The sequence below is a fragment of the Oryctolagus cuniculus genome, chromosome 5 (assembly GCF_964237555.1).
Source record: "Oryctolagus cuniculus chromosome 5, mOryCun1.1, whole genome shotgun sequence".
NCBI classification, from domain to species: Eukaryota; Metazoa; Chordata; class Mammalia; order Lagomorpha; family Leporidae; genus Oryctolagus; species Oryctolagus cuniculus.
This window is the reverse complement of record NC_091436.1, coordinates 138,410,741-138,537,104: the sequence shown is the minus strand read 5'-3', so window position 1 is coordinate 138,537,104 and position 126,364 is coordinate 138,410,741. Positions and strand designations below refer to the sequence as shown.

General features: G+C 47.0%; 2 protein-coding genes and 4 pseudogenes across 2 annotated transcripts; all 6 read left to right on the top strand.

The window, feature by feature from the left end:
* The first annotated feature begins 25,491 nt into the window (after positions 1–25,491).
* On the top strand, positions 25,492–61,625 carry LOC138849881 (butyrophilin subfamily 3 member A2-like; annotated as a pseudogene).
* On the top strand, positions 32,144–33,126 carry LOC138849760 (ankyrin repeat domain-containing protein 42-like; annotated as a pseudogene).
* A 3,692-nt stretch (positions 61,626–65,317) lies between the features above and the next one.
* LOC100345639 (butyrophilin subfamily 3 member A2) lies at positions 65,318–84,561 on the top strand. The gene is made up of 11 exons (XM_070074811.1): positions 65,318–65,795; positions 66,896–66,958; positions 67,354–67,448; positions 68,577–68,924; positions 73,640–73,921; positions 74,030–74,230; positions 74,480–74,500; positions 74,591–74,617; positions 75,983–76,009; positions 81,602–81,628; positions 81,980–84,561. Exons 3-11 carry the CDS (start codon positions 67,364–67,366, stop codon positions 82,618–82,620), a joined length of 1,659 nt encoding a protein of 552 aa, XP_069930912.1. The 5' UTR covers positions 65,318–65,795; positions 66,896–66,958; positions 67,354–67,363; the 3' UTR covers positions 82,621–84,561.
* On the top strand, positions 78,875–79,559 carry LOC108177310 (ankyrin repeat domain-containing protein 42 pseudogene; annotated as a pseudogene).
* A 25,262-nt stretch (positions 84,562–109,823) lies between the features above and the next one.
* On the top strand, positions 109,824–123,577 carry LOC127488386 (butyrophilin subfamily 3 member A2). The gene is made up of 10 exons (XM_070074808.1): positions 109,824–110,166; positions 111,415–111,509; positions 111,936–112,283; positions 113,402–113,683; positions 113,793–113,993; positions 114,249–114,269; positions 114,362–114,388; positions 116,116–116,142; positions 122,257–122,283; positions 122,633–123,577. Exons 2-10 carry the CDS (start codon positions 111,425–111,427, stop codon positions 123,271–123,273), a joined length of 1,659 nt encoding a protein of 552 aa, XP_069930909.1. The 5' UTR covers positions 109,824–110,166; positions 111,415–111,424; the 3' UTR covers positions 123,274–123,577.
* Positions 118,542–120,176, top strand: LOC108175827 (ankyrin repeat domain-containing protein 42-like; annotated as a pseudogene).
* Positions 123,578–126,364: the final 2,787 nt, after the last annotated feature.

Below are 126,364 nucleotides of genomic sequence, written 5' to 3'. Positions count from 1 at the left end.
GTAAGGTGAATGGTAGGGGTCTTGCTTCATGATTCTGCATGTGGAAATCCAGTTTTCCCAGCACCATTTATTGAATAGACTGTCCTTACTCCAGGGATTGGTTTTAGATCCTTGATCAAATATAAGTTGGCTGTAGATGTTTGGATTGATTTCTGGTGTTTCAATTCTGTTCCATTGGAATATCCATCTGTTTCTGTACCATTACCATGCTGTTTTGATAACAACTACCCTGTAGTATGTCCTGAAATCTGGTATTGTGATGCCTCCGGCTTTGTTTTTGTTGTACAAGATTGCTTTACCTATTTGAGGTCTCCTGTGTCTCCATATGAATTTCAGCATCATTTTTTCCAGATCTGAGAAGAATGTCTTTGGTATATTGATTGGTATCGCATTGAATCTGTAAATTGCTTTTGGGAGAATGGACATTTCGATAATATTCATTCTTCCAATCCATGAGCATGGAATATTTTTCCATTTTTTGGTATCCTCTTCTATTTCTTTCTTTAAGGTTTTGTAATTTTCATCGTAGAGATCTTTAATGTCCTTGGTTAAGTTTATTCCAAGGTATTTGATTGTTTTTGTAGCTATTATGAATGGGATTGATCTTAGAGGTTCTTTCTCAGCCATGGTATTGCCTGTGTATACAAAGGCTGTTGATTTTTCTGCATTGATTTTATATCCTCCTACTTTGCCAAACTCTTCTTTGAGTTCCAATAGTCTCTTAGTAGAGTTCTTTCTTTCCCCTAAGTAAAGAATCATATCATCTGCAAAGAGGGATAGTTTGAGTTCTTCCTTCCCAATTCGTATCCCTTTAATTTCTTTTTCTTGCCTTATAGCTCTGGCTAGAACTTCCAGAACTATATTGAATAGCAGTGGTGAGAATGGGTATCCCTGTCTGGTACCAGATCTCAGTGGAAATGCTTCCAACTTTTCCCCATTCAATAGGATGCTGGCCGTGGGTTTTTCATAAACTGCTTTGGTTATATTGAGGAATGTTCCTTCCATACCCAGTTTGCTTAAAGTTTTCATCATGAAAGGGTGTTGTATTTTATCAAATGATTTCTCTGCATCTATTGAGATAATCATATGGTTTTTCTTTTGCAGTCTGTTAATGTGGTGTATCACATTGATTGATTTGCACACATTGAACCATCCCTGCATACCTGGGATAAATCCCACTTGGTCTGGGTGGATGATCTTTCTGATGTGTTGTTGCATTCTATTGGCGAGAATTTTATTGAGCATTTTTGCATCTATGTTCATCAGGGATATTGGTCTGTAATTCTCTTTCAATGCTGCATCTTTTTCCAGCTTAGGAATTAAGGTGATGCTGGCTTCATAGAAAGAATTTGGGAGGATTCCCTCTTTTTCGATTGTTCGAATAGCTTGAGAAGAATTGGAGTTAGTTCTTCATTAAATGTCTGGTAGAATTCAGCAGTGAATCCATCTGGTCCTGGGCTTTTCTTTGTTGGGAGGGCCTTTATTACTGTTTCAATTTCTGTCTCAGTTATGGGTCTGTGTAGGTTTTCGATGTCTTCCTGGTTTAATTTAGGTAGGTTGCATGTGTCCAGGAATCTATCCATTTCTGATAGGTTTCCCTGTTTGCTGGCATACAGGTCCTTGTAGTAATTTCTGATGATTCTTTTTATTTCTGTGGTGTCTGTTGTTATGTTTCCTTTTTCATCTCTGATTTTATTGATTTGGGTCTTTTCTCTTCTTCTTTTAGTTAGTTGGGCCAATGGGCTGTCAATTTTGTTTATTTTTTCAAAAAACCAGGACCTCATTTGGCTGATTTTTTGTAATGTTTTTTTTTTGATTCAATCCTGTTGATTTCTTCTCTGATTTTAATTATTTCTCTTCTCCTACTAGATTTGGGTCTGGTTTGCTGCAGATTTTCTAGACCCTTGAGATGCAGTGAAAGCTCATCTATTTGGTGCCTTTCCAATTTCTTGATGTAGGCACCTATGATATAAACTTTCCTCTTAACACTGCTTTTGCTGTGTCCCATAAGTTTTGGTATGTTGTGCTGTTATCCTCATTTACTTCCAGAAAATTTTTGATTTCTCTTTTAATTTCTTCTATAACCCATTGTTCATTCAGGAGCATGTTGTTCGATCTCCATGTGTTTGCATATGCTCTAGGGATTCCTGAGTTGCTAATTTCCAACTTCATTCCTTTATGGTCTGAGAAGCTGCATGGTATGATTCTAATTCTTTTGAATTTGCTGAGACTTGCTTTATGGCCTAGTATGTGGTCAATCCTAGAGAAGCTTCCATGTACTGCTGAGAAGAATGTAAATGCTTTCTGTGTAGGATGAAAAGTTCTGTAGATATCTGTTAGATCCATTTGGGCTATAGTGTCATTTAAATCTACTGTCTCCTTCTTGATCTTCTGTCCTGTTGATCTGTCTATTTCTGAGAGTGGGGTATTGAAGTCCCCCAGTACTATTGTATTGGGGTCTAAGTCTCCCTTTAAGTCCCTTAACAAATCTTTTAAATAAACCAGTGCCCTGTAATTAGGTGCATATACATTGATAATCATTATATTTTCCTGTTGAATTGATCCCTTAATCATTATATAGTGCCCCTCTTTGTCTCTCTTAACAGTTTTTGTGGTAAAGTTTATGTTGTCCGATATTAAGATGGCTACACCCGCTCTTTTTTCATTTCTGTTGGCATGGTATATCTTTTTCCAGCCTTTCACTTTCAGTCTGTATGGATCTTTATTGGAAAGATGTGTTTCTTGTAAGCAACAAATAGATGGGTTTTGTTTCTTAAGCCAATCAGCCAATCGGTGTCTTTTAACTGGACAGTTCAGGCCATTAACGTTCAATATGACTATTGATAAGTAATAGCTTTGCCCTGCCATTTGCCAAAGATATTTTCTGATATATGTTTTGAACTTCCTGTGATCTTTTGGTGTGAGATTTCCTTCATTTACCTTCTTTCATATTGATGACCGTGTTTCTGTGTTTCTGTGTGTAACACATCTTTAAGAATCTTTTGCAGGGCTGGACAAGTGGTGACAAATTCTTTCAATTTCTCTTTGTTGTGAAAGGTCTTTATTTCACCTTCATTCACAAATGAGAGCTTTGCAGGATATAATATTCTGGGCTGGCAGTTGTTCTCTCTTAGTACCTGGGCTATATCTCGCCATTCCCTCCTAGCTTGTAGGGTTTCTGATAAGAAGTCAGCTGTGAGTCTGATTGGAGATCTTCTGAGAGTAATCTGACGTTTCTCTCTTGCACATTTTAGGATCTTTATGTTTCACTGTGGTGAGTTTGATTACAACGTGTCGTGGTGAGGATCTCTTTTGGTCGTGTTTATTAGGGGTTCTATGAGCTTCCTGTACTAGGATGTCTCTGTCCTTCTCAAACCTGGGAAATTTTCTGCTAATATCTCACTAAAAAGGCCTTCTAATCATTTCTCCCTCTCCATGCCTTCAGGAACTCCTAGAACCCAAATGTTGGGTTTTTTAATAGTATCCTGAAGATTCCCGACAATATTTTTTAGATTTCTAATTTCCTCTTCTTTTCTTTGGTTTTATTGTATATTTTCCTGTGCTCTGTTCTAAGTCTGATATTCTCTCTTCTGCTTCACCTATTCTGTTTTTAAGGCTCTCTAATGTGTTTGTCATTTGATCTATTGAATTCTTCACTTCATTATGATTTCTCGTCACTATCACAGTTTCATTTTCTACTAGTTCTTTCATTTCATTTTGATTCCCCCTTAATATTTCATTTTCACGAGAGAGATTTTCTATCTTGTCCATTAAGGATTTCTGTAGTTCAAGAATTTGTTTTTGAGAACTTCTTAATGTTCTTATCAATTTTTTGAGATCCACTTCTTGCATTTCTTCTATCTCATCATCTTCATAATCTTGAATCGGGGTGTCTATTTCATTTGGGGGTGTCATAGTGTCGTCCTTGTTCTTGTTACCTCGGCTTTTGTGTTTGTTTGTCATATTGGAGATATTCTTTGTTTTTTTTCTCGTTATACTGTGACTCTAGATTAAGAGGACTGTCTGCTTTTGATGGATCCTTAGAGGCTGTGATGAGTGTGGCCAGAGAGCTCTGGTTCTACAGGGTTAAGGGTGTCCCAAAGGTGATTCACCCTGATTGTTCTCTTGCTCGCTCTTGCACTCTCTCTGTCTTTTTTTTTTTTTTGACTCAGTTGTGAAGTAATTCCACACAGCTGAGTGGAATTGAGAGTAGTTGATGTATGAAATCTGACCCCTGTGGGTATTCATTTGCTTACCAGAGTCAGGTTTTTCTGCTTGGCTAATGAGGGGCACCCACTTTACATATGCAAAATGGCATGCACTTCTTTACTTATGTAAAATGTCGCCTGCCCTTTCTCTTGCTTGGCTTTGTAAGGTGAGTGAAGAGAGAGGCTAAATGTCCGTGCAGGTTCCCCTTATTTATTCGATTTTTTCTCTCCTCCAGCCAGCCTGGTGAACTTTCCCCAATGGGGTTTCAGGCCTCGTTCTCTGCAGGCTTTTTCTGCCTTTCCCCGCCAATGTCTCGGGTTACCGAGAGGTTTTTAGCTCACCTCCCCTTCTAGCCCTGGCACGCAGACTCTGCGGCTCTGGTGGGTCCGGTGGCTCCGGCAGGTCTGGCGGCCCTGGCAGCTCCTGTGGCTCAGCTTCCATGCGGTGGGCGACCTTGCTCTCCCCTTAGGTCCTCCGAGTCACAGACACTAGATCCGGAAGAGTTTCCTCTGCAGTTTTTCCCTGATCCTTTTCCTGAGGCTACCGTAACTCCACTTTTATTAAACTATCTTTTCCCAGACTGTCGGTGCGTGCCCTCACTATTCCACCATCTTAAGTTTTTAGGTGCTTCACTCTTATACCCTTTTTCTTTTCTGTTTTTTTTTTTTACTACAAAAATTTATATAAAGGGAACAATTTCCATGTGTCTCATACATCCAGTGTTAACAGCATAATGATACTTCCCATCCTATCCTCCCCTTCCATCCCTCCTACTCTTCCTCCTTCTTTTCTTATTTTCCTTTTAATTTTTTATAATAAAAAACTCTCAATTTACTTTAGAATCACAAGCTACACTCTTTTTCTTGATTCTATCCTTGGCCAGGCTGTGCGTTTTCCACATTTTTCCACTCTGCTTTCTTTTAATCTAAAGATTCCGCCTTTAAAAAATCTTTCCTCTTTCATCTCCGCATTGGTAGTTAACATCTCCCATAGACTTCCCATATTTGATTAGGAATTTCTTTTCCCAGATACCAAAGCTATCACTTTTATTTATTTATTATTTTTAAAAATATTTATTTATTTATATGAGAGGCAGACTTACACACAGAGGGAAGGAGACACAGAAAGAGAGGTTGTCCAGCCACTGATTCAGTCCCCAAATGTCTGCAGTGTTCAGAGCTGGGCCAATGCAAAGCCAGGGGCTAGGAGTCAAGAGCTTCTTCTGGGTCTCCCACATGGGTTCAGGGGCCCAAGCACTTGGGCCATTGTCTACTGCTTTCTCAGGCCACTAGCAGAGAGCTGGATCAGAAGAGGAGTAGCTAGGACAGAAACCAAGGCCTATATGGGATGCTGGTGCCACAGGCAGAGGCTTAGCCTACTATTGCACAGTGATGACCCCCATTTTTATTATATTTTAGAAAAGTTTTTATTCATTGGGCCGGCGCTGTGGTGTAGCAGGTAAAGCCATCACCTGCAGTGCCGGCATCCCATATGGGCACCAGTTCAAGTCCCAGCTACTCCACTTCCCATTCAGCTCTTTTCTGTGGCCTGGGAAAGCAGTAGAAGATGGCTTAAGTCCTTGGGTCCCTGCACCCATAAGAGAGACCCAGAGGAAGCTCCTGGCTCCTGGCTTTGGATCTGTGCAGCTCTGGCCATTGCAGCCAACTGGAGAGTGAACCAGACGAAGGAAGACCTCTTTCTCTCTGCCTCTCCTTCTCTCTCTGTGTAACTCTTTCAAGTAAATAAAAAAAATTAAAAAAAGAAAATGTTTTATTCATTTACTTTGCTTATTAGAAAAGGAGAGAGAGAGGAAGTTCGGCAGCTTTTCATGTTCTGGATTGGTGGGATGCTGGATTTGAGAATTCTTGCTGTCCTCTTGGCACCAGTAGGCTGAAAATCCTTATCCCTTTACCTTCAGCTTCTTGAGCAATATCTGTGTGGGGCCATGAAAGAGCAGATGGATCCTACCAGCCTCTCCTTACTCTGTGGTTGGGATCCTGGCCAGGCAGCCTCACCCACTGTGCCACAGTGCTGGCCATTGTTCTTTCTTTTCTTTTTGTGTTTTCCTTTATTTCACACCTTTTCTAGGTTTCACTAGTTGTCTTCATTCATTTTTAATTTTTTTGCTTATTTATTAGTCTAATAAAATTCATTAAATTTCTATAAGAATTATTTTTCTCATCTGGCCGCACTCCTTTGTCTTTAGTGTCTTGGGTGACAGTGATACCACTTCACCCCTCATAGAATCTCAGAGTTGGAAGCAGGAAGAATTTCAACTCACAGCAAGATTGGGTTTGTTCCAGACCAAGAAAGCTCTGCAGCTGTCCCTTGGATGGGGCTGGACAGACCCTGATCCTTTGGGGGCAGTGAGAGTGTAGAAAGAGTCTGAGCCACGCTGGTTACAAATATCTGTTATGTAAGTGACAGCTTGGACAGGGCGGAGGGGAGCTCTCCCACCTGAAGGGCAGACTGCAGCCCAGAGGGAAGAGCTGTCCAGGAGGGCTCTGCTACAGAGCTCCCTCATCAGTCAGTTTCATGCAGATTGCAAAGAAACATTGTTAAGTTGAAATAAAACAAAATACCACCAGTACCCTTTGTTCCCCTGTGCCTCAGGGCATGCCAGGCCTTATGGCCCCTGCCCTGTCTCTGCTTTCCTGAAGGCATGCTTGCTCCACGTGGCTCCTGGCCTGCTCTCTGCCTGATATGGACCCAACTTAGTTTCTAGAGTTCTTTCTCCCCTAATTAAAGCCCTCACTTTCCTGTACATCTCTTTCACTGAATAAAACGCTCAAAAACTTATCATGTTGTCTGGTCTATTCAAGCCAGTATTCAGAATTCTTCTCTGAATAGATGGCAAGAATCCACAGGATTATTAATATTTAAAATCATTAATAAGGTTGGACAATATCATAATGGTGACCCAGATGGGACTGATGTCGGCAGGCATATAGAATAAAATTGATTAGTTTTGTGAGCTGGAAGACCATGCCTTCACCACGTCCTTGTGTGACCTCCTACCCTTACCTGGCCACCCCTGAGCACCCACCGGCCAAATCGGTTAATTAACCACTCCCTTTTGAAAAGGGATTAAGAGCCGACGCCTTGGCTCAGTAGGCTAATCCTGCGCTTTGCGGCGCCAGCATACCGGGTTCTAGTCCTGGTCAGGGTGCCGGATTCTGTTCCGGTTGCCCCTCTTCCAGGCCAGCTCTCTGCTGTGGCCAGGGAGTGCAGTGGAGGATGGCCCAAGTACTTGGGCCCTGCAACCCATGGGAGACCAAGATAAGTACCTGGCTCCTGCCATCAGATCAGCGCGGTGCACCGGCTGCAGTGCACCGGCCACAGTGCACTGGCCGCGGCGGCCATTGGAGGATGAACCAATGGCAAAGGAAGACCTTTCTCTCTGTTTCTCTCTCACTGTCCACTCTGCCTGTCAAAAAAAAAAAGGGATTAAAATCCTGGGACCCAGTGTGTCTGCCCCTTCCTTTCCTTGGCCTCTTGCCAGTACGGGGCTGGCTGTGGCCCTGCACCTCCAGAGCACATGGCCTTCAGGCCACCCACCCCATGCTTCCTGGGTTAGATGCTCCTCCATGTGGCTGGTTCCTGGTACTCAGTATGAACCCAGATTTACCGCTTCTATAGATAGGTCCCTCACTCTCCTATGTGTCTCTCTTACTGAATAAAAGCTTAAAATGTCCCATGCTGCCTCGTTCATTTATGCTAGTATTCAGAATTCTTCTCTGAATATTAGGCAAGAACCCTTATTAATATTGGGAATTTATTAATAAGCATATGGTGATATCATATGGCACCCCAAATTCCGGTTTCATATGGTACCCCAGGTGGGACTTTTGGGGAACTTAAGGGGGCCACATTCTAATATCATATGTTTAAGGGACCAACCACGATATCAGGACCCTTAATAATGGAGGGACTCCCCAATATTTATTAAAAAGGGAAAAACCGGGCCGGCACGGTGGCTCACTAGGCTAATCCTCCACCTACAGCGCCGGCACCCCAGGTTCTAGTCCCGGTTGGGGCGCCAGATTCTGTCCTGGTTACCCCTTTTCCAGTCCAGCTCTCTCTGCTGTGGCCTGGGAAGGCATTAGAGGATGGCCCAAGTACTTGGGCCCTACACCCGCATGGGAGATCAGGAGTAAGCACCTGGCTCCTGGCTTTGGATTGGCGCAGCACACTGGCCATGGTGGCCATCTGGGGGGGTGAACCAAAGACCTTTCTCTCTGTCTTTCTCTCTCTGTGTCTAAATCCACCTGTCCAAAAAAAAAGGGGGGGGGTGAAGAGCTAAAATTGTGTATGTGCGGGTGTAAAAAGTTAAGCTTAAGCTTACAGGTTTAAACCTTCCTGGTACAGGTGTAAAAATAAGACAGAGTGAAGCAGCACCTTGACAGTAGGGACTCCATTTTGGAGCACTTGAGACTCCATTCTGAGAAAGCACCCCCCTCCACCGTGAGACTCTGGTCTGAAACTATGATCTCAAATAGTCGGACAATAGCAGTGCACTACATCACCCTTGACAGAGCACAAAAACCCCCTAGCATGATTGCTCAAGCTTAAAAGTAAAAAGGTTGCACCTGGGTTACCTGGGCTAATAATAAAGATGTGATTTGTCTGTGTCTTACATTAATGTCAAGTCCTAATTGCTAATTGTAATATTGTAACTGGTATTGTCAAGGTTATGATAAATATTAATTTCACTTAGGTTTTAGGTTATGTTGACCCCAGTAACCATATACTCTCTTTTGATTTTATGTACTCTCTTTTGATTTTAGCAACTGTGTATAACAACCGTGCATAGCAACCATGTATTCCCCTCTTCCCGGTTTTACGGTTTTTGCCTTTATAAACCCTAAGCTTTGGTTATTTGGGGCTGCTCTGCTTTTGTATGATCAGGCAGCCCCAGCATGCTGGATAATCAATAAATCTTTAACCTTTTGCTGGTTGCATGAGAGAAAAGTCTCTTGGAGTCGTTCCTCAGGCAGTGGGCTTTTTCAGACTCTAACAGGGGGACTGGCAACACAGTAACAGACTGCTTCCTTTGGGTTCTAACTTTGCTCATCTTTCTGCATTCCACTTTCTCCCCATCTGTGCTCCTGGCTTTCCCTTAGATCAGGGAGCACAGGCTCACCCTGCACTCCCAGCCATAGGTGAGTGGGTTCCCATTCCTCAGGCTGTTGCACATTATCCTCCCTGGCCTTGCTGCAGCCCCAAAGGGTCCAGCCACCATGGTGGGTACATTCCTGGGGGAAGGGTGGAAGCCCAGGCAGAGGAGATGGGATCAGAAGCCACAGATCCCTCCAGCCATCACCACTGGTGCACAGGATAATGGGAGACTCCTGTCGTTTTGTCAGGGGTTGGGCAACTCCTAAAACAGCCACCAGCAGAGTTGCAGCCTCAGAAAGGCATGGCACTGGCCACAAGCCCCAGCAGGGCTCTGCAGTGGCTGCCTGCTCTGCCTCCTATGGCCTGCCCACCAGGGAGGTGCACTGCCTTCCCGCTGCCATGGAACTCTGTAGGGGCATGGGCCGACTGGGCTCTCTCCTTTTGACTCCTGTGCAGGCCCGTGCTCAGTTCTAGCTGCCACCGCTGTCACAGCAGCAGTCACTGCTCTGCAAGACACCACAGCCCAGGGCAATAGCTAACACCGCCCAGCCACAGCTGCCTGAGAAGCCACTCCCCAGCTGTTGCCTGCATTTTTATTCAAAACTACCCGCAGTTTAATCCCTTTCACAAACCACAGAGTTTAGGCGGCTTTCCTTTGAGTTTTAGCGCTTGTGAGTTTTGGAAAATGCATAGATTGGTTTCTTTTTGCTGTTTCTTGCTTTGAAAATGTGCTGTTAGTGCTAATGGAATTCGGGCAGAGAGATGAGAAAGATTTTCGCAGAGGGCTAGTTTGTAAGTGTCAGTAAAATGGTGCAGTCTTGTCTATGGCACGATCTACACCCTGACACCAGCCTAGGCTCTAGCTCCTGCCGCCATTGCTAGAAGACAGGTGGCCACATGGCCCAACCCCCTGTGTCAAGCTCCACCCTAATCCTAATGGGATTTGCTGCTCCTACTTCCCTGCCCACCCCCCCGGCAAAATTTTAAAAGGACCTGCTCCTGAACAAGTGGCTCTCTCCTCGCTCTTGCTCTCTTGCTCTTCCTTTCTGTCTCCTGACCTCTGTCTCTGTCTCTCTCTCTCTCTCTTACGATCTCCTTCTCCCTCTTTCTCCTTCTTCACTCCTTCCCTCTGGTCTGTTTGGTTTTCTCTAATAAATCCTTTCCCTTACTCTGGTGTTTGGTGTGTTTTGTGGCGGCCTTGCAGTAAGAGAATATGAGAGTTTATCTATATATATAAAAGTTTCCAAGCAGTTTGTAATATGTTTTTTTTTATTTTAATTAATTTTTTTGACAGGCAGAGTGGACAGTGAGAGAGAGACACACACAGAGAAAGGTCTTCCTTTGCCGTTGGTTCACCCTCCAATGGCCGCCACGGCTGGTACGCTGCAGCCGGCGCACCGTGCTGATCCAATGGCAGGAGCCAGGTGCTTCTCCTGGTCTCCCATGGGGTGCAGGGCCCAAGTACTTGGGCCATCCTCCACTGCACTCCCGGGCCACAGCAGAGAGCTGGCCTGGAAGAGGGCCAACCGGGACAGAATCCAGCGCCCCAACCGGGACTAGAACCCAATGTGCCGGTGCCGCAAGGCGGAGGATTAGCCTAGTGAGCTGCGGTGCTGGCCTGTAATATGTTTTAAAGACAATTCACATATTTTCTAAGGTTGAAACATTAGAAAGTTTTTTTTTTTTTACTTTATGAACAGGTTTAAATGGTACCAAAAATTCTGATTTGCCTTAGAGATTTTGATTTTCAAATCAAGCAGGCTTTCAACTTCGAGCTAAGGAACTGGTTTGGTTGCCTAGTAACCTGATAGCCTCATTAAAGATTAAATATGGTGGATGCTCCATTTTCTGCACAGAGGGTGGGACTTCCATTCCAAGATGGCGGCCCCCTAGGGGAACTTTAGCCCTAACAGCAAGATGTACAACAGACTTCACCCTAAGAAGGGAGCCCCCATGGCCTGCCACATACCACATGCCTGATTTTTTTAGGCTTCTATTTAATGAATACAAATTTCATATGTACAGATTTTAGGAATTTAGTGGTTCTTCCCCCCATTCCCACCATCCCATTTGCTCTCCCATCCCGTTCTTCATTAAGGTTTGTTTTTAATTGACTTTATTTACAGAAGACCAACTCTATACTAAGTTAAGATTTCAAAAGTTTGCACCCACACAGACATACAAAGTATAAAGTGCAGTTTGAACACAAGTGTTACCATTAATTCTCATAGTACATCTCATTAAGGACAGAGGTCCTACATGGGAAACAAGTGCACAGTGACTCCTGTTGTTGATTTAACAATTAACACTCTTATTTTTTATGCCAGTGGCCACCCAAGGCTCTTGGCATGAGCTGCCAAGGCTATGAAAGCCTTTTGAGTCTACAAATTCCATTGCTATTTAGACAGGACCATATGCAAAGTGGTTCTCTCCTCCCTTCAGAGAAAAGTAAATCCTTCTTTGATGGCCCCTTCTTTCCACTGGGGTCTCACAGACATCATTCATGCAGAACAGTTTTTGCCACAGTGTCTTGGCTTTCCATGCCTGAAATGCTCTCATGGAATTTTCAGCCAGATCCAAATGACTTAGGGGCTGATTCTGAGGTCAGAGTGCTGTTTAGAGTGTTTGTCATTCTATGAATCTACTGTATGGACTGCTTCCCATGTTGGAACTCTCTTTTTTAATTCTATCTATTGCAATTATGAGACACTTGGTCTTATTTATGTGATCTCTTTGACATTTAATCCTACCTGTATGATCAACTCCACACTTAACACATAACTTTATCACTTAACTTTATAACTTTATCACTTAACTTTAACACTTAACTTTATCACATAAGATGGGATTAGTATCACCCAGCTTAATGAGATTTGGAGTCCCATGGCAAGTTTTTTGCTTCACACTTAGGAATAAGTCTATGGGAATGTGTGCTGAACAGTACAACTCTTCCTTCTCTCATTCCCACTCTTATTTTGAACTGGGATCTATTTTCAATTGATTTAAAAAAAACAATGATTAATTCTGTGTAAAGAGTTCAACCAATGGTATTAAGTAGAAAAAAGAATAAATTTAAAAAATGAAAAAATAAAGTGTTCCTCAACAATCAAGACAGGGCTGTTCAAGTAATTTTTTCTTATAGTGTCAGTTTCACTTCTACAGGTTACCTTTTACGTGCTCTCTTAGTTATCACAGATAGGGAGAACATATGGTATTTGTCCCTTGGGACTCTCTTATTTCACTAAGTTTGATGTTTTCCAGATACATCCATTTAGTTGCAAATGACCAGATTTTTTTTTAACCGCTGTGCAGTATTTCACAGAGTACATATCCTATAGTTTCTTTATCCAGTCTTCCACTGATAGGCATTTAGGTTGATTCCAAGTCCTAGCTATTGTGAATTGAACTGCAATAAACATGGAGATGCAGATGATTCCTTTATTTGCTGATTTCATTTCGTTTGGGTAAATTCCAAGGAGTGGATGGCTGAGTCATATGGTGGGACTAGATTCAGATTTCTGAGGTATCTCCAAATTGTCTTCCATAGTGGTTTTACCAGTTTGTATTCCCACAAACTTTGGATTAGGGTACCTTTTTCCCCACATTCTCAACAGCATTTGTTGTTTGTTGATTTCTGTATGAAGGCCATTCTAACTGGGGTGAGGTAAAACCTCACTGTGGTTTTGATTTGCATTTCCCTGATGGCTAGTGATCCTGAACATTTTTTCATGTGTCTGTTGGCCATTTAGATTTCCTCTTTTGAGAAATTTCTGTTTAAATCCTTTGCCCACTTCTTGACTGGATTGTTTTCTTTGCTGTTATTGAGTTTTTTGATCACCTTATTTATTCTGGTTACTAATCCTTTATCAGTTGCATGGTTTGCAAATAATTTCTCCCATTCTGTTGGTTGCCTCTTTACTTTCCTGGTTTTTTGTTTGTTTGTTTTCTGTACAGAAGCTTCTCAATTTAATGTAATCCCACTTGTTAATCTTGGTTTTTATTGCCTGTGTCTCTGGGGTCTTTTCTGGGAACTTTTCGCCTTCGCCTATGCTGATGTCTTGCAGGATTTCCCCAATGCTCTCTAGTAATTTGATGGTATTGGGTCATAGATTTAGGTCTTTAATCCATTTTGAATGGATTTTTGTGTAAGGTGTAAGGTAAGGGTCCTGTTTCATACCTCTGCATGTGGAAATCCAGTTTTCCCAGCACCATTTATTGAAGAGACTGTCCTTGCTCCAGGGCATGACTTTAGCTCCTTGGTTGAATATATGTGAATATGTGTTATTTGTAGATGGTTGGATTGGTTTCTGGCATTTTTATTCTGTTTCATTGGTCTAGCCATCTGTTTTTGTACTAGTACAAGGTTGTTTTGATTATAACTGTCTTACAATATGTCTTGAAATCTGGTATTGTGATGCCTCCGGATTTGTTTTTGTTGTATCAGATTTCTTTAGCTATCTGAGGTCTCTTGTGTTTTCAAATGAATTTCAGCATCATTTTTTCTAGATCTGAGAAAAATGTCTTTGGTATTTTGGTTGGTATTGCATTGAATCTGTAAATTATTTTCAGAAAAATGGACATTTTGATGATATTGATTCTTCCAGCCCATGAAAATGGAAATTTTTTCTGTTTTTTTTTTCGTGTGTGTGTGTGTTTTCTTCTATTTCTTTCTTTAGAGAAGCAGACTCTAACCCAGGATTGCAGCCCCATGGCCTGCCATATACTGCATGTCTGATCAATAGAGCAACTTGTTTTTATTAATTTGTGCTTTTATTTTTACCTTTTAGGCTGGTTTTATTTTAAATTTTTTATCTCAATTTCTTGCTTTGGCCTTAGGCTGAATCTCTTGGCCTTCTGAGTTTTGATACCCCAGGAGTGGCGTGACAGTCTGAAATGGCATTTCTCAGACTAAGTAGTGTTTAAAAAAACCCAGTAATTTAAAAAGAAAAAAAAATCTCCCTCACTGGGATTGGTAAAATAATGGACCCCATTTAGTATACAAATGGAGACTCTAAGGTGTCAAAATTATAACTAATGCAAAGTATCCACTTCAAACTCTTAAGGATAATTAAGCTCACAAAGAGATGTGTCTATTTTTATCTTCTCAGGTTCTACAAAGAAACTGTAACGATGTATAGTTCTACATATTTTCTTGTGGACTTACATCTAAGGGCACAATTTAAAAACTTGCCATGGGATCTCAAATCCCCTTGAGCTAGATAGTAAAAGTAACATCTTTAAGTGTTAAAGTGATCATATAGATTTGATTAAGTATTAAAGTGATCATATAAATAGGATTAAGTATATGGTAATAATAATTGAAAGAGTTAAAGAAGATTAAACATTCCAGTGTGGGAAGTAGTCCATACAGCAGACTCATAGAATGGTAATCGCTTTAAGTAACACTCTGACCTCAGAGTCTGTCCTAAAGGCATTCTGGTCTGGATAAAAACCCCACAGGAACATTTCACACATGGAAATCCAAGACACTGTGGCAAAAAAAAAAGTTCTACATGAAGGAGTTCTGTGAGTGAGGCACCAGTGTAAAGACATAGCCATCAAAGAAGGCTGTATTTTTTTCTGAAGTGAGGAGAGAAGTTCCACTTTGATTATGGCCTTGTCTAAATACTAACAGGGTTTGTGGACTCAAAAAACTTCCATAGCCTGGAAAGCTCATGTCAAGAGCATTGAGTGGTCACTGATGTCAAAAATAAGGGTAATAATTGTTAAATTAACAACAGGAATTACTGTGCACTAATTCTCCATGCAGGACCTCTGTCCTCAATGAGCTGTATTGTGAGAGTTAACTGTAAAGCTAGTTCACTGTGTGTATGTGTGTGCAAAATGTTGAAATCCTTACTTAGTATAGAGTTGGACTTCTGTGTACAAAGTTAATTGAAAATGAATCTTAAAGGACAATGTGACTGCGAAAGGGAAAGGGAGTAGGAACAGATGTAGTAGTTTGGGTAGGAGGACAGGTATTGTGGGAAGAATAACTATATTCCTAAATTGTACTTATAAAATTTGTATTCCCTAAAAGATTAATTAATTAATTAATTAATTAAAAAAACTGGAGTCACTGTGTACTGACAGTGACTAATTTCCATGCAGGACTTCTGTCCTCAAAGAGTCACAGTATTAGAATTAATGGTAAAACATGTTCTCAAAGATTTAGTTTCTGTTAGTGTGTTAAGTATAGGGATATTCTTATGTATCATAAGTTTTAGTTATGTCTAAGTTTCAAACTCCCTTGACTGTATTCTTAGGTAATTCTATAAAGTTAATTAAGTGCCTCAAACATGAACATGGATCCAGGTCTCCCTGTAATATTTCTATCTCATATGTTTCAACATAAGATCAAATACAGAGTACAGAATGGTTTGAGGCCTCACGGCTAATAATGAGACCATCATTTCAATGCATCTTACTGTGTAAAGGGACAATTTCTTCTGCATCCCATTAAGTCCAGAATCTGGGAAAGTGAGGATACAAAATTTCCCCAACATATGCTCAGGTTTCTAAACAAGAGATAGATTACCTGGGGTGCATTCTAACTCCAGGAAAGTGTGCTCTTTCAGTCAAGAGAAAGGGAGCTATTCTATCACCACAGACTAGAAAGCAGCTAAGGACTGGTAATGGCAGGATTCTGTGGAATATGGATTCCAGGCCTTTGTATGAAGCTTTAAAAGGCCCTGACATAGACACACTGTGCTGGACAGGGGAGCTACGAAAGCTGTTCCAGGAATTAAAGTGCTTTCAACAGAAGCTCAAACATTAGGAATTCCTGAGTAAGCCATTCACCTTGTTTCTAGAAAGACCCTCTGCAGCTCAGTTACAGCTTAAATGGAAGGGACCTTACCAGGTGCTACTGAGCACGACCACTTCAGTGAAATTAGGATTAAACTTCTACCTCTTAAGTCTTCACAGGTGAACTCAAAACACAGGCCTGATTATTCCTGTAAGCCAATCAAGGTCTTAAATACCTCTCCAGAAAGCAACAAGATAAGCAAAGCTTTTGCTTTCATCACATCAAGACTGCTGCACCTACGACAGACATTCTGTACCTGCCTCTTCTTTTGATTTTCTCTGGGAACAGTTATTGACAAGAAAACTATTTAATGGGTTCTCCTATTATAACTCTCTATGCTTAGGCTAAATGGTTTTATAATCTGCATAAGGGTAGTCTGCCACCACCCACTAACTGGGAGTCTATAAGATATGTTCTTTCCATCTTAAGGAGAACACTTACAATTGCTTTTGTTGTGGTTTTGTTTAACAAACTTAAATGTTTAAGAACTCAACGACTTCTGAGAATAACTGACCATACATGGGACACAGCCTTTGGTGGCAACAAAAAATTCTCCAGATCATAAGGTGAATTTTTTAGATGAGACAAAGACTGCCAGACCCAGGACATAAAGGGCCTGCACTATGCCCCTGATAAGCAAGAAGCAGCTATAGGAGATAAGATGATCCTATACCCTTCAGCATCCCTTAAGATAAAGATCTGGAATCTCTGATGGGAGTAATTATATGGGCAGGCAGATAGGATCAAATTGATTAGATTCGTGAACTGAAGACCACGCCTTCAACCACACCCGCTGTGTGATCTCATGCCCCTGTCAGACTTACCTGGATGCCCACCTACCAATCAATTATGTACCACTCCCCTTTGGAAGTTGATAAAAGGCCAGGAGCATGATGGGCACGTCCCTTTTTTGCACCCTTATTCCCCAAACTTCTGGGCACATGAAGCCTCTGCTTCCCTGCATGCATGCCTGCTCCATGTGGCTCCTGGCCTGTTCTCTGCCTGGTATGGACCCAACTTAGCTTCTAGATTTCCTTCTCTCCTAAATAAGGCCCTCACTTTCCTGTGCATTTCTTTCACTGAATAAAATGCTTACAAACTTAAAAAAAAAAAGAAATTACCACCTGTATATCTGTTTGTTCTTTTTTTTCTGGTAGATTAAAAATCAGAAAACAGTTCTTGAAACTTTCCTGCAACAGAAGAAAACTCAGAGAATTCTCCATCTTAACAATGTAAAGAGAGATCAAATTTTACCAGATTTCACCTTTAACAAAAACTATTGGGCAGGTGTTGTGACCTAGTGGGTTAACCCTCTGCTTGGGGTGCTGGCATCTCCTGAATGGCAGTTCGAGTTCCAGCACCTCCACTTCAGATCCTGTTCCCTTCTAAAGCACCTTGGAGAAATAAGATGGGTGTTGAAGTACTTGGGTCCCTGACATGCACATGGAAGACAAGGATGGAGTTCCTGGCTGCTGATTCAGTGTGACCAAATGTTGGCTGACAGGGATATTTGGGAAGTGAAGCAGCAGCTGGAAGATTTCTCCCTTCCTCCCTCCCTCCCTCATTCCCTCCCTTCCTCCTTCCCTCCCTCTCTCTCTGTAATACTATCATAGATAATATATAGTAACAAAAATTAAAATAGTTGATCCTTTACATTAATGGTCACATTTAAAATATTAATTGGTTTAGAGAGCTTCAAAGATAGTGGAGTAGGAAGGGAGCTTAGTGCTCTAGTTTAGGAAAAGATAGCTTAAAAAAGTGGAGGGGGCTGGTACTGCGGTGCAGAGCGTTAAAGCCCTGGGCTGAAGCGCCTGCATCCCATATGGGTACTGGTTCTAATCCCTGCTGCTCCTCTTCTGATCCAGCTCTCTGCTATGGCCTGGGAAAGCAGTAGAAGATGGCCCAAGTCCTTAGGCCCCTGCACCCGCGTGGGAGACCTGGAAGAAGCTCCTGGCTCCTGGCTTCAGATCGGTGCAGCTCTGGCTGTTGCAGCCATCTGGGGAGTAAACCAGTGGATGGAAGACACCTCTCTCTGTCTCTGCCTGTCTCTCTAACACTGTCTTTCAAATAAATAAAATAAATCTTTAAAAAAAGTGGAGAGAGTGCAGTCTCAGTGAAGAGTTAGGAAGAAAACAGCAGAGGAAACTCCACACAAATTGGGGGGACACGGTGGACCTATGTGGAGGGCATGGAGGCCCACAACTCAGAATGCCAGCAGACCAATTGAGGCTATGTGGGAGGACTCACGATGTGGCTGAGACTTTGAGCAGTCACTGTGGGAGACTCCACACGACATGAAAGAAATTCTCTCATGAAATTGAGATCTTAAAGAGAAATCAAATGAAATGAAGAATTCATTAGACAAATTAAAAATGCAGTGGAAAGTCTTAACAGAATCAGTGAAGCAGAAGAAAGAATATCTGATTTAGAAGACAAACCCAGAATACTATGCCATGCAAAGCTCTCATTTATGAATGAAGATGAAATAAAGACCTTCCATGACAAACAGAAATTGAAAGAATTTGTCACACCTGTCCAGCCCTACAAAAGATGATTAAGGGTGTGTTATACACAGAAACACAGAAACACAGAAACATGGTCAGCACTACGAAAGAAGGTAAGGAAGAAAATCTCCCAGTAAAAGTTCAAAGGAAGTTCAAAGTAAAAAATAGGAATATTTTCGGAAAAATGGCAAGGCCAAGTAGTTACTTACCAACAGTCATTCTTAATGTAAATGGCCACAATTCTCCAGTTAAAAGACACAGAATGGCTGAATGGATTAAAACACAAAACCCATCTATTTGCTGCCTATAAAAAACACATCTCACCAAAAAAGATTCATGCAGACTGGAACTGAAAGGATGGAAAAAGGTATTCCATGCCAACAGAAACCACAAAAGTGCTAGTATATCCAAGGTAATATCATACAAAATAGATTTTAATGTAAGAACTGCTAAAAGAGACAAAGATGGGCACTATATCATGATTAAGGGGTCAATTAGAAGGCACCTGGCTATTTAAAAGAAATGTTAAGGGATCTAAAGGGAGACGTAGACTCCAACACAATAGTAATGGGAACTTCAATACCCTACATTCAGCAATGGACAGATCAACCAGAGAGAAAATCAGCAAGGAAACAGCAGGTTTAATCAACACTATAGACCAAATGTACCTAACAGGTATCTACAGAACTTTCCATCCAACAGCCACAGAATGCACATTCTTCTAAGCAGTGCATGAACCTTCTCTAGGATCAATCACATACCAGGCCATAAAGCAATCTCAGCAAATTCAAAAGAATCAAAATCATAGCATGCATCTTCTCAGACCACAATGGAATGAAGGTAGAAATCAGCAACTCAGGAATCCCTAGAGCATGTGTAAACACATGGAGACTGAACAACATGCTCCTGAATGAACAGTGGGTCATAGAAGAAACCAAAAGAGAAATCAAAAACTTTCTGGAAGCAAATGGAGATAACAACACAACATATCAAAACCTATGGGATACACCAAAAACAGTGTTAAGAGGAAAGTTTATAGCAATAGGTGCCTACATCAAGAAATTGGAAAGGCCCCAAATAAATGAGCTATCATGGCTCGTTGTATTGAATCCAAAAACACAATAAAAAGATCAACAAAACTAAGAGCTGGTTTTTTGAAAAAATAAACAAAATTGACATACCATTGGCCCAACTAACCAAAAAAAGGAGAGAGGACCCAAATCAATAAAATTAAAGATGAAGAGTCAAATGTAACAAAAGACCCCACAGAAATAAAAAGAACCATCAGAAATTACTGCAAAGAACTGTATGCCAACAAACTGGGAAACCTGGAAGAAATGGATAGATTCCTGGACACATACAACCTACCTAAATTGAGCCATTAAGACATAGAAAACCTAAACAGACCCATAACCAAGACAGAAATTGAATCAGTAATAAAGACCCTCCCAACAAAGAAAAGCCCAGGACTGGTTGGCTCTGCTGCTGAATTCTACCAGACATTTAAAGAAGAACCAACTCCAATTCTTCTCAAGTTATTCAAAAGAATTGAAAGAGAGGGTATCCTCCTAAATTCTTTTTACAAAGTGAGCATAAACTTAATTCCTAAACCTGAAAAAGATGCATCAAGTATTTGGGTCACTGCCACCCATTTGGGAGACTAGGGTGGTGTTCTAGGATCCTGGCCTCAGGCTGACCCCACCCCAGCAATTGCAGAATTTGGGGGCATAAAAGAGTGGATGGAAAATCTCTGTCTCTCTGTAACTCTGACTTTCTAACTAGTAAAAATAAATAAATAAATAAATCTTTTTATGATGTATGCAATAAACATTATATCTGCTTAGCTACAAAAAAAGATATCTGTGTTTGCAATCCCTTAATGGATGTCTTGGATGTTTGCCACATTTGGTGTTTATTCAGCAATGAAAGTTTTCTCTCTCCATTATCTTTGCAAAGAGGATTCCCAGGAGAAGGCTTTGGTTTTGGTTTGACTCCTATAACGAGATCAAAGATGTGTGGGTAAACCTAGTTGAGATTAGCTAAATCCAATCCAGATTAGTTGAACTCCTTTGATGCCTGGATTAAGTAAAATGTCTCTTGCCTTGTGCCACTGAGATTTCCTGGTTGTTTCTTATACAGAGTTATCACAGGAAAGCACTCTTGACACATAATTATTTATATTCCCATCACTGAAGAACAAATAGTCACAGCAAGTCCCTGAAGTCCCAGCAGTCTCTGATTCCCCATACAAATTCTATGTCTCCAATCTTCTCACTCAGTTGGGCCTCATTTCTAAACCTCCCCAATGTCTTGTCCTTGCCCTGCCACCCGTCCGTGGCTGGCTGTGGTCAGAGTATCGTCCTCTCCACCTCAGAACTGCACTCCACGTCTCCCTCTTCCTCACCTTCCATTTACCTTCCTCATAATCAGCAAAGTAAGCATTCCTGCCTCTGCTCTGTTTAAAATGTTTCCGGTCTGCTTCCAGACTCCCCAACACAGCACTGATCTGCTATCTATCCTACACTCTAACTCCCTTCTTTCTGCCTCCACCCAAATCCCACCGTTTGTGTCCCTCAGGACCCACACATTCAGCCCAAGGACTACTTGGTTAACTGTGAAGGGCTGTGATTGCCATGGTGTGTATGGTCGATGCCTTCTCATGTTCCAGACCACAGAGAGCTCTGGGGAATCCTACTGCAGTACTCATGGGCCAGCACAAGCAACTGTGCCAAATGATCTTACTCCTGGTCAAGGTGGCCAGTGTTGATCCAGGAATACTGTCATTATTGCAGTCTGATTGGCACTTCTTGCCATCCTCTCATTCTTACTCCCACCCAACATGATGTCCCCCCTGTTTGCCCAGAGCACACCAGACGTGCTCCTAGGCCAAGGGTTTCACACTGGGTACCTCACTGCATTGAACCTGTGCCCCCAGATACCCACACGGTGAGACACATTTGAGCCATGCTGAGATCATCAATAAGGGCCCAACGAAATGCTGTGTAGCACTGCAGGCTGCCCTCACTCCCCAGCCTATATCCTAATCACTCCTTTGTTGTATTTCTCCCTCATTCTTTTTTTTTTTTTTTTTTTTTTTTAGCACTTACCACCTTCTAACATTATCCAGCTATTTCCTTTGCTTTTTCTATCTCAACCCCTGGATCATACACTCCACAAGACAAGGATCTTTGCTTCACTGATGATCCCTGGTGCCCAAAATAAGGCATGGTACACACTAGGGGTGTGATATACAAGAGTTATATTGGGGGGGGGGGCAGAATGTGTGAGTCAGGACAATCCCTCCTTCCCTTCAAGACCTCACCTCCTCCTCAGCCGGCCAGGGGGCAGCTCCTCGCGCCACTTCTCTCTCCGCAGCTCCTCCTGCTGCTCTTTCACTGCGTGCATTTTCAGTCCTGCACCGCTTGGCCTTTTGTGTCTGGGTTCTGGGATTCCCGTCCTCATTTCTTAGGTTTCTGGACTGCATTGTCAGGGGCCTTCCTGCTGGGAAGTGCTGCTGTCTGCAGTGCTGGCCACAAGGGGGCAGCAGAGGGCGGGGAAACCCGGTGCCGCTGGCGCTGTCTCTGGGTTGGCCCTGCTTCCTCTGGGGCCTGCTGCTTTGCTCCAGAGATTTGGAGCCAGGATAACCGCACTGGTTGAAATAACGCACTCCTGGCCGGTGCCGCGGCTCACTCGCCTAATCCTCCGCCTGTGGCACTGGGACCCCGGGTTCTAGTCCCAGTTGGGGCGCCGGATTCTGTCCCGGTTGCTCCTTTTCCAGTCCAGCTCTCTGCTGTGGCCCCGGAAGGCAGTGGAGGATGGCGCCCCAGTCCTTGAGCCCTACACCCGCATGGGAGACCAGAAGTACCTGGTTCCTGGCAGCCATTTGGGGGGTAACTCTGCCTGTCCAAAATAAAATAACGCACTCCTTTAAATAATGAAAAACTCGTGTGTGTCGGGGGCGGCACTCTGGCATAGCTGGTATAGCTGCCGCCTGCCGTGTTGTCATCCCATATGGGCACCGATTTTTGTCCTGGCTGCTCTACGTGGGAGACTAAGGAAGTTATTGACTCCTGGCTTCAGATTGGCTCAGCTCTGACCATTTCAGCCACTTAGGGAGTGAACCAGCAGATGGAAACCTCTCCCTGTGTCTCTGCTTCCCTCTGTCTGTAGCTCTGCCTTTCAAATAAGTAAATAAATCTAAAAAAATTAGATTACAAAATTTTTGCACCAAAGTAAACTTAAAAAAAAAAAGATTTATTTACTTATTTAAAGGACAGAGTTAGAGAGAGGCAGAGAGAAAGAGAGAGAGGTCGTCCATTTGCTGGTTCACTCCCCAGATGGCCACAATGACCACAGCTGCGCCAGTCCGAAGCCAGGAGCTTCTTCCAGGTCTCCCACAGGGGTGCAGGGGCCCCAGTACTTGAGCCATCTTCCACTGCTTTCCCAGGCCATAGCAGAGAACTGGATCGAAAGTGGAGCAGCTGGGACTTGAACCGGCACTTGTGGGGAGCAACCCAGACTAGACTAAATTACTGGAACTGCTAAGACTAACTCTATGCATCTGATCTCCCACAATATGGTGCTGAGAAGGAATAAACAACTTCCACACAGCTGCCTCACCAATTCAACTAACAAGCTGCAGGAGCTGATCCTGCTCCTGATTGGAAGAGAGAAGTGTGCTCAGCATGTGGGCAGCAGAGCACGGACTGGTGGAAGAGGACTATAAAGGAGGAGAGAGACAGCATGCATCAGGAACATTTGAGGAACATCTGAGCAGCCCCTGAGAGAGTCGGGCGGCGGTGTGCCGCCCCTCCGCGGAAGCGGGGAAAGTGGCGGGGGTGCCGGCAGCTAACCCGGGAAGAGCCGGGGAAAGAGAACAACGCAGGGTCCGGTGTCATTCCTCTGCGAGTTGGGGAGTGACAGGCACTCATATGGGTTGCCGGCTTTACCTGCTATTCCACAGCACTGGCTCCTAAACTGATCTTTTTATTCAGTTTCCCATGTTTTGAGCCCCTCATACAGTTTAGTGGTTGCAGGGGAGGGAGACCTTCTCACCTGCCCTGGACCCTCAGGTGTGGACGTGAGCTGGATGCCCTTTCTGAGCCAGGTTGGACACGGGTCCCAGGCCACAAGGGCTGTGCCACTGACCTCTGGGTGGAGCTGTGCAGACCCTGGTCCTTTGTTGGGCTGAGAGCATCCGGGTGTTCCTAGGCCACATTTGCTTGTGCAAGTGAACACTTAAGGTAGCTTGGGGAGAAAGAATGTGGTGCTGACAGCCTGCACTGGGGTTGAGGGTTGCAGACTCCTCCCACCTGAGGGACAGATGGCAGCCAGAGGAGGAGCCTCCACCAGGGCTCTGCTCAGCAGGTTGCCTGGTCACAGCTCAGCCCACCAGCCAGGTTCATGCTGGTTACAGATGGCAAGTAAAACTGTTAAAGGCGAAACAAAAAATGTCATTGTGTGTGTGTGTGTGTGGAGGTGTGGGGGATGGGGAGCAGAGTCACTCTGCAGCTCTAGGCCCTCTCTCCCCTAGGAACTTCCTGGGTGTCAGGAGGTGCAAGGCTCTTGTCCTACTGCACCTGCTCCCAGTTGTGACAGGAGTTGCAGGAATCTACTGTATGTAGCTTAGACCCTGACATATAATATGCATGGGATAAGATTTAGTTTCTTCTATGATTTCCTGAAATTTCCCTAACATCTCTCAACCTTGGGAAGTCTCGGTGCTGGGCAGGGAGAGGTGGTGGCTGAGGGGGAGGGGCTGAGGGCACTGTGAGCTCTAAGCAGGTTGTGCTACAGCCACTCCCAGGGCAGCTGTGTGCTTAGAGTGGCCCCAGGGCTGGGCCTCTGCAGAGGCTGCTGCTCCTATGCCAGCTAAGCTGCTCCTCTGGTCTCCTGGGAGCCACTGCCTCCTTTGGGTGAGGATTCCTGGGCCCCCAGCATGGACCTGGAAGCAGAGTTTGTGGCATTGAAGATGGCTCAGACAGGTACAAGCCTGGGGTGGATTTACCAATTGCTATGGACTCTGGGGCTCTGAAATTTCTGGAGCTACTAAATTTAGTGACATTGGAGGAAGTCACAGCTGGAAGCAAAGGGAAGCAGGTAAACTGACTTTGAAACACCTGTGGGTGAAGAAGAAGAAAGTAGGGAACTGGTAGGAAGGGAGGGGCCTGAGAATGTGGTGGGGCTCAGGGCAGTGGAGGGGGGCAGCTGGAGAAGTCTCACTGCAGGAAGAACCAGGACGAGGTTAGTGAGCACTGAGCCTGTGTTCATTTCTTTGATTTCTATTTCTCAAATGTGCACTAGGCCAGGCCCTGCTCTGACTGCATTAGTGACTGTGCTGACACAGAGTCAGGAACCTCTCCCTGCAATCCTGGGGAAAGACGCTGTTACTCACATTTGCAGATGAGGGAACTGAGGCCCAGAAACTCCAGGGCTCTGCCTTCAGCTGTGACCCAGAGTGGCTGAGCCTGCAGGGAGCACCCCGGGGCGGGGCGGGGGGGGGGTGCTGAGCCTGTTCTTCCCAGGAGGAAAGCCTGCCTCCTCTTCCTGCCCACAACCTGAGGGTGATGTGGGGGTCATTTCCTCTGTGGGGCTGCCTCCCCCCAGGGTCCTTAACTGTTAGTGCAGAAATCTTGGAATATGGAGAGTGAGGATTCACCTGTCAGCAGGAACTGGCCCTGGGTACCTGCTGAACACAGGGCCAGGACCTGGGCCTGTGGAGTTAGAGTCTGGGGGTGGGGTCTAATTTAGGTGAGTGTCACAGCCACAGATGCCACAGGTGCTGGGCCCCTGGGACGGGCAGCACAGGCTCGGTGAGGAGGGGTCTGTCTCTGACGCTTCTCAGGGACACCCAGGTCACCACTGGGAGTTGAAGAGCTGCAGGCAAGCAGGAAGTGGTGCGTCCTTCAGGGTGAGTGGCCTGAATCAGGGTCCTCTGTCCTGGTGGGGTGGGTCCTGGGCACTGTGTGCATAGTGGCATGGTTTCCTCCATGGGGCCCCTGGGGCTGAGAAAGAAGAGCCTGATTTTCCAGGCGAAGGAACTCAGTTGGGGTGGGAAGAGGAGGGGCTGTTTCCCGCCAAGCTGCCCTAAGAGTTCTGTGGCACACCAGTCTTTCTAGATGGGCTGGTAGAGCCAAGGCCCAGTGTCTGTGCTGGGTCCCCTGTGGGGACCCCTTGTTGTGTGCTGAGCCTGTAGGGAAGGCTTTGCTTCTGTTGGTGCTGACAGGGCGGCCCTGGCACTGGTTCCCCAAAGAGGGGCTGGCGCTCTGCTGTGTCCTCTCTCCTTCCTGATGCCTGCTAGCCTAGGCCTCCTCCTCCCCACCTCTCTCCCCAGCTCTGAGGACATGGAGCATGGCTGCTGCCCCTCTCTGCTCTGCAGTCTCCCCTCCCTGCTTCTCCTCACCCCGCTGCCCACGTGGGGCTCTGCAGGTGAGTCTGTCCCTTACTCATTCTGGGTCTTCTTCTGGGGTGGGAGGAGCCCCAGCCCTTTTAGTCAGGACAGGGTGAGGTTGGCGGAGGCCCAGGATATGGTGGTGCTGCCCCAAGCACTGGTTGTCATTAAGAAGTTAGGATGAGTCACTCAGCCATCCAGTGGGTATTAGAGAACTTGAGCAAAATTGTCTAAGGATTTGGGGCCTACTTATGTCAAGTATCAATAATTTGAAAATACCTCTCCCCTCACTTTTGGCTCCCTCCTTTTGTGGTGTTCTGCACATTCATTGGTTCATTTAGTTCCTCCCCTAATATTAATGGAATGTCGACTGTGTGTTAGGAACTGTTCCATGACCACAACAGATGTGTGTCTCTGCCCCTGCCTGTGTCTCTCCAGTGTTCTCAATCTATTCTGTGTCCACAGACAAGTTCCAGGTGATCGGCCCCTCAGATCCCATTGTGGCAGAGTTGGGTGGTGATGCCATCCTGCCCTGCTACCTGGTCCCAGTCATGAACGCAGAGGACATGGAGCTGCGGTGGTTCCGAACCAAGTTCTCAGAGGTGGTGTTCGTGTATCAGAACCTCCAGGAGCAGCAGGAGGAGCAGATGCCCCAGTACGCAGGGCGGACCTCGCTGGTGAGGGACCTCCTCACCCAGGGGCAGGCTGCCGTGCGCATCCAGAAGGTCCAGGTTTCAGACAATGGAAGGTACACCTGCCTCTTCCAGAAGGGAGACTACTATGAAGAGGCCACTTTAGAACTGCAGGTGGCAGGTGGGTGACCTGATCTGTATTCTGGGTCTGCACCTTGGGAGTGTTGGGTTTTGGAGGAAACTCGTGTAATTAAACATCTCATTTCATATGTGAGGAAAGACAGCTCAGTCACTCATTGATGTTTTCCGTATAAATCTTGTACATGGAGCCCCTAGTGTGTCAGTAGGGTTTACTCACACATCTTTGGTGTGGTTGTGGAAGTAAAATCAAAACCAAAAACTTCTCCCAAAATTTTTCTTTGCAAAGGCAGTAGGGAAACAAACAGCTGTTTTAAAGCTGATTAAGCCCCTAATAGGAAAGTGAGACGCATCACAGGCCGTCAATTAAGGGATTACGAAGACAAAGAATCTCAACTTCTTTTTTTTTTTCAGTCGATCAGATTTAACATGAATTCCAGTTTTAGAAGGTTTTATTTATTTATTTTTACTTATGTGAAAGAGCAACAGAGAGCGGTAGAGACAGAGACCTTCCATCTGCTGGTTCACCCTCCAAACGCCCACAAGAGCACCAATGGCACAATTGCTCTCCAAGCCTCTGCTTCAGTCAGGCTAAGCCACTCTCTCAGAGTGGAAGTGGGGTCACAACCAACCTCAGAGTGCCAATGTGAGGGAACCACCAAGTGTGGTAGAGGGCTGGCTCCATACAAAGATGGAGAAAGTATAGGAGTTATTTTAATAATATGTATTAAGTTCTGAAAGTCTGATTTTCTAGTGTATGTAAGGAAACCTGGCAGAGATAACTCATAGGGGTATGGGAATAAGAGAAGGGAGTGGGGAGACAGGATTATTCATTGGTATAAATTTGGAATTGATTTACAGAGGCAGTGGGAATCATAGCAGGTGCCTCAGGAGTGAGTGAGGTGAGGAGATCAGAGGTTCAGGATGGAGTCCTGGGGTCAAGTTCCTGCTCCTGGTTTCTCTGGGCCTCAGTCTTCCCATCTGCACAGTTGAGGAGAAAGCCCCCTACTCTGTGCCCCCATGGGTCCAGGGCTCTTTCCCCTCATTCAGACCACGCCCTCCCATGGAATCTCCAGAATGGAACACAGTGACTCCCCTGTGGCTGTGCCACACCCAGACCCTGCTGAGGCCCTGGGCCAAGTGGAATCCAAGGTCTCCACAGCTCCCCTCTTGCAGGCCTGGGCTCTTCCCCTCAAGTGCACATTGAAGGGCTGGAGCAGGACGGGGTCCGCGTGGTGTGCAAGGCCTCGGGCTGGTTCCTGAAGCCCCAGGTGCAGTGGACAGACCTCAGCGGGAAGAAGTTCCTGGAGTTCTCTGAGGCCCATGCCCAGGACGCAGCAGGGCTGTTCAGCGTGGAGGCGGCTCTGGTGGTGAGAGACAGCTCTGCAGGGAGTGTGAGCTGCTCTGTCCTCAATCCCATCCTGGGCCAGGAGAAGGCGATGGCCGTGTCCATCCCAGGTCGGTGCTGCTTCTCATTCCTGGCAGGGCTTGGGAGGTGGTGCCGGCATCCCTGAGTGTGCGGGGTGGGCCTGGGTGCTCCCCTGACTGGTCTCTGCCTGGGCCCCAGAGCCCTTCTTCCCGCAGGCCTCTCCCTGGAAGGCAGCTTTTATTGGGAGCCTGACGGTGTTGGAGCTCCTGCTCTTTGGGGCTGGCTGCTTCACCAGGAGAGAGCACTCTGCAAAGGTGCAGGAGGGGAGAAACGGGAGAAGCTGTGCTGGGCTAAGGAGGAGGACCAGCGGGCAGAGGAGGAGGCCCTGAAGGCCAGAGGTAGGAGGCCAGGGGCCAGGCAGGGGGGCAGCTGGTGCTGAGAGGAAGGATGCTGGGAGATGAGTCTGTGGGTTCTGCTCTCCAGAGCAGGTGGCTGTGGAGACCCAGACAGGACAGCTGGAGGCTGGAGCTGTGCGTGGGTCTGGAGTGAGAACTTTTCTAGGATATAGATGAGGTCTTCCTGTGGATTCTTCGGGCACACAGTCTCTCCTTTTCTTGAGGATGGAAGTTCATGGATTTTTCTGTCTCTTTCAGATGATCTCCAGGCAGAACTGGGTAAGCTCTGCTCCCCTCCTGAACTCTCCTTGTACAATTGTGGATGTCACTCCTGTTCTTAGCTCACCTGTTCCCTGTGTGATGCTTTTCAGGTAGGAGGAAGACAGCTTACCTGGCTGGTGAGTGACTCTCCAGATGTCCCCTGGTCTCCTGTCCCACCTGTGCCCAGCTGTCCCCTCCTTGTCTGTGTCCAGGCACAGACATGTGGACCCGCGTTGGGTGGGTCAGTGGCAGTGGTGGTGGCAGAACCCTGCTCACTGGGCTCTCAAACATCCGGATGGCTGTTTCTTGTTCATGCTCCAAGATGTGTATGCTGCATCCTGTATCTTTTTCCAACCCTGGGCTGTCCCCATGTGAGTGCCATTAATTTTTTCTACCTCCAGTGCTCTAGCTCTTGGTCTGCACAGGAAACCATAACCAGATGCACTGAGATTCCATGAGAGAGAGAGATGAATAAATGGGGTCGTTGAGCTTGGGGGTGCAATTTCTGCCCCCTCCCTTCCAAAACACCACCCAGGGGGAGCCTTTCCTCTCCTTTTTTCAAAGGTGCTGATGAGATGTGAAAGGGAGAGGACTGGGTTGGTGACCAGATGTGGAGATGGGATGGGATGAGCTGAGCATCTCTCAGCATACTGCCGCTTCTCTCTAGAAATATTTTAAGGAGGATGTTTGGCTCCATTGATCCCGGAGGGGGTCTCATTACCATGTGGTTTCTTCTTTGCCTTTAATTTTCCAAATATACCCAACCACGATATATTATGCAACAATTGTTAATGTAGAATAAATTGTGCTTTTAAAAATATTTATATTATTTTAATTTGAAAGGCACAGTTAGAAAGAGAGAGAGAGAGAGGGAGGGGTGAGAGAGAGAGAGAGAGAGAGAGAGATAAATAGAGAGATCAACCATCTACTGATTCACTTCCCAAATGGCCATTATTGCCAGGACTGGCACAGGCTGAAGCCAGGAGCTTCACCTGGGTCTGCCCCATGGTTGCAGGGGCCCAAGCACTTGGACCACCCTTTGCTGCTTTCCAGGTACATTAGCAAAAGGAGGGATGGGAAGTAAATTATCTTCATATGGGCATGTTTTGCTCCTAACTAACAGCACTGAGGGTCCAGTGACACAGGAGTCTTTGTGGGTTTTGAGGCACAGGGCAGAGAGCTGACAGCCAAAGTCACCCAGCAGTGGGGCAGGGGTGCAGCTTAGCTGTCCTGCAGACTTCCTGATCTGTGGTCAGGGAGTTTCCCACAATCCTCTGCTGTCTGCACCTGCAGGAGGCCCCTCCTGTGCAGCCTCTCTCCTCCTGTAGAGTCTGACCTTCAGCACAGAGGGCAGGCGAGGGCTGAGCAGGTGGTGTGGCTGTGGTCTCACCAGGGTGTGTTTCCTTTCAGCCTGGAGGAAGGCGCAGCTGTATGCTGGTAAGTGACGCTGATGGTTCCTCTGTCTCCCTGCCCTGCCTCTGCCCTGCCCCTTCTCTACCTGTGGACTCAACTCCAGATGGGCTGGGCATCCCTGCTCTCCCTGTACCTGCTGTAGCCTCTGTGGGAAGACAGCAGGGGCTCCTCTTTGGGAACACAGCTCTGCTTCTGTTCTGGGCCTTTTGTCTACTGCAGGTCAAAGTGAGGGTTAGCAACACATTCTTAAACCCCTGTTCAACTGACCCTTGTCATTGGAGTGGTGACCACAGAGAGTCAGGTGTGAGGAAAGCCTGGAGCAGGACAATGAGTGTGTAGATCAGGAAGTGCCGGTCTCCAGATGACCCTGGAAATCACGTTTTCCTGCTCAGGACTCAGATTTTACTAAGTGGTCATGGGAATCTATGTTCTTCTTACCCCCAAATCCTCCCTTTATGACCCACTTTGGTCTTCCTGGCCCTGGAATGTGCTCTTCTCTGCTTCTTCGTGCTCTAACCACTGTCCAGCCTGGGTTTCTTCCTCTAAGTATCAGTGGTTGCTGATGAGTTAGTTACTCTGAGTAAATGTTCTAAATTTGGGAACAGAGGCTCTGGGATGTTTGTGGATGGATTTGTGGGTTGAGATTTCTGACATACCTGAAATTGTATGCAACATTTCAGTACTCTGAGATTAGAAAAGCTTAAAATGTATTTGACATGCAGAGAGTGAGAGCAACAGCGAGAATGACAGATATCCCATCTCCTAGTTCACTCCCTAACTGCTAGCAACAGCCATGGCCACGTCAAGGCCAGGATGAGGACCTCAGCCTAGATCTCCCACATGCATGTCAGAAACACACCCCCTCAGTGCTGCCTCTCAGGTTCTCCACTGGCAAGAAGCTGGGGTCTGTAGCCTGAGCTGGGGATTGAACTCTTCATGTTTGAGGTGGATGTTTTAACCACTAAGCCAAATGCCCAATGCTATTTTTTAAAAAGTATGTTAATTTGAATAGGAGAGAGCGCAGACCAGAGAAAGAGAGAGAGAGAGAGAGAGAGAGAGAGAGAAACACACACTTCTGTTGGCTATTTCAAACCAAATATCTGCAATGGACAGGGTTCTTTTTGAAGTTTTGAAGTGAGCCAGAGCTTAAGCCAGGAGGAGCTGGGAATCCAATCTAAGTCTCCAACACTGTTGGCAGTGACCCCAACTTAACAGATCATTCACTGTTTCCAAGGGTGTGCCTTGGGAAAAAGCTAGAATTAGGAGCTGGAGCTGGAAATCAAACCCAAGCACTCTGACATCAAATTCAGACATCTTAACCCCTGTCTTTGTTGGAAGGTCTAATGCCTGCCCCTGAGTAGCTTTCTTTTTCTTTTTTTTTTCTAGAAGAACAAAAAATGCAATATGTGATTGTTCACGACCATTTTTTTTCACTTTTGGAGAGTTCTGAATTCATTAATGGCTCAAGTACCCTTATTTGATTTTTCATGGGCAATATATGAAGACTGGAAAAGGAGAAACATAGAAAAGTAGAAATTGCTACCTAGAAAAAGGACGGCAAGCATACCGTGTGAGAAAAGAGCATGTGGGGAAGAGAAGAGGAGATGAGGGAGAGAGTGAGTGCTGTGCAGGTGGCTCAGAGTGACTGCAGTGGCTGAAGGCCCAGCCCGGGTGTTGGAATGTAGGAAGTGTACAGAGTTTACAGGGCTTGGGTGTGTGAAATAGAATTGATTCCCATACACCTTGTATATACATTTCAGGAAAAATCTAAATTAAAGTGTATTAAAATTTAGAGTGTGAGCAAGCTTTCATCCCAAGCTCACTCCTTGAATCCTTCAGCCATCGCTGCTGCCTCCTCAGTCTACAATGGAGAGAAGTTAGAGTCCAAAGCTGGAGCTAACTCTGGCGTGGAGCCGATATCACACAAGGAACTGTAAGAGGTTGGATGGCAGCCCACAAAGCTGCAATCAGAGGTCAGGATGCTTGTGTGTAGGCTCTTATGATCAATGGAACAAACCCGGCAGCTCAAGATGACCATGGACACACCGCTTTATATCCCACTGCTACTCATGGATGCTCTTTCACTTTATAAATAATGCTCCAAAGCGGGGTGGTGAGGGGCTCCTGTTCATTAGTGCTAATATTTACTATTACAGACGGGATAGCATGTGTTACAGGGATAGCATGTGTTAGGGTGGCTATCACTACCCAACATTTAAAATCTCCTATATGACTGGTAAAGTAATTTAATTGTTGGATTCTTCATGCCAATTCAGAGTTGGAAGATTTCAAGCTCCTAGGCAAAGGTGACCAGGATTCCAGGGTGACTGATGGGAGAACAGAGACCTGTACATGAGGCCACTTTTCATGGGGTTTTGGCTGCTTGCAGCTTCTTATTAAGTGGGGATGTAGCATAGACTCGGTGGGCCACAATGGAAACCTTCCAGTTCATTAGCAGCCCTGGAAGGCCACCTTCACTGTTTCAAATTCCTACTCAGTAGAACAAGCAGCTTTAAAAGTCTTCAATGATAATGGAGAAAATGTAGCAGACCTGGCACAGAGGTTCTTTAAGCAGAACATCTACAGTTTATCCAGGGGACTGAGTATGAAGGAAATGATGAGGAAGGTCAGGAAACCTTAGCATTTCCAGGTCCTGTGGCTGCCCTTAAGGGTGATGTGGAAATGCTGAGAAATCTGCAGAGGTTGGAGTAATCCATGTGAGTGAGTGTGATGATGGTGGATCAACTGCTGAGCTTAAAGCTGCTGCACAAGGTCACACAGAGTCTGCAGTGGTTCATTACAGAGGAGCAGACAGTGACGTCACCACAAAGCAGGGGACCCAGTGATGTGGCCATGAGGTTTGCCCATCTGGTGAAGTTTTTTGTTTAAACCTTGCAAAATATCATTTTATCAAATTGCATTTTTATTCAGGTAATATAATTGTTGTTTCAACATTAAGAAGGTAGGAAAACATACATAAAACACTTTTGAAAATAGAGTACAGCAAAATTATATTTTTAGCTTTGATTTCTCCAAACCTCTTTTGGAGACAAAATAAATCTCCAAGCCTATTTTGGGTGCTTATCACACCAGTATCTGGACCTGCTATAGGGTCCTGTGAGTGTGGCTGCTGAAGTAGACATACTCTCCTCTCCAGGGCTCAGGGCCCCTTGGGTGATGTTTCCTTCATCCCATAAAGTAGGTTCTCAGGAAAAGGAAGAGAAAGGAGCTGACCTGACTCTCCGGGAGAGAAAACCGAGCACCAAGAGCAAGTTGTACTTCCACACTCACCTCTTCTCTTCTCAGGGTTGGACATCCAGGCAAATGCAACTTCTTTTTCTTTCTATGAAAGGTCGGCAGGTGGGATGGGGACACACAGAGAGCTCCCATACCAGCAAAGTTTTTAAATTGGCTACAGAGGGTCTGGCACTGTGGCATAAAGGTTAAACAGCCACCTGCAGCACTGGCATCCCATATGGGCACTGGTTTGAGTCCCAGCTGCTCCACTTCTGACCCAACTCCCCACTAATGCACCTGGGAAAGTATTGGAAGACGGCCCAAGTGCTTGGGCCCCTAAACCCACTTGGGAGACCCAGAAGAGGCTCCCGGCTCCTGTCTTCAGTTTGGCTCAGCTCTGATGGCTGTGGACATTTGGGTAGTTAACTAGTGGATGGAAAATCTCTCTCTCTCTCTCTCTCTCTCTCTCTCTCTCTCTCTCTCAGTGTGTGTCTGTGAGTCCTTCTCTCTGTGTAACTCTGCTTTTCAATTCAAATAAATAATAAATAGGGGCCACGAAAATCTGCTATAGAGGATGCTAATGAAGTGGTTATGAGGTTTTTACAGAAGACACGATTATAGGGAAGCGCTGATGCCAAGGGTGGTTTAAGCCTCAGGGAGCTGTATAAACAGATGTGAGAATGAGAGCTTATTAAATCCTGTAGCCTTATGACACCTTCTGGATATTGCTCTGAGCAACTACAAACATGTGAGAGGGAAAACAGAAGAAAAGTTAAGGCAGAAGCCAGTACATCTCAAGTCTGCAAAGGCCATCTCAGCTGCGGGGCCAGCTCAGGTGTGAATGACTGTGTAGAGAAAAATTAGAGTGTCAGCCGGTGAATATCGAGCAGTGGTGAATAAACCAGGGGAAAGGCTGGAATGTGTTCAGGTCTCCAATGTGGGAGCTTTGAGGATGACTCCTGTGAGCCGAGCAAAGGGAAGAGGCAAGTGAGAACAAAGGTGTCTTCTAGGGCAGCGATGTGAGAAGGCGCTGAGCAGTGAAATCACTTAAATAAACTTGCTTCATTTTTTTCTCTTTCATTAAAAAATGAAACAAACAAATAAAAAGACCTGGATCCAGGGACTGAATCCAGGCACTCTGATGTGGCACACGGGTGTCTCAGCTGTCAGGCTCAACACAAGCTCCCCAAACTTATATTTGTTAAAAGCCATTTTGGAAGGGGAGAGGGAGTGGGAAAGGGGAGGGTTGTGGGTGGGAGGGACGGTATGGGGGGAAAGCCATTGTAATCCATAAGTCGTACTTTGGAAATTTATATGCATTAAATAAAAGTTTAAAAAAAAAAAAAGTCATTTTGAAGGGGCTGGAGCTATCATGTTGTGGGGTAAGCCACTGCCTGCAGCGCCCTCATCCCTTGTGGGTGCTTGTTTGCATCTCAGATGTTCCACTTCCACTCACTTCCTTGCTAATGCGCCTGGGAAAGCAGTGGAGGATGGCCAAAATGCTTCAGGCCCCACAACCACATGGGAAGCCCAGAGGAAACTCCTGGCTCCTGGTTTGGGCCTGGTCCAGCTCTGGCCATTGTGGACAGTTGGGGAGTGAACCAGATGAAAGATCTCTGTCCCCACAACCTGGGCCCCCAAAAACTCATGGGATGAGTCAGTTAAAAATAAAATAAATCTTAAAAATGTCATTTTGAAATAAGCATCTAGGGGCCAGCGCCGTGGCTCACATGGTTAATCCTACGTCTGTGGTGCCAGCATCCCATATGGATGCTGGGTTCTAGTCCTGATTGCTCCTCTTCCAGTCCAGCTCTCTGCTGTGGCCTGGGGGGCAATGGAGGATGGCCTAAATGCTTGGACCCCTGCACCTGCATGGGAGACCAGGAATAGGGACCTCGCACCTGGCTTTGGATGGGTGCAGCGCCGGCCGTAGCAGCCATTTGGGGAGTGATCCAACGGAAGGAAGATCTTTTTCTCTGTCTCTCTCTCTCACTGTCTAGAGCTCTACCTATCAAATAAAAAAAGAAAAAAAAAGAAATAAGCATCTAGTGAAGCTGCCTCTGATAAGGAGAACATTTCACTCTTCCAGCTGCAGGTAGGGAAGGAACAGGGTAAGGGAGACGTTAGGGCAGTGGGGGGTCACTGTGGTGACGGGAGGAGCTGTGCTCTCTGGCCTGTGTAATGTTCCCCCCACTTCCCTCTCAGAACTGGATTCTTCTGCTCATGGTCAGGGATGTGGACTGTGAGAAACAGTCATGGCCCTCTGTAAGGGGAAGGAGGCCTGGACAGCAAGTGAACAGGGAGCCACCTTATAGAATCTGTGTCTCCAGAAGACTTATTTATAAAAGGTGAGATCATACAGTCTTCTCTTACCATAACCCTTTTTCTGCTTAGTTTGTATCATATATTTTTTTACCTAAATTCTTTTTTAATTTTATTATTTTTTAACTTTTATTTAATAAATATAAATTTTCAAAGTACAGCTTTTGGATTACAGTGGCTTTCCCCCCCGCCATAACTTCCATCCCACCCACAACCCTCCCATCTCCTGCTCCCTCTCTCATTCCATTCACATCAAGATTCATTTTCAATTATCTTTATATACAGAAGATCAATTTAGTATATATTAAGTAAAGCTTTCAACAGTTTGCACCCACACAGAAACACAAAGTGTAAAGTAGTGTTTGAGTACTAGTTATACCATTAATTCACATTGTACAACACATTAAAGACAGAGATCCTACATGAGGAGTAAGTGCACCGTGACTCCTGTTGTTGACTTAACAATTTGACACTCTTGTTTATGGTGTCAGTAATCTCCCTAAGCTCTTGTCATGAGTTGCCAAGGTTATGGAAGCCTTCTGAGTTCACCAACTCTGATCTAATTTAGACAAGGTCATAGTCAAAGTGGAAGTTCTCTCCTCCTTTCAGAGAAAGATACCTCCTTTTTTTTTTTTTTTTTTTTTTTTTTTTTTTTTTTTTTGACAGGCAGAGTGGACAGTGAGAGAGAGAGACAGAGAAAAAGGTCTTCCTTTTGCCGTTGGTTCACCACCCCCAATGGCCACTGCGGCCAGCGCGCTGCGGCCAGCACACCACGCTGATCCGAAGCCAGGAGCCAGGTGCTTCTCCTGGTCTCCCATGCGGGTACAGGAACCAAGGGCTTCAGCCATCCTCCACTGCACTCCTAGGCCATAGCAGAGAGCTGGCCTGTGTGGGGAGCAATCCGGACTAGACTAAGTTACTCGAATTAGGACTTATTCTATGCATCTGCTCTCCCACAATATGGCGCTGGGAGAGAAGTAAACAGCTTCCGCACAGCTGCCTCCAGTTCAACCAATAAATTGTAGGACTTGCTCCTGATTGGAGAGCAGCGTACTCGGCGTGTGGGCAGCCGAGTTAGGATTGGCGGAGGAGGACTATAAAGGAGGAGAGAGACGGCATGCACCAGGAACATCTATGGGGAACATCTAAGGGAACCCGTGCAGCCCCCGAGAAAGCCAGCCGGCGGTGTGCCGCTCCCCTGCGGAAGTGGGGAATGTGGCCAGGGGGAACCGCCCTTCCACGGAGGTGGAAGGGATAGTAGCCAACCCGGGAAGAACCAGCAGCAAACCCGGGGAGGGCCGAGCAGACGAAAGAACAGCGCAGGGTTTAGTGTCGTTCCCCCACGAAGACGGGGAGCGACATAATGGTGCCGTGACTCGGATAGGAAACCTAGGACGGATAGCAAACTTAGGAGGGAAGAAACGGGAAGAAACGGGAAGAATTGGGAAAATATCGGAGAGAGAGACTAGCAAACAGCCTAGGGAAAATACCGGAGAGAGAGACTAGCAAACAGCCTAGGGAAAAGCCGGACGAAAAGGGTGCCGGAAGAAGCTATTGAAAGCCTAGGCATAGACTCAGATACGGACTACGGGGGGAAGCTGGGAGAAATCTCTAAGGTCAAGAGCGAAAGTGAAAGCTAGAACAAACAGACTCGGATGCAGACTGTGGGGAGAGGCCAGGAGAAATGAGGGAGGAGTATTGTTGGAAGAAAGCTTGGGGAAACATACCGGGTAGAGAAAAGTGTTAGGGAAATTGAAGCCGCGGGGGGCAGGCAGAGGCTGAAACGAAAGCCACTTTGGGGTTCTCAAGTTAGCCCGGGAATAGGGGGCGAAAAGTTGAAACCAGAAGCTGAGACGTAAGCCAGATTGGGATCCGTCTGATTAGCCCGGGGAGCAAAGGACGGGAAGCCAAACTGTGGGGCGGAGACGTACGCTGGGTTGAATTCGCCAGGCTAGCCCGGGGAACTTGGATTGAATGCTAGTGGCGGACACGTAAGCTACGCTGTGTTACTCGCGGAAGCCGCCGCGTGCAGAGAGAGCACGGGGCGTGAATAGATAGGGAACGGGGCTGGCGTAGGCCGTGGTTCAGACGCGAAAGGGTTAAGCGTGGAGACCGCGGAGCGCGCGAAGCCGAGCCTCGCAAAGCCGGGAAGCTGCGCAGATGAGAGAGGCGCGCGGGCTGAAGCGGCGTAGAGCCGGGAACCCGCCGGCGGGGCGAGGTGCCGGGAAGCCGCAGGGATAAGAGAAACAGAAGTTTAGAAGCAAAGTGAGAAAAATAGGAATGCTGGAAGATAGAAATAAAATGGGAGAAATAGGAATGCCCGGAGATAGAGAAATAGAGAAATAAAAAGGCCTCCCTACAACACTGCAATGTGAGAGCTTGGATTCGGTCTGCCTAATCAAGTGAGGCGATGAGCACCTGCGGGCAGCTAGCAGCTTATGCTCCGCAGGTCACCGAAGACAGGCACGAATTAACATCAGTAAGGCTTCCCCACAATACAACAATATTAAGCTTGGATTCGGTCTGCCTGATTTAAGGCGGTAAGCGCCAGCAAGCAGCTCGACCAGAGTATGAGCCGCAGGTCACCGAAGATAGGCACAAACCAACACTAATAAGTCTCCCCCACAATACGGCAATGAGAAGGCTTGGATTCGGTTTGCCTGATAGGTTTTGTAAACACCTGCAGGCAGTTCTAGCAGACCAGAGCATGCGCTGCAGGGCACCAAACACAGGCACGCATCAGCGCCTAAAAACCTCCTCACAACATGGCGAAGAGAGGACCCGGATTCGGTTTGCCTGATAGGACTTGTAAGAGCCTGTGGCAACTCTAGCAAGTAGAGCAGAGTGTGTGCCGCGGGACACCGAAGACAGGCGCGTATCAACGCTAAAAAATAAAAAGAAAGGGGGATCTGTGGGGAGCAATCCGGACTAGACTAAGTTACTCGAATTAGGACTTATTCTATGCATCTGCTCTCCCACAATATGGCGCTGGGAGAGAAGTAAACAGCTTCCGCACAGCTGCCTCCAGTTCAACCAATAAATTGTAGGACTTGCTCCTGATTGGAGAGCAGCGTACTCGGCGTGTGGGCAGCCGAGTTAGGATTGGCGGAGGAGGACTATAAAGGAGGAGAGAGACGGCATGCACCAGGAACATCTATGGGGAACATCTAAGGGAACCCGTGCAGCCCCCGAGAAAGCCAGCCGGCGGTGTGCCGCTCCCCTGCGGAAGTGGGGAATGTGGCCAGGGGGAACCGCCCTTCCACGGAGGTGGAAGGGATAGTAGCCAACCCGGGAAGAACCAGCAGCAAACCCGGGGAGGGCCGAGCAGACGAAAGAACAGCGCAGGGTTTAGTGTCGTTCCCCCACGAAGACGGGGAGCGACAGCCTGGAAGAGGGGCAACCGGGACAGAATCGGGTGCCCCGACCGGGACTAGAACCCAGTGTGCCGGCACCACAGGTGGAGGATTAGCCTAGTGAGCTGTGGCACCGGCCTTTTTTTTTTTTTTTTTTTTTGATACCTCCTTCTTTGTTGGCCCATTCTTTCTACTGGGATCTCACTTGCAGAGATCTTTCATTTAGGTCTGTTTTTTTCTTTTTTTTTCCAGAGTGTCTTGGCTTTCCATGCCTAAAATACTCTCATGGGCTCTTCAGCCAGACCTGAATGCCTTAAGGGCTGATTCTGAGGCCAGAGTGCTGTTTAGGACATCTGCCATTCTATGAGTCTGCTGTGTATCCGGCTTGCCATGTTGGATCATTCTCTCTCTCTCTCTTTTTTTTTTTAACTTTTATCTAATGAATATAACTTTCCAAAGTACGGCTTATGGATTACAATGGCTTCCCCCCGATAACGTCCCTCCCACCCGCAACCCTCCCCTTTCCCACTCCCTCTCCCCTTCCATTCACATGAGGATTCATTTTTGATTCTCTTTATATACAGAAGATCAGTTTAGCATACATTAAGTAAAGATTTCAACAGTTTGCTCCCACACAGAAACATAAAGTGAAAAATAATCGATGATTTTTTAAATGATGATGAAATCAGATCAGACCTATTGTCATGTTTAATCCCAGTGAGAGTCAAGTTGGGAATTGATAATTTCTTCTTTTTTTTTTTTTTTACAAAGATCAGTTTAGTATACATTAAGTAAAGATTTCAACAGTTTGCACCCCCATAGAAACACAAAGTGAAATATACTGTCTGAGTACTCATTATAGCATTAAGTCTCAATGTACAGCACATTAAGGACAGAGATCCTACATGAGGAGTAAGTGCACAGTGACTCCTGTTGTTGACTTTACAAATTGACACTCCTGTTTATGGCATCAGTAATCTCCCTATGCACCAGACATGAGTTTCCAAGGCTATGGAAGCCCCTTGAGTTCTCCGACTCTTATCTTGTTTAGACAAGGTCATAGTCAAAGTGGAGGTTCTCTCCTCCCTTCAGAGAAAGGTACCTCCTTCTTTGAAGACCTGTTCTATTTAGGTTTGTTTTTTTTTTTTTTTTTTTTTTTTTGCCAGAGTGTCTTGGCTTTCCATGCCTGAAATACTCTCATGGGCTTTTCAGCCAGATCCGAATGCCTTTAGGGCTGATTCTGAGGCCAGAGTGCTGTTTAGGACATCTGCCATTCTATGAGTCTGCTGAGTATCTTGCTTCCCATGTTGGATCACTCTCCCCTTTATTTATTCGATCGGTTAGTATTAGCAGGTACTAGACTTGTTTATGTGCTCCCTTTGACTCTTAGTCCTTTCATTTGTATCATATATTTTAATATGATTATTGGAGACTTGTACTCATTTGATTTTTTTAAAGATTTATTTATTTATTTGAAAGTCAGAGTTATAGAGAAATAGAACGAAAGAGAGGAAGGGAAAGAAAAGATAGAGAGAGAGAGAGAGAGAGAGAGATCTTCCATTCACTGGTTCACTCCCCAAATGGCCACAATGGCTGGAGATGGGACAGGCCAAAACCAGGAGCCAAGATCTTCCTCTGGGACTCCCATGTGGGTGCAGGGGCTCAAGGACCCAGGCCATCTTCTGCTGCTTTCACACATGCATTAGCAAGGAGCTTTGTAGGAAGGGGAGCAGCCAGGATGCAAGCCAGTGCTCAGTTGGGATGCTGGGCCTACAGGATGGGGCATTACAGGCTATGCCACAGTGCCGGCTCCACCTATTTGTTTTGTAAGAACAAACAGCGTCTTTACTATAAATCAAGTTTTTTCCCATGATGAGTTCACAACTGTACAAATGTCTGATCTCTAGTTATGAATATGAAACAGTTCCTAACTTACATATTTCTTGTGAAATTAAGTGAATTTTATGTTGGTATTTATTAAACAGTACTTGCTGTGCTATACTCTTTTTTTTTTTTTTTTTTTTTTTTTTGGACAGGCAGAGTTAGACAGTGAGAGAGACAGAGAGAAAGGTCTTCCTTCCATTGGTTCACTCCCCAAATGGCTGCTATGTCCAGCGTGCTGGGCTGATCCAAAGCCAGGATCCAGGTGCTTCCTCCTGGTCTCCCATGCGGGTGCAGGGCCCAAGCACTTGGGCCATCCTCCACTGCCTTCCTGGGCCACAGCAGAGAGCTGGACTGGAAGAGGAGCAACTGGGACAGAACCAGCGCCCCAACCGGGACTAGAACCTGGAGTACCGGTGCTGCAAGCAGAGGAGTAGCCTAGTGAGTCGTGTGCCGTCCCTGTACTATACTCTCAAAAAATTGAATCCTGGTTCTGTTTTCTCCTCCTTTTCCTTCCTTCCTTTTTTCTCTTCCTCCTCTTCTGTTATGGTACAGAACTTTACAGTTACTTTTACAACTACTGTCTTGGTGAAAAACAAGTACATTAAACATTCACTGTTCTTCCAGAGGTTACATCAAGCAGCCCCACCATTTGATGTGATTTTATTTCCTATCAAGAAAATCAATCTAGTTAGTATCTAGCTTTCTCCTTCCCAGGGATGAGCATGGAGGTGGGAGGGATGCAGTAGCCTTGGGCAAATCCAGGAGAGACTTCAGTGCCCCTCCAGGTGCTCATGCTGGGGAGGCGGGGCTTAGCTGGTCCTGAAGCCCCTGTGTTGTTGTCAGCTGAGGAAGGGCAGGGCAGGTCCTTTCTGATCACTTGGGGGCGCTGTTGATGACCATGTTGCATGAGAGTGGAGTTTGTGGTCTGGGAGACTTGGCTTTGAATGGGAAATTGATGCACCGTGTCTCTTTTTCCTCCATCCCAGACCTTCCCTTGCCCACTGGCTCTCTGGGGCCCTCTGGGGCCCTGTATCTCAGACCACACCGCATGGGAATTTCTGGGTCAGGCCTTCCCCGTGTTCAGGTTTCAAGAGTCCTCGTGCTCTCTCCAGATGCCTTCTCCTGCCAGTTCTGCTCCATGCTGGGTGTAGCTCCCAAGCACACGTGATTGTAGGAGGTTTCTATTTGCTGCCAGAAAAATGACCTGAGCCTTGGTGGCTCCACCACACACATTGACTGTCCTACAGCTCTGTGGGTCAGAAGTCTGAGACAGGTCTCACTGGGCTAAAACACCTGCAAGTCTGCATTCCCCTCTGTCAGCTCCTGGATTTTCCAGCATCTGAACCCACTTGCACACCTAAGTTCATGGCTGCATTCCTCTGTCTTCAAAGACAGCAAGGTACACATCTTTCAACTCTGGTTCCCTCACTCTATTACTTTCTCTGGCCACACACAGCTTGGCAGGCTGCCTGCTTTCAGGGTTCACATGATACGATTGGGCTCACCTGGATCATCCAGTGAACTACCTTAACTTCAAGGTCCTAACCTTTATCCCACTGCAAAGCTCCGTTTCCCTGTAGGTGACAGAGCTACAGGTGTAGGGATTAGGACAGGGACATCTGAGAATCATCCTCCAGGTTCACATCAGTAGGTATAGCCTCCTCTCTCCACCTGTGGGTACAGGCAGCCTGCAAGTTCAGCTCAGTCAGTGCTTCTGATGTAAATGGAGGCACTGGATATTTTTATCTCTCCAATTAATTTATTTTTATTTTTAAATATTTATTATTGAAAGTCAGAGTTACACAGAGAAGGGAGAGGCAGAGAGAAAGAGAGAGGTCTTCCATTTGATGGTTCACTCCCCAATTGGCTGCAATGGCTTGAGCTGCACCGATCAGAAGCCAGGAGCCAGGATATTCGTCTGGCTCTCCCATGTGGGTGCAAGGGCCCAAGGACCTGGGCCATCTTCCACTGCTTTCCTAGGCCATAGTAGAGAGCTGGATCTCAAGTGGAGCAGCCAAGTCTTGAACCGGCACCCATATGGGATGCCGTTGCTTTATGCCAGGGTGTTAACCCGCTCAGCCACAGAGCCGGCCCCTATCTCTCCAATTTATGCTTAAAAAAACCTGGTTCCATGATGATTTGATGATTTGTGTCTAGGAACCTGAGAAGCATAATTGGAGAGTGAAATCTGGGAAATGCCTTTTCTGTTTGGTCAGTGGCCAGCCTCTCAGTCTCTGGTGTTAAGCTTTATGGCTTGGGGGAAACACTGCTCTATGTGTGTGTGTGTGTGTGTGTGTTTAAGATACAGTCCATCAGCTGAATGTCTCCCACACATTTTCCCTATCGCTATTTCAGAAGAGCAGGTGCTGGGCTGACCTGTGCAGTCTGTGTTCTCTTGTAGATTGGCGGAAGGAACGGTTCCAGGCCTGTGAGTGACTTCGTGTTCTTTCTGGATGCTCCTCCCTGTGGCCCCCATGGCTCTGGCCCCTCCTTCAGTTCTCTGTGCTGGTACAGATGCTGGCACCATCAGTGGTGGTGGGGTGGGTGCTAAAGTGACAGGAACAAAGCCAGGCTGGTCATCAAGGTCTGTGACAGGCCTGACCCTCAGAGAGGTCTCCTGGTTCCTCCTCCTGCTTGGAGGCCACAGGCTTGCCTCCCAGAGCCCTTACCTCAAGGGCCTTGCCCCTCCCCCATCCTGCTAGGTGGGTCTGGGGGTGGTTGTGCATCCCTGCTCTGGGATAGGAAGGGAACTTGCATGATTGAAAACTCTCTCTGCAGGGTCTGTCACTCTGGATCCAGGCTCTGCCCATCGTCGTCTTGCAGTCTCTCCTGAAAAGAAGAGAGTGACCTGCAAGACCACCCTTGTGGGCTCTGACGACATCTACAGTGTGTTGGGCCTTGAGGGCATCACGTCAGGAAGATGTTACTGGGAGGTGAAGATCAGCAAAGGAAAGTCCGGCAACTGGGCTCTGGGGCTCTGTAGGGAGCACATGACAAGGAAAGGCTGGAATACAAAGTCCCCAGATGATGGGTTCTGGGTTGTGGAGTGCTATTGCGGTAGCTACTTTGCCTGGACTAAGTCTCTGCACCCTATATTCCTTAGGAAGTATCCCCGCAGGGTGGCGATTTTCCTGGCGAACCTGGAGGATTTTTCTATGGTGAGGGGGACGTCTCCTTCTACAACATGACTGAAGGCTCCCACATTTTCTCCTTCCCCCCAGCTTCTTTCTCTGGGGCCCTCTTTCCATACTTCATGCTTGGAGGAGATGTGTCCCTGAGCATCTGCTTCACAGAGGGGGGTCTGAAGGGCTCCCTGTGCCCCTTAGCAAGTCTCCTTTTTTGGAGGAGGCTGGGAGGCCCCCAGGGGAGGGGCTCAGCTCAGGCTCTGGAGTGGATGGAGCTCCCCCAGGGGCTGAGTCTCCATTACTGCCCTGAGCCCCATAGGGGCCCTCACTGCCCCTGACTCCTCAGTGAGACTCTTGCTGGGGCTGCAGGCTCCTGGGACAAAGCCTCTGGGGCAAGTCCTGGATGGCCCAAGAGCTTTCTCATCTCATGGTTATGAGAACTGCTGGTTCATGCTTGTGTTCAAACAGCAGAAGATGCAAGTTCACATCCGTTTGAACTGGATTAGGATAGGCTGAATTTTACTTCGGTTTTTGCTTTTATATCTTTTTTTGTCTTGAAATATTTTTATTGATTTTTAATTGTCTTTGGATATCAACTGGGCTGAAGTCTGAATACTGTGCCCAAGAAAGCAGAGTTTAATTATCCAACTGGAATGTGAGCAGAGGGACTAGATGTTGAGGGGGGTCCCCAGCTCTGTTCTGGGAGGGTTTGTTCTATTTGACTACTGAAGCTGGCCATCTGAACAGTTCCATGCAAATGAGTGACTGAAGGACTTTTAGAGGAAAGGTATTTAATGATCCACTTTGTTTACTTCCATACTGGGATGGAGGAAACACTCATGATTTTCCACACTGCAGTAACTTTCTGTTCCCAGTGTACAAACTCTGTGTTAATGCAGGGAATCTAAGAGCGAGGGCTTGGATTCCCTTCTGTGTCAACACTGCAGCTGTGGGAAGAAGAGAGCTGCTGAAGGATAGCAGTGGATGTGTGAGTGAGATGAAGACGAAGACGAGAATTTCCTGATGCAAGTTCAACTGCAGACAGCTTTGACCGTGAGCCTGGTTCTAGTTACTCAATGCATTGCCTCTTTATGATCCAAGTCCAGTTGTCACAGTGAGTGGAAAACCACAGAAAACAGAATGAAGCAGGACTGTTGAGGCCTCTGATTCTTCCAGCAAGGAGATGTTCATTATTCCAGATAAAACACTTTGTCCAGGAAGGGGCTCATGGAGCAGAGGTCCTGATACTGCTTGAGACCCCCACGTCCCATATCGGAATGCCTGGCTGGGATCCTGTCCTGGTTCTACCTCTGATTCTCACTTCCTGCTAAAACACACTAGGAGGAATCAGTGATGGCTTAAATAGTTGGATTCCTGCCACCCATGTGGGAAATCTGGATTGAGGTACTTGTCTCTGTCTTCAGCCTTGTCCAGCAACTGTTTTTGTTTGCACTTGGAGGGTGAATCAGTGTCTATAAGGTCTCTGACTTCATTTCAATTAAAATGAAAAATAAAGAAAAAATAAAACTATGTGATTGGCTATCAGTTCTGACTGTGGGTGAAAGACATGAAATGGGAAGTGGAAGAAGGAACTGGAAGAAGGAAGTGGTGGATAGCACCTCTGGCCTTGTAATCAGTTATGCCAACAAGGAAGATAGTAGCTGCTATGATTTCAATATTTGTGTTGCCCAGCTCATTGGGGATTTTAGTCCCATAAGTCATATATTAATGGTAGTTAGGAGATGGAAACTTAATCAAATTACTGTGTTTAGAGTTGAGGACCTTGTAAAGTGATTTGATTGGAGCAGGTTGTTAAGGCAGAGCCCCTGTGATTGAATCTTTATGGATTTATTGGGATGAGAAAGAGAGTACATGGATATGTTAAAACTTGGGGCGGAGCCAAGATGGCGGAATAGTGAGGGCGCGCACCGATAGTCCGGGAAAATTTAGTTTAATAAAAGGGGAGTTACGGTAGCCGCAGAAAAAAGAACCAGGAAAAAATTGCACGGGAATCGTGAATCGGAGGACCTACTGGGAGAACAAGGTCGCCCACTGCGCGGAAGCCAAGTCGCGGGACGGAGCCGCAGAAGCCCCAGTGCTCCAAGGGGAGTGCATGCCACACAGACAACAGCGGGGAGACTTGGGACGCTCCACACATCGGCACTGGAAGGGGAGGTGAGCTCAATAACCCGAGACATTGGTGGGGAAACGGGGGTCAGAATCTAGAGGGGGGCCGGAAAGTGCAGCAAACTCACTACCAGAAAGAAGGAAAAAAAAAAGCTTCGGGGTTTCTCTTCCCCCTAACCTTGCAAAGGTTACAAGGCTGGAAGGCTAGAATTCCCAAGAGACAAAGAGCAGGCCTGCGCTCTGGATTTACATATCAATGGGGGAGAGCTAAGGAACTGAGTCACTACAATTCAGTAGCCTAGGCAACCCAGTGGGAGTCCAGAGGAGCCAAAGACTGGAAGCTAAATACCATCAATTCTGCACAGCCGTGCCCTGCGGTGTTACTTACCCCCTGAATAAATAAAATAAATAAATAAATAAAAAGAGAGAGATTTACCACGCATAACCTGAGGGTGTCACCTTTGCACACCCTTAACCTGGAAGAACCAGGCAGAGCTCTCAGGCCGCACCCATCTCAAGCCTCCAAGGCTCCTCCAACAGCAGGCAGTCCACTTAACACGGACACAGTATAAATAAAAAAAAAAAAAAAAAGGAAAGAAAAAAAAAAAACGCACAGTGACGCAAGAAGAATTAACTATGCCGAGTAACAAACACAGAAATAGAAGCCGGCGCCGTGGCTCAATAGGCTAATCCTCCACCTTGCGGCGCCGGCACACCGGGTTCTAGTCCCGGTCGGGGCACCGGATTCTGTCCCGGTTGCCCCTCTTCCAGGCCAGCTCTCTGCTATGGCCAGGGAGTGCAGTGGAGGATGGCCCAGGTGCTTGGGCCCTGCACCCCATGGGAGACCAGGAAAAGCACCTGGATCCTGGCTCCTGCCATCGGATCAGCGCGGTGCGCCGGCTGCAGCGGCGGCCATTGGAGGGTGAACCAACGGCAAAGGAAGACCTTTCTCTCTCTGTCTCTCTCTCTCACTGTCCACTCTGCCTATCAAAAAAAAAAAAAAAGAAAAAAAAAAAAAAAAAAGAAATAGAGGGAGCAAGATCAACGATGACACTATGATGCCTCCAAATAAGCAAAACACCCCAAGCCAAGAGTATGAAGATGATGAGATAGAAGAAATGCAAGATACGGATTTCAAAAAATTTATGATAAGAACATTTAGAAGTTTTCAAAAGCAAATCCTTGAACTACAGAAATCCTTAATGGACAAGATTGAAAATCTCTCTCGTGAAAACGAAATTTTAAGGAAGAGTCAAAATGAAACTCAGAAACTAGTAGAACAGGAAAGTGTTATAGTGAAGAGAAATCAAAATGAAATGAAGAGCTCAATAGATCAAATGACAAACACATTAGAAAGCCTTAAAAACAGAATGGGTGAAGCAGAAGAGAGAATATCGGACTTAGAAGATAGAGCACAGGAAAACATACAGTCAAACCAAAGAAAAGAAGAGGAAATTAGAAACCTAAAAAATATTGTTGGGAATCTACAGGATACTATCAAAAAAACCAACATTCGAGTTCTAGGAGTTCCTGAAGGCATGGAGAGAGAGAAAGGATTGGAAGGCCTTTTTAGTGAGATACTAGCAGAGAACTTTCCAGGTTTGGAGAAGGACAGAGATATCCTAGTACAGGAAGCTCATAGAACCCCCAATAAACATGACCAAAAGAGATCCTCACCACGACACGTGGTAATTAAACTTACCACAGTGAAACATAAAGAAAAGATCCTAAAATGTGCAAGAGAGAAACGTCAGATTACTCTCAGAGGATCTCCAATCAGACTCACAGCTGACTTCTCATCAGAAACCCTACAAGCTAGGAGGGAATGGCGAGACATAGCACAGGTGCTAAGAGAGAAAAATTGCCAGCCCAGAATATTATATCCTGCCAAGCTCTCATTTGTGAATGAAGGTGAAATAAAGACCTTTCATAGCAAACAGAAATTGAAAGACTTTGTGGCCACTCGTCCGGCCCTGCAAAAGATACTTAAAGATGTGCTACACTCAGAAACACAGAAACACGGCCATCAATATGAAAGAAGGGAAGGGAAGAACACCTACCAGTAAAAGAGCATGGGAAGCTCAAAGCATATACTAGAAAATATTTCCGGGAAAATGTCAGGGCAAAGTCACTACGTATCAATAGTCACATTGAACATTAATGGTCTGAATTCTTCAGTTAAAAGACACCGTTTAGCTGACTGGCTCACAGAACACAACCCAACTATTTGTTGCCTACAAGAAACACATCTCTCTAACAAAGATGCAAGCTGACTGAAAGTGAAAGGTTGGAAAAAGATATTCCATGCCAACAGAAACCAAAAAAAAGCAGGTGTAGCCATATTAATATCAGACAAAATAAACTTTAATACAAAAACTGTTAAGAGAGACAAAGAGGGACACTATATAATGATTAAGGGTTCAATTCAACAGGAAGATGTAACTATTATAAATGTATATGCACCTAATTACAGGGCACCGGTCTATTTAAAAGATATGTTAAGGGACTTAAAGGGAGATTTAGATTCCAATACAATAGTACTGGGGGACTTCAATACTCCACTCTCAGAAATAGACAGATCATCCGGACAGAAGATCAACAAGGAAACAGCAGATTTAAATGACACTATAGCCCAAATGGATCTAACAGATATATACAGAACTTTCAACCCTACATCTACAGACTTCACATTCTTCTCAGCAGCGCATGGAACCTTCTCTAGGATTGACCACATACTAGGCCATAAAGCAAGTCTCAGCAAATTTAAAAGAATTAGAATCATACCATGCAGCTTCTCAGACCACAGCGGGATGAAGCTGGAAATTAGCAACTCAGGAAACCCCAGAAAGTATGCAAACACATGGAGACTGAACAACATGCTCCTGAATGAACACTGGGTCATTCAAGAAATCAAAAGAGAAATCAAAAACTTTCTGGAAGTAAATGAAGACAACAACACAACATATCAAAACTTATGGGATACAGCAAAAGCAGTATTGAGAGGCAAATTTATAGCAATAGGTGCCTATACCAAGAAATTGGAAAGGTACCAAATAAATGAGCTTTCAGCGCACCTCAAGGACCTAGAAAAACTGCAGCAAACCAAACCCAAATCTAGTAGGAGAAGAGAAATAATTAAAACCAGAGAAGAAATTAATAGGATTGAATCCAAAAAAACATTACAAAAAATCAGCCAAGCGAGAAGCTGGTTTTTTGAAAAAATAAACAAAATTGACACCCCATTGGCCCAACTAACTAAAAAAAGAAGAGAAAAGACCCAAATCAATAAAATCAGAGATGAAAAAGGAAACGTAACAACAGACACCACAGAAATAAAAAGAATCATCAGAAATTACTACAAGGACCTGTACGCCAGCAAACAGGAAAACCTATCAGAAATGGATAGATTCCTGGACACATGCAACCTACCTAAATTGAACCATGAAGACATCGAAAACCTAAATAGACCCATAACTGAAACAGAAATTGAAGCAGTAATAAAGGGCCTCCCAACAAAGAAAAGCCCAGGACCAGATGGATTCACCGCTGAATTCTACCAGACATTTAAAGAAGAACTAATCCCATTTCTTCTCAAACTATTCAGAACAATCGAAAAAGAGGGAATCCTCCCAAATTCTTTCTATGAAGCCAGCATCACCTTAATCCCTAAGCCAGAGAAAGATGCAGCACTGAAAGAAAATTACAGACCAATATCCCTGATGAACATAGACGCAAAAATCCTCAATAAAATTCTGGCCAATAGAATACAACAACACATCAGGAAAATCATCCACCCAGACCAAGTGGGATTCATCCCTGGTATGCAGGGATGGTTCAACATTCGCAAATCAATCAATGTGATTCACCACATTAACAGACTGCAGAAGAAAAACCATATGATTATCTCAATTGATGCAGAGAAAGCATTTGATAAAATTCAACACCCTTTCATGATGAAAACTCTAAGCAAATTGGGTATAGAAGGAACATTCCTCAATATAATCAAAGCAATTTATAAAAAACCCACAGCCAGCATCCTATTGAATGGGGAAAAGTTGGAAGCATTTCCACTGAAATCTGGCACCAGGCAGGGATGCCCACTCTCACCACTGCTATTTAACATAGTTCTGGAAGTTTTAGCCAGAGCCATCAGACAAGAAAAAGAAATCAAAGGAATACAAATCAAGAAGGAAGAAGTCAAACTATCCCTCTTTGCAGACGATATGATTCTGTACTTAGAGGATCCAAAGAACTCTACTAAGAGACTATTGGAACTCATAGAGGAGATTGGCAAAGTGGCAGGATATAAAATCAATGCACAAAAATCAACAGCCTTTGTATACACAAGCAATGCCATGACTGAGAAAGAGCTGCTAAGATCAATCCCATTCACAATAGCTACAAAAACAATCAAATACCTTGGAATAAACTTAACCAAGGACGTTAAAGATCTCTACGATGAAAATTACAAAACCTTAAAGAAAGAAATAGAAGAGGATACCAAAAAATGGAAAAATCTTCCATGCTCATGGATTGGAAGAATCAACATCATCAAAATGTCCATTCTCCCAAAAGCAATTTATAGATTCAATGCAATCCCAATCAAGATACCAAAGACATTCTTCGCAGATCTAGAAAAAATGATGCTGAAATTCATATGGAGGCACAAGAGACCTCGAATAGCTAAAGCAATCTTGTACAACAAAAACAAAGCCGGAGGCATCACAATACCAGACTTCAGGACATACTACAGGGCAGTTGTAATCAAAACAGCATGGTACTGGTACAGAAACAGATGGATAGACCAATGGAACAGAATTGAAACACCAGAAATCAACCCAAACATCTACAGTCAACTTATATTTGATCAAGGATCTAAAACTAATTCCTGGAGCAAGGACAGTCTATTCAATAAATGGTGCTGGGAAAACTGGATTTCCACGTGCAGAATCATGAAGCAAGACCCCTACCTTACACCTTACACAAAAATCCACTCAACGTGGATTAAAGACCTAAATCTTCGTCCTGACACCATTAAGTTATTAGAGAACATTGGAGAAACCCTTCAAGATATTGGCACAGGCAAAGAATTTCTGGAAAAGACCCGGGAGGCACAGGCAGTCAAAGCCAAAATCAACTATTGGGATTGCATCAAATTGAGAAGTTTCTGTACTGCAAAAGAAACAGTCAGGAGAGTGAAGAGACAACCGACAGAATGGGAAAAAATATTTGCAAACTATGCAACAGATAAAGGGTTAATAACCAGAATCTACAAAGAGATCAAGAAACTCCACAAAAACAAAACCAACAACCCACTTAAGAGATGGGCCAAGGACTTCAATAGACATTTTTCAAAAGAGGAAATCCAAATGGCCAACAGGCACATGAAAAAATGTTCAAGGTCACTAGCAATCAGGGAAATGCAAATCAAAACCACAATGAGGTTTCACCTCACCCCGGTTAGAATGGCTCACATACAGAAATCTACCAACAACAGATGCTGGCGAGGATGTGGGGAAAAAGGGACACTAACCCACTGTTGGTGGGAATGCAAACTGGTCAAGCCACTATGGAAATCAGTCTGGAGATTCCTCAGAAACCTGAATATAACCCTACCATTCGACCCAGCCATCCCACTCCTTGGAATTTACCCAAAGGAGTTTAAATTGATAAACAAAAAAGCGGTCTGCACCCTAATGTTTATTGCAGCACAATTCACAATAGCCAAGACCTGGAACCAACCTAAATGCCCATCAACGGTAGACTGGATAAAGAAATTATGGGATATGTATTCTTTAGAGTACTATACCGCAGTAAGAAACAACGAAATCCAGTCATTTGCAACAAAATGGAGGAATCTGGAACACATCATGCTGAGTGAAGTAAGCCAGTCCCAAAGGGACAAATACCATATGTTCTCCCTGATCGGTGACAACTGACTCAACACCAAAAAGGAAACCTCCTGAAGTGAAATGGACACTATGAGAAATGGTGACTTGATCAGCATAGCTCTGACTGCTAATGGACAACTTAATACATTATCCCTCATAGTATTTTTTTTGTCTGTTCTACTTAATATGACTGGTTTAATTCTGTAATTATCACACAGTTATTCTTAAGTGTTGAAAATTAACCGAAATGTGATCCCTGTTAAACATAAGAGTGGGAATAAGAGAGGGAAGAGATGTATAATTTGGGACATGCTCGGGCTGACTTGCCCCAATTGGTAGAGTTGGAAACACACCAGGGGATTCCAATTCAATCCCATCAAGGTGGCATGTGCTAATGCCATCTCACTACTCCAAGTGATCAATTTCAGTTCACAATTGATCATAATGAAAGGACTAAGAGTCAAAGGGAGCACATAAACAAGTCTAGTATCTGCTAACACCAACCGATAGAATAAATAAAGGGGAGAGTGATCCAACATGGGAAGTGAGATACTCAGCAGACTCATAGAATGGCGGATGTCCTAAATAGCACTCTGGCCTCAGAATCAGCCCTAAAGGCACTCGGATCTGGCTGAAAAGCCCATGAGAGTATTTCAGGCATGGAAAGCCAAGACACTCTGGCAAAAAGATCTCTGTGAGTGAGATCCCAGTGGAAAGAACAGGTCTTCAAAGAGGGAGGTGCCTTTCTCTGAAGGGAGGAGAGAACCTCCACTTTGACTATGACCGTGTCTAAACAAGATAAGAGTCGGAGAACTCAAGGGGCTTCCATAGCCTTGGAAACTCATAACTGGTGCATAGGGAGATTACTGATGCCATAAACAGGAGTGTCAATTGGTAAAGTCAACAACAGGAGTCACTGTGCACTTACTCCTCATGTAGGATCTCTGTCCTTAACGTGCTGTACACTGAGGCTTAATGCTATAACGAGTACTCAAACAGTATATTTCACTTTGTGTTTCTATGGGGGTGCAAACGACTGAAATCTTTACTTAATGTACACTAAACTGATCTTCTGTAAAAAAAAAAAAAAAAAAAAGAAAGAAAGAAATTTTCAATTCCCAACTTGACTCTCACTGGGATTAAACATGACAATAGGTCTGATCTGATTTCATCATCATTTTAAAAAAAATCATCTATTATTTTTCACTTTATGTTTCTGTGTGGGAGCAAACTGTTGAAATACTTACTTAAGGTATACTAAGCTGATCTTCTGTATATTAAGATAATCGAAAATGAATCTTGACGTGAATGGAAGGGGAGAGGGAGTGGGAAAGGGGAGGGTTGTTGGTGGGAGGGACGGTATGGGGGGGGAAGCCATTGTAACCCATGAGTCGTACTTTGGAAATTTATATTCATTAAATAAAAGATAAAAAAAAATAAAAATAAAAAATAAAAAATAAAAAAAAAAAAGAAAAAGAAAGAGAGTACATGGACACAGAGAGAAGTGGGTGATGCTGCCTACTGTGATTTTCAAAAGTGGCCCCTGTGCAAGTCTGCAGTGTATTCTTTGGACTTTGCCTCCCCAGAGCTGTGAACCAGAATAAACTTCTTGTCTTTGTAAAGTTCCTCTCCCTCAGGTATTTTCTTATTGCAACAGAAAGATCACTAGTTTTTATCTTTGCTTCTCTGTGCATTTCTTTGTACATAGGAATCATTTGCTTCCTCTCTCCTTACACTTATGATTTTATATGTAAATTGTTTAAGATTGTTTATATTATAATCTTAAATAATGTACGTTTTATTTATTCTCATTTTTACTTGAAAGCCAGAGAGAGAGAAAGAATGAGAGAGAGGGGGAGAGAGGGATCTTTTGCCCGCTTATTCATGCCCAAATGTCTGCAACATTTGGAGCTAGGGCAGTCTGCAACCTGGAGTCAATGACTCCATCTTGGCCTCCTCTGTGTCGCAGGGGCTGAAGAACCCGCTTATGTTACCTTCCTAGTTCTGTTGTCTGCTGGGTCAGAGTCAGAGTAGCCGGGACTTGAACCAGGCACTGTGCTGGGGGATTCTGTTGTCCTAAGCTTGGCTGCACCACAGTGCCACACTTTTGTCTTCTTAGAGCTTTCTTTTCCTCTTTAGTAGTGACCCATATTTATCTAGTTAATAGATTTTAGTTATATTTTCCCTGCTCAGGTGACTGATGTGGTTTCCGTCTCATGAGTGGACTTTGCCTGATGCAATCCTCTAAGCCACAGTGCAGCCCAGAGGAGGGTGCTGAGCTGCCCACACTGTGTGGGAAAGGGGATCTGAGGCACTCACACATTTATCAAAGTGCTTCACTCCAAGAATGAGACCATACACATGTACTCTACAGGGTCCTTGCTTGGATTTTAAGTATTCTCAATGTATTTATATATCAGCTGTCCTATATATCCCCATTCCATTTTGCATGTATCCTCATGACACTGCATTACTTTTGGATTGTCTATGTGAACAGCTTCTTTGAAAGAGACAGGAAAGTCAGGCATGCAGATTATGTGATATTATTTACCAAAACAGGAGTGATCTCTCTCTCTCTTCTTTTTAAAGATTTGTTTATTTTTGTGAAAGTCAGAGTTACAGAGAGGGAGAGGCAGAGGCAAAGAGAGAGAAGTCTTCCATGTGCTGGTTCACTCCCAACATGACCACACGTGCCTAGAGCTGTACCAATCTGAAGCCAGGAGCCAGGAACTTCTTCCGGGTCTCTCATTTGGGTGCAGGGTTCCAAGGACTTGGGACATTTTCCACTGTTTTCCCAGGCCATAGCAGAGAACTGGTTTGGAAGTAGAGCATCTGGGACTTGAACCATTGCCCACATGTGATGCCAGCACTGCAGGCAGTGGCTCCACCCGCTACACCACCATGCGGGACCCAGGAGTGATCTCATTAGTTAAGTGCACCAGCTGCCTTAATAGCTTCAGAAGCAGTGATTAAACATCATTGTTGTAGCATTTAGATAGATTTATAAGTTTTCTTGTTGTACATTTTGCAGTGAATTTATTTTGGGGGTTAATATTGATCAAAGGTACCAGGTACTTTTCTGAGTATCCCAAAGCCTACAGTTTTGTTCCCCATAAGATGTTTGCCACTTTATCCTCTTACTCAGTGTACTTACTCATTTTTTAAAAAGATTTGTTTGTTTTATTTGAAAGTGACAGGTGCATAGAGAGAGAGGGAGAGACAGACAGAGAGAGAGAGAGAGAGAGAGAGATCTTCCATATGTTGGTTGACTTCCCAGATGTCCCTAATGACCGGGCTGGGCCATGCTGAAGTCAGGAGCAGCAGCTTTGTCTGGGTCTCCCATGTGGCTCCTGGGACCAAGCACTTGGGCCATCCTCAGGTTCTTTCCAAGGCACACAGACAGGGAGCTGAATCAGAAAACTTGAACTGGAGCCCTTCAGGGATGCTAGTGTTGCAGGAGGAGGCTTTATCCTCTGGGCCACAATGAAGACCCCAATGTATTTTCCAGTGCCTTTCCTGATGGATAATACACAGTCTATTCTTCCAAACACTCCCTGAAGTAGCTCTACAATTGTACCAGTTTCATTATTGATTAGTTATTGGAATAGAACTTTGATTTCTATTTTTGCCTAGAGTCATATTTACGAACTTATGACAAGTGTACACTATTTTCCTACATTTAAACAACATAGAAGAGGAGTGGGGAGGGTCATTGTAAGGTCACAGCAAACCACACCAAACGCCAGTGTAAAGGAAAGGGTTTATTGGGGGGAAACCAGACAGACCAGAAGGAAGGGGTGAAGAAGGAAAAGGAGAGAGAGGGGAGAGTGTAAGGGGGGGAGGGAGGAGAGAGAGAGAGAGAGAGAGAGAGGTTCAGGAACAGATTCTCTTAAAACTTTGTGGGGGCAGAGAGGGAAGTAGGAGCAGCAAATCCCATTAGAGTGGGGGGGGGAGCTGACACCTGTGGTTGGGCCATGGGATCACCTGGCTTCCAGCAATGGCGGTGGGGGCTAGAGCCTAGCATGGTGTCAGGGTGTAGATCATGCCATTGGTAAGACTGCAAATATTACTTACAGTACAAAGAAACCAGAACTAAGAGGCTGAGTAGGAACAGGGGAGATTGTGTGGAGAGAAGGACAGAGGGAGAACCTGTGGGAAATGGGTGTGAGGGAGGAACAGTGCAGAGTGCAGGGCACTGGGGCGACTGGGCAGGACGGCGCTTGGCCAGCACTGAGGGAGCTGGGAGGCTCTGCCCACTGCAGAAACAGACCTGAGATTTGCAAGGGGACTCCTTGAGGGATGAATTCAGGGACGAGGATGATATCACAGGCTTCTTTCAAAGTGATAGATTATAGTTTTTCCTTTGAAAGAAAGTAGTGATTTTATTTTCATCTATTGTAAGGCAGAACAAAGGAGCAAGAGGGGAGAGTGAGAGTGAGAGTGAGAATGAGAGAGAGAGAGAGAGAGAGAGAGAGAGAGAGAGAGAGAGAATGAGAGTGCTCTTCCATCCACTGGCTCACTCCTGGAACAGCCAGTCAGCCAGTGCTGGGCCAGGCCGAAGCCAGGAGCCAGGAACTCCATTCAGGTCCCCACATGGGTGTCAGGGTCCCAGCACTTGAGTCCTCATCTGCTGCCTCCCAGAATGCATTAGCAGGAAGCTGGATCAGAAACGGAGCAGTCAGGAATCAAGCCAGCTCTTCAGTGTGAGTTTTGGGCTTCTGATCTGTGGGTTATCCAACCACTTACGCTGAATGCTCCTTTTTCTATTAAATAAGGTGATGTCCTGAGTTTTTCTGCAGTCTGAACATATACAAAGCTTCTGTACTTGTATTCATCCCCCTCCTCTGACAGCAGGTGTCTTGTGAGGTGTTTGGTCCCTTCCTGTTCTCCTGTCCATGTAACTGATCTTCCTGGCTTAGGTTCCGTCTCCTGTCTGCAGTCTTCCTCAAGAATCCTTTCTACCACTCTGTCTCCATCTACTCAGTCTGGACAGCCGAGGTCTCACTCCCCTGCCTTTCCTTACTACAAATGCAAAATAAGACACACCCTTGGCTTTGCTGTCCATTTCTCACAGTGCATTTGGCCTCAGCACTCCTTGTCTCAAAGGGACTCCCAGGGCTTGAGTGATTGACAGCTGTGATGTCACTACAGATCACATCACCATCAAGGTAAGGATTATCATCAGCCCCTCCTGTGCCCCCTCAGTCACTGTCCAGCTCCAGATCCCAGCACGTGGTCATCACCACCCTCCTCTGCTAAGCACGTCCTTGGGGGAGCCTTCATGGGAAACACAAGTATCCACTTTCTGTACATTCAGAGACGTCTGTCCACAGAGCCTTTCCTCAATGTCTTTGTCACTAATTTTCCAGGAATCTTCCTTCCAGCTCCTCAGCCAGCCCATCACACTATTGGCCACAGCCTGTGACCTGGCAAATACTCGCAAGCCTGGGTGTTTCCCTGCCAAGCAAGTGAGCAGTCAGGTGCTCTTCACCCCTGTGCTCACTGAGGTCCCAGAAAGGGGCTGCAGTGCTGCCACTGCCCACTGGGTGGTGCCTGCCTGCGGTCAGAGCCATTTGTAAGTCAGGCTGAGCCTTCTCTCCCCTGTCAGGGGATCCTAGGAGCTCCCATGGGACCAGAGGCACAGACTGGGTGGGGAAAGGCAATGCTGTGTGAGGGAGGGGCCATGGGCATTGGGCCGTGTCTTCCTGTGACTCAGCTGTGAGTGTAGGGCCTGCTCAGTGGATGCTGCATGCAGTACACACTCCCATGTGATGATGGAGTGGGGCTGTGCATGCCCTACTGTGCAGCCTCTGAATCAGCGCACAGCCAGTGTGACAGTTAGATGGGATAATAGGTAGTAGTTATGTCAGGTACCCTTGGAATAATAAAAGTGGGAGTCCCTTTAAGAGTAAACAAGATGCAGGTTTTTCTTCAGAAATTGCCTTTAGAAAGAAGAAAGCAGATTCCACCCTTCTGAGTCTATAGTTTTATCATGAACCTAGAAAGAAGAAGTCACCTCTGCCACCCTTCTGATGGCTTTTCTGTTTTATCATAAGTGGGATAGACAGGAATAAAATCTGGCCCTCTAATGGGTTTTGTCTCCACCCTTTGATTGATTTTTCCCTGAATTACGCATTAAAGACACCACTTCTACCAGCTTCTCAGGTCGGCCTCTCTAGAGCCCTGCCTGCTGGCTACTGTGGCAGGAGGTTTCTGACTTTAATATATCTTGCTTTACTCACTGCCTTGTCTGCATGGAAATTCTATGTGATACTAGGACCAAGGTCGTCTCCTTTGTCATTGTTTTACCTCTAACACAAGTTCATGGGGGTGACTCAGGTTGCATGGTGTCTTGCTTGCCCATCAGTATGTGTTCAGTCTCTACTAAGGCCCAATAGGAAGCCAAGAGCCATTTCTCAAAAGGAGTGTAGTTTTCCAAAGAGAATGGTAGGGTTTTGCTCCATCATCCTGTGGGCCAACAATCTGACTCCTCTAATGACGTCTGCCAAAGGCTCCATCAATACCCACATCTGCTGCTTTAAGTTCCACTGGGTCTGCTTGCTCCAATGGGCCCCATGGAAGAGCAGCTTAAGTGACAGGATCTGTTTCTTGTTCTGAGCCCCATTGTATGGTAGCGGCTTCTGTGTCACTTGGTAAATGGTCAGAGTAGCACACCCAGATAAGAAATATGTTGCCTCTAATTCCAAAAGTCTTACCTGGCATTTTCAGTTGTACAAGGGGCCAGGTGTAACAACTTCAAAGAGGTAGTTCAGCATGCCCACACCAGAGGAGCCACAGAATTTCACTGAGGTAGGAGGCCTCTGAATTTTTGTAGATTTTATAGCTCACATTTTCCCATGTGAATATCTTTCCAGCGAGTCACGAGTAATGCTGCTTCTTGCTCACTAGGTACAATCAACATAATGTCATCAATGCATCAGTGTGACACTTTAAGGCAGAGCAAGGGTATGGAGATCTCTGGGAAGTAAAATATGATGCATGGCCAGAGAACTGATAAATAAACCCCTGATGCAGGTCATTGAAGATGTGCTGCTGGCTTTGCCAGCTGAAAGGAAACTGCTCCTCCTTGTCTCCATTAACAGGAACAGTGAGAGGCAACTCCTAATCAATAGCTCTACACTAGGAACAATGGGGTGTACTAGATGCTCAAACAATGAGCCTATGTCTCTCACAGCAGCTGCAGAAGGAGCCATCACCTGGCTAAGCTTATGAAAACACTATGATTCTCCAGCACCCATCTCCCTTGTTCACAGGCCTAACAGTTGACTGGGGATGTCAGGGGACTCACTACCCCTCTGTCATTCAAGTCCTTGACAGTGGAGGTAATCTTGGTAGTCCCTCCATGAATGTCACATTGCTTCTGGTTTATGATTCTGGCTTAGGATTATTGGTGACAATTTTGGAAGCTTCCATTTGGTCTTTCCCACCATAGCTCTTATTTTACAGGCCAGGAACAAATGTGCAGGGATTGGCCAGTTGCTGAGTTTGTCTATGTTGGTCCATTTGCTGTTGCTGTAACAAAATACTCAGAGCAGGCTAATGGATAAGGGAAGGATGTTTATTTGGTTCATGACTGTGGTGGCTGGAAGTCCACACAGCATGGTGCTGGTCCTGGCCAGGGCCCCTCCAGCTGCATCGCATGGTAGAGAAGTGGCCACATCCAGCAGCAGCCAGGGTGTGGGTAACACATAACACATAACACAGCTTCTTAGGCACTAATCCAGGCATAGCTGACCTGACCTACTCCCATGAGACAGCACTAGTCCATTCATGAGCATTGAGTCCTGTGATCTACTTATCTTCTACTAAACCTCACCTCTAAAAGTTTTCAAATTAACCCTGTCCCTTAGAGACCAAGTTTTCAGCACGTGAACCTCTGGGAGACACAATCCAACCCATCCAAACCATACAACTCAGCTGCTGGCCCTGAAAGTTCATAATGCAAAATGCACTCCCTCAGTGGCAAAAGGCTGAATAGCTCAACTCCTGCTAGCATTGCTCAAAAGCCCGAGCCTAAAGTCTCATCTGAGAGCAGATGGAAGATCTGTCTTTGTCTCTCCTTTTCTTCCTCTCTGTGCCACTCTGCCTTTCCAAATAAATACATCTTTTAAAAGACCACGTATTTTGAGCCCCTTTAGACAAAATGTTTATAATAGGTAACTCTATGGAGACAGAAAGGTCAGTGCTTACCTGGGGCTGGGGTTGGAATGGGGCACATGCATGAGGTTTATTTCGGAGGTGAGAGAAGTGTCCTACCATTATATTGCAGTGACAATCTTGCAACTCAATTAGTATATAAAATCATTGAGTTGTACAGTTAAAATCGATGAATTTTGCGGTATGGAAATTTACCTTGATAAATCTGTGGGAGGGAGAGTGTGGAGACATTTTGTGCTGTGCCATTGCTTAGGGAATTTGCATCCCATATCACAGTGCCAGCTTGAGTCCCAGCTGCTCTGCTTCTGATCCAGCTCCCTGCAGAGGCAACCTTGAAAGCCACAAAAGGCGTTCCAAGTACTTGTACCCCTGCCACCCACATGGGAGATCCAGGTGGGGCCCCAGGCTCTTGATTCTAATGGCCCATCCCCAGCTGTGTGGTCATTTGGGGAGTGAACCAGTAAACGGAGAAATTCTTTCTTGTTCTGTGGGAAAGATAAAAGTGAAGCTTTTAAAATTGTCTCTCCCCTCTCTCTCTGTTGTTCTTTCAAATCAATAAATAAATCTTTTTTAAAAAGCTACAGAGAGAAATTACATGGCAAGAAGGCATAGAAAGTCAAGGGATTTTTTAGGAACTTCAAACTATGTATTTGTTTGTTTGTTTGTTTTCATTTTATTCTGAACAGCAGAAAATTATAGATCTTCATCTGCTGGTTCACTCCACACATGCCTGCAACAGCAGCTAATGTAGAACCATTGCATTTGTTCTTCGGAGATAAGGAGCTGAAGACATACAGATACTCCTAGAGTGCTTGACCTCAGCAGCTTGGTCTCCCTTTCTACGAGTGCCTCTGATCGTATTGCTCGGAGCTTCTCTTTTCTTTATTTAATAAACTTTGCTTCTTCTACTCCCACTGCTGTGTCAGTCTCGCAAATAGTCATTGACAACAGGACAGGAACTGGGACTCATCTCACCCGATTCCCTGTGACACCTAGGGTCTAAGGGATGCCAGTGTCACAAGCCACAGCTCAGCCAACTGCTCCACAGCGTCAGCCCTGGGGCTGAAACTCCTGTGTGATGTGAAGATTCGTCCACCAGGAGCCCCATCCTGCAAGGAGGCCGGGTGCCCTCATCTCAGGAGGACAAAGTGAAAGTGCTCTGGGTGGTATCTGGGTCGCCTGTGGAACTGGAGGCCTTCGGGGTTGAAGGGAACCCCAGGGATGGTCTCACCTGTGGTTTGCTAACTTCATTTTCATCGGATCAGCTGTAGGGGCGGGGGGCAGTCAGGAATTTCCTCCAAGGTCGCTGACTGGGCCACCTTCCAGGCAGCACTGATGCTGGTACTTGGGGCCCAGCCACGGCCTCAGTGGGCACGGAATGTGCTGAGGCTCTCTGGGCCAATGCGTCCGCTCGACCCCACCCCAGTCACGTCAGGGCCTCCTTCCTTCCTCCCCCTCTCCTTTCTTTAAGCTTTCTTTTCTTGTGTCATCTTTCTTCGTGCTTCTTTTCAATTTTTATTTATTTTTTGCTTATTTATTAGTCTGATAAAATTTAATTTTCTGTTAAGAATACCCTTTTCCATTTGACTTCATTTTATTATTATTATCATTATCATTATTATTATTATTATTTGAAAGGCAGAGATACAGAGACAGAGAGGGAGGGAGGGAGAGAAAGATATTCCATCTGCTAGTTCACTCCCCAAATGGTGACTTGGGTGGAGCTAGGCAGATTGAAAGCCAGGAGCCAGGAGGTTTTTCTGGGTCTCCCATTCAGGTGCAGGCGCCCAGGCTCTTGGGTCTTCCTCCACTGCTTTCCCAGACCATTAGCAGAGAGCTGGACTGGAAGTGGAGCAGCCAGGTCTCGAACTGGCACCCATATGGGTTGATGGCACTGCAGGCTGTGGCTTTACCCGCTACGCCACAGCTGTAGCCCCAGTTGACCTTGTGTGTGTATGTGTTTGTGTGTGTGTGTGTGTGTGTGTGTTTTATCTTTCTACTGGGACACTTCAAACACTTTGTGGGAAGTGTATATTATGAAATTGGAATTTTTGCACCAAAGTAAACTGATCTTTTATCTGTTTTCCATGATATTTATTGGCCCCTTGTACATCTCAGTGGTTGCAGAGGAATGAGGCCTCCTCATCTGCCCTGGACCCTCAGGTGTGGACATGGACTGGATGTACATTCTGAGCCAGGTTGGGCAGGGGTCCCAGGCCACGAGGCCGCTGCCGCTGACCTCTGGGTGGGGCTGGGCAGACCTGGTCCTTTGTTGGGCTGAGAGCATCCGGATGTTCCTGAGCCACATTTGCTTGTAAACATCAGTTGTGGTGCTGACAGCCTGGACTGGGGGTGGGGCGCAAACTCCTCCCACCTGAGGGGCAGATGGCAGCTAGAGGGAGGAGTGTCCACCAGGGCTCTGCTCAGCGGGTGGATCAGCCCACCAACTGGGTTCATGCTAGTTACAGATGGCAAGGAAAATTTTTAAAATTGAAACAAGAAATACTACTGTGTGTGTGCACGCATATGTGTGTCTTTTTTTTTTTTTTCAAAAAGGGTGAAAGTAGAAAACAGTTCTTTATACTTTTTCCCAGAGAGGATAACACAGTAAGATTTTTATCTTCACATTATCAAGGTAAAGGAATCTTTTTTATCAGACTGTGCTTCTGCGAAAAGCAATGGGTAAGGCGAGTATTTGGGTGGCAGTTAAGACCCAGGATAAGACACCTGCATCCACAGAATGCCTGGCTTCGATATCTGGCTGCAGCTCCTGGATCCAGTTTCTTCCTAACTCAGACCCTAGAGGCAGTGGTCATGCCTCACATATGGGGTCTCAGCCACCACATGGCAGACTGGACTGAGTCCCCAGCTCCTGGCTTTGGCAACAGTGTGAGCATTCAGAGTGAAAAGGGGTGGGAGCTTGTTCTCTCTCTCTCTCTCTCTCTCTCTCTCTCCATTCCTCTCCCCCCCCACCCTCCCTCATCCCTATCTTTCAAATAAATTAATTAAAAAGAAAAAAGAAAAGAATGGAAGCTTTTCCATTAAAATAGTATTTTAAAAAAATTTTTATTTATTTTATTTATTTGAGAGGCAGAGGGGGGGAGTGGGGAGACAGAGAGAAAGGTCTTCCCTCCACTGGTTTATTTCCCAAATGATAACAGTGGCCAGAGTGGGTCAATCTGAAGCCAGGAGCCAGGAGCCAGGAGCCAGGAGCTTCTTCCCAGTCACCACGCACGTGCAGAGGGATTCAAGCAGAGAGCTGGACTGGAAGAGGAGCAGCCAGGACAGGAACTGGCACCCATATGGGATGCTAGCACCACAGGCAGAGGCTTAGCCTACTATACCATAGTGCCGACCACAGCTATAGTATTTTTTAATTTTGCTGTTAAAAATAGAAAGTTTATTTTTAGAAATAATACCACCCCAAGCATTCATCTAAATAGCAACAGATGCAAGTGGAACTTAGAAATAGCGCAGCTGGGCTACCGGCTTCCATACCCAGAGGCGGTGAGCTGGGCACTAGCAGACGTTGAACCAAGGCTTTAGGAAGGGCCAGTTCACAGGTGTGGATGGGGCCAGCAGCCCCAGTTTCCAGCCGGGCCCAGCGGGTGCATGAGAGCCTCTGGAGCAGCACAGGAGTGCCGTCTTCCTGTGTACGATGGACCCACTTTGGCCGGGCAGCCTCCGTGACTGGTCCTTATCCTCTTAGCCCTTTGCGGGGCTGGCAGCTTGCTCTTCTTCCGTTGGTTCCTGGCTGTGTTTGTAAAAATAGTGTTTAAATTATAATAATTTTATTTTATTTTTAATCTAATATTTTCTAATATTTATTTGAAAGAGAAACTGACAGGCAGTGGCAGAGAGAGAGGAGAGAGAGAGAGAGAGAGAGAGAGAGAGAGAGAGAGGTTCTCCAACCACTAGTTCACACCCTAAATGGCTGTGTCTGCCAGAGCTGGGCCGATCCAAAGCCAGGGGCTTCCCAGGTCTCCCTTGTGGGTGCAGGGGCCCGAGCATTTGGGCCATTCTCCACTGCTTTCCAAGGCCATCAGCAGAGAGCAGGATCAGAAGTGGAGCATCCAGGACTCGAACCGGCACCTATATGAGATTTGGCACTGCAGGCAGTGGTTTTACCATTTAGGCCACAGTGCCAGCCCCTAAAATTCTAATCCATTTAATATACTTTGGGTTAACAGTTGCTTTATGGCTGAGGTATTTATTGAAAGCTATTTGGAAAGTACTAGAAATAACTAAGATAAGAGGTATGACCTGTCTATTAACAGGAAGTAAAATATTAACTCAATAGCATTAGGATAATTTATACTTTAAGCAAGAACCCCTTGGTGCTTAGTGAATAGCAGTCATGTTAAAGTTGATGGGCCGTGGTCCTGGGAGCTGAGGAGTCCTGGTCCATGGTCCTGGGAGTGGGAGTTGCTGTGTGCTGCCCTCCTGCTGGAGCTCATCTGCTCCTGGAAGCTTTTGTTACAGAAAAGCTCACCTTGGCAGGGCACTCCCTCTTCCCCTCCCTCTCCTTCTCCCTCTCCTGCCTGATACTCAGGGCAAAGGCTGGGCTGCAGGCAGAGATCAGTGTCCAGGTGGTGTCATCGTGGGGGCAGCTGAGAATCCAAGGCCCTTGGCAGCTCTTTCTCACTCTGAATTGTCTGCAGCTGGGGCTGGGGTGAGGGCTGGGGGAATGGGAGGGATGGGGGTGAGGGCTGGGGGAATGGGAGCCAGAGTCTCTCTGCAGCTCCAGGCCCTCCCTCCCCTAGGAAGTTCCTGGTATCAGGAGGTGCAGGGCTCCTGTCCTGTGTATTTGCTCCCAGCTGTGACAGGAGCTGCAGGAATCTACTGTGTGTAGCTCAGACCCTGACACTAAATAGTCATGGACTGAAATTTAGTTTCTTCTGTGATTTCCTGAAAGTTCCTGGCATCTCTGGGCCTGGGGAAGTCTGGGTGCTGGGCAGGGACAGGTGGTGGCTGAGGGGGAGGGGCTGAGGCACTGTGAGCTCTAAGCAGGTTGTGCTGCAGCCACTCCCAGGGCAGCTGTGGTGCTGTCTCCTGCGCTGCACTCATGCTGACAACAGGGAGCGAGGTCCACAGGGCAGGGCACTCCCTGCCCAGGCTGCTTCTGCAAGCTCTCACTGTAGATGGTGGAAGGAGACGCAGGGGCTGGCTCTTCTGGCTGGGAGGTCCTGGTGGGGGCACCAGGGCTGGGCCTCTGCAGAAGCTGCTGCACCTGTGCCAGCTCTGCTCCTCTGGTCTCCTGGGTGCCCACTGCCTCCTGGAAGTCAGGTCTCCTGGGCCCCAGCATTGGACCTGGAAGCAGGGGTTGTGCACTGAGATTTGCAGTCTGCTGGGGTCTCTGTGGCTCTGAAGTTTCTGGAGCTGCTGAATGTTAGACCCTGCAGGAAGTCACAGCTTTCACAGCTGGGAAGAAGGAGGAGCAGGTGAGCTGGCTTGAAGACGCCTGTGGGGGAGGAGGAGGAAGGCAGGAGCAGCTGGCTGGGCAGGAGGCTGAGAGTGTGGTGGGGCACAGGCAGTGGGAGGGGGTGGCTGGGGGAAAGTCTCAGTGCATGGAGCCCCAGGACAGCAGTGAGCACTGAGCCTTTACTCACTTCTCTCACTTCTGCTCCTCAGTGTCTGCTGGGACCAGGCCCTGTTCTAACCTCACAGGGTGACTGCAGAGACACAAAGGCATGGACCCCTCCCTGCATTGGAGGGGGCTGCTGTTACCTCCCCCATTTGCTGATCAGGACCCTGAGCCCAGGAAGGCCAAGGACCTTGCTAGCAATGAAGTCACCCAGAGTGGCCGAGAATGCAGGGAGCCCAGCAGAGGGGCCCTTGAGCCCATTCTTAACCAGAGCAAAGCTTCCTCCCTCTCCCTCCTTACAAATAGTGTGTGAAACTTTTTTCCTTACAGGCAGAATTAGATAGTGAGAAAGAGAGAGACAGAGAGAAAGGTCTTCCTTTTGTTGGTTCACCCCCCAAATGGCTTCTACAGCTGGCGCGCTGTGCTGATCCGAAGCCAGGAGCCAGGTGCTTCCTCCTGGTCTCCCATGTGGGTGCAGGGCCCAAGGACCTGAGCCATCCTCCACTGCACTCCCGGGCCATAGCAGAGAGCTGGACTGGAAGAGGAGCAACCGGGACAGAACCAGCGCCCCAACAGGGACTAGAACTCGGGGTGCCAGCGCCGCAGGCAGAGGATTAGCCTAGTGAGCCACAGCGCTGGCCCAGAACTTTTTCTGATGAAGGCTCATTTTGTCTTCTCTGTGGCCCTGACTCCCACCAGTGTAATTAGCTGCTCATACAGAAATCTTCAAGTGTTGAGAGAGTGAGGATTTACATGTCAGCAGGAAATTGTGTGGGAACCTGCTGAACCAAGGACCCTGATCTGGCCTGTGGAGTAAGAGGCTGGGAGTGGGGGTCAAATTTAGGTGAACACCACAGTCACAGATGCCACAGTGCTGGGTCCCTGGGGATGGGCAGCACTGTGGCATCTGTGTCTGTGGTGTTCAGTGAGCATGTATCTGTCTCTGACGCTTCTCAGGGACACCCAGGTCACCACTGGAGTTAAAGAGCTGCAGGAAGCAGGAGGTGGTCGTCCTTCAGGGTGAGTGGCCTGAATCAGGGTCTCTGTCCTGGTGGGGTGGGTCCTGGGCACTGTGTGCATAGTGCATGGTTTCCTCCGTGGGGCCCCAGGGCTGAGAAAGAAGAGACCTGATTTTCCAGGCAGAGGAACTCAGTTGGGGTGGAAGAGGGGGGGCTGTTTCCCCCCAGGCTGCCCTGAGGGTTCCCTGGCACCGCAGTCTCCCCAGAAGGGCTGGTAGAGCCCCGGCCCAGCTGTCTGTGCTGTCGGGATCCTGTGGGCCCCACAGTGCTGGCGTGCTGAGGCTGTAGGGAAGGTTTTGCTGCTGTGAGGGCTGACGGGAGGACCCTGTCCTGCTGGTGCTCTGGGGCTGACCTGCCTGCTGGCCCTGGCCTCCTCCTCCCCGCCTCTCTCCCCAGCTCTGAGGACATGGAGCACGGCTGCCGCCCCTCTCTGCTCTGCAGTCTCCCCTCCCTGCTTCTCCTCGCCCAGCTGCCCACGTGGGGCTCTGCAGGTGAGTCTGTCCCTGTCCCTCCCGGGGTCCTCTTCAGGGAGTGAGTGGACCCCCAGCCCTTTCAGTCAGGATGGGATGAGATTTGTGGGGGCCCAGGCTCTAGAAAGGCGATGGGGCTCCCCCAGCCATTACTTTTCATTAAAAATTTACTACCAGTCACTCACCAATAAAGTGAGCATGTGTGATCTCGACAATTGTCTAGGGATTTGGGGTATTTAATCAATTGATTAATTTTAAAAATTTATTCTAGATTTACAGACACAGAGAAGGAGAGATAAACAAATCTATCCACTAGTTAACCCCCAAACAGCTGCAATGGTTGGGTCTATGCCAGGCTGAAGACAGGAGCTAGGAGCCTCTTCTGGGCCACCCATGTTGGTGCAGGGGCCAGGCACATGGGCCATCTTCCATTGCTTTCCCAGATGCATTAGCAGGGAGCAAGATTGTGGAAGTGGAACGGATGGGATATGAATTAGTGCCCAAATGGGATGCTGGTGTCACAACCTAACCTGCTAGAAGGAAAATTTGCATTTTAAGTACATCTCAAATTCAGTGGAGGAGAAAACTACAGACAGAAACAATAAACTTAGGAGACAAGGTGGGGAGTTTCCTGGTGTGGCTGAGTGACCCAGGAGCTCTGAGGGAGTCCCCCGGGTGCTCTGTGCTCAGTTTCTAGGCTTGTCCTCCCCCAGGCCAGGTTAGGGCTATGGTGGTTCATGACCAGGAGGGTCAGCTCCCTGGGACTGCTCACAAACACTTAGACATTGTTGGGCCACCCCAGACTGAGTGAGTCAGGAGTTATGGGGTGGGACCTGTGATCTGGGTTTACAAACTGTCCTGTGGATTCTGGGGCATGCTCAAGGTGGAGACTCCCTGAGTAGAAATTTCTTCATGGGACACTCTGGGGCCAGGGGCCAGGCTCACGAGGGTGTCTGTGACATCCATTCTGGGCCACAACCTGTGGTCTGAGGGTCTCATCCAGATTCAGAGTCATCACTGCTCAGTCCCTCAGCCTGGGGGTCACATCTTCCAGCACCTGTTCCCGGTCTGCCTGTTCTTCCCCCGTGGTCTGTGTGTCTCTGCCCCCTGTCTGTGTCTCTCAGTTCTCAGTCTGTTCTATGTCCACAGATGAGTTCCTGGTGATCGGCCCCTCAGATCCCATTGTGGCAGAGTTGGGTGGTGACACCATTCTGCCCTGCTCCCTGGTCCCAGCCATGAATGCAGAGGACATGGAGCTGCGGTGGTTCCGCACCAAGTTCTCAGAAGCGGTGTTCGTCTATCGGAACGGCCGGGAACAGCACGAGGAGCAGATGCCCCAGTACGCAGTGCGGACATCGCTGGTGAGGGATCTCTTAACCCACGGGAAGGCTGCTGTTTACATTCTGGAGGTCCAGGCTTCAGACAATGGGAGCTACACCTGCTTCTTCCAGAAGGGAGGCCGCTATGCAGAGGCCATTCTAGAACTGCAGGTGGCAGGTAAGTGGCTCGATTTGTGTTCTACATCTACACTTTGGGAATATTGGGAATATTGGAAACTCACGTAATTAAGCAGCTCATTTTATATGTGTGGGAAAGACGGCTCACTGCCTCAATCTGTTTCTTCAATATAAATCTTGTATATGGAGCCCCTATTGTACCAGGGACTCATGAGTGAAGCAGATTCTTGCCCTTTGTAGTATATATTCTAGAGGCTGAGATAACAAAAAAGTGAAATAAATGAATGGTTGGATGCTGTTAGAAGGGGATATTTACTAAAGAAAAAAAAATACCAGAAGGCCAAGTGTGAAAATGAAGGGAACAGAATACAGGGTAGGGAGTGAGGGCAGCCCCTGGTGCTACACAGGGATCAGGTGGGGCCTGGTTAATGATCGCAGCACAGCTCACAGGAAGTAGGTGTCTCACCAAGTGGATATCTGGGGGCACAGAGTTCAGTGCAGTGGGGCCCCCAGAGAGAAACCCTATATGGGAGCAAGTCTGGTGTGCTCGGGGCATTCATGGGGCACTGTGGTGAGTGGGGGTGGTGATGTGGGGATGCAGGATGTGCCAGTAGGACTGCAATAAAGAGGTCGATATTCCTGGACTAGCACTGCCCTCACTGACCAGGAAAAGGTCATTCGGCATAGACACTTGTGCTGGCCCCTGAGTACTGTGGTAGAAATCCCAAGAGTCCCCTGTGGACTGGAATGTGAGCAGGCAGGGGTCACACAGCACAGCAGCCATGGCCATTCACAGTGAACCAAGTAGCCCTTGCACTGGGTGTGTGGTCCATGAGGGGCACAGATGATGGAGTTTGAGGGGAGGCAGGAAGAGGAAAGGAGGATCCCAGGTCAGGGCAGGTGCTGTGTGCTGTGCTGAGGTCTGCATGCAGGAGGGGTAACTTTATTTTTTTTATTTTTGGACAGGCAGAGTTAGACAGTGAGAGAGACAGAGAGAAAGGTCTTCCTTTTTCCATTGGTTCACCCCCTAAATGGCTGCTACAGCCAGCGTGTTGCGACCAGCACACTGCACCAATCTGAAGCCAGGAACCAGGTGCTTCCTCCTGGTCTCCCATCTGGGTGCAGGGCCAGAGGACTTGGGCTGTCCTCCACTGCAATCCTGGGCCACAGCAGAGAGCTGGCCTGGAAGAGGAGCAACCGGAACTAGAACCCGGGATGCCGGCACTCAGGCGGAGGATTAGTCTAGTGAGCTGCAGCACCGGCCATGGAGGGGAAACTAAACAGAGCAGGGGCGGGAGCACTGACTGAGGTGACTGGGAGGAGGGTGAGTGGGATGTGAGCAGAGGGAGGTGTGAGAGCAGTTCTGAGGATTTGAGGACGACTGTGTGACCTCAGACAGCCACAGTGGGGTGGGGGCAGGGCCCAGACAGGGGGGAAAGACAGAAAGCAGACCCAGCTGAGTGAGTGGATCTGGGACACAGAGAGTTAGGAGAGGGCAGCGGTGACTGCCGAGACTGCCAGGGGTTTGCACTGCTATGTGTTCTTCAGTGGTGGGAATATTGATGATTGTGTGTCAAGGACACTTTCCTGTAGTAACTGTATAAAAAGCCAGGAAATCTCAGTGGCATATGGCCAAAGATATTTATTCAAATGGGCATTGAGTGATTTAAACTGATCTGTATTGGATTTGTCTAGTATCAGGTGGGTTTGCTCACACACTGTTGGTCTGGTTGTGGAAATAAAACCAAAACCAAGGTTCTTTCCTAGCAAACCTCTTTGCAAAGGGACTGGAGAAAGACAACACTTTGATTGGTCAATAAAAACGAAACCAGAACACATTACACATCACAGGAAATCCATTAAAAGTTTTAAAGACATAAAGAAATCTTTTTAAATGTGTGTAGCCAAGCAGATATAATATACATTGCACACATTTTAAAAAGTCTTATTTAGCTTTATGCAGCTGGGTGTTTGCTTCACACCATGGCTCCCCAGGGCAGAGTGGGCATGGGAGGAAGATGCAGATCGTTTAAGAGAATGGAGGCCGGCACCGTGGCACACTAGGCTAATCCTCCACCTGCGGCGCCGGCACCCTGAGTTCTAGTCCCGGTTGAGGCACCGGATTCTGTCCCGGTTGCTCCTCTACCAGACCAGTTCTCTGCTGTGGAGGATGGCCCAGGTCCTTGGGCCAACAGCATCACTGCCTGTGACCTTAGTCTCCTTCTACTCAGCAGCTTCGTTTGGGGTCTCGATGGCCCTGGGCTTTAGTCTGGCACTGTGTGGGGCCAGCTGCCACTCTCTGAGCTCCTGGCATGGGCAGCCTTCTCCAAGGATGGGCCTTGGTGGGTGGGGTGGGAACCTCACGTGGAGCAGGGCATGCAGAGCACCTCAGGGTGGATCTTGCTGACAGCCACCAGGCAGGTGCTCAGCTGCTCCTCCCTCCCCGTCTGGTCCTGCTGGGATCTGCCCCAGTCTGGGCCCCTCACCCACAGTGGGTGAACGTGTGGGTCCCTGGTCCATGGCAGAGTGTGGTGCCCCAGCACAGAGCACAGTGAGCAACGGCAGTGCTGGTGGGAGCAGTGGCCGATGCAGTGATTATAGCCCTGATGTGGCCCCAGCTGCTGGGCCCTTGGTGGCTCCTATCAGGCTACCTGGCCCCTGTTCATGATGTGATGAGGGCCCACCATGAGGGTCAACAGTGGTCTGAAGTGTAGGGTTGTTGAATAAATTGCCCAGAACGTGAACAAAAGTTTTTTTTTTTTTTATTTCAAATGAAAGGCAAGCAACACAGAGACAGAGAGATCTCCCATCCACAGATTCACTCTCCAAATGCTTACAATAGCTGGGATGTGGAAGCCAGGATCCCAGAACTCCTGAGTCTCCCATGTCGGTGGCAGAGACACAAACACTTGATCCCTCACCCGCTGGTTCCCTGCGTGCATATCCAGGAAGCTGGATTGGAAGCAGACGGGAACTGGAACCCAGGCACTCAGATATGGGATGTGGGCATCTCAAGCGTTATGTTAACTTCTGCACCAAATGCCTTCATCCATGTTTTCAACATAAACAACAATTAATCCTCAAATAAGACTTGAAGCAGATATAATACCTGCTTATCACACAGAGCTCACCCTGAATGGACCTAGTAATTGTAGTGACCATCTCTCTTAGTTAATAGGCTTTATCTGGAGGGAAAACAAACTTCTATTTTTTTTAAAGATTTATTAATTTTATTTGAAAAGCAGAGATACAGAGAGAGAGAGAAAGTGGGAGGGAAGGAGGTGGGGGCAGAGACGGAGAGAGACAGAGAATTTTTCTGCCATCTGCTGGTTCACAAATGGCTGCAATGGGCCTGAGCCAGGCTGAAGCCAGGATCCAGGAGCTTCTTCCGGGTCTCCTAATAATGCAGGGGCCCATGTATTTGGGCCATCTTCAGCTGCCTTCCCAGGCACATGAGCAGGTAGTTGAATCAGTAGTAGAGCAACCAGGATTCCTACAGGTGCCCATAAGAGATGCTGGGATGGTGGTCAGAGGCTTAACCTTCTAACCTCAGTGATAGCTTTACTTGTCCTATTTTTATAACTGAAGTAATTTCACTTACTGAAGTGAGGCTCTGATGCTTCCACAGAAAGGAGGAGAAAGTAGTACTGTCTCTTTATAAAATATGTGAAAATTAAAAAATATAAAAAATTTATAAAGCATACAAAAATGTTTTCATTTCGATGTGTTGTCTCCCAGGTCCCCGAGGAAGGCATTCCTGGGTCATTAAGCTGACAAAAGGCCTATCTGCTTTTCAAAATGATAATACTTCAATGAAGAGAAGCATTTATAGTTCCCAGTGTTCTAATGTTAATGCCCTAAAAGGGAGGAGAGGGGGAATTTTCCTCTGATTTTCAACGGGGAAAAGAGATCTTACTTCAATACTCATTGTTCTTGTAGTCAGCTGGGGAGGTCACCACATGGACCGTGGCTGGGTGTGTTCCCATTCTTGACTGTGGCTACCCTAGGACAGCGTCTCCCAGAGAGGCTGGGTGACCAGCGGTGCCCAGGAGTCTCATCTTGTAGTGGCTGCCCTAGGCCTGTCCTTCCTAAGGCAATGGCAGAGGCAAAATCACTGACACAAGTGCTTTTCAAACGTCTCCTTAAGTCCCATGGGCTGGTCTCTCATTGGCCAGAGTGAGTCACATGACCAACCAGAGAGCCAGAATGTGAAGGAGCTACAGCATGGTGGAGGGCCAGCTCCCCTAAAGAAGGATAAAGTACACGGGTATTTAATACTCAATTATCACACATAGGTCACAGGTGTGAACTCAGTTCTGAACTTGTGAGTTTCATGTCTGTAAGGAAACCTGGCAGAGATAACTCAGGGTGTGGATATGAGGGAAGCAGTCAGGACAGGGTTGTTGACGGGTATAGTATTGGAAGTATTTTACAGAGAGAGGCAGTGGGAATCAAGGCAGGTGCCCCAGGAGTGAGTGGGGTGAGGGGATTAGAGGTTCAGGATGGAGTCCTGGGGTCAAGTTCCTGCTCCTGTTTTCTCTGGGCCTCAGTCTTCCCATCTGCACAGTTGAGGAGAAAGCCCCCTACTCTGTGCCTCCATGAGTCCCAGGGCTCTTTCCCCTCCTTCAGGCCATGCCCTCCCATGGAATCTCCAGAATGGAACACAGTGACTCCCCTGTTGCTGTGCCACACCCAGACCCTGCTGAGGCCCTGGGCCAAGTGGTCTCCAAGGTCTCCACAGCTCCCCTCTTGCAGGCCTGGGCTCTGCCCCTCAAGTGCACATTGAAGGGCTGGAGCAGGACGGGGTCCGCATGGTGTGCAAGGCCTCGGGCTGGTTCCCGAAGCCCCAGGTGCAGTGGACAGACCTCAGCGGGAAGAAGTTCCTGGAGTTCTCTGAGGCCCATGCCCAGGACGCAGCAGGGCTGTTCAGCGTGGAGGCGGCTCTGGTGGTGAGAGACAGCTCTGCAGGGAGTGTGAGCTGCTCTGTCCTCAATCCCATCCTGGGCCAGGAGAAGGCGATGGCCGTGTCCATCCCAGGTCAGTGCTGCTTCTCATCCCTGGCAGGGTTGGAGGTTGTGCAGGCATCCCTGAGTGTGCGGGGTTGGCCTGGGTGCTCCCCTGACTGGGTCTCTGCCTGGGCCCCAGAGCCCTTCTTCCCGCAGGCCTCTCCCTGGAAGGCAGCTTTTGCTGGGAGCCTGACGGTGCTGGGGCTCCTGCTCTTTGGGGCTGGCTGCTTCACCAGGAGAGAGCTCTCTGCAAAGCTGCAGGAGAGGCAGAAACAGGAGAAGCTGCGCCGGGCTAAGGAGGAGGACCAGCGGGCAGAGGAGGAGGCCCTGAAGGCCAGAGGTAGGAGGCCAGGGGCCAGTCAGGTGGGGCAGCTGGTGCTGAGAGGAAGGATGCTGGGAGATGAGTCTGTGGGTTCTGCTCTCCAGAGCAGGTGGCTGTGGAGACCCAGACAGGACAGCTGGAGGCTGGAGCTGTGGGTGTGTCTGGAGTAAGAACTTTTCTAGGATATATATTTCCTGTGGGTTCTCCAAACACACAGTCTCTCCTTTTCTTATGAATGGGAGTTCATGATGCTTCTTTCTGTTTCAGATGAGCTCCAGGCAGAACTCGGTAAGCTCTGCTCCCCTCTTGAAGTCCCCCTGTCCCTTTGTGGAGGAAGCTCTGGGTCTCAGTTCACCTGTTCCCTGTGCTGCTTTGCAGGTCAGAGGAAGGCAGCTTATCTGGCTGGTGAGTGACTCTCCAGATGTCCCGTGGTCTCCTCTCCCATCTGTTCCCAGCTGTCCCCTCCCTGTCTCTGTCCAGGCACAGACATGTGGACCCCTCATTGGGTGCAGCAGTGGCAGTGGTGGTGGCAGAACCCTGCTCCCTGGGCTCTCTCACATCTGGGTGACTGTTTGCAGTCTGTGCTTCAAGACGTGTGTGCAGTGATGGGCATGGAGTCTGCCTGTGTCCTGGGGTTCTTTCCAGTCCAGGCCTGTGCCCTATATGAGAATTGTTAGTGTTTATCCTCCAAAGCTTTAGCTCTTGACTGTACCAAAGGCATATGCCAGAAGCTGTGAGAGTTCAAGACAGGAGGGAGAGAAACACATGAGGTCATTGAGTTTGGGGGTGTGATTTCTGCCCCCTCTCTCCCTTCTAAGACACCACCCAGGTGGCATCATTCCTATCCTGCTCCTCAAAGGTGCTTGTGTAAAATGAATGTCAGAATACATGGCTGCTCACCAGGTGTGGAGATGTGATGGGATGAGCTGAGTGCTTCTCAGAGTAGGAATGCTTCTCTCTAGAGTATTGTATTCTAGAGTTGCTGTGGTATAGCTGTTAAACATCTGTCTGCAATTCAGGCATCCCAGATGAGGGCCGATTTATGTCCTGGCTGCTCCACTTCTTCCAACTACCTTTTAATGTTCCTAGGAAAGCAGTGGAGATGGCCTAAGTACTTGGGCTCCTGCACCCACATGAAAAACCAGGAATATGCTCCTGCTTTTTGCTTTGCCCTGGTCCAGCCCTCCTCCAGCTGTAGAGGCCATTTGGGGAGAAAACCAATGGATGGAGGATTCTCTCTTTCTCTCCCTCTCCCTCTCTCTGTAATTCTTCCTTTCAAATTAATAAATATATCTTTTTTTAAGAAACATTTTTTCAGGGAATGTTTGGCCCCTTAGACTCTGGAGTTGGCCTTATATCCATGTTATTTCTTCTTCCTCCTTTAGTTTCCCTGCCAAGAAATGCTATACATTAATTAACTACTATCAACATGGAGTAAATTCCTTTTTTCTCACACTATTTTCACACAGATAGTTTTGGTCTTCACCAACAGCCATTGACACTGGAGTGTTTGTGGGTTTTGAGGCACAGGACAGAGAGCTGACAGCCAGAAGTCACCCAGCAGTGGGGCAGGGGTGCAGCTTAGCTGTCCTGCAGGCTTCCTGATCTGTGGTCAGGGAATTTCCCACAATCCTCTGCTGTCTGCACCTGCAGGAGGCCCCTCCTGTGCAGCCTCTCTCCTCCTGCAGAGTCTGACCTTCAGCACAGAGGGCAGGTGAGGGCTGAGCAGGTGGTGTGGCTGTGGTCTCACCAGGGTGTGTTTCCTTTCAGCCTGGAGGAAGGCGCAGCTGTATGCTGGTAAGTGACGCTGATGGTTCCTCTGCCTCCCTGCCCTGCCTCTGCCCTGCCCCTTCTCTACCTATGGACTCAACTCAGGATGGGCTGGGCTTCCTGCTCTCCTTGTCAGTGTTGTAGCCTCCAAGAGAATACAGCAGGTGCTGCTCCATGGGACCACAGCTCTGCTTCCATTCTGGGCCCTTTGTCCTCTGTATATCATGGTTAGGGTTAACGACACCTTCTTAATCCTTTTGTTCAACTGACCCTTGTCATTGGCGGGGTGACCACAGAGAGTCAGGTGTGAGGAAAGCCTGCAGCAGGACAACGACTGTGTAGTTCAGGAAGTTCCGGTCTCCTGAATACTCTGGGAATTATGCTGCTCAGGACCCAGAGTTTACTAAGAGGGGAATGAGATCTATGTCCTTCTTACCCCCAAATTCCTCCCTTTAAGGCCCACTTTGGTCCTCCTGGCCCTGGAATGTGGTCTTCTATGCTTCTTTGTGCTCTGACCGCTGTCCAGCCTGGGTTTCTTCCTCTAAGTATCAGTGGTTGCTGAGAATTAGTTACTCTGAGTAAATGTTCTAAATTAGAGAACGATCATCTGGCATGCTTATGGAGAAATTCCTGGGTTGGGTTCTCTGATATATCTGAAAATGTGTGCATCATTTGTGTACTTTGAGCAAGAATAGAAAACTTTAAATTTATTTGACTTGGGATGTTGCTGTGGTGTATAAAGTTAAGCCACCATCTGCAGTGCCAAAATCCCCTGTGGACACAGGTTCGAGTCCCAACTACTCCATTTCTGATCCAGCTCCTGGCAGATGTACCTGGGAAAGGGGCCCAAAGGAGTTAGGCCTCTTCACCCATGTGGAAGACCAGATAAGATCTTGGCTCCTGGCATTGAATCAGCCCAGTTCTGGCCATTGTGGCCATTATGGAGGTGAACCAGAGGATGAACGATCCCCCCACCCTTGCCGTGTGTGTGTGTGTGTGTGTGTGTGTGTTTCTCTCTCTCTCTTTATTTGTAATTCTGCTTTTCAGATAAAAAAAAAAAGAATTCTTTTACAAAATGTATTTCTCATGCAGAGAGTGAGAGCAAGAGCAAGAGATATTCAGTCTCCTATTTTGCTCCCTAGCTGCTAGCAACAACCATGGCTAGGCAAGGCCAAAGCCAGAAGCTGAGATCTCAGTCCAGGTTCCCACATGCATGTCAGCAACTCAGCCCCTCAGTGCTGCATTAGGGTCTCCATTGGCCAGAGGCTGGAGTCTGTAGCCTGAGCTGGGGATTGACCCAGATTCTTCAGTGTGGGTGTGAATGTTTTAACCACTAAACCAAATACCTTCCATGTTTTTAAAAATATGTTTTTTTGAGTAAGAGTGAGAGAGATAGTAAGGGAGAGAGGGAGAGAAGGAGAGAGGAAAAGAGGGAAAGAGGGAGAGAGAGAAAGAAACTCTCATTGGCTGTTTCATTCCCCAAATATCTGCAATGGCCTGGGAAGTTTTGAACTGTGCTGGAGGCAATGTCAGGAGCTGGAAACCAATCTTGTTCTCCCACGTGATTGGCAGGAACCCAAATTGATGCATCACTTACTGCTTCCAAGGATGAGCTTTGGCCAGAAGATGGAATTAGGAGCTGGAGCTGTGATTCGAACCCAGGCACTCTGACATCAATTGCATATGTCTTAGCGCCTGCCTTTGCTGGAAGACCGAATCCTTGCCCCTGAGTAGGGGTGTGTGTGTAGGTGTGTGTGTGTGTTTACAAGAACAAAAAATGTAATATATGATTGTTCACTACCATTTTCTCACACCTCAGAAGAATGCTGTATTCACTGTACTCGTTAACAGCTCAGGCCCCTGTTTGATTCTTTAGAGGTGATATATAAAGACTGGAAAAGGAGAAACATAGAAAAGTAGAAATTGCTACCTAGAAAAAGGACGGCAAGCATACCGTGTGAGAAAAGAACGTGTGGGGAAGAGAAGAGGAGATGAGGGAGAGAGTGAGTGCTGTGCAGGTGACTCAGAGTGACTGGAGTGGCTGAAGGCCCAGCCCTGGTGTTGGAATGTAGAAGTGTGTGGAGGGTTTACAGGGCTTGGGTGTGTGAGATAGAATTGATTCCTGATACCTTGTAGATAAATTTCAGGAAAAATCTAAATTAAAGCATATTAAAATTTGAGAGAGAGAGAGAGCAAGTCCTTTCATCCCCTGGTTCATTCCTTCAATCCTTCAGCCATCGGTGCTCCCTCCTCAGTCTACAATGGAAGGAAGTTAGAGTCCAGAGCTGAGCTAACTCTGGTGTGGAGCTGGTATCACACAAGGAACTGTAAGAGGTTGGACGGCAGCCCACATAGCTGCAGCCAGAGGTCAGGATGCTTGTGTGTAGGCTCTTATGATCAATGGAGCAAACCCAGCAGCTCAAGATGACCGTGGATGCAGACCTTCACATCCCACTGCAACTCATGGATGCTCTTTCACTTCACAAATAATGCTCCAAAGTGGAGTGTGAGGGACTCCTGTTCATTACTAACAATATATACTCTTAAAGATGGGATAGCATTTGGTAGCCTGGCTATCTCGTCCCAACACTTAAAATCTCTTATATGACTGGCAAAGTAATTTACTTGTTCCCTACTATTCTCCTCTCCAAAGTTTGGTAGTGCCAAGAAATTCACAGGCATTGGGTTCTTCGTGTCAGCTCAGAGTTTGAGAAGGTTCTCAAGCTCCTAAGCAAAGGTGACCAGGATCCCAGGGTGACTGAGGAGAGAACAGAGACCTGTACATGAGGCCACTCTTCATGGGGGACTTGGCTGCTTGAAGCTTCTTGTTAAGTGGGGATGTAGCATAGACTCTGTGGGCCACATTGGAAGCCTTCCAGTTCATTAGCAGCCATGCAAGGCTACCTTCACTCTTTCAAATTCCTACTCAGTAGAACGAGCAGAGGAGCACAAGCTTTGAAAGCCTTCAAGGATAATGTAGAAAATGTAGCAGAGCTGGCACAGAGGTTCCTTAAGCAGAACATTTACAGTTTATCCAGGGGACTGAGTGTGAAGGAAATGATGTGGAAGATCAGGAAACCTTAGCATTTCCAGGTCCTGTGGCTGCCCTTAAGGGTGATGTGGAAATGCTGAAGAAGTCTGCAGAGGTTGGAGTAATCCATGTGAGTGAGTGTGATGATGGTGGATCAACTGCTGTGCTTAAAGCTGCTGCACAAGGTCACATAGAGTCTGCAGTGGTTCATTACAGAGGAGCAGACAGTGACGTCACCACAAAGCAGGGGACCCAGTGATGTGGCCATGAGGTTTGCCCACCTGGCAGCAGTGAAGCTGTTAAAGGGGCTACAGAAATACCATATAGAGGACGTGAATGAGATTGATATGAGATTTTTATAAGACATGATGTTTAGGGAAGCACTGATGCCAAGGATGACTGATGTCTCAGGGAGTAGTATAAAACAGATGTCATGATGAGAGATTATAAGAAAATTGTAGAATTGAGCACCTTCTGGAAATTGCGCTGAGTAACCATAAACACATGTAACAGATAACAGAAGAAACGTTAAAGCAGTTTATTTGACAACTAATGTCTTATTGAAAAACAAGGAAATGAAGTGTTCACTCTCTTCCAGAGGTCACATGGACCAGCCCCACCATTTTGTGTGATTTTGTTTCCTATCAAGCAAATCAACCCAGGTAGCAATGCCAATCTCTATGAATGCACCTGTGCAGGTGTGGATGGTGGAAAAAATTTATCACCACAGGAGAAGTGCATTTTACTTATTACTGTCAACCTTCTAATACTGTGCCTGTGTCCACTGCTCCCGTGCTGCCTTCCCTGTGCCAGGCAGGTAAAGATCTCTCACCGAGGACTCCTCAGACTCTGACTGTGGATGGAGTCTTTGCTTTGGTCAGCACCTGCCTCTCTCCTCCCCAGGGATGAGCAAGCAGATGGAGGAGATGCAGAGGCATTGGGGAGCTTGGGGAGGGGCTTAAGGTGCTCTCCTTTGAGTCCTCCCAGTTGCTCATGCTGGGGAGGTGGGGCTCAGCTGGTCCTTGAGCACCTGTGTTGTCAGTTGAGGAAGGGCAGGGGCAGTTCCTATCCTGTCTTGGGGCAGTGTTGGCGGCTATGCTCCATGACAGTAGAGTTCATGGGCTGGGTGACTTGGTTTTGAATGGGAAATTGATGCACTGTGTGGCTGTTCCTCCTACCCTAGACCTTCCCTTGCCCACTGGTTCTCTGGGCCCCTCTGAGTCCCTCCATGTCCCACCACAGTGTGTGGGAATTTCTGGGTAATGATTTTCCCTGTGCAGGTGACAGGAGTCCTCATGCTCTCTCCAGACACCTTCTCCTGCCAGTTCCCCTCCTCTGTGCTGGGCATAGCTCCTGAGCACCTGTGATCACAGCCGGTATCTGTTGACATAAAAAGACCTCAGCCTTGGTGGCTTCCACTGAACGCTGACTGTCTTACAGCTCTGAGGGTCAGAAGGTGGAGACAGGACTCACTGGGCTAAAACCCATGCAAGTCTGCATCCCCTCTGCCAATACTTGAATCTCCAGTATCGGAACCCACTTGCACACCTGAGTTCATGCCCCATTCCTCTGTCTTGAAGCCAGATGTAGGCATCTGTCAGACTCTGGTTAGCTCCTCATATAAATTTCTCTGGCACACACAGGTTGGCAGGTTCTGTGCTTTCAGGGTTCACATAATTAGATTGGGCTCACCTGGATCATCCAGTGAACTCTACTACCTTCAAGGTCCTTAACGTTTCTCCTATCTGTAAAGCTCCCTTTCCTGTTAGGTGACGGAGTCACAGGTTCTAGGAATTAGCACACTGATATCTCTAGAATCATCCTCCAACTTCATTTCATCCAGTAGTAACCGCCTCTCTCCACCTAGGTTACAGGAAGCATGCAAGTTCGGCTCAGTCAGTGCTTCTGATGTTCATGGAGGCACTGGAAGTTTTGATCTCCAAATTTATTCTTCTTTTAAAGATTTATTTTATTTTATTTGAAAGTCAGAGTTTCAGAGTTACAGAGAGAAAGAGAGAGAGAGAGAGATCTTCTATCCGCTGGTTCACTTCCCAAATGACTGCAATAGGTACAGCTGAGCTGACTTTAAGCTAGGAGCCAGGAGATTCTTCTAAGTCTCTCACGTGAGCTCAGAGGCCCAAGGACTTGGGCCATTTTCTACTGCTTTTCCAGGTCATAGAGTATAGCTGGATTGGATGCAGAGCAGCTGGGAATCAAACCAGCGCCCATATGGGATGCCAGGGCTGCAAGCATGGCTTTAACCTGCTGTGCCACAGAGCCAGCCACCCCGATATATTCTTAAGAAAACCTAGCTTCCATGATGATGTGTGTCTAGGGATGTGAGAAGCATAATTTGAGAGTGAAATCTGGGAGATGCCTTTTCTGTTTGGTCAGTGGCCAGCCTCTCATCTCTGGTGTTGAGCTTTATGGCTTGGGGAGACTGCCGTGTGTGTGTATGTGTGAGACACAGTCCATCAGCTGGATGTCTCCCACACATCTCCCCCATCACTGTCTCAGAAGAGCAGGTGCTGGGCTGACCTGTGCAGTCTGTGCAGACCCCTGATACGTAATGTGTGTTTCTCTTGTAGACTGGCAGAAGGAACGGTTCCAGGCCTGTGAGTGACTTTGTGTTCTTTCTGGGTGCTCCTCCCTGTGGCCCCCATGGCTCTGGCCTCTGCTTCAGTTCTCTGTGCTGGTGCAGATGCTGGCACCATCAGTGGTGGTGGGGTGGAGGCTGAGGTGACAGGAGCAAAGCCAGGCTGGTCATCAAGGTCTCTGTGACGTGTGTGATCTCAGAGAGGTCTCCTGGTTTCTCCTTCTGCCTGGAGGCCACAGGCTTGCATCCCAGGGCCCTTATCTCAGGGGTCTTGCCCCTCCCTAATTCAGTTGGGTGGGTCTGAGGATGGTTATGCATCCTTCCTCAGGGTCCAGAAGTGGCCCTGGATTATTGCAAACTCTCTCTGCAGGGACTGTCACTCTGGATCGAGGCTCTGCCAATGTCAACCTTCTCATATCTCCGGAAAAGAAGAGCGTGACCTGGAAGTACAGTGGTGTAGGCTTGTATCACACCTGCAGGGTGTTGGGCCTTGAGGGCGTCACGTCAGGAAGATGTTACTGGGAAGTAGAGATGAGGAGTGGGGCCTTCAGTAAGTGGGCTGTGGGGGTCTGTAGGGAGCATGTGCAAAGGACAGGCACTTATACAGAGTCCCCAGATAAAGGGTTTTGGGTTGTGGGGTGGTATCATGTTAGCTACTTTGCCTGGACTAAGCCTAGAAAGGCTCTATCCCTTAGGCAGGATCCCCGCAGGGTGGGGATTTTCCTGGACTACAGTGAGGGGGACGTCTCCTTCTACAACATGACTGACGGCTCCCACATTTTCTCCTTCCCCCAAGCTTCTTTCTCTGGGACCCTATTTCCATGCTTCTTGCTCAAGGGAGACGTGACCCTGAGCATCTGCCCCACAGAGGGGGGGTCTGAGGGGCTCCCTGTGCCCCTTAGCAAGTCTCCTTCTTTGGAGGAGGCTGGGAGGCCCCCAGGGGAGGGGCTCAGCTCAGGCTCTGGAGTGGATGGAGCTCCCCCAGGGGCTGAGTCTCCATTGCTGCCCTGAGCCCCACAGGGGCCCTCACTGCCCTGACTCCTCAGTGAGACTCTTGCTGGGGCTGCAGGCTCCTAGGACAGAGCCTCTGGGGTAAGTCCTGGATGGCCTCAAAACATCTCCTCCTGTGGTTATCAGATTTGTTCACTCATGCACTGTGTTCAAAGACAAGATAAAAATTGATGCTGTTTGAACTCGTTTGGGATAGACTGAATTTTACTATGAAATTATTGTTACTGAAAAACTTAACAATAGCAAAGCATACAACCCAGTCAAGAAGTGGGCAACGGTCTTAAATAGACATTTCTCAAAAAGGAAATCCAAGTGGACTACAGACACATGAAAAAATGCTCAAGATCACTACCCATCAGGGAGAAGCAATTCAAAACCACAATGAGGTTTCACCTCAGCCCAGTTAGAATGGCCTTTGTATAGAAATCAACAAACAACAAATGCTGGTGAGGATGTGGGGAACAAGGTACCCTAATCCACAGCTGATGGGAATGCAATATAGTAAAACCACTACAGATGACAGTTTGGAGATACCTCAGAAATCTGAATTTAATCCTACCTAATACCCAGCCATCCCACTCCTTGGAATTTACCCAAAGGAAATGAAACCAGCAAATAAAAGAATCATCTGCATCTCCATGTTTATTGCAGCTCAATTCACAATAGCTAGGACTTGGAATCAACTGAAATGCCTGTCAACGGAAGACTGGATAAAGAAACTATGGGATATGTACTCTATGGAATACTACACAGCAGTTTAAAAAATCCAGTCATTTATAGCTAAATGGATGAATCTGGAAAATATCATACTTAGTGAAATAAGCCAGTCCCAAAGTGACAAATACCATATGTTCTTCCAGATCTGTGACAACTAACAGAGTACCTAAAAGGAAACCTGTAGAAGTGAAATTTACACTATGAGAAGCAATTACTTGAACAGCCCTTGTCTTGACTGTCGAGGAACAGTTTATTATTTCATTTTATTTTTTAAATTCTTTTTCCTCTACTTAATACCATTGGTTAAACTCCTTACATAGAAATAATCATAGATGTATTAAGTCAATTAAAAATAGATCCTAGTTAAAAATAAGAGTGTGAATGAGAGAGGGAGGAGCTGTACAGATCAGCACACATTCCCAGAGACTTACCTGTAAGGGTGAAGCTAAAAACATGCCATGAGACCCCTAATCCTATTTAGCTAACTGGCATTAATCCCATCTTATGTGATAAAGTGATCATATTAAGTATGGAATTTATCATATAGATAGGACCATAAGTCTCGAGGATCGCATAAATAAGACCAAGTGCCTGGTAATAACAAGAGATAGAATTACAAAGGAGAGAAAGTTCCAACATGGGAAGCAGTCCACACAGCAGACTCATAGAATGACAAATGCCCTAAAAGGCACTCTGACCTCAGAATCAGCCCCTAAGGCATTCAGATATGGCTAAAACATCCATGAGAGCATTTCAGGCATGGAAAGCCAAGGCATAGTTGCAAAAACGGTTCTGCATGAACAGTTTCTGTGAGGGATACTCCAGTGGAAAGAAGGGGCCATCAAAGAAGGAGGTTACTTTCTTTGAAGGAAGGAGAGAACTTCCACTTTGCATATGGCCCTGTCAGAAAACCAGTGGAGTTTGTGAACTCATAAAGCTTCCATAGCCTTGGCATCTCATGTCAAGTTCCCTGGGTGATCATTGACATCATAAACAAGAGTGTCAGTTGTTAAATCAACAACAGGAGTCACTGTGCACTTGCTCCCCGTGTTGGACCTCTGTTCTTAATGAGGTGTACTATGAGAAATAATGGTAAAACTAGTCTTCAAACAGTACTTTATACTTTGTGTGTCTGTGTGGGTGCAAACAGTGGAAATCTCTACTTAGTATAGAATTGGTCTTTTGTATATAAACTCAATTTAAAAATGGAATAGGAGAGGGAGTAGGAGGTGGGATGGGAGTGGGGGTGGGAAGGTGGGAATGGGGGGAAAACTATATCTCTAAAAGCTGTACATATGAAATTTGTATTCATTAAATAAAAACCTTCAAAAAAGAAATTATTATTATTGGTTTTAAAAGTCTTTCCCAGGTTTTAAATTCTCTTTGGATGTGAATGGGACTGTGGGCTGAGTTACTGTGCCCAACAAAAGGGAGTTGAATTATCCAGCTTGAATCTGAACAGAGGGATGGAGAGGACGGTGGTTCCAGCTGTATCCTGGGTGGATTTGCCCCATGTGATGACACGTTTGCCATCCCAAAATTTCCATGGACTGGAATGACTGACAGAGTCATAATGGAAAGGAACATCATGTCTACTTTGTTTACTTCCCTTTCTGGAATGGAGGAAACATGCGTGCTCTTCCACATCACAGTAAATGTCTATTACCAGTGAATAAACTCTGCTGTGTTAATTCAGGGAGTCTAAGGATGAGGGCCTGGATTCCCCTCGTGGGTCCACACTGCAGCTGAGTAAACAAGAGAGCTGCTTGCAGGGTAAGCAGTAAGTGCCTGAGTGAGAGGACAGTGAAGGAGAGAATGTTCAGGTGCAAGTCCAACCTCAGAACCCTGTGGCCATGCACGTGGCTCTGGTTAATCAGTGCTGCCAAGTCCAGCTATCACAGGGAGGGGAAAACCACAGCAATCAAAAAGCAGCAGGAGCAAGTCAGCCCAAGCATGCCCCAATTGGTAGAGTTGGAAACATACCAGGGGATTCCAATTCAATCCCATCAAGGTGGCATGTGCCAATGCCATCTCGCTATTCCAGGTGATCAATTTCAGTTCACAATTGATCATAATGAAAGGACTGAGAGTCAAGGGGAGCACATGGGCAAGTCTAGTATCTGCTGACACCAACCGATAGAATGGATAAAGGGGAGAGTGGTCCAGCATGGGAAGTGAGATGCTCAGCAGACTCATAGAATGGCGGATGTCCTAAATAGCACTCCGGCCTCAGAATCAGCCCTGAAGGCACTCGGATCTGGCTGAAAAGCCCATGAGAGTATTTCAGGCATGGAAAGCCAAGACACTCTGGCAAAAAGATCTCTGTGAGTGAGATCCCAGTGGAAAGAACAGGTCTTCAAAGAGGGAGGTGCCTTTCTCTGAAGGGAGGAGAGAACCTCCACTTTGACTATGACCGTGTCTAAACAAGATAAGAGTCGGAGAACTCAGGGGGCTTCCATAGCCTTGGAAACTCATAACTGGTGCATAGGGAGATTACTGATGCCATAAACAGGAGTGTCAATTTGTGAAGTCAACGGCAGGAGTCACTGTGCACTTACTCCTCATGTAGGATCTCTGTCCTTAACGTGCTGTACACTGAGGCTTAATGCTATAACGAGTACTCAAACAGTATATTTCACTTTGTGTTTCTTTGGGGGTGCAAACGATTGAAATCTTTACTTAATGTACACTAAACTGATCTTCTGTAAAAAAAAAAAAAATTAATTATCAATTCCCAACTTGACTCTCACTGGGATTAAACATGACAATAGGTCTGATCTGATTTCATCATCATTTAAAAAAAATCATCTATTATTTTTCACTTTATGTTTCTGTGTGGGAGCAAACTGTTGAAATACTTACTTAAGGTATGCTAGGCTGATCTTCTGTATATTAAGATAATCGAAAATGAATCTTGACGTGAATGGAGGGGGAGAGGGAGTGGGAAGGGGGGGGGTTGTGGGTGGGAGGGACGGTATGGGGGGGGAGCCATTGTAACACATGAGTCGTACTTTGGAAATTTATATTCATTAAATAAAAGATAAAAAAAATTTTAAAAAAAACAAAAAAACAAAAAGCAGCAGGAGCATTGAGGACTCAGAATCCTCAAACACAGAGATGTGCTCACTGCCCCAGACACAGAGCTCTGCCCAGGGCAGGGCGTGTGGTGCAGGACACTGACAGGACTCGCTCATCCCATAGTGGAGGGTCTGGGTCCAGTCCTGATTCTGGCTTCCTGCTCATGCACACTCGGGGAGGAGGCAGTGATGGCTGAGATACGTGGGTTTAGCCACCCATATGAGAGACCTGGATGGAGTCCCCTCCGTCCGTCTCCAGTCTTGTCCAGACTCTGCTGTTTTGCACATATGGAGTAGGAACCAGAGGATGGGAGATCTCTGTCCTCATTTCAAGTAACATGAAAAAAATAAAAATAAAGAAGATCTCTGCTGAGCTGTCACTCTGGCTGAGGGTGAGAAGAAGAGGAATGGGCAGTAAAGAAGGAGTCAGAAACATCAGTGCTGGCCTGGGGAGCAATTAGAGGAATAACCGCAGTAGCCACTGTGGTGCAGGTCTCTGTGTTCTGAACTCAGGCAGCCACTCAGGCCCAGAGTCTCCTGGTGATGATGCTGAGGGAGTGGAAACTTCACCCCATCATTGTGTGTAGAGGGGAGGCCTTTGTGCAGGGATTCAGCTGGGACAGATCCTTAGGTCACGCCCACATGGCTTAATGCTGGTGGATTCAGCAGGGGATTGAGAAAGAGCACACAGATTTAGAGAGAAACATGGCTTCCTGCCGTCATGTGATGGAGCAGAGGGGCCTTTGCAAAGACCTGTGTTGTGCTGTTCAGATTTTGAATTTCCAGAACCAGGAGCCAAAATAAACCTTTTGTCTTTATAGAGTTATTCTGCTTCTTGAATTTCCTTACTGTAATTGGGCCATCTTCTGCTGCTTCCCCAGTCGCATTAGCAGGGAGCTGACTTGGAAGTGGAGCAGCCAGGACATGGAGTGCCTATATGGGCTGAGGAGGCAGTGCCACAGCCCAGGTCAGGTTTTCTACAAGAAATGCCCTTAGGACAGGATAAGCTCACCTGGATCATCCAGTGAACTACCTTAACTTCAAGGTCCTAACCTTTATCCCATCTGCAAAGCTCCGTTTCCCTGTAGGTGACAGAGCCACAGGTGTAGGGATTAGGACAGGGACATCTGAGAATCATCCTCCAGGTTCACATCAGTAGGTGTAGCCGCCTCTCTCCACCTGTGGGTACAGGCAGCCTGCAAGTTCAGCTCAGTCAGTGCTTCTGATGTAAATGGAGGTGCTGGAAATTATTATCTCCACCATTTATTTATTTATCTATTTTTATTTTTTATTTTTAAAGATTTTTTTTATTTATTTGAAAGTCAGAATTGTACAGAGAGAGGAGAGGCAGAGAGAAAGAGAGAGAGGTCTTCCATCTGGTGGTTCACTCCCCAGTTGGCTGCAATGGCCGAAGCTGCACTGTTTTGAAGCCAGGAGTCAGGAGCTTCTTCAGAGTCTCCCACATGGGTTCATGGGCCCAAGGACCTGGGCCATCTTCCACTGCTTTCCTAGGCCATAGTATAGAGTTGGATTGGAAGTGGGTCGGAACCGGTGCCCATATGGGATGATGACCTTTCAGGCCAGGGCGTTTACCCACTGAGCCACAGGGCTGACCTCTAACTCTTCAATTTATGCTTAAGAAAACCTGACTCCACGATGATTTGTGTTTAAGAACCCGAGAAGCATAATTTGAGAGTGAAATCTGGGAAATGCCTTTTCTGTTTGGTCAGTGTCCAGCCTCTCAGTCTCTGGTGTTAAGCTTATGGCTTGGGGGAAAGACTGCTGTGTGCATGTGTATGTGTGTGTGTGTGTGTGTGTGAGAGAGAGAGAGAGAGAGAGAGAGAGAGAGAGAGAGAGAGAGTAAGACACAGTCATCAACTGAATGTCTCCCACACATTTCCCTGTAACTCTCCCATCAGTGTGTAAGAAGAGCAGGTGCTGGGCTGACCTGTGCAGTCTGTGCAGACCCCTGATATGTAATGTGTTTCTCTTGTAGACTGGCGGAAGCTATGGTTCCTGGCCTGTGAGTGACTTCGTGTTCTTTCTGGGTGCTCCTCCCTGTGGCCCCCTTGGCTCTGGCCTCTCCTTCAGTTCTCTGTTCTGGTACAGATGCTGCCACCATCAATAGTGGTGGTGGGGAGCTGAAGTGACAGGAACAAGGCCAGGCTGGTTGTCAAGGTCTCTGTGACATGTGTGACCCAAAGAGAGGTCTCCTGGTTCCTCCTCCTGCTTTGAGACCACAGGCTTCTGTCCCAGAGCCCTTATCTCAGGAGCCTTGCCCCTCCCCCATGCAGCTAAGTGGGTCTTGGGGTGGATGTGCACCCGTGTTGTGGGGCCAGAAGTGGCCTTGTATTAATGCAAAATCTCTCTGCACAGTTTATCACTCTGGATCCAGGCTTTTCCCATGTCAACCTTCTCATCTCTACTGAAAAGAAGACTGTGACCTGGACGTATACTAGTGTGAGCAGGGATGACCCCTACAGTGTGTTGGGCCTGGAGGGCATCACGTCAGGAAGATATCACTGGCAGGTGGAGATCAGCAGCAGATAGTTCGGTGAATGGGCTCTGGGCATCTGTAGGGAGCACATGAGAAGAATAGTCCAGTATACAAAGTCCCCAGATGATGAGTTTTGGATTTGGGGGTGGTTTTACAATACTACCTTGCATGGGATGAGATTTGGCAGGCTCTATCCCTTAGGCAGGATCCCCGCAGGGTGGGGATTTTCCTGGACTACAGTGAGGGGGACGTCTCCTTCTACAACATGACTGATGGCTCCCACATTTTCTCCTTCCCCCAAGCTTCTTTCCCTGGAACCCTCTTTCCATACTTCTCACTCTGGGGAGACATGACCCTGAGCATCTGCTCCACAGAGTGGGGATCTGAGGGGCTCCCTGTGCCCCTTAGCAAGTCTCCTTCTTTGGAGGAGGCTGGGAGGCCCCCAGGGGAGGGGCTCAGCTCAGGCTCTGGAGTGGATGGAGCTCCCCCAGGGGCTGAGTCTCCATTGCTGCCCTGAGCCCCACAGGGGCCCTCACTGCCCTGACTCCTCAGTGAGACTCTTGCTGGGGCTGCAGGCTCCTGGGACAAAGTCTCTGGGGCAAGTCCTGATGGCCCAAGAGCTTTCTCATCTCGTGGTTATGAGAACTGCTGGTTCACACCTGTGTTCAAACAGCAGAAGATACAAGTTCACAGCTGTTTGACTGGTTTAGGATAGGCTGAATTTTACTATGGGAATTTGTTTTTTTTCTCTTTTTTGTCTTCAAATATTTTTATTGATTTTCCATTATTTTAGGATATGAATTGGACTAAAGTCTGAATTACTGTGCCCAAGAAAGCAGAGTTTAATTATCCAACATGAATCTGAGAGAGGGCCTAGAGGTTGAGGGGGGTCCCCAGCTCTGTTCTGGGAGGGTTTGTTCTATTTGACTACAGAAGTTGGCCATCTGAACTTTTCCATGGAAATGAGTGACTGATGGATATTTAGAGGAAAGGTATTTAATGGTCTACTTCGTTTACTTCCATACTGGGATGGAGGAAACACATATGATTTTCCACACTTCTGTAAATTTCTGTTCCCAGTGAAGAAACTGCTGTGTTAATTCAGGGAATCTAAGGGGAGGGCTTGGATCCCCTTCTGTGTCAACACTGCAGCTGTGGGAAGAAGAGAGCTGCTAGCAGGGTAGCAGTGGATCCTGAGTAAGATGAAGACGAAGACAAGAATTTCCTGATCAAGTTCAACTGCAGATAGCTTAGACCGTGAGCGTGGTTCTAGTTACTCAATGAATTTCCTCTTTATGATCCAAGTCCAATTGTCACAGTGAGTGGAAAACCACAGCAAACAGAATGAAGCAGGACTGTTGAGGCCTCAGATCTTCCAGCAAGGAGACGTTCATTCTTCCAGATAAAATACTTTGACCAGGAAGGGGCATGTGGTGCAGATGTCCCGATGCTGCTTGAGACCCCCATGTCCCATGTTGGAGTGCCTGGCTGTGATCCTGTCCTGGTTCTATTTCTGATTCTCACTTCCTGCTAATGCACACTCTGGGAGGAAGCAGTGATGACTGAAATAGTTGGATTCCTGCCAGCCATGTGGGAAACCTTGATTGAGTTACATGTCTCTGTCTTCAGCCTTGTCCAGCAACTTTTGTTTGCATTTGGAGAGTGAATCAGTGTCTGGAAGATCTCTGTCTTCATTTCAAATAAAATGAAAATAAAGGAGAAAATAAAACTATCTGATTGGCTATCAGTTCTGACTGAGGGTGAGAGAGATGAAATGGGAGTGGGAGAAGGAAGTGGGGGATAGCACCTCTGGCCTTGTAACCAGTTATACCAATAAGGAAGACAGGAGCTACTATGGTTTCACTATTCATGTTGCCAAGCTCAGTCGGGACTGCAATCTTATAAGTTGTATATTAACAGTGAGGGGGTGGAAACTTAATGAAATTACTGTAGAGTTGAGGACTTGTGAAGTGATTGGAGTGGATCAGGTTGTTAGGGCAGAGCCCCTGTGATTGGATCTTGGTGGATTTATGGGGTGGGAAAGAGAGCACATGGACACATGGACGATGTTGCCATATTGTGATTTTCAAAGGCGGCCCCTGTGAAAGTCTGCACTGTGCTCTCTGGACTTTGGTTCTCCAGATCTGTTAGCCAATATAAGCCTCTTGTCTATAAAATTACTCTGCCTCAGGTATTTCCTTATTGCAACAGCAAGCTGACTAATTTTTATCTTTGCTTGTCTTGTGTATGTTGTGTATGTCTTTGTATGTAGTAATTATTTTCTTCTTCTCTCCTTACATCCTTACATGATGTTATATGTAAATTGTTTAAGATTTGGTTTATATTATAGTCTTATATAATGTATGTTTTTATTTATTCTCATTTTCATTTGAAAGCCAGAGAGAGACAGAGAAAGAGAGAGAGAGAGAGAGGGATCTTTTGCCCATTTGTTCATCCCCACATGTCTGCAGCATTTAGGGCTAGGACAGGCTGCAGCTAGGAGTCAGTGGCTCCATCTTGGCCTCCCCTGAAGAACCCGCCTATGTCACCTTCCTAGTTGTGTTGTCATGATTCTGGGTCAGAGGCAGAGTAGCTGGTACTTGAACCATGCACTGTGCCGGGGGATTCTGTTGTCCTAAGCTTGGTTGCACCACAGTGCATCCCTTTTGTCTTCCTAGAGCTTTCTTTTCTTCTTTATAGTGAACCACATTTCTCTAGTTAATAGTTTTTAGGTTACATTTTCCCTGCTCAGGTGACTGATGTGGTTTCCGTCTCATGAGTGGACTCTGCCTGATGTAATCCTCTAAGCCACAGTGCAGCCAGAGGAGGGGCTGAGCTGCTCACACTGTGTGGGAAAGGGGATCTGAGGCACTCACACATTTATCAACATGCCTCACCCCAAGAATGAGACCATACACACGTACTCTACAGGGTCCTTGCTTGGATTTTAAGTTTTCTCAACATATTTATATATTAGCTGTCCCATTTATCTCCATTCCATTTTGCATGTATCTTCATGACACTGTGTTACTTTTGGGTTATCTATGAGAACACTTTCTTTGAAAGAGACAGAAAAGGAAGGCATTGCAGATGATGTGATATTATTTACCCAAAACAGGAGTGAGCTCTCTCTACTTTTTAAAAATGTATTTATTTATGTTGCAGAGCTTGAGGCATAGGTAATTAGAGAGAAATCTTCCATCTGCTGGTTCACCCCCAGCATGGTTATATGCCCAGAGCTGCGCCATTCTGAAGCCAGGAGCCAGGACTTCTTCTGGGTCTCTCATGCGGGTGCAGGGTTTCAAGGACTTGGGCCATTTTCCACTGCTTTCCAAGGCTATAGCAGAGAACTGGGTTGGAAGTAGAGCATCCAGGACTTGAATTGGCTGCCATATGTGATGCCGGCACTGCAGGCGGCGTCTTTACCCCCTACTCCACAGCTTGTGCCCCATGAGTGATCACTTTAGCTAAGTGCATCAGCTGACTAATAGCTTCAGAAGCAGTGATTAAAGCCATCACTTTTGTAGCACTTAGATTTATAAGCATCTCGGTGTACATTTTGGGGGTATATTGATTAAAAGTACCAGGTGGGGCCAGCTACATGTCTTACTAGGTTAATCCTCTGCCTGTGGCACCGGCATCCTATATGGACACTGGGTTCTAGTCCCAGTTGCTCCTCTTCTGTCCAGCGCTCTGCTGTGGCCTGGGAAGGCAGTGGAGGATGGCCCAAGTGCTTGGGCCCTGCACCCGCAGGGGAGACTGGGGGTGGGGGGGGAACCTGGCTCCTGGTTTTGGATTGGTGTAGCTCCAGCCATGGTGGCCATTTGCAGGGTGAACCAACGGAAAGACCTTTCTTTCTATTTCTCTCTCTCACTGTCTAACTCTGTCTGTCAAATAAATAAACAAAAGTACCAGGAGCTTTTCTCAGTATCCCATAGCCTATAGTTTTGTTGCCCCATAAGATATTTGCCACTTTACCCTCTTACTCAGTGTACTTATTTTTAAAAAAAGATTTGTTTGTTTTATTTGAAAGTCACAGGTGCATAGAAGAGGGGAAAGAAAGAGAGAGGGAGAGAGAGAGAGATCTTCCATCCATTAGTTCACTTCCCAAATGTCCCCGGTGACCAGGCTGGGCCATGCTGAAGTCAGGAGTAGGAGCTTCGTCTGGGTCTCCCACATGACTCCTGTAGACCGAGCACTTTGGCCATCCTCAGATTATTTCCCAGGCACATAGGCAGGGAGCTGGATCAAAATTGGAGCAGTCAAGGCGGTTCCAAGATTGCAGAATAGGGAAGGAGAAGATAGTAAAAAAAGTGAAGATAGTGTAGTCTTAGGGAAGAGTTAGGAAAAAAAATGGCAGAGGAAACTCTTCCAAAATTAGAGGAACACGGTGGACCTACATGGAGGACGTGGGCACCCACAGCTTGGGACTCCAGCAGCCGAGAGCCTATGCACCAGGGCTGGAAAGTGAGGTGAGACGAGACTGCTGTATCCTGAGACACTGGTGAAAACATGGTGAGAAGAGCCTAGAGGGAATGAGGCTTGAAGCTCCATGGGGGAAAGTGCACCAGCCTAACTAGAGAAGAGATAGAAAAAAATAGGACTGTACAGATACGTTTCTCTCTCTCGGATCACCTTACAAAGGCCTACAAACTGATAGAGCAAGCACCGTTTTGGACATACGTATGTAACAGCTCACCAGCTCCTATCTGAGCCCAGCCATCAGTTGAGCAGAGAAACCTGACTCTGGTGGGGAGAAATAACAAGGAGGGTAGGACCTTGTGACTGTGTGAAGCTTCTGAACCAGGACTGTGAAAAAAAGAAAAACAAATTGAGGGTGTGTGGGAGAACTCACAGTGTGGCTGAGACTTTGAGTAGTCTCAGTGGGAGACGCCACAAGCTCGGGCAGTCCTGGTTACCTGGTGAGAGACATTGCTGGGGAATCTGAACTTACACGGAGGACTGCACAGATCGTGTGTGTGGTCCTTGGGACAGAGCAGACAAATATTATACCCACTGGGGCTAGCACTCAGGCATTGGATTCCATCAAGGAGAAGAGTTCATCTGAGCAAAATTATTTCCCTTCGGGTTAAAAAAAAGAGAGAGAAGATTTCCCTTGCCAAACTTGGGTGTGTCACCTTAGGCTCACCCTTAAACCTGAAGAACTGAACAGAGCTCTCTGGCCACACTTACTAGAAGCCTCTAGAGATTCACTGAAAGCAGACAGTCCACTTATCTACAGAGTCACAGTACAACCATAAAAGCTGATACAATGGAAAAAAAAAGAAGAAGAAACCAACGAGTATCTCCAAAAATGCTGAACAACAAACACAACAATCCAAGAAACAAGAATAACAACTATGGCCAGCGCCATGGCTCAATAGGCTAATCCCCCACCTGCGGGGCCGGCACCCCAGGGTTCTAGACCCGGTCAGGGCACCAGATTCTGTCCAGGTTGCTCCTCTTCCAGTCCAGCTCTCCGCTGTGGCCCGGGAGTGCAGGGGAGGATGGCCCAAGTCCTTGGGTCCTGCACCTGCATGGAAGACCAGGAAAAGCACCTGGCTCCTGGCTTTGGATCAATGTGGTGCGCTAGCCGCAGCGTGCCGGCTGCAGCGGCCACTGGGGGGTGAACCAACAGAAAAGAAGACCTTTCTCTCAGTCTCACTCTCTCACTGTCCACTCTGCCTGCCAAAAAAAAAAAAAAAAGAGCAACAACTACAAAAAAATCATATATCTTGGAATAAACTTAACCAAGGATGTCAAAGTTCTCTACAATGAGAACTACAAAACATGAAAGAAAGAAATAGAGGAAGATACAAAAAAATGGAAAAATCTTCCATGTTCATGAATTGAAAGAATCATATCATCAAAATGTCAATTCTTCCAAAAGCAATTTATAGATTCAGTGTGATACCAATCAAACCACCACAGATCTCAGACCAAGAAAAATGTTGCTGAAATTCATATGGAGGCACAGGAGACCGCAAATAGCTAAAGCAATCTTATATAAGAAAAACATAGCTGGAGGCACCACAATACCAGATTTCAAGATATACGACAAGGAAGTTATAATCAAAACAGCCTGGTACTGGCACAAAAATAGATAGATAGACCAATGGAACAGAATAGAATCACCAGAAATCAATCCAAACATCTACAACCAACTTATATTTGATCAAGGAGCTAAAAAGCAATCCCTGAAGCAAGGACAGTCTATTCAACAAATGGTGCTGAAAAAACTGGATTTCCACGTGCAGAAGTATGAAGCAAGACCCCTACCTTACACCTTATACAAAAATCCACTCAACATGGATTACAGATCTAAATATATGACCCAACACCATCAAATTATTAGAGAACTTTGGGGAAACCCTGCAAAACTTTGGCACGGGAAAATAGTTCTTGGAAAATACCAAAGCAGTCAAAGCAGTCAAAGCCAAAATTAAGAAATGGGATCATTTCAAATCAAGAAGTCTCTGTACTGCAAAAGAAATAGGAAAGTGAAGAGGCAACTGGCAGAGTGGGAGAAATTATTTGCAAGCTATGCAACTTATAAAGGATTAATAACTAGAATCTACAAAGAAACCAAGAAACTTCAAAACAATAAGACGAAGAACCCAGTGAAGAGTTGGGCCAAGGACTTAAACATACATTTTTCAAAAGAAGAATCCAAATGGCCAACAGACACATGCAAAAGTGTTCAGGATCACAAGCCATCAGGGAAGTGCAAGTCAAAACCACAAAGAGGTTTCACCTCACCCCAGTTAAAAAGACTTTCATACAGAAATCAACAAATACTGGTGAGGATGTGGGGGGAAAAGGTACCCTAATCCATTGTTGGTGGGAATGAAAACTGGTAAAACCACTAAGGAGGACAGTTTGGAGATTTCTCAGAAATCTGAATATAGCCCTACCACACGACCCAGCCATCCCACTCCTGGGAATTTACCTCTGTGTTTATTGCAGCTCAGTTTACAATAGCTAAGACATGGAATCAACCGAAATGCCTGTCAACAGAAGACTGGAAAAAGAAATTATGGGATATGTACTCTACGGAATACTACACAGTGGTAAAAAAAAAATCCAGTCATTTGCAACAAAATGGAGAAAACCTGGAAAACATCAAAGGGACAAATACCATATGTTCTCCCTGATCTGTGACAACTAACAGAGCACCTAAAAGAAAACCCGTAGAAATGAAATTGACAGTATGAGAAGCAATGAGTTGAACAGCTCATGTCTTGACTGTCAAGAACAGTTTATTATTTTATTTTTTATTATTTTTTTCTACTTAATACCATTGGTTGAACTCTTAACACAGAATTTTTCTCAGGTATTTAAATCCTATTAAAAATTGATCCCTGGGGCCAGCGCCATGGCGCACTAGGTTAATCGTCCACCTGTGGCGCTGGCATCCCATATGGGTGCTGGTTCTAGTCCCAGTTGCCCCTCTTCCAGTCCAGCTTTCTGCTGTGGCCTGGGAAGGCAGTGGAGGATGACCCAAGTGCTTGGGCCCCTACACCTGCAGGAGGAGGCTCTTGGCTCCTGGTTTCGGATCAGTGCATCTCCAACCTTTGTGGCCATTTGGTGAGTGAACCAACAGAAGGAAGACCTTTCTCTCTGTCTCTCTCACTGTCTGTAACTCTACCTGCCAAATAAAAATAAGAGTGAGAGGGGCCAGTGCTGTGGTGCAGTGGGTTAACACCCTGACCTAAAGCACTGGCATCCCATATGTGTGCCAGTTCAAGACCTGGCTGCTCCACTTCTGATCCAACTATCTGCTATGGCCTGGGAAAGCAGTAGAAGATGGACCAAGTCCTTGGGCCCCTGAACCCACATGGGAGACCGAGAGGAAGCTCCTGGCTTCGGATTGCAGCTGCTCTGGCTGTTGTGCCCAATTGGGAATTGAACCATCGGATGGAAGCCATCCTCTCTCAGCCTCTCCTCTTTCTGTGTAACTCTCACTTTCAAATAAATAAATAAATCTTAAAAAAATAAGAGTGAGGATTCATGGTCCTGCAGTTTCAGGTGCAAAACTCTGGGAACTCCACGGTAAAGCAGCTGTATTTCTAGATGATTAACTCAGCAATTTTGTTTGAGAACATAATGGACCCTTTTGGCTTCTATTATCATGTTGAATGACTCAAATTCATGGAAGAAAATGTTAAAGTATAGAAAGTAGGGATAGGTAGGAGGCAAGATGGCGGAATAGGAAGGGAGCACACTGATAGTCCGGGGAGAGACAGTTTAATAAAAGTGGAGATACTGCAGATTCAAGGAAGAGTAGGGGAGGAAACAGCAGAAGAAACTCTTCCGGAACGCGTGATTCACAGTGGACCTGCGTGGAGAGCGTGGGAGCCCACAGTTCGGGACACCAGCGGCAGACTCAACACACCAGCGCTGGAACGCAGGGTGAGCTGAACCTCAATAACCCGAGACACCGGCAGGCAAGCGGAGAGAGGAGACTAGAGGGAACAACCCCCCGGGGGGGGGGGGGGATTCACCAGGCTAACTGGAAGAGAGAGAGAGAGAAAAAAAAAGGTGACTGGTACGGACACGGGTTTCTCTCTCTCCGCTCACCTCTCAAGGGTGACCACGACAAAGAGCAGGCGCCGTCTTGGACATACGTCATGAGCAGAGCGACCTCAGGTCTGCACCAGCCCTGAGACTAGCAGAAAAACCTGACTCTGGGCGGGGCGAATTAACAGGAGATTAGGACCTAGTAAATTTGTGGTGCTACTGAACTGAGACTGTGAAAAAAGAGATGGTGGGGGAGAGAACTCACGGAATTCACGTGAGCACTCTCCAGAGACGCTACAATTCCGTAACTTTGGCAACCCAGTGGGAGACTGAAGGAGAATCTGAGCCCACCCTGAGGGCCGAACAGATTCCCTGTGTGGTCCTTGGGAAAGAGCTTCTGATCTCTGGCTCCTGTGGGTATATCATTTGCCTGCTAACTACCTCCAACTTCATTCAGCTGTGTGGAATTACTTCCCTTTTGAATCAAAAAAAAAGAAAGAGAGAGAGAGAGAGAGGTTTACCACGCCTAACCTGGGAGTGTCACCTTTGGCACACCAAGCAGAGCTCTCAGGCCACACCCATCTCAAGCCTCTAAGGCTCCATCAAAAACAGACAGTCCACTTAATCTAGAGTCATAGTATAACAAGAAAAAGCACCACAGTGAAGAAACCAAATATCTCCAATATGCCAAATAACAAACGCAAAAACCGAGGTAATAAAAACAAGGAAGTCACCATGAAGCCCTCAAATGAAAAAGACACCCCAATTCAAGACTATGAAGATTATGAGTTAGAAGAAATGCAAGAAGCAGATCTCAAAAAATTGATAAGAACATTAAGAAGTTCTCAAAAACAAATTCTTGAACTACAGAAATCCTTAATGGACAAGATAGAAAATCTCTCTCGTGAAAATGAAATACTAAGGAGGAATCAAAATGAAACGAAACAACTTGTACAACAGGAAACTGGGATAGTGACGAGAAATCATAATGAAGTGAAGAATTAAATAGATCAAATGAAAAACACAATAGAGAGCCTTAAAAACAGAATGGGTGAAGCAGAAGAGAGAATATCGGACTTAGAAGACAGAGAACAGGAAAGGATACAGTCAGACCAAAGAAAAGAAGAGGAAATTAGAAATCTAAAACATATTGTCAGGAACCTGCAGGATACTATTAAAAAAAACCAACATTCGGGTTCTAGGAGTTCCTGAAGGCATGGAGAGGGAGAAAGGATTAGAAGGCCTTTTTAGTGAGATATTAGCAGAAAATTTCCCAGGTTTGGAGAAGGACAGAGAAATCCTAGTACAGGAAGGTCACAGAACCCCTAATAAACACGACTAAAAGAGATCCTCACCACGACACGTTGTAATTAAACTCTCCACAGTGAAACATAAAGAAAAGATCCTAAAATATGCAAGAGAGAAACGTCAGATTACTCTCAGAGGATCTCCAATCAGACTCACAGCTGACTTCTCATCAGAAACCCTACAAGCCAGGAGGGAATGGCGAGATATAGCCCAGGTACTAAGAGAGAAAAACTGCCAGCCCAGAATATTATATCCTGCAAAGCTATCATTTGTGAATGAAGGTGAAATAAAGACTTTTCATAGCAAACAGAAATTGAAAGAATTTGTTGCCACTCGTCCAGCCCTGCAAAAGATGCTTAAAGATGTGTTACACACAGAAACACAGAAACACGGTCATCAATATGAAAGAAGGTAAAGGAAGGAAAGCTCACAGCAAAAGATCACAGGGTATTCAAAGCATATATTAGAACTTATCTTTGGCAAATGGCAGGGCAAAGTTACCACTTATCATTAGTCACATTGAACGTGAATGGCCTGAACTGTCCAGTTAAAAGACACAGATTGGCTGATTGGGTTAAGGAACAAAACCCATCTATTTGCTGCTTACAAGAAACACATCTTTCCAACAAAGATCCATACAGACTGAAAGTGAAAGGCTGGAAAAAGATATACCATGCCAACAGAAATGAAAAAAGAGCAGCTGTAGCCATCTTAATATCGGACAACATAAACTTTACCACAAAAACTGTTAAGAGAGACAAAGAGGGACACTATATCATGATTAAGGGATCCATTCAACAGGAAGATATAACAATTATCAATGTATATGCACCTAACTACAGGGCACCAGTTTATCTAAAAGATTTGTTAAGGGACTTAAAGGGAGACTTAGACCCCAATACAATAGTACTGGGGGACTTCAATACTCCACTCTCAGAAATAGACAGATCAATAGGACAGAAGATCAACAAGGATACAGTAGATTTAAACGACACTATAGCCCAAATGGATCTAACAGATATATACAGAACTTTCAATCCTACAGCTAAAGATTATACATTCTTCTCAGCAGTACATGGAACCTTCTCTAGGATTGACCACATACTAGGCCATAAAGCAAGTCTCAGCAAATTCAAAAGAATTAGAATCATACCATGCAACTTCTCAGACCATAAAGGAATAAAGCTGGAAATTAGCAACTCAGGAATCCCTAGAGCATACGCAAACACATGGAGATTGAACAACATGCTTCTGAATGAACAATGGGTCATAGAAGAAATTCAAAGAGAAGTCAAAAATTTTCTGGAAGTAAATGAGGATAACAGCACAACATACCAAAACTTATGGGATGCAGCAAAAGCAGTGTTAAGAGGAAAGTTTATATCAATAGGTGCCTACATCAAGAAATTGGAAAGGCACCAAATAGATGAGCTTTCAACGCATCTCAAGGATCTAGAAAAACTGCAACAAACCAGACCCAAATCTAGTAGGAGAAGAGAAATAATTAAAATCAGAGAAGAAATCAACAGGATTGAATCCAAAAAAAAAATTACAAAAAATCAGCCAAACGAGGAGCTGGTTTTTTGAAAAAATAAACAAAATTGACACCCCATTGGCCCAACTAACTAAAAAAAGAAGAGAAAAGACCCAAATCAATAAAATCAGAGATGAAAAAGGAAATGTAACAACAGACACCACAGAAATAAAAAGAATCATCAGAAATTACTACAAGGACTTGTATGCCAGCAAACAGGGAAACCTATTGGATAGATTCCTGGACACATGCAACCTACCTACATTGAACCAGGAAGACATCGAAAACCTAAACAGACCCATAACAGACAGAATTGAAACAGTAATAAAGGCCCTCCCAACAAAGAAAAGCCCAGGACCAGATGGATTCCCTGCTGAATTCTACCAGACATTTAAAGAAAAACTAACTCCAATTCTTCTCAATCTATTCAGAATAATCGAAGAAGAGGGAATCCTCCCAAATTCTTTCTATGAAGCCAGCATCACCTTAATTCCTAAGCCTGAAAAAGATGCAGCACTGAAAGAGAATTACAGACCAATATCCCTGATGAACATAGATGCAAAAATCCTCAATAAAATTTTCGCCAATAGAATGCAACAACACATCAGAAAAATCATCCACCCAGACCAAGTGGGATTTATCCCTGGTATGCAGGGATGGTTTAATGTGCACAAGACAATCAATGTGATACACCACATTAACAGACTGCAGAAGAAAAACCATATGATTATCTCAATAGATGCCGAGAAAGCATTTGATAAAATACAACACCCGTTCATGATGAAAACTCTAAGCAAACTGGGTTTGGAAGGAACATTCCTCAATACAATCAAAGCAATCTATGAAAAACCCACAGCCAACATCCTATTGAATGGGGAAAAGTTGGAAGCATTTCCACTGAGATCTGGTACCAGACAGGGATGGCCACTCTCACCACTGCTATTCAATGTAGTTCTGGAGGTTCTAGCCAGAGCTATTAGGCAAGAAAAAGAAATTAAAGGGATACAAATTGGGAAGGAAGAACTCAAACTATCCCTCTTTGCAGATGACATGATTCTTTATTTAGGGGACCCAAAGAACTCTACTAAGAGACTATTGGAACTCATAGAAGATTTTGGCAAAGTAGCAGGGTATAAAATCAATGCACAAAAATCAACAGCCTTTGTATACACAGACAATGCCATGGCTGAGGAAGAACTTCTAAGATTAATCCCATTCACAATAGCTACAAAAACAATCAAATACCTTGGAATAAACTTAACCAAGGACGTTAAAATCTCTATGATGAAAATTACAAAACCTTAAAGAAAGAAATAGAAGAGGATACCAAGAAATGGAAAAATCTTCCATGCTCATGGGTTGGAAGAATCAATATCATCAAAATGTCCATTCTCCCAAAAGCAATTTATAGATTCAATGCGATACCAATCAAGATACCGAAGACCTTCTTCTCAGATCTAGAAAAAATGATGCTGAAATTTATATGGAGACACAGGAGACCTCAAATAGCTAAAGCAATCTTGTACAACAAAAACAAAGCTGGAGGCATCACAATACCAGATTTCAGGACATACTACAGGGCAGTTGTAATCAAAACAGCATGGTACTGGTACAGAAACAGATGGATAGACCAATGGAACAGAATTGAAACACCAGAAATCAATCCAAACAGCTACAGTCAACTCATATTTGATCAAGGGTCCAAAACCAATCCCTGGAGTAAGGACAGTCTATTCAATAAATGGTGCTGGGAAAATTGGATTTCCACATGCGGAATCATGAAGCAAGACCCCTACCTTTCACCTTACACAAAAATCCACTCAACATGGATTAAAGACCTAAATCTACAACCTGACACCATCAAATTATTAGAGAGCATTGGAAAAACCCTGCAAGATATAGGTACCGGCAATGACTTCTTGGAAAACACCCCAGAAGCACAGGCAGTCAAAGCCAAAATTAACATTTGGGATTGCATCAAATTGAGAAGTTTCTGTACTGCAAAAGAAACAGTCAGGAGAGTGAAGAGACAACCGACAGAATGGGAAAATATATTTACAAACTATGCAACTGATAAAGGGTTGGTAACCAGAATCTACAAAGAGATCAAGAAACTCCACAAAAACAAAACAAACAACCCACTTAAGAGATGGGCCAAGGACCTCAATAGACATTTTTCAAAAGAGGAAATCCAAATGGCCAACAGGCACATGAAAAAATGTTCAAGATCACTAGCAATCAGGGAAATGCAAATCAAAACCACAATGAGGTTCCACCTCACCCCAGTTAGAATGGCTCACATTCAGAAATCTACCAACAATAGATGCTGGAGAGGATGTGGTGAAAAAGGGACACTAACCCACTGTTGGTGGGAATGCAAACTGGTTAAGCCACTATGGAAGTCAGTCTGGAGATTCCTCAGAAACCTGAAGATAACCCTACCATTCAACCCAGCCATCCCACTCCTTGGAATTTACCCAAAGGAAATTAAATTGGCAAACAAAAAAGCGGTCTGCAGCCTAATGTTTATTGCAGCTCAATTCACAATAGCTAAGACCTGGAACCAACCCAAATGCCCATCAACAGTAGACTGGATAAAGAAATTATGGGACATATACTCTATAGAATACTATACAGCAGTCAAAAACAACGAAACCCAGTCATTTGCAACAAGATGGAGGAATTTGGAAAACATCATGCTGAGTGAATTCAGTCAGTCCCAAAGGGACAAATATCATATGTTCTCCCTGATTGGCGACAACTAACTGAGCACCAAAGGGGAAACTTGTTTTAGTGAAATGGACACTATGAGAAACAGTGGCTTGATCAGCTCTTGTCCTGACGGTTGATGTACAATGCAATACTTTATCCATTTTAGTATTTTTTTTGTTCTAGTACCATTGGTTGAACTCTGTAATTAACACACAATTATTCTTAGGTGTTTAAATTTTAACTGAAGAGTGATCCCTGTTAGGAATTTGGAAAACATTATGTTGAGTGAAATAAGCCAATCCCAAAGGGACAAATACCACTTGTTCTCCTTGATAGGTGACAACTAACTGAGCACCAAAAAGGAAACCTGTTAAAGTGAAATGAACACTATGAGAAACGGTGACTTGATCAGCCCTCACCCTGACTGTTGATGAGCAGCTTAATATGTTATCCCTTTTAGTATTTTTTTTTGTTTGTTCTACTTAATACTTTTGGTTGAATACTGTAATCAATACACAATTCTTCTTAAGTGCTGAAACTTAACTGAAAAGTGATCGCTGTTAAATATAAGAGGGGGACTAAGAGAGGGAAGAGATGTGCAATTCGGGACATGCTCAAGCTGACTTACCTCAAACAGTAGAGTTAGAAACATACCAGGGGATTTGAATTCAATCCCATCGAGGTGGCATGTACCAGTGCCATCTCACTAGTCCCAGTGATCAATTTCTGTTCACAATTGATTGTAATGATAGGACTAAGAACCAAAGGGATCACATAAACTAGAATAGTGTCTGCAAATACTAGCTGATAGAATAAAAAAGGGAGAGAATGATCCAACATGGGAAGTGAGATACACAGCAAACCCATAGAATGGCAAATGTCCTAATAGCACTCTGGCCTCATAATCAGCCCTTAAGGCATGCGGATCCAGCTGAAATGCCCATGAGAGTATTTCAGGCATGGAAAGCCAAGACACTCTGGGGGAAAAAAAAAAACCTAAATGAAAGATCTCTGCGAGGGAGATCCCAGTGGAAAGAATGGGTCATCAAAGAAGGAGGTACCTTTCTCTGAAGGGAGGAGAGAACTTCCACTTTGACCATGGCCTTGTCTAAAAATGATCAGAGTCAGTGAACTCAGGGGGCTTCCATAGCCTTGGCAGCTCATGACAAGAGCCTAGGTTGATTACTGATGCCATAAACAAGAGTGTCAATTTGTTAAGTCAACAACAGGAGTCACTGTGCACTTACTCCTCATGTAGGATCTTTGTCTTTAGTGTGCTGTACATTGAGATTTAATGCTATAACTAGTACTCAAACAGTATTTTTCACTTTATGTTTCTGTGTGGGAGCAAACTGTTGAAATATTTACTTAATGTATGCTAAACTGATCTTCTGTATATAAAGAGAATTGGAAATGAATCTTGATGTGAATGGAAGGGGAGAGGGAGTGGATAAGGGGAGGGTTGCGGGTGGGAGGGACGTTATGGGGGGGGGAAGCCATTGTAATCAATATTCTGTACTTTGGAAATTTATATTCATTAAATAAAAGTTAAAAAAAAAGAAAAAAAAAAACAAGAGTGAGAATAAGAGAGGGAGGAGATGTACAATTCGGCACACACTCTCTTGGACTTACCCCAAGGGAAAAGCTAAAAACTTGCATGGGACTCCAAGTCCCATTAAGTTGGCAGGTACCAATGCCATCTTACTAGTTAAAGTGATCAGTTTAAGTTCATAACTGATCATAAAGATAGTATTAATTATCAAGGGATCACATAAATAATACCAGCATTTTCTAATAATAATTGATAGAATTAAAAGGAGAGAATGATCCAACATGGGAAGCGGGACACACAGCAGACTCACAGAATGATAAATGCCCTAAACAGCAATCTGGCCTCAGAATCAGCCCTTAAGGCATTCAGATCTTGTTAAAAAGCCCATGAGAGTTTATCAGGCATGGAAAACGAAGACACCATGGCAAAAAATGACCTAAATGGAAGATCTCTGTGAGTGAGGTCCTGATGGAAAGAAGGGTCCCTCAAAGAAGGAGGTACCTTTCTCTGAAGGGAGGAGAGAACTTCCACTTTGACTACGGCCTTGACTAAATAAGGTCAGAGTTGGTGAACTCAAGAGGCTTCCATAGCTTTGGCAGCTCATGACAAGAGCCTCGGGTGATTACTGACGTCATAAATAAGAGTGTCAATTGTTAAATCAACAACACGAGTCACTGTGCACTTGCTCCCCATTTAGGACATCTGTCCTTAATGTGTCATACTGTGAGAATTGGAGGCAAAACTAATCTTCAAACATACTTTATAGTTTAAGTGTCTGCATGTGTGCAATCTGTTAAAATATTTACTTAGTATATACTAAATTGATCTTCTGTATATAAAGATAATTAAAAATGAATCTTAATGAAGAATGGGATGGGAGAGGGAGTAGAAGGTGGGATGGTTATGGGTGGGGGGTGGTTATGGGGGGAAGAACCTCTATGATCCAAAAGCTGTACTTTTGAAATTTATATTTATTAAATAAAAGTTTTCTATTTAAAAAAGTGGAGCAGTCTAGACTTGAACTGGAGCCCTTATGAGATGCTAGTGTTGTAGGAGGAGGTTTTATCCACTGGGCCACAACAATGACCACAATGTATTTATTTTCAAATGCCCTTCCTGTTGAACAATAAACAGTCTATTCTTCCAAACACTCCCTGAAGTAGCTCTACAATTGTATAGTTTCATCACTGATTAGGTAATGAAATAAATACTTTGATTTCTATCTTTGCCTAGAGCCATATTTATGACCTTATGAAAATTGTACAATATTTTCTTACATTTAAACCACATAGAGAAGATGTAGGGACCGTGATTGTAAGGCTGCCACTAAACACACCAAACACCAGAGTTAAGGAAAGGGTTTTGGGGGAGGAAACCAGACAGACTGGAGGGAAGGGGCAAAGAGGGAATGGAGAGAAAGGGGAGAGCAGAAGGGAAGGGAAGGGAAGGGAAGGGAAGGGAAGGGAAGGGAAGGGAAGGGGAGGGGAGGGGAGGGGAGGGGAGGGGAGGGGAGAGGAGAGGAGAGGAGAGGAGAGGAGAGGAGAGGAGAGGAGAGGAGAGGAGAGGAGAGGAGAGGAGAGGAGAGGAGAGGAGAGAGGAGAGAGACATGTGTTCAGGAAAGGTCCTCTTGAAACTTTGCTGGGGGTGGGCAGGAAAGTAGGAGCAGCGAATCCCATGAGGGTAGGGTGGAGCTGACACCTGTGGTTGGGTCATGGGGTCACCTGGTTTTCAGAAATGGCAGAGGAGGAGAGCTAGAGCCTAGGAGGCATAGATCTGGCCACAGATAAGACTGTGCCATTTTACTAACAGTGATGATGAAACCAGGACTAAGAGGCTGAGTAGGAACAGGGGGGATTGTGTGGAGAGAAGGACAGAGGGAGAACCTGAGGGAATGGGTGTGAGGGAGGAACAGTGCAGAGTGCAGGGCACTGGGGAGACTGGGGGAGGACGGCGCTTGGCCAGCACTGAGGGAGCTGGGAGGCTCTGCCCACTGCAGAAACAGACCTGAGATTTGCAAGGGGACTCCTTGAGGATGAATTCAGGGGAGAGAATGATATCACAGGCTTCTTTCAATGTGATAGATTTATTTTTTCCTTTGAAAAGAAAGTAGTGATTCATTTTCATATATTTGTAAGGCAGAATAAGAGAGTGATAGGTGAGAGGTGAGAGAGAGACAGAGAGAGAGAGAGGGAGGAAGAGAGAGAGAGAGAGAGAGAGAGAGAGAGAGAGAGCTCTTCTATCCACCAATTCACTCTTGGGACAGCCAGATGGCCAGTGCTGGGCCAGGCTGAAGCCAGGAGCCAGGATCCAGGAACTCCATTCAGGTCCCCACATGGGTGTCAGGGTCCCAGCATTGGAGTCCTCATCTGCTGCCTCCTAGAATGCATTAGCAGGAAGCTGGATCAGAAGCAGAGCAGCCAGGACTCAAGCCAGCTTGAGTTTGGGGCTTCCGAGCTGTGGGTTATCCAACCAATCATGGTGAATGCTCCTTTTTTCTTTTAAATAAAGTGATGTTGAGTTTTTCTGAAGTCTGAACATGTGCAAGGCTTCTGTACTTGTATTCTTCCTCCTTCTTTGACAGCAGGTGTCTTGTGAGGTGTTTTGGTCCCTTCCTGTTCTCCTGTCCAAGTAACTCATCTTCCTGGCTGAGGTTCAGTCTCCTGTCTCCAGTGTCGTCTTCAAGAATCCTTTCTACCACTCTGTCTCCAACTACTCAGTTGGGGCTCAAACTGGTACCCAAATGGGTTGCTGGCATTCCAAGATGATACCTTACCTGCTGCATCACAAAGCCAGCCTCAGAGAAAAATTATATTTTGCAACAAGAGGCATGGTGGGAGCTTTTGGTGGAGAAGCAAACTACACAGGAAAACCACAGCTTCAAGTCCTGCCTTCACCACGACTCTCCCGCTGTGTGACGTTGATCAGAGCAGCTTCCAAGCCTCACTCAGCCCCTCCTCTGTAAGGAGAGGAGTCTAATGTGGAGGATGTGGTGAGCACTGCCCCAGACCCTGATCAGCACCGGGCACCCAGTGACTGACAACGAAGCGCAGCCCTCGTGAGGACCAGGCTGTGTCCTCTCTGTCACAGGAGGACGACTGTGGACCCGGCCACGCTCCCTGGAGGACCTCCTTCCCACTGCAGGGAAGCTTCCTGGGGTTTGGCCAGTCAGCCTTGTAGCCCTTCCTGGGCCCCAACTTCTCTACATTTCTGCCTTTCCCTCTCTCTCTTCGACCTACTTCCCACAGATGAACACCCTGATAGCAGAAGTTTGTCCAGGGTTTTGGTTCCTGGCTGACTTGGGAGACTCCTCACTGGGTGACCACTCTTTGTGTCAGTGTCTGCATGGGGCTGCTGGAGGGGACAGATTGGGGTCCTGGGGCTCTAGGACAGTGGTCCTGAGACTGCCCTGTGGGTGCTGCTCTCCCAGGAGGTGACCAGGGCAGACCCCTCCACCAGTGACAGCCAGGCTCCAGGGTCCCCTGGCAGCAGGAGGCCTGTCCCTGGCTGACCTCAGGACCCCTGTAGTGCCTGAATGAGAAAGCTCAGGGCTGCCTGCAGGGAAATTTCAGGATCTGTTCTGCTGATGCCAAGGATGGGGCCCAACCTCCTTCCCAGAGATTTACTCAGAGAGCTCACGGCTGCACACGTGCGTCTCCTGCAGCTCTGGAGCTTCTCTGGGGGACCAGAGGCTGTTCCTCCGCCGTGCAGTCAGCAGGAAGGGGAGGCCTCTGCCTCCAGGCTCCGCGGGAGCTCAGAACCCTGACCTGTGCAGCTGCCCCATCACATGTGCACTGACCACCTTCCACCCTCCCACTTCCCTGGATCGACAGAGGTGCTGATGACTCAGCTCTAGGGAGGTGGTTTTGCTGTGAAATGAATGCAAGATCTGACACGGCAGCCTGTGAATGGTTTTGTGGATTATGTGACATAATCTGCTCACAGGCCCTGTCAGCTCAGTGTGCAGAAGCCTGAGTACTACAAGTGCAGAAGGAGGCCAAGAGCAGGAGAGAGAGCACCCGGCCCCATGACGCACACCAGAGAAGCAGGAGTGAATCCGCTGATCCCAGGTTGCACTGTGCGCTCTGTACAAAGCGGCCTTGGCTTCCAGCTCCATGACCCAGTCCATAGCGGTTTGAAGTTAGCAGCTCTCCATAGTTCGGCGGGACCATGTTACACAAAGGCGAGGGCTCTGCCTCTGATCTCTGGGCGGGGCTGGGCAGACCTGGTCCTTTGTTGGGCTGAGAGCATCCGGGTATTCCTGAGCCACATTTGCTTGTAAACATCAGTTGTGGTGCTGACAGCCTGGACTGGGGGTGGGGCGCAGACTCCTCCCCCCTGAGGGGCAAATGACAGCCCAGAGGGAGGAGCATCCACCAGGGCTCTGCTCAGCAGGTTGCCTGGTCACAGCTCAGCCCACCAGCCAGGTGATGCTGGTTACAGATGGCAAAGAAAACTTTAAGATTTTATTTATTTGAGAGGCAGCGTTTCAGAGAATGAGAAGGAGAGTCAGAAAGAAAGTTCTTCCCTCCACTGGTTCACTCCCCAAATGGCCACAAATGCTGGAGCTGGGCCAGTCCGAAGCCAGGATCCAAAAATTCCTCTGAGTCTACCGTGGGGTTGCAGGGACCTAAGCATTTGGACCATCCTCCACTGCTTTCCCAAGCCATAGCAGAGAGCTGGATCAGAGGACAAGCAGCCAGGACTCAAACCACTGCCCATATGGGATGCCTGCACTGCAGAGGGAGGATTAACCTGCTGTGCCACAGCGCCGGCCCCTACAAGGAAAATGTTTAAAGTTGAAACAAAAATGCCACTCTGTATGTGTGTGTGTGTGTGTGAGTGTGTGGCTGTGTTGTGTGTGTGCAGGGGTGGGGAATGGGGTGCAGGGTCTCCCTGCAGCTCGAGCCCCTCCCTCCCCTAGGAAGTTCCTGGGTGTCAGGAGGTGCAGGACTGTTGTCCTACTGCATCTGCTCCCAGCTGTGACAGGAACTGCAGCAATCTCTTGTGTGTAGCTCAGATCCTGACACTAAATAGTCATGGACTGAAATTCAGTTTCTTCTGAGATTTCCTGCAAGTTCCCTAGGGTCTCTCAGCCTTGGGAAGTCTTGGTGCTGGGCTGGGCAGGTGGTGGCTGAGGGGGAGGGGCTGAGGCACTGTGAGCTCTAAGCAGGCTGTGCTGCAGCCACTCCCAGGGCAGCTGTGGTGCTGTCTCCTGGGCTGTGCTCATGCTGACAACAGGGAGCGAGGTCCACAGGGCAGGGCACTCCCTGCCCAGGCTGCTTGTGCAAGCTTTCTCTGTAGATGGTGGAGGGAGACAGAGGGGCTGGCTCTTCTGGCTGGGAGGTCCTGGTGGGCCCCAGGGCCAGGGCCTCTGCAGTGGCTGCTGCACCTGTGCCAGCTCTGCTGCTCCTCTGGTCTCCTGGGAGCCCACTGCCTCCTTTGGATTTGGATTCTGGGCCCCCAGCATGGACCCAGAAGCAGGGGTTGTGGCTTTGAGGGAAGCTCGGGGCAGGTGCAAACCTGGGAAGGGGATTTCCCAATTGCTGGGGTCTCTGGATCTCTGAAGCTTCTGGAGCTGCTGAATTTAGAGACGTTGGAGGAAGTCACAGCCAGAAGCACAGGGGAGCAGGTGAGCTGGCTGTGAAACCCCTGTGGGTGAGGAAGAGGGAAGCAGGGAGCAGGGAGGAGGGAGGAGCTGAGAGTGTGGTGGGGCTCAGGGCAGTGGAGGGGGGCAGCTGGGGAAGTCTCAATGCAGGAAGAACCAGGACGAGGTTAGGGAGCACTGAGCCTGTGTTCATTTCTTTGATTGCTATTTCTCAAATGTGCACTAGGCCAGGCCCTGCTCTGACTGCATTAGTGACTGTGCTGACACAGAGTCAGGTACTTCTCGCTGCAATCTTGGGGGAAGATGCTGTTACTCACATTTGCAGATGAGGGAACTGAGGCCCAGAAACTCCAGGGCTCTGCCTTCAGCTGTGACCCAGAGTGGCTGAGCCTGCAGGGAGCACCCCGGGGTGGGGGGCCCTGAGCCTGTTCTTCCCAGGAGAAATGGCTGCCTCCTCTTCCTGCCCACAATCCGGGGTGTGGAGATAATTTCCTCTGATCAGGGACCATTTTCTCTGCGGCAATGCATCCCACTGGGGCCTTTAAATCTTAGTGCAGAAATCTTAATGTGGAGAGTGTGAGGATTCACCTGTCAGCAGGAACTGGACGCAGGCACCTGCTGAACCCAGGGCAAGGACCTGGGCCCCTGGAGTATGAGGCTGGGGGTGGGGCTCAAATTTAGGTGAGTGTCACAGCCACAGATGCCACAGGTGCTGGGCCCCTGGAACAGCCGCACAGGCTCGGTGAGGAGGGGTCTGTCTCTGACGCTTCTCAGGGACACCCAGGCCACTTCTGGAGGTTAAAGAGCTGCAGGCAAGTAGGAGGTGGTGTGTCCTTCAGGGTGAGCGGCCTGAATCAGGGTCTCTGTCCTGGTGGGGGTGTTTCCTGTGCACACTGTGAACATTAGCATTGTTTCCTTCATGGGGCCCCTGGGGCTGAGAAGGAAAAGACCTGATTATCTAGGCAGAGGAACTCAGTTGGGATGGGAAGAGAAGGGGCTGTTTCTCCCTCAGGCTGCCCTAAGAGTTCTCATTCACCATACTCTTCCCTGAAGGGCTGGGTAGAGTCAAGGCCCAGCTCTCTGTGGCTGTCAGGATCCTGTGGGGACCCCTTGTTGTGGGCTGAGGCTTGTATGGAAAGTTTTGCTTCTGTTAGGGCTGACAGGGCGGCCCTGGCACTGGTTCCTGAAAGAGGGGCTGGTGCTCTGCTGCGGCCCTGTCTCCTGCCTGCCGCCTGCTGGCCCAGACTTCCTCCTCTCCGCCTCTCTCCCCAGCTCTGAGGACATGGAGCACGGCTGCCGCCCCTCTCTGCTCTGCAGTCTCCCCTCCCTGCTTCTCCTCGCCCAGCTGCCCACGTGGGGCTCTGCAGGTGAGTGTGTCCCTGACTCATTCTGGGTCTTCTTCCAGGGGTGAGAGGAGCCTCTACACTCAGTCAGGACAGGGTAAGGTTTGCAGGGCCCCAGGATCTAGAAAGGAAAGGTGGTGGTGCTGCCCCAACCACTGGTTGTCGTTAAGAAGTTAGGATGCATCACTAGGTGACCCAGTGAGTGATAGGGATCTTGACCATTGTCTAAGGATTTTGGGGGGTGGTTTAATATCAAGTGTCAATAATTTGAAAACCTCTCCCCTCATTTTTGGAGGTCTGAGCATTCATTTGTTTACTTATTTGTTCCCCTAATATTAACAGAATGTCAACTGTGCGTTCTATGACCATGACCATGACCATGACCACAACAGATGTGTGTGTCTCTGCTCCTGCCTGTGTCTCAGTTCTCAGTTTATTCTGTGTCTGCAGATGAGTTCCAGGTGATCGGCCCCTCAGAACCCATCGTGGCAGAGTTGGGTGGTGACGCCATTCTTCCCTGCTCCCTGGTCCCAGCCATGAATGCAGAGGACATGGAGCTGCGGTGGTTCCGTACCAAGTTCTCAGAACCAGTGTTCATCTATCGGAACCACCAGGAGCAGAATAGGGAGCTGATGCCCCAGTACGCAGGGCGGACCTCGCTGCTGAGGGAGCTCCTCACCCAGGGGCAGGCTGCTGTGCGCATCCAGAATGTCCAGGCTTCAGACAATGGGATGTACGTCTGCTTCTTCAAAACCAGAAGCTACTATGAAGAGGCCACTTTAGAACTGCAGGTGGCAGGTGGGTGACCTGATCTGTATTCTAGATCTGGACCTTGGGAGTGCTGGACTTGGGAGGAAACTCATGTAAAAAACATCTCATTTCATATGTAAGGGAGGACAGCTCAGTCACTCATTGATGTTCTCGATATAAATCTTGTGCATGGAGCCCCTAGTGTGTCACTCGGGTTTACTCACACATCTTTGGTGTGGGCATGGAAGTAAAACCAAAACCAAAGTTTTCTCCCAGAATTCATCTTTGCAAACATGGTAGGGAAACACAAGTGTTTCATGGCCGAATAAGCACCAAACCAGAACATGAGACACATCACAGGCAGTCCATTAAGGGACTGTACAAAGAATCTCATTGTTTTTTTACTTAGTCAATCAGATGTAACATGAATTCCATTTTAAAAAGATTTTTATTTAGTTTTACTTATTCAAATGAGCAACAGAGAATGATAGAGATAGAGACCTTCTATCTGATGGTTCACCATCTGAACGCCAACAAAAGCACCAATGGCACAAGTGCTCTCCAAGCCTCTGCTTCAGTTAGGCTAAGCCACTCTCTCATTGTGGAAGTCGGGGCACATGACCAACCTCAGAGAGTCAATGTGAGGGAACCACATGATGAGTGATAGAGGGCTCACTCCATATAAAGATGGGCAAAGTATAGGAGTTATTTTAATAATATGTATTAAGTTCTGAAAGTCTGATTTTCTAGTGTAGGTAAGAAAACCTGACAGAGTTGGAGGGGCATAAGAGAAGGGGGTGAGGAGACAGGATTATTCATTGCTATAAATTTGGAAATGATTTACAGAGAGAGGCAGTGGGAATCCTAGCAGGTGCCTCAGGAGTGAGTGGGGTGAGGGGATTAGAGGTTCAGGATGGAGTCCTGGGGTCAGGTTCCTGCTCCTGGTTTCTCTGGGCCTCAGTCTTCCCATCTGCAGAGTTGAGGAAAAAGCCCCCTACTCTGTTCCCCCATGGGTCCCAGGGCTCTTTCCCCTCCTTCAGGCCACGCCCTCCCATGGAATCTCCAGAATGGAACACAGTGACTCCCCTGTTGCTGTGCCACACCCAGACCCTGCTGAGGCCCTGGGCCAAGTGGTCTCCAGGGTCTCCACAGCTCCCCTCTTGCAGGCCTGGGCTCTGCCCCTCAAGTGCACATTGAAGGGCTGGAGCAGGACGGGGTCCGCGTGGTGTGCAAGGCCTCGGGCTGGTTCCCGAAGCCCCAGGTGCAGTGGACAGACCTCAGCGGGAAGAAGTTCCTGGAGTTCTCTGAGGCCCATGCCCAGGACGCAGCAGGGCTGTTCAGCGTGGAGGCGGCTCTGGTGGTGAGAGACAGCTCTGCAGGGAGTGTGAGCTGCTCTGTCCTCAATCCCATCCTGGGCCAGGAGAAGGCGATGGCCGTGTCCATCCCAGGTCGGTGCTGCTTCTCATTCCTGGAAGGGCTTGGGAGGTGGTGCCGGCATCTCTGAGTGTGCTGGGTGCGCCTGGGTGCTCCCCTGACTGGTCTCTACCTGGGCCCCAGAGCCCTTCTTCCCACAGGCCTCTCCCTGGAAGGCAGCTTTTGCAGGGATCCTGACGGTGCTGGGGCTCCTGCTCTTTGGGGCTGGCTGCTTCACCATGAGAGAGCACTCTGCAAAGCTGCAGGAGAGGCAGAAACAGGAGAAGCTGCACTGGGATAAGGAGGAGGACCAGCGGGCAAAGGAGGAGGCCCTGAAGGCCAGAGGTAGGAGGCCAGGGGCCAGGCAGGGGGGCAGCTGGTGCTGAGAGGAAGGATGCTGGGAGATGAGTCTGTGGGTTCTGCTCTCCAGAGCAGGTGGCTGTGGAGACCCAGACAGGACAGCTGGAGGCTGGAGCTGTGCGTGGGTCTGGAGTAAGAACTTCTCTAGGATACAGATGAGGTCTTTCCTGTGGGTTCTCCAGGCACACAGTCTCTCCTTTTCTTATGAATGGGAGTTCATGATGCTTCTCTCTCTTTCAGATGAGCTCCAGGCAGAACTCGGTAAGCTCTGCTCCCCTCCTGAACTCCCCCTGTCCCTTTGTGGGGGAAGCTCTGGGTCTCAGCTCACCTGTTCCCTGTGTGCTGCTTTGCAGGTCAGAGGAAGGCAGCTTACCTGGCTGGTGAGTGACTCTTCAGATGTCCCCTTGTCCTGTCCCACCTGTGCCCAGCTTTCCCCTCCTTGTCTCTGTCCAGCACAGACATGTGGACCCTCATTGGGTGCAGCAGTGGCAGTGGTGGTGGCAGAACCCTGCTCCCTGGGCTCTCTCACATCTGGGTGACTGTTTGCAGTCTGTGCTTCAAGACATGTGTGCAATGATGGGCATGGAGTCTGCCCGCGTCCTGGGTTTCTCTCCTGTCCAGGCCTCTGCCCTATATGAGAATTGTTAGTGTTTATCCTCCAAAGCTTTAGCCCTTGACTGTACCAAAGGCATATGCCAGAAGCTGTGAGAGTTCAAGACAAGAGGGAGAGAAGCACATGAGGTCATTGAGTTTGGGGGTGTGATTTCTGCCCCCTCTCTCCCTTCAAAGCACCACCCAGGTGGCATCATTCCTATCCTGCTCCTCAAAGGTGCTTGTGTAAAATGAATGTCAAGCTGGCGCCGCGGCTCACTAGGCTAATCCTCCGCCTAGCGGCGCCGGCACACCGGGTTCTAGTCCCGGTCGGGGCGCCGGATTCTGTCCCGGTTGCCCCTCTTCCAGGCCAGCCCTCTGCTGTGGCCAGGGAGTGCAGTGGAGGATGGCCCAGGTGCTTGGGCCCTGCACCCCATGGGAGACCAGGAAAAGCACCTGGCTCCTGGCTCCTGCCATCGGATCAGCGCGGTGCGCCGGCCGCAGCGCGCCGGCCGCGGCGGCCATTGGAGAGTGAACCAACGGCAAAGGAAGACCTTTCTCTCTGTCTCTCTCTCTCACTGTCCACTCTGCCTGTCAAAAAAAAAAAAAAAAAAAAAAATGAATGTCAGAGGACAGGGCTGCTCACCAGGTGTGGAGATGTGATGGGATGAGCTGAGTGCTTCTCAGAGTAGGAATGCTTCTCTCTAGAGTATTGTATTCTAGAGTTGCTGTGGTATAGCTGTTAAACATCTGTCTGCAATTCAGGCATCCCAGATGAGGGCCGATTTGTGTCCTGGCTGCTCCACTTCTTCCAGCTCCTTTTAATGTTCCTAGGAAAGCAGTGGAGATGGCCTAAGTACTTGGGCTCCTGCACCCACATGAAAAACCAGGAATATGCTCCTGGTTTTTGCTTTGCCCTGGTCCAGCCCTGGCTGTAGAGGCCATTTGGGGAGAAAACCAATGGATGGAGGATTCTCTCTTTCTCTCCCTCTCCCTCTCTGTAATTCTTCCTTTGAAATTAATAAGTATATCTTTTTTTAACAAACATTTTTTTCAGGGAATGTTTGGCCCCTTAGACTCTGGAGTTGGCCTTATATCCATGTTATTTCTTCTTCCTCCTTTAGTTTCCCTGCCAGGAAATGCTATACATTAATTAACTACTATCAACATGGAGTAAATTCCTTTTCTCACACTATTTTCACACAGATAGTTTTCGGTCCTGACCAACAGCAACTAGGAGCCAGGAACACGGGAGTCTTTGTGGGTTTTGAAGCACAGGGCAGAGAGCTGACACCCAAAAGTCACCCAGCAGTGGGGCAGGGTGCAACTCAGCTGTCCTGCAGGCTTCCTGATCTGTGGTCAGGGAGTTTCCCACAATCCTCTGCTGTCTGCACCTGCAGGAGGCCCCTCCTGTGCAGCCTCTCTCCTCCTGCAGAGTCTGACCTTCAGCACAGAGGGCAGGGAGGGCTGAGCAGGTGGTGTGGCTGTGGTCTCACCAGGGTGTGTTTCCTTTCAGCCTGGAGGAAGGCGCAGCTGTATGCTGGTAAGTGACGCTGATAGTTCCTCTGCCTCCCTGCCCTGCCTCTGCCCTGCCCCTGCTCTACCTGTGGACTCAACTCAGGATGGGCTGGGCTTCCTGCTCTCCTTGTCAGTGTTGTAGCCTCCAAGGAAAACTGCAGGTGCTGCTCCATGGGACCACAGCTCTGCTTCCATTCTGGGACCTTTGTCCTCTGTATATCATGGTTAGGGTTAACGACACCTTCTTAATCCTTTTGTTCAACTGACCCTTGTCATTGGCGGGGTGACCACAGAGAGTCAGGTGTGAGGAAAGCCTGCAGCAGGACAACAACTGTGTAGTTCAGGAAGTTCCGGTCTCCTGAATACTCTGGGAATTATGCTGCTCAGGACCCAGAGTTTACTAAGAGGGGAATGAGATCTATGTCCTTCTTACCCCCAAATTCCTCCCTTTAAGGCCCACTTTGGTCCTCCTGGCCCTGGAATGTGGTCTTCTTGCTTCTTTGTGCTCTGACCACTGTCCAGCCTGGGTTTCTTCCTCTAACTACTGGTGGTTGCTGAGGAATTAGTTACTCTGAGTAAATGTTCTAAATTAGAGAACGATCATCTGGCATGCTTATGGAGAAATTCCTGGGTTGGGTTCTCTGATATATCTGAAATTGTGTGCAACATTTGTGTACTCTGAGCAAGAATAGAAAACTTTAAATTTATTTGACTTGGGATGTTGCTGTGGTGTATAAAGTTAAGCCACCATCTACAGTGCCAAAATCCCCTGTGGACACAGGTTCGAGTCCCAACTACTCCATTTCTGATCCAGCTCCTGGCAGATGTACCTGGGAAAGGGGCCCAAAGGAGTTAGGCCTCTTCACCCATGTGGAAGACCAGATAAGATCTTGGCTCCTGGCATTGAATCAGCCCAGTTCTGGCCATTGTGGCCATTATGGAGGTGAACCAGAGGATGAACGATCCCCCCACCCTTGCCGTGTGTGTGTGTGTGTGTGTGTGTGTGTGTGTTTCTCTCTCTCTTTATTTGTAATTCTGCTTTTCAGATAAAAAAAAAAAAGAATTCTTTTACAAAATGTATTTCTCATGCAGAGAGTGAGAGCAAGAGCAAGAGATATTCAGTCTCCTATTTTGCTCCCTAGCTGCTAGCAACAGCCATGGCTAGGCAAGGCCAAAGCCAGAAGCTGAGATCTCAGTCCAGGTTCCCACATGCATGTCAGCAACTCAGCCCCTCAGTGCTGCATTAGGGTCTCCATTGGCCAGAGGCTGGAGTCTGTAGCCTGAGCTGGGGATTGACCCAGATTCTTCAGTGTGGGTGCGAGTGTTTTAATCACTAAGCAAAATACTTGCCATGTTTTTAAAAAATATGTTTTTTTGAGTAAGAGTGAGAGAGGTAGTAAGGGAGAGAGGGAGAGAAGGAGAGAGGAAAAGAGAGAAAGAGGGGAGAGAGAAAGAAACTCTCATTGGCTGTTCCATTCCCCAGATATCTGCAATGGCCTGGGAAGTTTTGAACTGTGCTGGAGGCAATGTCAGGAGCTGGAAACCAATCTTGTTCTCCCACGTGATTGGCAGGAACCCAAACTGATGCATCACTTACTGCTTCCAAGGATGTGCTTTGGCCAGAAGATGGAATTAGGAGCTGGAGCTGTGATTCGAACCCAGGCACTCTGACATCAAGTGCATATGTCTTAGCGCCTGCCTTTGCTGGAAGACCGAATCCTTGCCCCTGAGTAGGGGTGTGTGTGTACGTGTGTGTGTGTGTTTACAAGAACAAAAAATGTAATATGTGATTGTTCATTACCATTTTCTCACACCTCAGAAGAATGCTGTATTCACTGTACTCGTTAACAGCTCAGGCCCCTGTTTGATTCTTTAGAGGTGATATATAAAGACTGGAAAAGGAGAAACATAGAAAACTAGAAATTGCTACCTAGAAAAAGGACGGCAAGCATACCGTGTGAGAAAAGAACGTGTGGGGAAGAGAAGAGGAGGTGAGGGAGAGAGTGAGTGCTGTGCAGGTGACTCAGAGTGACTGTAGTGGCTGAAGGCCCAGCCCTGGTGTTGGAATGTAGAAGTGTGTGGAGGGTTTACAGGGCTTGGGTGTGTGAGACAGAATTGATTCCTGATACCTTGTGGATAAATTTCAGGAAAAATCTAAATTAAAGCATATTAAAATTTGAGAGAGAGAGAGAGCAAGTCCTTTCATCCCCTGGTTCATTCCTTCAATCCTTCAGCCATTAGTGCTCCCTCCTCAGTCTACAATGGAAGGAAGTTAGAGTCCAGAGCTGAGCTAACTCTGGAGTGGAGCCGATATCACAAAAGGAACTGTAAGAGGTTGGCCGGCAGCCCACACAGCTGCAGCCAGAGTTCAGGATGCTTGTGTGTAGGCTCTTATGATCAATGGAGCAAACCCAGCAGCTCAAGATGACCGTGGATGCAGTCCTTCACCTCACACTGCAACTCATGGATGCTCTCACTTCACAAATAATTCTCCAAAGTGGAGTGTGAGGGACTCCTGTTCATTACTGACAATATATACTCTTAAAGATGGGATAGCATTTGGTAGGCTGGCTATCTCGTCCCAACACTTAAAATCTCTTATATGACTGGCAAAGTAATTTACTTGTTCTAAATAAATCAGACAAATCTCCTTCCCTACTATTCTCCTCTCCAAAGTTTGGCAGTGCCAAGAAATTCACAGGCATTGGGTTCTTCGTGTCAGCTCAGATTTTGGGAAGGTTCTCAAGCTCCTAAGCAAAGGTGACCAGGATCCCAGGGTGACTGAGGAGAGAACAGAGACCTGTACATGAGGCCACTTTTCATGGGGACTTGGCTGCTTGCAGCTTCTTGTTAAGTGGGGATGTAGCATAGACTCTGGGGGCCACAATGGAAACCTTCCAGTTCATTAGCAGCCCTGGAAGGCCACCTTCACTGTTTCAAATTCCTACTCAGTAGAACGAGAGGAGGAACATAAATTTTAAAACTGTCAACAATAATGGAGAAAATGTAGCAGACCTGGCACAGAGGTTCTTTAAGCAGAACATTTACAGTTTATCCAGGGGACTGAGTATGAAGGAAATGATGTGGAAGGTCAGGAAACCTTAGCATTTCCAGGTCCTGTGGCTGCCCTTAAGGGTGATGTGGAAATGCTGAGAAATCTGCAGAGGTTGGAGTAATCCATGTGAGTGAGTGTGATGATGGTGGATCAACTGCTGAGCTTAAAGCTGCTGCACATGGTCACACAGAGTCTGCAGTGGTTCATTACAGAGGAGCAGACAGTGACATCACCACAAAGCAGGGGACCCAGTGATGAGGTCATGAGGTTTGCCCATCTGGCAGCAGTGAAGCTGTTAAAGGGGCTACAGAAGTACCATATGGAGGACGTGAATGAGATTGATATGAGATTTTTTTTGATATGAGATTTTTATAAGACACGATGTTGAGGGAAGCACTGATGCCAAGGATGACTGATGTCTCAGGGAGTAGTATAAAACAGATGTCATGATGAGAGATTATAAGAAAATCGTAGAATTGAGCACCTTCTGGAAATTGCTCTGAGTAACCGTAAACACATTGGACAAATAACAGAAGAAACGTTAAAGCAGTTTAGTTGACAACTAATGTCTTATTGAAAAACAAGGAAATGAAGTGTTCACTCTCTTCCAGAGGTCACATGGACCAGCCCCACCATTTTATGTAATTTTGTTTCCTATCAAGCAAATCAACCCAGGTAGCAATGCCAATCTCTATGAATGCACCTGTGCAGGTGTGGATGGTGTCGCTCCCCCTCTTCGTGGAGGAACGACACAGGACCCTGCACTGTTCTTTTGTCTGCTCGGCCCTCCCCGGGTTTGCTGCTGGTTCTTCCCGGGTTGGCTACCGTCCCTTCCACCTCCGTGGAAGGGCAGTTCCCCCTGGCCACTTTCCCCACTTCCGCAGGGGAGCGGCACACCGCCGGCCGGCTCTCTCGGGGGCTGCACAGGTGTTCCTTCAGATGTTCCCCTTAGATGTTCCTAGTGCATGTTGTCTCTCTCCTCCTTTATAGTCCTCTTCCACCAATCCCAACTCTGCTACCCACACACTGAGTACGCTGCTCTCCTCCAATCAGGAGCAGCTCCTACAGTTTATTGGTTGAACTGGAGGCAGCTGCGTAGAAGCTGTTTCCTCCTCTCCCAGCGCCATATTGTGGGAGAGCAGATGCATAGAATAAGTCTTAATTCCAGTAACTTAGTCTAGTCCGGGTTGCTCCCCACAGATGGTGGAAAAAATTTATCACCACAGGAGAAGTGCATTTTACTTATTACTGTCAACCTTCTAATCCTGTGCCTGTGTCCACTGCTCCCGTGCTGCCTTCCCTGTGCCAGGCAGGTAAAGCTCTCTCACCGAGGACTCCTCAGACTCTGACTGTGGATGGAGCCTTTGCTTTGGTCAGCACCTGCCTCTCTCCTCCGCAGGGATGAGCAAGCAGATGGAGGAGATGCAGAGGCCTTGGGGAGGTTGGGGAGAGGCTTAAGGTGCTCTCCTTTGAGTCCTCCCAGTTGCTCATGCTGGGGAGGTGGGGCTCAGCTGGTCCTTGAGCACCTGTGTTGTCAGCTGAGGAAGGGCAGGGGCAGTTCCTGTCCTGTCTTGGGGCAGTGTTGGCGGCTGTGCTCCATGACAGTAGAGATCATGGTCTGGGTGACGTGGTTTTGAATGGAAAATTGATGCACTATGTGGCTGTTCCTCCTACCCTAGACCTTCCCTTGCCCACTGGTTCTCTGGGCCCCTCTGAGTCCCTCCATGTCCCACCACAGTGTGTGGGAATTTCTGGGTCATGATTTTCCCTGTGCAGGTGACAGGAGTCCTCATGCTCTCTCCAGACACCTTCTCCTGCCAGTTCCCCTCCTCCATGCTGGGCGTAGCTCCTGAGCACCCGTGATCACAGCAGGTATCTGTTGACATAAGAAGACCTCAGCCTTGGTGACTTCCACCGAACGCTGACTGTCTTACAGCTCTGAGGGTCAGAAGGTGGAGACAGGTCTCACTGGGCTAAAACCCATGCAAGTCTGCATCCCCTCTGCCAGTACTTGAATCTCCAGCATCGGAACCCACTTGTACACCTAAGTTCATGGCCCATTCCTCTGTCTTGAAGCCAGATGTAGGCATCTTTTGGACTCTGGTCGGCTCCTCATATAAGTTTCTCTGGCACACACAGGTTGGCAGGTTCTGTGCTTTCAAGGTTCACATAATTAGATTGGGCTCACCTGGATCATCCAGTGAACTCTACTACCTTCAAGGTCCTTAACGTTTCTCCTATCTGCAAAGCTCCCTTTCCTGTTAGGTGACGGAGTCACAGGTTCTAGGAATTAGCACACTGATATCTCTAGAATCATCCTCCAACTTCATTTCATCCAGTAGTAACCGCCTCTCTCCACCTAGGTTACAGGAAGCATGCAAGTTCGGCTCAGTCAGTGCTTCTGATGTAAATGGAGGGGCTGGAAATTTTGATCTCCAAATTTATTCTTCTTTTAAAGATTTATTTTATTTTATTTGAAAGTCAGAGTTTCAGAGTTACAGAGAGAAAGAGAGAGAGAGAGAGATCTTCTATCCGCTGGTTCACTTCCCAAATGACTGCAATAGGTACAGCTGAGCTGACTTTAAGCTAGGAGCCAGGAGCTTCTTCTAAGTCTCTCACATGAACTCAGAGGCCCAAGGACTTGGGCCATTTTCTACTGCTTTTCCAGGTCATAGAGTAGAGCTGGATTGGATGTAGAGCAGCTGGGAATCAAACCAGCGCCCATATGGGATGCCAGGGCTGCAAGCATGGCTTTAACCTGCTGTGCCACACAGCCGGCCACCCCTATATATTCTTAAGAAAACCTAGCTTCCATGATGATGTGTGTCTAGGAACCTGAGAAGCATAATTTGAGAGTGAAATCTGGGAGATGCCTTTTCTGTTTGGTCAGTGGCCAGCCTCTCAGTCTCTGGTGTTGAGCTTTATGGCTTGGGGAGACTGCCGTGTGTGTGTATGTGTGAGACACAGTCCATCAGCTGGATGTCTCCCACACATTTCCCCCATCGCTGTTTCAGAAGAGCAGGTGCTGGGCTGACCTGTGCAGTCTGTGCAGACCCCTGATACGTAATGTGTGTTCTCTTGTAGATTGGCGGAAGGAACGGTTCCAGGCCTGTGAGTGACTTCGTGTTCTTTCTGGGTGCTCCTCCTGTGGCCCCCATGGCTCTGGTCTCTGCTTCAGTTCTCTGTGCTGGTGCAGATGCTGGCACCATCAGTGGTGGTGGGGTGGGGGCTGAGGTGACAGGAGCAAACCCAGGCTGGTTGTCAAGGTCTCTGTGACTATGTGATCTCAGAGAGGTCTCCTGGTTTCTCCTCCTGCCTGGAGGCCACAGGCTTGCATCCCAGGGCCCTTATCTCTGGGGTCTTGCCCATCCCTAATTCAGTTGGGTGGGTCTGAGGATGGTTATGTATCCTTCCTCAGGGTCCAGAAGTGGCCCTGGATTATTGCAAACTCTCTCTGCAGGGACTGTCACTCTGCATCCAGGCTCTGCCCATGTCAACCTTCTCATATCTCCGGAAAAGAAGAGTGTGACCTGGATGTACAGTGGTCTAGGCTGGTATCACACCTGCAGCGTGTTGGGACTTGAGGGCATCACGTCAGGAAGATGTTACTGGGACGTGGAGATCAGGTGTGGGGCCTTCAGTAAGTGGGCTGTAGGAGTCTGTAGGGAGCATGTGCAAAGGACAGGCACTTATACAGAGTCCCCAGATAAAGGGTTTTGGGTTGTGGGGTGGTATCATGGTAGCTACTTTGCCTGGACTAAGCCTAGAAAGGCTCTATCCCTTAGGCAGCATCCCTGCAGGGTGGGGATATTCCTGGACTACAGTGAGGGGGACGTCTCCTTCTACAACATGACTGATGGCTCCCACATTTTCTCATTCCCCAAAGCTTCTTTCCCTGGAGCCCTCTTTCCATACTTCATGCTTCGGAGAAACGTGTCCTTGAACATCTGCCCCACAGAGAGGGGGTCTGAGGGGCTCCCTGTGCCCCTTAGCAAGTCTCCTTCTTTGGAGGAGGCTGGGAGGCCCCCAGGGGAGGGGCTCAGCTCAGGCTCTGGAGTGGATGGAGCTCCCCCAGGGGCTGAGTCTCCATTGCTGCCCTGAGCCCCACAGGGGCCCTCACTGCCCTGACTCCTCAGTGAGACTCTTGCTGGGGCTGCAGGCTCCTGGGACAAAGCCTCTGGGCCAAGTCCTGGATGGCCAGAAATGTCTCCCCCTGTGGTTATCAGAATTGTTCATTCATGCACCGTGATCAAAGACAGAAGATGAAAGTTGATGTTGTTTGAACTGGTTTAGGATAGACTGAAAATTACTATGAGATTATTGTTATTGGTATTAAAAGTCTTTCCTGGGTTTTAAATTCTCTTTTTTTAACCTTTATTTAATAAATATAAATTTCCAAAGTACAGCTTATGGATTACAGTGGCTTTTTGCCCCCCATAACTTATCTCCCAAGCACAACCCTCCCATCTCCCGCTCCCTCTCCCATTCCATTCTCATCGTTTCATTTTCAATTATCTTTATATACAGAAGATCAATTTAGTATATATTAAGTAAAGATTTCAACAGTTTGCACCCACACAGAACATAAAGTGTAAAATACTGTTTGAGTACTAGTTATAGAATTCATCTACATTGAACCACACATTAAGGACAGAGATCCTACATGAGGAGTAAGTGCACAGTGACTCCTGTTGTTGACTTAACAAATTGACACTCTTGTTTATGGTGTCAGTAATCACCCTAGGCTGTTGTCATGAGTTGCCAAGGCTATGGAAGCCTTTTGAGTTCACCGACTCTGATCTTATTTAGACAAGGTCATAGTCAAAGTGGAAGTTCTCTCCTCCCTTCAGAGAAAGGTACCTCTTTCTTTGATGGCCCATTCTTTCAACTGAGATCTCACTCACAGAGATCTTTCATTTAGTTTTGTTTTTTTTTTTTTCTTTTCTTTGCCTGAGTGTCTTAGCTTTCCATGCCTAAAATACTCTCATGGGCTCTTCGGCCAGATCCGCATGCCTTACGGGCTGATTCTGAGGCCAGAGTACTGTTTAGGACATCCGCCATTCTATGAGTCTGCTGTGTATCCCACTTCCCATGTTGGATCGTCCACTCCTTTTGAATTCTATCAGTTAGTATTAGCAGACGCTAGTCTTGTTTATGTGATCCCTTTGACTTTTAGACCTATCATTATGATCAATTGTGAACTGAAATTGATCACTTGGACTAGTGAGATGGCATTGGTACATGCCACCTTGATGAGATTGAATTGGAATCCCCAGGCACATTTCTAACTCTATCATTTGGGGTGAGTCATACTGAGCATGTCCCAAATTATACCTCTTCCTCTCTTATTCCCACTCTTATATTTAACAGAGATCACTTTTCAGTTAAATTTAAACACTTAAGAATAATTGTGTGTTAATTACGGAGTTCAACCAATAGTGTCTTTTGATGTGATGGGACTGAGGTCTGAGTTACTGTGCCCAAAAAAAGGTGAGTTGAATTGTGCAGCTTAAATCTGAGCAAAGTGATGGAGAGGATGGTGGTTCCAGCTGTGTCCTGGGAGGATTTGCCCCAAGTGATGACAATAGTTTGCCATCCAAAAATTTCCATGGACACGAATGACTGATGGAATCATAATGTAAAGGAAGATTGTGGTCCACTTTGTCTATTTCCCTTTCTGGAGTGGAGGAAACACACGTGCTTTTCCATGCCTCAGTAAATGTCTATTACCAGTGAATAAATTGTGCTGGGTTATATCAGGAAGTCTAAGGATGAGGACCTGGATCCCCCTCTTGGGTCAGCACTGTAGCTTGGAAACAAGAGAGCTGCTGGCAGGGTAAGCAGTAAGTCCCTGAGTGAGATGACAGTGAAGGAGAGAATGTTCAGATGCAAGTCCAACTGCAGACCCCTGTGGCCATGCGCATGGTTCTGGTTAATCAGTGCATTGTCCCTCAGTGCTGCCAAGTCCAACTGTCACAGGGAGGGGAAAACCGTAGCAAACAAAAAGCAGTAGGAGCATTGAGTGTCAGGAAAATGGCGCAGTCTTATCTATGGCGCCATCTACACCCTGACGCCATCCTAGGCTCTAGCCCCCACTTTGATTGCTGGAAGCCAGGTGGCCACATGGCCCAACCACCAGTGTCAAGCTCCACCCACATCCTAATGGGATTCGCTGTTCCTGCTTCCCTGCCCACCCTCTGGCAAAGTTTTAAAAGGACCTGTTCCTGAGCACGTGGCTCTCTCCTCTCTCTTGCTCTCCCTCTCTCGCTCACTCTCTCCTCTCTCCTTACTTGCCCTCTCTTGCTCACTCTCCTCTCTTCTCTCTGCTCTCTCTCGTCTCCTCTCTCTCTTACACTCTCTTTTTCCCTCCTCGCCTCTTCCCTCCGGCCTGCTGGGTTTTCCTTTCTGTTACTCCGGTGTTTGGTGTGTTTTGTGGTGATCCGAGTCACGGCACCAGTGTAAGGTCATCACAAAACACACCAAACACCGGAGCAAGGGAAAGGGTTTATTGGGGAAAACTCAGCAGGCCAGAGGGAAGGGGCAAGGAAGGAGAAAGAGAGTGTAACAGAGAAAAGGAGAGAGGGAGAGGGAGAGAGAGAGAGAGGAGAGAGCTGAAAGAGGAGAAGGGAGAGCGGAGAGCAGAGAGCAGAGGGAGAGCAAGAGAGTGAGAGAGTGAGAAGGGAGCAAGAGAGAGGAGAGAGCCACGTGCTCAGGAACAGGTCCTTTTAAAACTTTGCCAGAGGGTGGGCAGGGAAGCAGGAGCAGCAAATCCCATTAGGATGGGGGTGAAGCTTGACAGTGGTGGTTGGGCCATGTGGCCACCTGGCTTCCAGCAATGATGGTGGGGGTGAGAGCCTAGGATGGTGTCAGGGTGTAGATTGCACCAATTTCCTAACATTGAGGACTCAAAATCGTCCAACACAGAGATGTGCTCACTGCCCCAGACACAGAGCTCTGACCAGGGCAGGGCACCTGGTGCAGGAGGCTGACTGGATCCCTCATCCCATAGTGGAGGGCCTAGGTCCAGTCCTGATTGCGGCTTCCTGCTCATGCACACTCGGGGAGGAGGCAGTGATGGCTGAGATACGTGGGTTCCTGCCACCCATATGAGAGACCTGGATGGAGTCCCCCCGTCCATTTCCAGCCTTGTCCAGCCTCTGCTGTTTTGCACATTTGGAGAAGGAACCAGAGG

Excerpts from the sequence above, each read along its gene's own strand:
- LOC100345639 (XM_070074811.1), top strand. The coding sequence starts at position 67,364 with ATGGAGCACGGCTGCCGCCCCTCTCTGCTCTGCAGTCTCCCCTCCCTG. Across the intron at positions 74,501-74,590 it reads TGAGCTCCAGGCAGAACTCG|GTCAGAGGAAGGCAGCTTAT; the intron begins GTAAGCTCTGCT and ends GCTGCTTTGCAG. Across the intron at positions 76,010-81,601 it reads GAAGGCGCAGCTGTATGCTG|ACTGGCAGAAGGAACGGTTC; the intron begins GTAAGTGACGCT and ends TTTCTCTTGTAG.
- LOC127488386 (XM_070074808.1), top strand. The coding sequence starts at position 111,425 with ATGGAGCACGGCTGCCGCCCCTCTCTGCTCTGCAGTCTCCCCTCCCTG. Across the intron at positions 113,684-113,792 it reads GATGGCCGTGTCCATCCCAG|AGCCCTTCTTCCCACAGGCC; the intron begins GTCGGTGCTGCT and ends CCTGGGCCCCAG. Across the intron at positions 113,994-114,248 it reads GGAGGCCCTGAAGGCCAGAG|ATGAGCTCCAGGCAGAACTC; the intron begins GTAGGAGGCCAG and ends TCTCTCTTTCAG.